General features: G+C 39.2%; 1 protein-coding gene across 5 annotated transcripts; it reads right to left on the bottom strand.

Annotated features, from left to right (window-relative positions):
- Positions 1-41,912: 41,912 nt before the first annotated feature.
- Positions 41,913-135,367, bottom strand: LOC113982264 (synuclein alpha interacting protein). Of its 5 annotated transcripts, none has more exons than XM_027710313.2 (12): positions 135,199-135,367; positions 97,420-97,522; positions 88,567-88,639; positions 76,798-77,660; positions 75,029-75,208; positions 70,438-70,551; positions 65,020-65,145; positions 59,596-59,765; positions 52,441-52,533; positions 48,951-50,013; positions 47,167-47,237; positions 41,913-42,481 (listed from the first exon to the last, which is right to left on the bottom strand). In XM_027710313.2, the coding sequence occupies exons 2-12, from the start codon at positions 97,474-97,476 to the stop codon at positions 42,397-42,399; spliced, it is 2,895 nt and encodes a 964-aa protein (XP_027566114.1). In that variant the 5' UTR covers positions 97,477-97,522; positions 135,199-135,367; the 3' UTR covers positions 41,913-42,396. The 5 variants fall into 5 exon arrangements, 4 of the variants coding, with proteins under 4 accessions (XP_027566114.1, XP_027566116.1, XP_039239034.1 ...); XM_027710315.2 differs by lacking the exon at positions 135,199-135,367 and adding an exon at positions 134,721-134,741; XM_039383100.1 differs by lacking the exon at positions 135,199-135,367 and adding an exon at positions 107,305-107,369.
- Positions 135,368-144,179: the final 8,812 nt, after the last annotated feature.

Below are 144,179 nucleotides of genomic sequence, written 5' to 3'. Positions count from 1 at the left end.
TTTGAGAATATGCACGTGGAAGTTCAAAGCATTTGATTACTTGCGTATGCAGACAGCTCAAGGGGCCTCCCTGAGTTGTCTGAAGAACAAAGAAAGCATGAGAATAAACTTGATGCACCTTTCTCTCAACTCCCTGGTTTAAAATATGCTTCTCCCTGCTGGGACCTCTTCTAAACTCTGTAACTTCTGCTGAAGAAGGGCAATTATTCAAGGAGGTCCAGCATGGCAAAAGTGGTGGTGAGAAAGGAAGATTTCAGCTTTTCTTCACTACTTTTATCACTTTTCTTTTTCAATGGAGATGGGCAATGGCAGAATCATCTCAAGGGAAGATTTTCTGTTGCTGACTGCTTGGGTTATGTTTGTAGAAGACAGAACAGTAAAAAGAAGAAGATGTCTTGGAAAGGTATGCTTCCCTGCTCCTGAGGCCCATAGAACTTCGGAAGCAAACACAGAAATTATCTTTCGTGTGCAGCAAAAGGCACTCAGGATCCGAAAAATGCTGGCCCTGAGTGAAAAATGTATTTCCTTGTGATCACAGAATGACAAAGTAGACAGAGAGTACAGCATAATTTTTTTAGAGGTTATATTTTTCAAACATATTTTATTGGACATAATATCTAAGACAAATGGCTTTGGACTTGCACCATGAACAGAATCAGCCTGCAAAGGTGGCAGTGATATAAAACTGACATTTTAAGATATGTTCTCATAAGTGACTCAATTCTGTTTACAAGATAAATCTTATTTTCATGCAAACAAATCTGCAGAGAACCCTATTTGTTCTAAGGCTAAAATGATGCAAGGGAAAAATATATGTCATATTGGTAACTCTGTGCTGTCTTAAAAGACCATAAGATATTCAACTAAATGCAGCTGGAAAGTGGCTTGAAAAATGTCACCCCAGATGCGATTCTTTGGTTTCTCTAGGAACTTGTAAAGTAGTTTGTTTGTTGTGGGGCAAAGAACATTGGGAAGGTATACTGACAGCATCGAATTCATCTGGAAATACTTGTGTTAGCATAAAGGATCCCTTGTCCTCCCCCCAGCAACATGTCTGCCTCCTCAACTTGTCCTTTTAAAAGATGGGTGCAATTGTATTTGGTGCATTGCGCCTTTTGGAATTACACAAGTCTAAAGAAAACTACTCCAGCATCTGTCTTCTTTCAAGCAGATTGTCAACAAGAGGAGGGGGCAAGGGAAGAAGGGGAAACTTTGAAAGGATGTTTTAAAGCCTGCAGATAAACTGTCGCTTTGAGCCTTGACAGCTCAAGAACTTGACACATACGGCTACTCCCTGGAGGCTGTGCCCTGCATGCTTGGCAAGCTGATCACGGCTGCTGAGCTGTGACGCCACAGCGCTCGCCTGACCTGACATAATGGGCAGCTATTTACTGCAAACAAGGTAGATGGAAAAACATAGACTTAAATGATGCTCTGGTGTAAGAAGGAATCCACTAGGGCCCCCAGTCAATCTTCAGGGCTTTTTTTTTTTCCTTCCCCTTCTTTTTCTGGGATTGTTTATTCTTTCCCCAAGGAACAGGTGACTGTGGCACAGTTCTAAGCTTCCCCTCCCTGGATCAATAGAAAGAGCTGAAGAATTTATTGCAAGACAATAAACAGAAAGACAAAATTAGCTTTGGATTGCCAAACCAACAATTTGCTTTGTTAGTTTTTCATCTATTACTGCGTAAAGTAAAAACACAAGCCCCTGCAGGGCCTTCAAGAATGCTGTCAAATTCATCCCAATGTGGAAGCATGATCATGCTTGATATGTGAAGAGCGGGTGTTGAAAGCTAGAGTGAACCCTTACAAATATTGTGTGTATTACATGAATCCCAATGCATCTTGTGTCAAGTATTTTTTGCAAACCGTACTTTCATTCAGCTATGAATGTGTTCAGGCAGATGTACCCTATATTTCTACTTGCCACTGTGGCAAGAAAGTTAGAGAGCTGAAGAAAACCCTAGCTCTTTCCTTTTAGCATGCCAGCTGCATAGTACAGACAGCATTCTCCACTGATGTAAAACACTAATAGCATTGATCCAATATGCTGGTTTAAATCAGATGAAAAAGTCATCCTTCTTGGCAAATGCAAGTATACACATGAACATGGTGATTAAACAAAGTTTAGACTTACATTACATTGGTATAGCTTCAGCAAAAACTGAAAGGTAAGACAAGACACTGAAAGCCTCAAATTCATTGTATATGTCCTGACCTTTGTCTGGTTTTGTGATGTTGCTAAATTTCATTTTTCTGCACAAATGACTTTGTTTTTTAGAATAAGTTTAGCAAGAAAGTGTCAAGATATCTATACAAAAGCTGTTCTTTCATTTACTTACTAAAGAAGGTTCTGGTTTTACAGTGGATTTTGGCAACTGCCAGCATTCATATAAGCCACATTAACATATTTGCATATACGTCCAAGCACCTGCCTCATGTAGGAGTGAAAAAGCAGAAATTAAATGTTTTGATGGATTTCAGTCTTTAAAATCTACAAAACACTGGATTTTATACTGCAGATGTGGTTATTTCAGAATATTTCATCCAAGACTTTATGAAAAGTAATGCATTTCCATTATATTCGCCATGTGCACATAGTGTTTTATACATGCTTCTCTTTAAAATAATGATATACTTCCTTGATGCACTCTCCAGACCTAGATACTTTGAAGCCTTATCAAAATGTTGAGCTAATAGACATAACACAAATGCTAATTATGAAGTAGGGAAGGGCACTGCTTACTGTTAAACTCTATTAAAAAAGCCTAATTACACAGGCGTTTCAGTAGTGGGTATATTTAAAAAGCCAGCTCCCATAACATTTACTGCAGGATTGTTGAGTCTAGGACCACATTCAGCTGCCGATGGGAAACTGAAGAAGTGATGCAATGGTGGTTTCATACAAACACCTGGGTAAGCAACAAGGTGTTAATGGTCCGATGGGCACAAGGTTCTGCTGCTCCAGTCTTCTCTGTCTTGACATAAAGCATTGGTTTGCATCCACAATTTCAGTGGACATTTGTCAGGATCACATGGTATCTGAAGACAAAATTTACCCATTGAAGTCCTAAAAGAAGAAGTACAAAATTTTCATTTCACATGTGCATATAAATTAGGTTCACCTCTGCCCATTGAGGAGCCGCTCTCTGCATACGTCACAGACAGTACAACACCAAATTTGTCTAAAAGAAAACTACAGCTTTCCCATTCCTGCAAATGTGACTAGAGAGTAAATGGACAAAATTGGCTTGGCACAACCACCAAACACAGATTTGCACTTACTCACTTAAATAGAGTTGTAGAGAGATTTATAATTATCTGGCATGCAGTATTACCCACCTGCACATTGGTTTGACATACTTATTATATGCATCCAAAAGATACTATCAAGGAATATGCAAATGATGATTTGGAGATAAAAAAAATGTTGTTGATCAGAAACTATAACATATATGATTAAGCATGAAGAGACTCACAGCAGCATGAGACCTCCTTCCTCAGTACTTCCATGAAGAATCATATATGGGTTTTTTTAATACTGGAATACATCCGCTGCAGCCTCTGTTTTTCTCACTATTATTGTGATACTGCTGAAGAACATACTGAAAAGCCCATGAATAAATAGCATATTTTTCCATGTCTTCTGTGAAGCAATCAGTATACATCAAGAAGAATAATAAATATAATAACAAGGCATAGATTTTTTCAATGTGTAGTGAATTGGATGATGATGGGTTGTGCTATGCATTAGTGAGCTTTCCTAATGGCATCACAGTTTCCACAAATGACAGCTAATGGAATACTTTAGGAAACATTTTGCTTTGAATTAATTCCATCTTCCTTACAATTTTTAGTTTAATTTCTACTTGTCAGTTTTCTTATGGACTTAACTAATTACTCTGCAGACAAGCAAAGAATAACTGAAAAAATTGTCATAATGAAGTTAAGAAGTTCACTATATCAAGAAGAAATACAACTAATTGCCTTTTTTGTTTTCTTGCATTTTGACTGAAAGTAGAATCCATTCCACTATGAAGACATAGCAAACTCTAGAGCCACAGTTCCCAAGCTCTACTGAATTCTATCTTCCTAGTACAGAGGAGTATTCCAATGTCATAAGGAAACACAGAAAATATGTTGGCTACAGGCTCACACATTGTTGCCAATGTTTTGCATGCTGCTATAATTACATTGGGAGAATAAATGAGAAAAGAACCTCTGCACATCTGCAGGGAAAAGCCTCTACACATTTGTTTCACACTGTTTATATGAAGTCTGTGGAGTTATTTCAATTTTGGGAATGTCTGAAAATAACTAACTCTCTGTTCCTATGAGGGCTGTATAGGCTAAAAATCTCTTCCTGAAATGGAATAAAACATTCACATACAAATTTTTTCAGTGATTCCAAGCCATGCTTCTACTTCATATAATGATGCACAACATATGACTGAAACATAAATCGATACATATATGATCAAACTTCTGAAGGATTAATTTTAAGATCATCTCCAGTGTGACACCTGTCCTTTCTGAAGTATCTGAAAGTGATGTAAAGGGGAAAAATTAGTGATAATAAAAATTTTTCTAAACCCTATTTCACCTGTGTGTGATCAAATCATCCTTTCTGTGTAGGTCCTCATCTTTGACAGACCTGTATTGATGGACCTGCATTGATAGACCTGCAGGGGACTTCACAGCACAGATCACCAGTTTCATGGTATCTTGCAAGAAATCCACAGTTCCCCAGTTTCAGCTGTGTGGTGTTTTCTCTGGTGCCAGAAAATGGCTGGTTCCATTTACACATTCTAGAAGATACCTGATAAGTTACAAGCATAATAATAACTAAAATGCAAGGACTATTTCCCTGGTGGGATAAGTAACTTGAAATAACAGTACCTTTCAAAGAACAAGGCTTTACACTTGTTTCAGAAGAACTGCGTCCCAGATGTGATTCAGCAGTTTGTTGTATATGTTGTCCCTGGGAAATCACCTCTTTGTGTCATACTGCACATGAGTGTGGAGGATATGTTTTACATTCCTAAGCATTACAGGGATGTGATTGAAAGTTTATTGAAATTAATGGAATTTGAATATTTTATATGAACTCGACATCAAAATTGAACGTATCCTCTTCTGTTTAATCAGAAGAATATTTTAATTTCATTCCTTCTTTCAAGATACTGAGTTTTTGCTCGCTCATAATTTTACAAGTTCCTTGTATGAGCAGGAATCTTCTCATCTTCTCAAATGTGATTATGATTATGCAGTTTACATACTGAAACAACTCCAGAGCTGATGTCCTTCAGGAAACTGACTTTGATGTCTGTGTTAAATCAGATCAAGCATCTGTCTTCAAAGGCAAGGCTATACTTGTGTTACCACAATTTTGTTGTCTCTGCACTCAGTCACATGCATATGGGGGCATCTCCTTCATACTGGAACTATAGTGTCCTCTGTGGAAAGCTGTGAGGCAGAATAATAAATGCATTTGTGATTTTGTCAGAACCCCCCAGCAAGGCACAGGATAGTTACTACATGGTACTTTGAATTCAGGGACCATCTATGCTTGTATTCAGTGCAGAGCTGGAAGCCAGAGTCTAGCTGTGGTGACTAACTGTGGAAACCTGACCTCCTCTACCACCTCAGGCAGGCACTTAGGTTTCCAACATGAGTTTCGAGATATTTAAGGAAGAGCCATAGTAATTTTAATTAAATATATCCCTTGAACTGATGTAAGGAAAAGGTAAATCTTGAAGGTTCCAATGCAAGGGAAAAACATGGAACAGAAAAATCAAGGCAGGAACATGGGTGTCCAGCATAAAAGCCTGTCCCAAAGCAACATCCTTTTCTCAGTCTGTAGTAATATCCAGCTGTGATTTTTGAGTTCTGTAAACTTGGTCTGCAGGTGCTTAAACCTTCATCTTACATTCTTACTGGCTACATTCCTAGCACTTACACAAAGGCAGAGTTTATGTTAATGTCCTGATACTTAAAAAAAAAAAAAGTGTAGTGATCAGTATCCATCATCTTTCCAACTGCCTTGTCACTACATCAATTAATACAATTGAGCAAAAAATGTCACAAGCCCAGTGGAAAAACCTTTACACAGCCTTTCAGGGGGAAGTTTACTCCCAGCTTTTTTTCCCTTGCATTAGCTCCTGTCATCCACAAAACAACAGAACCCAGTGGTGTCAATTATATTTGATTGACTGAGTAAAGCACACACACAAATAAGCAAAAACAATGGACACAAAAATCTATATATGACTCCCCTTGTCAGTGAGAATGCCTGTCTTCTCCATTTTCATGCTGCACGGTGTCCTGCTGCTACAGGCTTAAATGTTTCCTTCAGCCCCCAAACTATCACCAATTAAGTTAGCAGGGTCTTCAAAGGTGTCAAATGACTCCCTGGGCAATTGACTGTAACTGCTGTTCAATAAATGAGGTCTAATTTATCAGTTTAACTTCACTTTTAAAAACCTAATGTCTCCTGGTACCATGTGCCATTTGCCCAGGGTGTGAAGAGATGCCTGCCATGTCGCATTTTGAAAATTGTATGAGCTCGTGTTAGCAATCACGTGTTTTGTCTCTCATACCTTTTCTCCCAGTTTGAAAGATGTACTTAAATAAAATATACTTGACTGGACTTGTGCAGTATGGTACCCCAATAAACTATGCCTAGAAAAACAAATAAAAGTAATAGACACAGCTCATTTCTGGTTTTGGTATAGGAGGAGTTTGATTGCACCTTAAATAACAGCCTCTTCTTACTTTTACTGCAATTCTTTTACACTGACCCTGCATGGAAACAATGGAAGCTGCGTTAGAGATGCAGGAATTCTGTGGTCAGCATAGGAGATGCTCTTTCAGAGGATACATTTTTCAAGGCATATGGCGCAGGGTATGATTGTGGCCTACCACCAGCACTCTAAAAGCGTCAAGCGTTACAGAAAAGTAATGTTTTTCTGGTATTAAAGAGTAAAATATGTTTTCGCTACAAAGGATCACAGCACCAAGCCTGACAGAGTTCAAGAGACGTATGGACAATACTCTCAGGCACATGGTGTGACTCTTGGGGATGGTCCTGTACAGGGCCAGGAGTTGGACTCAATAATTGTCCAACTTGGCATCTCCTGTGATTCTGTGATTCTGTGATTCTGTGAAAGCTTGTGCTAGGAACAAAACTATTGCTTTCACATGTGTCAGCAATAATATACATCTGTAGTAATGGAAATTCTGATAACACAAGGCAGCTTTAATTACATATTTGAGTAATACTGAAGTGCAACTTTTATGTGTTTTGGGTTTTTCTTTATTTAAATGCCAAAGTTGCTCAGTAAGGCAAACATATTATCATGTGAGTTACTGCTTCAATGCGATTTTTTTAAACCTATCTGACCTAATACAGGATTTGAAATCTATGGAAAAGATGTCTTGTACCTGAAATAAAAACCCACATCTGCGCTGCATGCTAGTCACACCATGGGATGATTGTAATACGGTTTCTGTGCAACCTTCTTAACTTGCCAGCTTCTGTTTTGATTTGAAGGTATCTGCAACACACCTATTCCTAACCTGAAGCCATCCTCTCATATAACATAAGAACCTTAATTTAACATCGAGGCTCATTATACAATTGATATTAGTGTGACACATGGGAAACATTTTAGACTCTAAGCTTATAAACATGACAATAAGAATCAGTCTGGCAAAAGCAAGAAGGCACTTCATATCCACGTTCAGAAAGAAGATACTAGTGGAACTGGGCTATGAAAGACTTAATGACAATCACAAATTCACAAAAAAAGAGTCATCTGCTATAGCATTAGAATGAGTCAAAAGGGTAAAGGATTTCCCTTCACCTTAAAGACATTGAAGGGACACGAATAGAGCAGAATAACTTTGTAATCTACTCATTTTATCTGAACATCTTTCTCAACACCTGCAGACTTCATTTATCTTTAAAAGACACTAAAATTTTCTGTACTACATACATCCTCATGAGGTCTCAGCAAGTTTTTGTGCAACATTGCTGTACAGTATTTCTCTCCTCTTATATCATCATTGCTTTTTCTTCTTGTCCATGACTGAGGACTACATTGCAAACCGTGATTGTTACTGTTTCTCTCCCTCTCTCATTTCCAAGTACAAAGCCTCTCACTCTGAAGCAAAGTTTTTTACCAATACCAATGTTATTAACCTGGCTATTTTTATGATGAATTTTCCTTTTTTTTTTTTTTCTGTTACTGTAATCCTCACTGTTATTTGATCATTCCTGTAGGACACTCAGATCCCCTTCTGCTGACAGTTCCTCTCCACTCTACACCTTGGACAACTGCAAAGGCTACTAATATCCATAGTGACTTCTCAGAAACTTTCCCTGTAACCTTAGAGCAGATGTTTAATCTCCTGTTCAAAACCAAACTGCTACCACCTCATTTTTAGCTGATTACCACCAGCTTTACAGTTGTTATGTTAATCTCTACCTTAACTGATAATTTTTCATGTTAGAGGATATCAGATCCTTTAATAAAGTCCATCCAGCTTTGTTTCATCTTCTTCACAAAATCAATTACTGAATAATGGTATTGAACTTTGGAAGAGTAAGTCGCTTGGATCTTAGCTATAAACTGCTAATTATTAACCTGTAAAGCTTTCTTATAAACCCTGCCTGACTTGTGAATTTATAAACCAGAACCTACAGAATAGTCAGACACAAATTATTTGCTGCCTCTAATTAAAACTCCCATTGAGCTCAAAGAGTTAAATGTAAATTTGAGTTTTATTCCATCTTGGACATGATCCCTTTAGTCAATGTCCCTTTGTATTATGTCACTAATTGTATCTTAAATTTTCTTCTTATCAATAAGAAAGAACTTGTGCTGTTGCTCCAGTTAATGGTTCAAGAAAGGAAACACTGAAGTTGAGATGTTCTTAAAAGAATGCAAAAATAAACCCAACTAGAGGAAGACAAAGTCCAAACCTAGATTTGTCTCAAATTTACCTGTAGTCAATCTGAACCAGACAGCCTCAAAGTGTTCATTGAGCAGCTTTGACGGTGCTATTTACATTACAGGTAGGTAATAGGTCTTATACCCATGCTACCCCTGTAAAACTATAACAAAATGCAGCCATACAGTATCCACTCTGAAAACCAGTGTGGGAAGGGAAACCCCAGAAAGCCCTAAAAAGTAAAACCAGGTAGCCAATTATTTTTACAACATAAACAAATAGCTACAGTAGCAGGAGCATTTGGTCATAATATCAATTTGGGAAAAAAAATGTATTTAGAACTATCTGTGTGTAGTGAAGTAATTTTTCATCTCTTCTCTGAATACCAGGTAGGAGGCTGACCAATTTCCTACTTCTTCCTACAAACTTTTCTTCCCCAGCAAAACCTTGGCAGGCAGGTGTAGCATTTCCTTGACCTCAGAGAGAGAAGTGGTGCCAGCATGCAACATCAAACAGTGCATAGTCTTTATCTCAAAAAACTCATGGAAGCACAAAACAATGACAGGCAAATAGACAATTTCAGTTTCCTTCCCCCCCCCAGATCTGCCTTCTGTCTATTCAAGTTTTGTTTGCAGCCCATTTTGTTTGCTGATCCTGTGATTAAAATTATAATAGTGTCAGATGAAGTTACCTCTGCTCAGGGCTGGAGCAGGACTAGGAAACCTGCTCTGCATGATGGGAGAAGAGGTACAGTGCCAGCAGTGACCAGGTGGGCAGCAAACATCTTCGTGAGGGATTAAAACAACTCACGGGCTCCTGGTAGTAGTAAGATCCACTGCAGCAGTGACCTTCTGAGAGAAGCTTGGGAGTGCTTTCTGGTATTACCAGTGACAACCAGAGTGGGAGAAATTTACTTGAAAAACATAGGCCCTATCAAGTGCATCTTTCAAAAAACAATGACAACATTAAAGAATTGAATGGTATTAAGATATTTTTGTTCCTAGTTCAGAGTCAAACACTATTGCATTAACAAAGCTGTTCAAGGGTGTTTGCAGCTTGGATTATGTTTGCAAGAATTCCTGTGTTCCTAAAATGTGAAAAGTGTCATTTTTTTAAAACTAAAATCAGAATGAATAGTCATAAGTTTTATACACTTGCCACACTTACCTTAAAGCTGTTAATAAACACCCATGAAGACTTATTCAAATTACACGACCCTTCTGACCTGCTTTCATAACCTACCTTCTCCTCACTTATATTCTATGCCGCTTGTCCTGTAGCCTGACACTGAACTCCCATTTGACTCTTTTCAGACTCTTTTCAGCGCTTCTTTTTTTTCAGAATAGACCCATATTCTGTTACCAGCTGCTCTTCTGGCAGCCCTGGCTGTACATTCCTGCTGGAAGTATCAAGACAGCTATTGAAAATGCCTTTTTTTTTTTTTTTTCTAAATGAATACCTACATACCCGTCGTGCTGTGGACTATTGCCCTCTGGAGTTCAGACCTAGGATGAGCGTTTTCTCAACGTGTCTTTCAGACAGAAGACTTTGCACTATTTGCCCCTTTTCCCTTCATTGAATGAGTTTACAGCTGAGAAGGAATTTTTCTGGCTTTAGTTCAACCTGTTCTACATGCATAGAGAGATCTGAAATATTTGCTCCTTGCAATTACATATTTTTCTTTAGGGCCAAGCCAGCAATTGTGCTAATCTTGGTTCATTACGTCATTAATGCTTATCTTAACTTTAGAAAAATTTCAAAGTTTAGAAGTATTTGACGTTTTTGGGCATGAGTGGTTTCTTGTTCCCACACATTGGTATTAATTATGGAAATTACTGTTCCAGCCCTAATAGCCAATCTCAGCTATCACAACAAGTGTGTGTGTGTGTGAAGATAAGAAACTCACCCATCCTCTTGAAGTATGTTTTTAAGAAATGGTATATGAAAATCAAATTGAAAAAAAAAAGTAAGAACTCCTGTGGTGCTATTGTATTCTGTGGAAATTTGACTGTACGGAGCCAAACGTTTTTGTTTGTGCTCAGAATTGGTCACACAATTTAATTAGCAAAAACTCTGGTTTAGAAATACAGATTCAAGAAAGAATGGAGGTTTAGTCACTTGGCTTTTCCTACATCTTATGGAATCATGCTCCATAAATATGTCAAGTTCGTCTGTGTAGTCCCTCATAACAGCATTTGAACCCTTGATTACACAGTTATGGGAGATGCAGGGCAAGTGGTCTGAAAGACAGTTAAACACCTTAGGGTTTCATGAATACAGGTGTCAAGATAGGGCATAAAGACTATAAATAATCTGACAAAGGTGATGGATATGCCAGACACTTTCCTTCTTGAACTACTAATTAAATCAACCAGGAGGTACATACCCATAGGAAATCAGACTCCTGAAGTTCTGGTCATCCTGAAATTAGCTATTTTAAAATTAGGATTTGGTAGGAAAGTGCCACCCCTAGCCCAGGTTTAGAAATGCTTTCAGAATATTTAGAATATGCTTAACCAGACTTAGCTGCAGACTGCCCTCTAAGACCTGGAGACATGTTCCCTCTCCTCAATTTCATTTTATCTAGCCGTCAGAAAGAACCTTTCATTTGCTTTGGTTTTGGTAGGGTTGTCTGGTGGTGAAATTAGGCAATGCACAGCCTCTGCCATCAGGGGTCTGTGGGAGTGTGGGCATAAGGCAGGCAAAATCTCTGATGGGATTTCCTTTGGAGCAACAATTGAGGCAGCGACCCTGCTGCCATCACCACATACAAGCAGCTCCACTGAGTCAAATGAGACCACTCACAAACAGGCAAGTCAGCAGGACATAAATATCTAAATGGCATTGGAATATCCATTCCTTAAAATCACTGATAAGAAATACTTCACTCGAGAAGAGCAACGTAACATAATCCTTGCTTTACTATGGCTTCTGAATAAAATTGCAGTTGGACAGTGTTGTTAGCATAGTTCCTAATGAAGATATACAGGGCTCTATTTTTGGAGAGTTTATAACAGGTCTTGTGACAGCCCATGGAGATTTATACTGCAGGATGTATTCAGATATCTACTGGTTTCCCCTCACACAAAGGTATTCCATGGTCCTACAGACTTCATTCTGATGCATCTCAGGAGAGAAGGCTGCTTATTAACTCGTCTAGTGTGAAATATTAACTGATGGCCTTGCACTATGTTTTGTCATGCATTAAGCTTTATACAGTCACTTAAAAAATCAAATCCATGCCCATGTATTCTGAATTCTTAATAGATATTTTAGCAATAGTAACAGAAATATTTCTTGGCTTAACACCAAAAAAATCAGATTTTAAAGAAGCTGAAATACAAATCAATGGTTCTTTAGTCTAGCTTGTTTTTGTACTACATTAAAAAAGTTCTGAAAATGCTTGAATCCCCCAAAGTCTGTTAAAAAAAATGAAATCTTCTTCTCCCAGACCACAGTTTGGTGAAATAAATTAGTATAATGATTTATGTTTACGGTTTTAGTCAATTCTGATAGAGATTATAGAGACAAAATGACAAACTGCCTTAGAGGTAAACTTAAATCATGTCAGCCAATCTTTAGTTTTTCCTTACTCTAATTGCTCCTCTTGTTCATTTATCTTCCTAGGCAATCTTTAGAAGAAATACTAGTTTAATCAGTGCATGTGCAAACCACCAGAGATAAAAAGTTTAGCCTAATTTGTCTCACTAAATTGTAATGCCTCTAGTAAACAAATGTTGGCTTGAAAGGAAACCAAGAAAATCTAAATAAACACCCTCCACAAAATGTTTCTTTACTCTTTGTTACACATAGCATTGCTGATTTTTTAAAAAACTTTTCCTTTTGATGCAAGCAAAAAAACCCATATGCATATGTTTTTGCTGTTTCCTAGGTAGCTCTTAAGCATAAGTAATTTCATATTATTACAGAAAAGTAATGCAAATAATTAAATGCAGAATAAAATATTATAACAATATGATCAAAAGAGATTAATTTTAATTTCTCTTTTTATGGTTTTGAGGCCAATATAATTTTTCTACTCACAGCATACAGTATATGTTAACTTGGTATAGCTTTATTGCTGTTAATCTTATCTTCCTCTCACTCAAGTGAACAGTTTTGCCACTCACTTTGGGAGAAGTAGGTTCCGTCGATTAAGCTCTGCTTCCACAAATGCATATCCTTTTTCAGTGGAAGTGGTTGGCATGGAAAAGCATGTAAATGTGTGAATCTTTGCAGAGTAGAGACATAAGACAATAAACAATCACTGGATCAAAAGTGTCGCTGGTATAAATTAATTCAGACCACTCATTTCATTTCTGCAAAGTTAAGATCCCTTAATGCAGACTAAACTTGCTTAAAAAATCCACAGCTCTAATTGCCCAACAATATGCAGTGGCTCAATTTTAGAGGACTATTTCAATGGCTACATTTTGGTTGTTTTTCTGAAGCAAAAGTCCTATCAATGGGAGAAATCTCATTAAAGGGAATTTTGCCCTTATAAGGCTTCCAGGATCCAGACTTTCTGGGCATCTCAGATTAGAATCTGATCTCAATAGCTAGGTTTTTTCAAAATACATGTGTGTGTCATTACTCATAAAACTAATCCCAGCAACTGAGACCATATATGTGAGAAAATGAGCATGTATTTTCAAATGGTTGCTGGGGCCCTAATCATTCTTTTATTTTTTTCCTCCTAATCATGAGGATCCCATCAGATTTTATATCTAGAAATTTTTGTTATATATCACTGTATAAACCTGAATCCTGTTGCTCAGGTTCTACAGGGAGCAGAGACACTTTTAAGCAAAAAAAGTATAGCAGCATCTATAATAAGGTTACTGGCTGAGATACCTCGTTATTAGACAGCATCCTTGCCAAATATTTATGCGCTGGGTGGAAAATATGCTTTCTTCCTAATTAAGAAATTAGAAAGTAAAGATAAAAGTAGAGCATCTCCATTTCTGGACAACAGAGACATAACTCATGTCAGATGCTACAATTCTTATCACTTTCTCATTATGCACATTTATCATGGTCATTCATCTACTTATCAGGTCTGCATGATGCTACAAACATCAAAAAAGCACAAACAGCCAAAAGACCTCTAAAGGAGCATGACTTTGTGCCTGACCTTTGAAAATATATCAAAAACACTTAATGTTCTGTCTCACAGTCAGCAAATTATGTAAATTTTAAAGATTAAACACAAGCCTGCAGAATATATATGTGCGTGTGTGAATATATATATATATATATCAGACTGTATTATCAACTTATTTTTAATGCTCCATGTCTCTTTTTTCATTGCTCTGTTTGGTGAGCCAGCCTCTGAAATGTTTTAAATTGCCATAGTTCCTTACTAAAGCAAGTTGCAGCTGTGCCAGTTTACACAAACTGAAGATCAAACCCACGCTCATTTCTGAGAAATAGTTGGTCTGGTCTGGATTCTGTTGTTCCAGGGCTTGAAAAGGACCTAACTACACTCTGGGAACAGTACAACTACAACAGAGAGAAATTAGAAGCAGGTCCTCTCCACGTTGCCTCAATACTAGTAGAAGCACAACAGCCCTTTTTTTTGTGTGTCTCGCAGAGTCTTTACGCAGAGGCTCATAGCCTGGCTACATGGATGACCAGGTAAAAGAAATGTTTCTCTCTGTTAACTTTGTCAAGTGATCAGCACGTTCAATCAATCAGAACAATATTCTCTAAGAAAACCTAACTCCACTCCCAGAGCACATTGACAAGCTGATTTTTATAGCTCTTCTTTGTAAGGATGGCTGTCAGAAGAGCAATATATAGAGTATAATTAGGAAATACCAGTCTGAGACCTGTTGGTTGCTGTTACTGAAAGCTGGTGGAAAGTGGAGAAAATGGCTCAGCTCCAGCAAGCTGGTGTCCTTGCATCCATCTCATACATCCTTTGATCAGCTCCTGGGGGAGAGGTGAGTAAGGGCATCCTGTCTCCTTACCTCGTAAGGCACGGGAAAGTAACACAGCATGGAAGAAATTACTGAAGCAGGCAGCTGTCCATCCTCTCTGGATTACTCCTCACATCTCCTCAGGATCTCATCTTGGTAGTTGTCTGCCAAGGGAATATGCTAGGTATGGGTAGTTCAGGTGGGCACCGAGAAACCTTCTGACTTCTTCTGTGCACCTTTGTACAAGTTTATCTGAATGAGAAAGAAGAAACAAAATACAGTTCAAGCATTCCTCTTCCAATGAAATTTAACAAATATGAGCAAGACACTTGACATGCAGCTCATTTCTATTTTCAGGACAAAGTCAAACAGTGATTATGAGACCTCAGACATCATTTTAGCTTTCTAGGTGTGAATTACAGAGGATTGAACTGAGTGTTGAAAACAATCTGGCAAATGTAGCCTTTTTGTGAGATACTTAAGAACAGATCACAACTTTACAAAATAATAATTTCAATTGTATGATGAATAGTTATTTTAGTTGATTTAAAAAAAAAAAGTGTCTGCCTGCTTACAACTCTTGCTGTAAATGTCATATTACTTGACATGCTGTGTCACGCCCTTGATGAATGGTTTCAGCATCATACTCACAGTGAGTACCTGAAAAATCATAAGGAGTTGAAGGATGATTAGACAAAAGCGGGTAAGATCTCTTTTCTTAAGCACTGCTTTAACTTCCAGGTAGCGTAGAAATACATGTACTCTGGCAGCTTAATGGTAAAGGATGTTGTGCTACAAGTTGTGCCACCTAGCGAAATGGACAGCGGTGTTTGTGGTCCTAAAAATCATAATTCCAGATGGGAATAATGTCACTGGGAGCCCCAGCTCAGACCCCTTTGATGTGGTCTCTTGAAGATGTGACACCAAACATGCAGCTGTTCTCAGCAGTTCCCCAGTGAGGGTCATAAAATTATATGGGATGTCTGACCCACAACGGAGAGATGAGATTGAAACAATAAACATGAAGCAAGAAAGATGGTGAAGTGATGGTCTTGGAAATCACCAAAGAAGGGTAGAGAAATCCTTTCCCATTGATCTGAGATTCACAGAATGTGACTTGTCAACCTCTCCAGTTTAACAATGCTGCCCTGTAGGAACTGCCTTTATGAGAAAGGCTGTATTAACAATCTGTAGTTATTAAAATGCAGACTTTATTTTCCTGAGAGTGACACCAAAAGTCTAAATAACAGTGGTCATACTTTTGCTATAGGGATGTTTTACTGTTGCAATCAGGATGCAATTATAATGCCACGTAAAACAGGCCACCAAAGACCTACTCTAGCAAAAGGCTATCAGTGGCAAGAGAAAGCACATCACAAAAACTCTGTTTCTTTTACTGATCCCTTGAGATTGCACAGCCCATTGTTCCTGTTTTCAGTGAATTCTTGGTGGGGATCTGCAAGGATTTACAACTTTAGCACAGGATAATCAATTCAAATACTGAAGCACAGCTCTGAAACTATCCAATCAAAACCAAACTGACAGTGAAAAGAGATAAAGCATGTGTTTGGAAGCTGCACACCACATTATGAGAACTAGACAGAACAGTGACATAGCAGCACCAGGCAGAATCGGAATGTATGGGCAGAAGACAGACTACTAATGTGCACAGCAGAAACCGATTAAAACTGAAAGATGACAGGCTAAACACCACTGTTTTACAGAATAAAGGCTGAGCAGATGGTTAACAATGCTGATCCTTTTGCACTATTTCCCACATGAATATAATAAGCCTGAAGCCTAAGGAGAAAAAAGAAAGCACTCCTACTTTGCTGAGATTGTAATATAACAATAAGTTTTCCTCTTTGCCCATGTTTGCTAGGTTTTGGTTATATTGCCAGAGCATATTACACACAATCTATTGCATTTTACAAGAAACACTGAACAGGTTAACCTAAAGGCCCAATAAATTATACACAGAATATTCTGAGGAGGTTTAATGAAGAAAAATATACTTTAAAGTTTAATTCACAGCAGATTGTTGCTGGGGTTTTTTTTGTTTTTGTTTTTGTTTTTGTTTTTGTTTTTTTTTTTTTTGAGAGAGAGAGAGACTTACAGTCTCAAGTGCCTATAAGCAGATTGTTCAAGCCTCAGTATGGAAAATGCCATGCAGTATAATTGCATAATCTGACTTCACTGATGATATTAAGATGACCTACTGGTATTAAATATGAAATCTTTTGTGAATCTCAAACCTAATTTTGGAGAAGTCATTTACTGCTATTTTTGCACTGATATAAGACGTAGGCTGCATTTCTCAGTTTTCTACTCCTAAAATGTTTACCTTTCTGGAAGGTTAGCTCTCAGGATAAGCTAACTTGCAATTAAGGAGGAAGTCTCATAAGTAATAAATTTAAAAAGGAAGGGATTGAAAACTGTTGTCTAACAGACCTGCTTCACAGATAAGCAAAAAGGAACAATTTAAATAAACTAATAACTTCTTCAGCTTTGTACAACAATTAAACTAATTAGAAGATGCACATACTGAGGGAACATTCACAATACCTCTAGCAGATCATTGACAACATTTAATCAATCAGAGCAAGATCTGTTTGAGTATGAAATTTTAAACATATGAAATTAACACCTAGAGATCACTATAGGAATATATAAAACATAGAGTTCAAAAATAAATGCTATCTTGGTCAGTGACAGAAACCCTCAGTTGTATTGCGAGCTGCAAAATGGTATAAGCAATATAGACAAAGCATGATGGGGCAATAGATCACAGTAATAACATTTGCAATAAACAATAACAGAACAAAGCAGACATCTATAAAAATCCCATGAGGAATTTGCCTTATCCATAATTTTTTTTACATTTGAGAAACTGTGTCAGGAAAGGCCATTACAGCCAATGGCACCAATTAATTTCTGCAACTTTTAATGACATGTTTCTGGGTAAAAACCTCAGATAATACCCCAGGCTCATGATTGATAGAAGCCTGTGTTTGATTTGTACCAGACTGTTGATTTTTTAGCATTTTTAAAGAGTCCCAGTGCAGCCAATCAAGCAATCAACATGAAATACTCAGATCTTTGCTTGTAAAGTACAAGAAAACAGAAAGACAATGGGACTTTCTTCATGGTGTTGACAGAATATTGGTGATTTTATTTCAGTAGCTCTCCAAATGATGGATTATCCAAATTTTTATTCCAGAAGCAAATGATAACCAAAAAGAATTGTCTGATTGTCATGCCATTCTGGATATTATTTTACCTTTAGAAGGGCTGTTGAAATGCAGAGGAGACAAAAATAATTGATTTTGAGAGGTGAAACATCCAAATAAACTGATTTCATATTTGGTTTTCTGTCTTCAGCTAACCAATAGGTTCAAGGATATAAAAAAAATCCAGCCTGGGGTTCTCTCATAATAAATACATGGAGAATTTAGAAAATGCAAACACAATTCCCCATTATTTTCCAGAAGTCTTTACCAACATTTCTTTTATAGTTTGAGATCAATTGCAGAATTAAATTGCCTGAAAACAGAGGTAGGTACATCTTTGCTCTCTAGTGAGCTTCTCACACCCATTGCAATAGATCGTGATGTCTCCATCTCTGTAACAGCAAGACAAATGTAACCATTGTGATATTCAAATAGATAAATAAAAGCTCTCAGTGTAAACATGGAAAATTGTGTTTGTGGATTCGTTCTACAGGGCAGCTGAGCATGCAGGAAAAGTGTTCATACATGTAACTCTATGTGTGTGAGTGCTCGGGGGTGGTCCCTGGACACCACAGCTTTTAGCACCAACAAAAACAGCAGCAGAGAAAGTGACGGGCTGGTTTTCTCAGCTACCTGCTTAGCATACAAGTGCCGTAATCACCTCATGCTGGTCTCATGGATAGCCAGCCAGGCCTACAAGCAGCAAAAAGATATGGTAGACAGTCCTGTGAACTCTGCGTAATCGTGTAAACTGGCAAAGGGGCACGGGGAGAAGCAAGCCACGTAGCTAAAAAACTCTTAGGCTTGTGAGAGTGTCTGTGGAAATCAGACTGCCAATGTCCAAGACTTCTGGTGGAGGCTTGGATGTGTGTCCTGCACAACTGCTCAGGCACTTTCCTGATTCTCTGTGGTGACCTGTCTGTATCTGTTGGTGCCTGCCTCCACATTCCTTCCTAATTGCTGTAAATGGGATATGTGTCCTCATGGAGCATACACCACAGGATGATTTCTCTGAGGCTTAGCTCTCAGCATAGTCTAACAAGAACTTTCCTAGTTATGAACACAAATTAATTTCTGAGATCTGGGACTTTGACATTTGAAGACTGTTAACTGTATGTAAATATGCAGTGGGAGCAAGGATCTCATTCATTAAATGGCCTTGAAGGGTTCTAATAACTCATATTTAATTGATTTATTTACAATATTTTCTGAATACTAGAAAGTTTTGAAATACTATGAATGAGAAGACATGTAGCATGGGCAACAAATAACAGATCTCAGTGGCGCATTGTACTTCTCACGGTAAGTACTGGTACTGGTACATCACTACTGAGCTAACAGTTACTTTATTCCCCTCTTACTGCTGATTAAGAACTCAAACTGCAGTACAAATGGTAATAAACAGTCTAACCAAGCCCTCTCACCTGGACTGCCAGGAAAGATTGTACCAACTCATGGAAACGGGCTAATCTTACTCAATTTAGTACATTAGTGGGGAGTTCAGAACTGTAAATTCTATGAAACAAATAGACCTCATTCCTAACAAGATTTGTATGCACACTATTAGAATTACTCCTTTTTGAAAGACCCCTCTGTCACATTAAACTAATTTTATTTGCTACCCCCAAGCTCTTGAAAATGAAAACACCTCTCCCTAAAATATCTAACTTTCTTTTACTGTCCTGGTTCATATGAAAAAAAAAATAAATTCTGGTCTTTCAGTCCCTCTCTGCCTTAAAAGCTACAGTCCGTCCACAAACAAGCAAAGACTTCCTTATTTCCTTTGGACAAAATAATTTTCCATTACAATTTTTTAGTTAATGCTTCTTTCATTACAGGAAATCCTTGTTATATTATCCATTATAGGGGTCAGATGTGCTATCATTGCCTATAATACAGCTGTCCTATAACTATGAGTGCACTAGAGGTTAAAATTTGACTCTTATCTTATGTATTCTGCAAGAATCTTCAAGCTCTTCTTGTCCCAAGCATTGCCTCTCTCAATTCTTTTGAATTGACTAGTACTTTCCCTTTGAAGAATAATTATCTACCATAGAAAAATAGTGTTTGCTTTCATGTATGTAAGGTATAACAAATTCAAAGGCTACAAGTATTAACAAACAATCGTTTACTTTTATTGGCAGAGCTATGCAAAAGAATACCTCAGTAACAGCAGTGCAGATATTAATTATTATGTAAAGATCAGGAAGGAGATTTTGGAAAAAATGCCACCAGATTTTGGAAACAAGTACCATGTTTTTCTTTCCTGTTGTCTTTGTGACAACTACTGGAAATACTCAAACTAAAAAGTGAAATATGTCACAGATGACTCAAGTAAACATGCGGTTTGTTTTGTAAAAAGACGGGTGTTTCATCCCAGAGCCTAATTCAGTAGATTTATCTCCTACAATTACTGTGCTTTGATCACTCCAGAATAGGTGGTGTAGTGTGGGGTGTAGCTGTCCTTTTCCAATTCACTCTCCTTATCAGGATACATGTCTGTTGATTTGTGGGAAGCTGGCTGTTTTTCGTTCCTGACAAACTCCAGTGATTAAAATGTAGTGGCTTGCTCTTGTTCCCCTGATAAAGGTGACAGCTGCAGAGTTTCCAGTGTTAGTGGATATGGTCCATGCAGATTGCTTTTTAATGAAAGCAATATATTATCTTACCTAGAGACCCTGCAGCCTTACCTTGTTAATGTATTCTAGCTTGGCACCACATTCATCTATAAATTAGTTGTATTAAACATGCTTCTTACTATTTATCCAGTCTCTAAAGAGCTGTGGTTGTTTTGGTTGGGTGTTTTTTGTTTGTTGGTTTGGTTTTTTTACTTTGTTTGTTTGTTTGTTTTGTCTGCAACTTTGCTTCATACCTCCTCCAGCAACACTACGATACAGACAATGAACAGTGGTGTAGAGTTTTCAGAAAAATATCTAGCATTAAATAATATAGTCACAGACACCTCTGTACTTGATGACTTGATAATCCTTCACATTTAGCCATTAAAATAAGCAGTAAAGGATGTGAAATCAACTACACCTGATTATATAAGTCATAGCTGCAAAGATTTTTCCCTTTAATTTTAAAATCAAGATGACTGAAGTAATTTATAAAACAAAACAAAACACAGGTTTCATCTAAACAAATTTGTCCTTCAGTTTTGTAGTCATATCTCTTTCAAATTGTCTGAAACATAGCAGACTGAAAATTCCAGTTGCATTGTATCCTTTAAGAAAATTTTGCAGGTCTCTGGAACACTCAAATGCCAAATTCATTATCACCAAGAATAGTCTGTTCTTCAGATATAAGCACTGCATTCACTGTCAATAATTTATACTATTTCCAGCAACCTCCATCTTGAACTAAGTTTCATAAAAGGACTGGAATATCACTTAGGAACCAACTTCTTCTTCTATTAGAAGTATTTTTCTAACAAAATATAAATATTTAAAATTAATTTGTCTCATAAAATACACATAAAATGTAACAGTTGAATTACATTCCTGTTATTTATTCCTAAGTTATAATGAGAATTTAGTACACTGGTATAATATAATTCAAACGTGATCATTCCATTATCTTTACAAACCTCTTGTATCTATCATAATAAAAAAATAAGAAGTGGTTCAAAAATTCAGAAATATGTGAGCTGCTAACTACTGTGAGAATGTTTTACAAATCTTACAATTTAACTATGCCATGGTCAGTACAAAGACTTTTTCAGTGGTGGGTGCATTTTGTACTTGAAATATTGGAATTTAACTTCTTTAGAGTGCCTGTGTGTTTTTGCTCTGTTTGTATCTTTGCTAACAATGCATGTACAGTAAGAGAGATAAGTAAGGGATTAGTAAGGGCTTAAAGGAAAGCCTTTGGTTTATATACACTTTGAACACTGCCTTCACAGTTAACTTTTTGAATTTTTGCATTTTGTTGGAAAGATAACAAAATACTGTACCTGTTTATTTCCTCCATCTAAACCAGAACACTTATCTCCTGGTTTCCTTAAAATGCTCTTTGTCTTTCTAGATATTTTATAAAAATAAAGGTACTCTTGAATTTCTCTCAGCAGCAGCTTTGATGCTAAAGAATTATATTAATTCCTTTTCTGTCTTGCTTTTGTTTATGTTATAAATTTTAAAGTCAACCAGACCTGGTATGTTTTCTTGTTTCAAGTGAATAAATTGCCATCTTTTGGTTAAATACCTAGCATCCATTGAGCCTGTGAATGCAGAGATAAAGACAGAGAAAGAAAGCATGTAAACCTGTAATTCTGAGAAGGGCCATAAAGCCTTCTGGTCACTTAACCCGGAAATACCAGTTCGCAGCTGGGGTGGGAACTGCACTTTCTCATGCTCCCTTTTCTCTGGCAAGGTTGCTTTCTAAAAATAGTTTCACTTTTTCTCCGTGACAAATATGTGAGATGTATTAAAGGTACAAGTACACCTCATGCAATATTGCAATCCTTTACGTTCCCTCCAAATCTCTTTAAAATCAACAAAAAGTCTCCAGATTCCTAAATTACTTCAGACACATGTTTGCTCCTTGTCAATACAGATAATTTATTTTTTTTCTTTATAAACATCTAAAGTCCTGATTATACTAGGCTGACATCTGAATCATGTGTATACTAAATAACTGAGGTCATAGTCAGAGATTTAATGCTTTAACTGGTAAATTAATGTCATGGGTGAATTTGAGTCTCTAGAGAAGACAGTTTGATTTTTGCTATCATGAATTCATACAGATCCAAAACTGAACAGCACCAATTTAACACTGTTTATTACCTCTGTAGTGATCTAAAGAGCTGCTTGCACGTACTATACGTCATCATTCAACTGCTTGGAACTCAAGTTGATTATCTGAAAGGGTGCCTGTCTTAGCAGGATTTGTTCTAATAAAATGGAAAACACTTTAGATAAAATTTTTTTTTAAGCACTGGGGGTGCACTTGTAGATTGTTCTTTCTATTTGGCGTGATAGTATTGGCATTGCTGTTACTCCATTGCCATATTTTGAGGAGAGGCAATATTTTATTTCATTTCAGCAAATTCTTGCATTTTGCTTCTCATAAATAAAGAATTCAATAAACTATCCATGAAAGAGCTTGTAAAACTATGTATTATGAACTGAAAAGTTTGATAATCATGTAGAAAGCAATTGAATGAACCACTGACAATCTCATCTCACTAGGAGATATTTAGGACCACAGTTAATGTATTTTTCTACATTTTGTCTTTGGCATGCATACAAAGCCCCATGAACACACAGCCTTGCATGCTTAGGATATATTCCACCCCCTTTTTGTTCATCAGTTGTGACTCAAGGGCACACAGCCACCAAATCAGACAACAACCTCTGTACCTCCCCATCCTTCAGCAGTAGCCTGCGTAGCTGGGAAAGGCAACAGCCAGGCCCTGTACCATTTCTGTGCCTGGTCCCAGAAAAGGCAAGGAAGGGGGGGAGCAGATGTGATGCATCAAAGACAGAGAATATGACTCTACCATCAGGAAAGAAAAGGGAAAAGTACAAAGGCTCAAGAGTAAAAAAAGAGTTTTCATTTTGTCCCCATTAATCATTGAGACAACTGTACACGTCTACAAAACATACACAAGCAAACCCAGAGAGTGCTGATTGCAGCATTTGTTCTTTACATATAGCCAACCATTGCTTTGCAAATTGGTTCCTCTGATATATTTTGCCATAAATAATCTGTTTAGAGCAAGCATTAGATACACTATATGGGTTGTTCTCCACTATCTTTTTTGTATATTGCTGTTGCACAAAGAGATTTTGATTGACAAAATAACACACTGGTGTAAAACAAGCAGAAATGTCATGTCATAAATCACAACGGAAAGAAAAGAGATTATCAAACAACTAAATAATGCAACCCGCAGCAAAACATACCAGTAAATCATATAAAGCAGGGTAAATTAGATAACACCGTCCATATACAATTACACTGGTTGGCTCCCACGACAGCCTTTAAATGTGACATGTTATTTGACATATATGCAATTAGGGCTTAAAATCAATTTTTTTATATTCCATTTAAAATAAAAAATGTACTATTTCGAAATCAAATACTACCTTTTTAGTCAAGATGGACAAGAAGTAGTATCAGGTAGCAGCAGCATCTCAGCAGCATAATGCAAGCTAGAAAAGGATGGTTTTCCTGAATACTGTGAAAGATAATATTTCAGATAATTATTCATGCACAGTTATTTATGCTTATTTATCGTTCTAAATTCGCCCCCCTCCACACACAGGACTTATTGTAAAACCAGGATCCATTGAAAAGTAAAAACTCTAAAGCACAATTATATGGATGACACATTAACTATCAAAGAGGGATTACCTGTTTCTTGGTAGACAGAGTAACAGAGCCACAATATCTCTAGTGTTCAGTCCCATGGGAAAGTGACAAAAGGGACACCCTGGTACAACACTGAGCACAGAGCTGGGAGAAGGAACACGGCTGATAGGATTTTTTAGGGCTGTCAGATTCACATAACTACTCTGCCACTCTTCTTTCATCGGAATACTCAGAGCAGCAGTGCTTTGCTTCCTTACACAACTTAAAGAAGCATTAGAAGGATTGACTGGTTTCAGTGAAAGTTTGAGAGTGAAAGTCATCAGAAACATGTTCAATGTTCAGCATCATTCAGTGATAGTTGCCAGTCAGAGTCCCAGCCTCCTTTGTGCTTTTCTGGCTATCCGCTGGCACCTGGGTATCAAATGCCTCCAAGGCTCCAGGCTGACAGATAGGTGACATGAAGTGGCCCAAAGGTCAGAGAGACATACCTGTGCAAGCAAACGATCTATGTTTCTGTCTTTTCCTTACTTTCACTTATTTTCTCTCTCCAGCCAGAGGGAGAACCTTGCTATACCCAGGTTCACAGCCTGCTTACATATCTCTTCCAAAAGGACTCCATTCACTTCCCATTAGTTGCTCCCTCTTTCGGATCCCAGCATCTGTGGAGTTCATGTTGTAGGGCCACACATGTATATTCATGTTCTGCTGTGAGGTGCAGCCTACTCATGTCCCAGCTAAGCTAGTTCACCTTGATGCTACCTTGTAGTGCCCTCCCAGAAAGGGACTTGGTGCATAGCTCTGGAGAAGATAGGTAACTTTGATTTCAAATTCTTAGTTTGTATTTTTCTTCATTTTTACCTGCCTACCAGTCATCAAAAGCTAGTATCTTCCTGTGGCTTCTCACTGCTGATCCAAAGGAGGCTGTGCTGAGAAAAGGACAGTTTTGATGGTTTGAGAACTCCATTTGAATCGTTAGTGTAAAGTCATCATTCTCTCTGTCCTCCCTGTGTTTTGGCAAAGGAAAGAAACCTTTCTGATCCACCAAATTAATTCTGGTGATGAGCGCTAAATCAATTTTTCACTACCTTTCCTTTGATTCTATGTGTGATTAAAAAAATCGTGCCTTGTTGGTGAAAACTCATTCTGTATCTTTTTTAGCATTTTCATCCAATACACTTGATGAGCAAAGGGCAAATATTCTGGAGTGTCCTCATTCCAGACTCTTGGTTCATGATGATTGCAAAAGAGTGCCGTTCTAAATTACTTTCCTGGAAAAACAGACAGGATTGAGGGAATGACACCCTTCGAGGCTGGTTTTTCTGAATACAGAGAAAGCAATTAAATCTCACTGGATTTCTCTTCGAGACTTGCACATACTGAAAACATGCAAGATCAGACTGTTGCTTGATAAACGTAGTAAAAGCATCAGATGTGCTTGTACTAGTCACCAGGGCGTGACTAGTACATTTTCTCAAATTGCCTGCTGCGGGGAAAGAGGATTGAGGCGGGGAGCGGGAAAAGGACACAGCTGCCACAGTAAGGTGTCCCCTGGGTTGCTAACTTTAATTTTAGTTTTGCAGAGGGCGTGCACGGGATCTCCCACGCCACAGGAAAGGTCCAGCACAGCCTTTAACTCAGAGACAGCACTTGGAGAATCTTATTTCGTTCCTCCGTTTCGCTCCCTCCCCACTGGCGGACAGCAAAAGCAGTCGGAGACGGAGAAGGGTGAGGAGGCAGCGTATTCCGGCGGGCGGGCGGGCGGGCGGGTGGATTTCCTGACCCGTCCTGCCTGTTAGAGGGCGCAGGACGCTTCCCATGAGATGGAGACATCCCTGCCAGCCGCCCGTCCCTCTCTCACTCCGGCCCCTGAGTACGGGGAGAGGACGGCGACGGCGTCTCGCCGCCTCTCACCGCGGGACGAGGGCCCCCTCTGCTGCCTTCCTCGAGGAAATGACCTTCCAGGGAAAACAGCGCTCCTGCACGCGACCGGCGGCGTTCTTTTAGGATGAACGCTAAAGCCTCGCGTCTCACCTGCTAGAGGGATGACGGAGGATTTGGCGTCTCTTCTTTCCCGCGTGGCGAGTGAGAAGAAAGAGGTGATTAGATCACAGAGTATTTTCTCCACCTGTGCCCTCGGCTACCTGGTCGTGCCCCAGTCTGGTGCTCTTTCATATGAGATAAGTGGGCATTTTTCTCCCCCTTGCTGCTGCTACAAATGCCTGGATGGGAAAACATGGTAGGGCACTCTTCCTGGGTAGGCAATCCCTTATCTTAGCTATGAAAAAGTGAACAGATTTACCGTCCTTATTTATGATGTTATCTGTAAGCCAATATACCATGCAATCAATACACAATCAATTTTCGTAACTGGAGTCAGACAGAAGGGCAGAACTCAGCAGTCATCTTCCCAGGCCTGCAGTGACAAATGACTGTGTGGCAGTTCTGCTTATGAAACACTCCTGGTGGATCACGTAAAAGATCAGGTCACCTACTTCGTGCGCAAGAAGGGGCACTGATCTTGCCACCGTAAGGCAATTCTGGGGCAGTCTGCCTCAACTGCTGTGATTGCAGCTGTATTTACTCAGCGAGTAACATAGCTTCTTATTGAAGCTCGTTACTTTGTTACTGCCCTTTGACAAGATTAACTTCTTCCAGTCTCTGTCTGGGAGTCTCATTGCTCATGGCTACAGTCAAGAAACACAGAGAAAACTGTGTAAGATAGTTAGATAAGGTCTTACCAAGTATTGGAAATGTATCCATTTCTCACTTTTTCGTCTGTCAGCCTGATTGGCAGCTGCAGACAGCCTCTGCTATAGGAAAGGGTTGATCTCAGAGACTGATGGGAATCATAAGTTCATTATTCCAAACAATAAAAGAGCAAAAGCAGAGTGAATCCAAACTTGGACAAAGTAAAAACCATCACATTACAGAATACCTTCACTTTTCTGTCTCCTAGGGTCTACTTGAGGTGTTCTCTAGGTTTAACCAAGTGTTTAATTTAAGCTTGATGCATTCATAAAACTACAGCAAGTGTAACTGGAGTAACAGCCTAACCTGACTTAAGGTATGACAAACAAGCTCGTGAAGGCTTGTGGTCAGTGCACAAGCAGTAGCAGAGCTGAGGCCCTGTTGTGAGAGAAATTGTTACTACTCCTGTGTCTTTTTTAGGTAGCAGTGAAAGAGAAAAGGTGTTTTAGACTTGATCAGCTGCAGTAAATGCTTGGGTTGTCATGTGTAGTGTAAAAAACAGCCTTATGAATACCATGGTACTCCAAGCTGATTCCTCTGTAACAAGTGGACATGAACTTATTCTTCTGACTGGCAGAAGAAATCAAACCAGGACACTGCCTTTTCCTCTACATGGTTAAAAAGGCTGCCGTGCTGTCTGAGAGAGAAAAGGTCTTTTCCAAAATGTGGGTTTTTCTTCTGTCATAGAAAAAGAAACAGTCTGCTCCTCTGACATCCTCTGTAGCTGTCATTTTGTGACAGGTTTGGTTCTATGTTTTAACGTGTTCTGATAAAGGTCTGACACTTGGGTGTCATTAGTCTCTAAAAAAGACTGAAAAGAGAAAAGCAAGAGCATCTCCAGCAGAGGCCAGTGCATATTTCAAAATAAAACATCCTGCCAAATGGTGTTTCGGAGATGTGTATAGGCATCTTTCTAGAAGTGCAAGTTTCTCAGCACTCACTTGCACCAGGCACAGGTATTCACATGTGGTATCACCCCTCGGTGACTTGTTCATCATTTCACAGTCCTCTCTGCCAATTTCTTTCTTTTCCTGCAGTTCTGCTTCACACTTTCTTTTCTGACACCAAGTTTTGTATTTGTCAGTGCATAAATAGAACCAGGATTGTAAAAATATTCTGTTTGGCAGCCAGGCTTGGCAGTTCCAATCAATTAGGACCATAAGTCATGATGGGATGGAGAAGGCAGCCCAGGCCCAGGGTGTATAAATGTTCTCATGGCCCAAAAATTCTCCTGGCTAACCCAGCCCCAAGCAATTTAGTCTACTTAAATTACTGTGTTTTCCAGTGTGCCTGTGCTGTTCTAGTGTGGTTTGCTTCATACTTCTAAGGTGAGCGGTACTTCAGGAATTGTTTCTGTGATGCTGACAAAGCATCTTCTTATCTTGGGTCCTGAGGGTGAGCAGCAGGGGTAAGGGAGGTGGTTGACAGGCCTTTGGTGAACAGTCCCTGTGGATTGTACGGGCTGCCTGAAGCATATGACAGGAGAGGAGCTGCACAAGTGCCCAGCTTTCTGGACATCTTTCTGTGGTTGTGGTCAGTCTTCACAAATGTGATGAAGATGGCACTTCTAGCTCAGCTTCACCTGCAAACCTGTTCAGCTTCTAGAGTGAAGTATGGCCCATCCCAGACAAGCCATGGAGAAAAGATCAGTAAGATATACAGTAAAAGAAAGAAACGGTGGTGGCAGTCCACCCAACAGCTCACCCTTCCTCTCTGACTAATCACTGAACAATTCTTAGCACTGATTTTAGGGGTATGTAGTGCAAGGCGTGGTAAATTAGTATTAGCTATTCCTCAGAATTGTGCTGACATCCACAACACAAGTGAATTACAACCAAGATAACTTAGCTACATGTTTACTTACGTGCATGTACATATTCAGCTACAGGGATAAAAGGTGTTTCCAACAGCTACCTGTCTGTCCACAGCTGGGTACATACATTGCAACACTGTGTTCTGTTAGTTCATCTCAGCTGTTGGGTAGAGCACTGGGAGAAGCCAGGACCAAAAATAACTCCATTACCACTGCAGCTCTGGATTCGGTTGTTTCACTTGGCAGCATATGCACCTTGTGAAACATAGGTTCAACTTCTCCCATGTGGGCTGCCTGACCTAATACCAGCTCTAACTGGGTACAGCAGTGTAGTAGTGATTAAGGAAATGACAGAAGAACACAAATTCATCAACTGGCTCAACACAGAGTTTAGTTTTGAATTTAACATGGTCTATAGTCAACAAGATAAACAAAGCATTCCTTGTTGCAGCTCCATCTGTACTACAGTCAGGGGGTACCTGTGTACAGCACTGACTGTACACTGTACACACAGAGTTGTGTGTATTATATACCTGTGGTAATAGCTTCTTCTTTCTATCAGATCGAAAAATGTTAGTTTTGGAAAACCAGTCTGCTGGAAATGGTGCTCTGGTTTCAGAGCTGAATTGATGAATTTGTGGTTCAGACATTGTTCTTGTGGGCAGATTAGTCTCAAGTTACCAGAACAGCCAGACATGACTGCATCCTGATCTTCTCTGTTCCCTTTCTCAATCCAGTAGTTTCAGGCAGCCGTTCTCCAGTTGTCAATATATTTCCTAGAGTTTCCATGTCCAAACAAGCCCAAGATCAAAATTATAATCACAGGATCTAGGCAACAGATTCAGACAATCTCTCAGATTAACCTAAATGGAAGTTCAACCTCTTGGTTGCTAACTGCAGGCTACCTTATAACGATCTCTTGTTAAAATTCATAACAGACTTATTCATTGGACTGAGGTGTTTCCCCAGTTTTGCTTCTTGCCCAAAAAAAGCACACTTGAAATGAACTTTTTTTTTTTTTTCTGGCACCATAAGACCTGTTAGACCTACTCTTACTTCTTTTTTCCTGTCAAGAAAGTCTACTTTGTGTCCACTCTGCTGTCCTCTACTTTTAGTCCCTGTACTGTGAGTATTTGTGTTCTCTGTTAGGCCTGGTTCAGGTTTCACTAATCCCTGGATTGCTTACTTGCTCAACAAATATACAGGTCTCATTTACCTTTTACAGTAACCCAAACTGAAATTATTGATTTTCTGTTTCCTTCAGGACACGGTGTTAAACTGCTTCACTTCCAAACTAGAGAAACTGCACACAGCAGAAAATCCCCCTGAAAATGTAAAAAGGTCAGTGGTGCATTTGATGACATGAGTGCTTATGAAGCCATATAATTCATCATTTGTTACTACAGAACTTGTTCCTAAGGGGATTAGCGTTTGCCAATAAATATACCATATGCTGGATTCTGTATGGAGATTTTTTAAGCTACCTTACTAAGTCATTAAGGATCTCCCATGACAACTATGACTAAAATGGGCCAAACCCACCAGGGTTCCCTAGACCAATGAAGCATGTAGGTTAAAGGATGAAGTCATGTCTCATTCGTGTACCAATTCTTCAGTGAGACGTTTACAATTAAATAGTTTGGTTGTGACTTGTCTTTTGGGGAGAACTATTACTCCTCTGTGAGGATGTGGACTTAACCCTTTCTTCTCTCCAGAAGAAGAAAGGAAAAAGAACACAGATGAAAGTAAAGTAGAATTAGTGGCTAGTGAGGTTTAGATTCCAACAAGAACTGTGGATACTGAAGAAAGGTTATTAGTACTTTCCAATTACTATTACATTGTAACTTATTTTTTAAGTCAAAGGACCAAATAAAAGGAATAAAACTAGTTTTTAGAAGTTGGCCTTTCATAGGAAGGGCTTATGTGTTTCACCTTCATTTTCTCATGGTCCTTCCTTAGCAAAGTTGCATGAAACTGCAGAGAGAGAAAATGGGCTTTCCAGTGACTGCAGCAGGAAGCTCTATGAGACAGACACAAGCATGAGCTCACTCACGGTCTGTAGCTTCCTGTACCAACCAAATGAGAAAAATCTTTTTGCAGATGGTGAGAAAGGATCAAATTGCTTCTTTGGATCTCAACTATCTTCCTGACTCTTGTGCCAAAATAGTTAATAGTTCCGTTGCCTCCAGTCATCCTCTCCCGTGTTACGCTCTGCCAGTAAATGAAACAATCGCTCTTTAAAACACACAACCTGCCTTTGTGCATGTTCAGACTTAAGCACTCACAAAAAAACGTGTTTGCTTTTGATATAAAAACATTATATATACACTCTCAACACTGCATGTGCTGAACTAAAACCTAAATCCCATCACTGGAGCCAAATTCTTTGAAGAACTAAGACTGACTGGGGGCAGATCCGCAGCATGTGAGAAACTCTGAGGATCTCTGGAGATGAAAGACATTACTTAATTGTAAACACTGGGAAAAATTCCCAGTATAGCTGAAAATTAATGACAAAATTCCCAAGAAACTTCATTAGAAGGAATATTTGTGACATAGAACAAATGGCTAAATTTATCATGATGGATACAGTGTAAATGATTAAATAAAGGAGGAAAAGACATGAAATAAAAACAATAGTACTCTATATTTTCTCAAACGATCTTAAAATGGATGCTCAAAATCTACATAATGTTAGGATTTTACCTTCTTGAAAAATTTTTTGCCCTGTTTTAAGTTTCTGTTTGCACTAACAGGGAGATTTCCTGAAGCAAATCATGTTACACTAGCAGAGAAAGTTCCAGTTCAGGTAATATTCAAGTGAATGCATGTCCTACCTATAGAAATATATAAGGCTTATTTACTTTGCCCACTGTCTAGAATTCACATGAGAACCAACCAGCACAAATTTAGCAAATCTGAGAGGAAATAGAATAAGAGAAGAAAAGTATGCGTCTGCTTATCTGTTTAAACTTACTCTTAAATGTAAACAACTTTCAATAAAGCCAAACCCAAGCAATTAACCACCAGGTAATCCTGTTGACCTCACCAATCCAATAATCACTTTATTTCAGTGCTACAAAAGAAATGGTTCATACTGGCATATGGGACGCCTTTTCCACACTAAATTTAAAACAGCTGCAATAGCCAAAATGAACCAAGGCCAGAGCCATACACGAAGGTGCTATTTTGAACAGAACAAAATGAGCCACCTGATTAACAGAATTTTTATTTGCCTTGCCATGCTTTGGGAGTTGCTGTGTCTTTCTTTCCTTTCTGGTATACTTTAAATAATGATTCATGTCACAGTGTTTAAACACATGAAAGCTGTATGTACCTGGTAAATTCAAATGAGTGCTGTGCAAGTGATCCATTCCTCCTGCAAGCATGGGTGGTACACAGAAGCAATGATAGATTTTCTGTGTATGTTTTAGAATACAGAGTACTTGAGAGTCCACATTATCCTGACCATTACAGAATGGTTCTGCTCCAAGACATGTCAGAGAAATGACACTGAATGGGCTTTCAGGGAAAAACTGTCTGACAGCCTGACTACTTGTAAATCATTAAGTTGCCAGTTTTTCCTTTCCTATCAATAAAATAAGATAGAAAGCAGAATGAAGTCATTTAGCCAGATAGGCAAATACAAGTTCTTGAGAGCAGAGGATGTTGATTAGCTGTGGGACCTGTGAGAAGCCATCTCATCCAGGTAATTATGAGGCCTCTGAGACCTGCAGGTCTATTGCCTAGAGCAGTACCATGATTTCTGGCTCCTAGATTTTTTTTCCAGCAGTCATTGCTACAGCCACTGTAGACTTCTAAATCATTATTTTGGCTGATGAAACAGTAAAGGCTTGAGTTCATCATCCACGGGCTGATCTCACTGCTCTGCAGGTGTCAGGCCCCGACGTCCAGGCAGAGACAGTCTTTGCTGTCTTTTCAGCCATATTGTAACACAGGTTAATTAAAAGCACTGTGGTTATAGAAGAGAACGTACTTTTCCTCCCCGTATTCTCACTACCAAAGTTTACATCATTATTAAGAAGTTTTGAAACAATTAAATATCCTTGCAGACATAGCCTTTTAAGCAACAACAGGTTCTGTCAGGCTTGAGGATTGGGTCTCAAATACACTTTTAGTTCTCTCTCAAAAAGGCTGCACCCCAAAAAGCACACACACATGTGCTTCTGTGTTGATTTGGTCAAACCGTTTGTGTTTACATATTTCATTAACTTAAAAGAAATAAAAAAAAAAGATTTCTAGTGAGTCTGCCTTTATTTAGGAATAATACTCTGCTAGTATGAAGTTACTAATTTCTCTCCTGTCATGTGCATGTCCACCGTAACGAAAACAGAGCAAAGCAGTGAAGTCTCATTATTAAGCATATCTGACACCGTTTTGGAAAACTGCATAATCTTGTGCTACCTTTACCCTGAGCCTTGCTTGCCACTTTCAGCGCTACCCTGAAATGTTACACGCTCTGTCTCCCTCTGGTGATCAACAAGGCCACATGGCAGTGAGCATCTCCATGATGCCATGACTTGTCTGTCACTGCTTCTCTGTATCACTTGTGTTCTACACGCAGGGTACCCCTCCATTGCCACTCAAAATCCAAATGATTGTATGCAAACAATATTTGCATTCTCACCCCCATACCTTATGTTTTAACAGCTTGCACCCTGCCATACTGCGAACAGTTTGATGAAAAATGTTCCTGTAATACTTTAGTGACAGAAGCTAGAGACTACATTAAAGACCTGTGCTTTAAAACCTGGAGTACACTGCACTTAAAGTGGCACAAAAAACCATCTGGAATACAGACAGTAATACTCTCAGTATAGTTGCTAATTGGATGATCATACTACTGATTTATGATTTTGCAGTCAGTGAGATTCAAATAACATTTCAATGCACACGGTCTGAACTTATCTTCTAAAATATTTGTCTGTAAAATCCTTCCAAATTATGTTGCATTAAGTTCTAAATATGTCATTAGGGAGATTTTAGCTCCTGAAAAGGCTTTTATGTGAAATATTTCTTAAATAGCTCCCTACTGCCTTGCACATCGTACTTCCAGTGCTTTGCATAATGGTAGCTGCTGAGTTATATCTCATACCTGTTTGACATCTTAAATTCTATTGATATATATTTATACATTTACATATACATACAAAAGAATATCTATCTATCCACATCCAAACACATATCTCAAGGACAAGGGTAGAAGTGAAAAATCAGTCTCCGTTAGAAATGGATTTCTCCTGTTTCTGGAACTCTCTACTCTCTTTACTTTCAGAATAAATTAAATCTGTTCCATACTTGACTTAAAAGTCCTAAAGATGGTGACTTCCAACAGCTTCAAAAGGTGCAGTTGCAGAAGCATGAAGTGGCCTCTTGACTGCCAAGCACTTCTCTAAGAGACAGCAATGGAAATCTCCAGTGGCTTAGCTGCTTTGGTTTTATTTAACACCAAACTTTCTTCCCCTTACTCTCTGCTGGATATGATCTGGTCCTTTTTTTAAAGGCTCTTCAGAACAGATAATAGACATGTTAAACACACAGACTCTGGTCTAAAAATTTTATGCTGAAGTACAAATATCTCCTGTCTTTCTGTTGAGAAAGTCTGGAAAGGGATGAATAAGAGCTCCCTATAGATGCCTACTTGTCATGCGGCAAATTTCTTTACTCAAAGAAACCAGAAATTCCAAAAGAGCGAGTTCACTACTTTTCCAGTAGTGGACCTTCGTAAATAAAACCTCAAAATAAATTGGAACATCCAAATGCATTTAACACTCAGATGCAATAAGGTTATGTTATGTTTGTTGTAAAAGTGTAATAAAAAGCAAACTAGGAGAATGCCTGTTGTGTGGGGTTTTTTTAACTGCTACAGCATAAAAAGGATTTCTCCTTGTTTCTTTTACTGCACTTTCTGTTTCAGCATTTGTTTAGCTTGTTCCTATGAAGACAGCAAAAGCTTTCAGTGTGGAATGGGATTTCTTTATGAATAATCTTAGTTCATAATTTCTTCTAATGCTTTGAAGCATACTTTAAAGCATTTACCTTCAGGACCATCAGGTTTATGAAGACACAGCACAACTCTACTGAAAACAGTCAAAAATTATCTCCAGTCCTGACACTGGATGTCACTGAATGGCAATTTTCCACCACAGAATTAGAGTAGTTGTGGATATGGACTGTTTTTTAACTACTTCATACTATAGAGGGAAAACAGCTTCAGAAAAACAACTTAGGAGAGTAAGCCCAGGAACATATCAGGCAAACACATTTAAGACAGTGAGACATCCAAGTGACTTTTAGGTGAGAACAGTCAGCACTTTGCACACAGCAGTGTTTTTTTTTTTTTTTTTAAAGCAATGCATTTAAAATGATCTCTTGCAAATGCATTCCCAGGGGATCAAGAAATCATAGGCAATAGATTTTGAGGATATTTCTTTCTCCTGTTAGGATTTTATGAGGTCAAAGTATAATTTTGATCTGTAACATCATCTGTAAGGAGTGCTCAAAGGGTTTTCAAGTGTGTCAGAAAGTAGTTCACACAAATGCATGATTTTGGGATGTAAATCTTCATGCCAAAGAACTCAGCCTTTATCACTGGAATGGCAAAGGTAACTTCTTCCTGTGCTGTTAGGAGAAGCCACATTTATCTTATTGATATCTCTAAGATGCTTTTTTATGCCTGTCTCCAGCAAGGGAAAGACAGAATTCACATTTGAGCAACAAGAAAGGGAACTGAATGCTAAGTACAGCACAGGATCACTCCTAGGATTGCCACTGGGCAGTGGCAGCTTCTCTTCACCAAAATGGGCACCTTTAATTCCTTTTAATTAAAGCTGGACTGTTCAACTGTCCTTAGTGAGTAATCACAGAATCACAGAATCAGACAATGTTTGTTTAAGGCTGGAAGGAATCACTGAAGGTCACCTAGTCCAACATCCCTGCTCAAGTAGGGATCCTTAGAGCACGTTACTGAGGATTGTGTCCAGGTGTGTTTTGAATATATCCATGGAGGAGACTCCACAGCCTCTCTGGGCAGTCTGTTCAGTGCTCAGTCACTGTCACAGTACATATTCCACATAATTCCAATGGAACTTCCTGTGTTCCAGTTTCTACCTGTTGCCTCTTATCCTATTGCTTGGCACCACCGAGAAGAGCCTGGCTTCATTCTCCTGATACCCTTCCTTCAGATACTTATAGACATTGATAAGAATCCCTCTCAGTCATGTCACCAGCTCCCTCAACCTTTCCTCATAAGAGAAGAGCTTCAGTTCCCCTTTGTAGCTCTCCACTAGACTTGTCCCAGGAGCTCCATGTCTCTTGTACAAAGGAGCCAGGAACTGGACACAGCACTCCAGGTGAGGCCTCACCAGAGTAGAGCAGTAGCAGGATCAACTCCTTCAACCTACTAGCAACGCTTCTCCTGATGCAGCCCAGGATGCTACTGGCCTCCTCAGCTACAAGGGCACTCTGCTGGCTCTCTTCTCCTGTACTGCATGTATAGTGAAGCCTGAGGATCCTGTAGACAAACCTTTGCTTATAGCTCTGATACCTTGTGGCTACTGAAAAATAACATTGCACCGAGCAAAAAGATTTTATCTGGTTTCTTAAAAGACCAGAAGTATATTTTAGAAGCTGTCACAATTCGGGTAGACATTTTCAAGGGAGCCTGAAGTTAAGCCACCTGTTTGATCCCTTAGCAAACCTGTACATGGATATTATTTGATCAGTATTCTCAGCTAATAAATGCCATATCATGAACCTCTGGCAGAATTGTTGGTTGACTTGACAGTGCTATAAAAGCCACAGTGTCTTAAGACCTCACAGTTTTCCCTCTTAAGCTGATTCTGTCACAATTGAATCACAGATCCATTAAAAGAGAATTGCCTGAAAGGGATCTCAGGAGGTCATCCAAGTCCAACTGCCTGCTCCATGGCATTTCTGATGGTTGCTGCTGGCATGTAATTTCTGACAGCTGTTTCGCCAACCTGTTCTTAAAATCCTCCAATTATGGCTCTCTCACATCTTCCCCCAGCTATTGTTTCCAGTGCTACCATTACTTGTGGAAAATTCTGCTAACACATAACCTCCATCCCCTTTGCTACAGCTCTATATTCACTGCCTCTTATTCTATCCATAGTAGGCAATGTGCAGAGCAAAAAGGGGAGGCATTTATTCCTGTCCTCCTTTTTAGCTGTGTACTGGAAGACAGTTGTCTTACCTTTAACATCTGCATGCATACACAGACACATAGGTATATGGCCAAGACACAGCTTTCTAAACTGCAACCCCCCTGAATTGGTCCCTATACTGCAGTTTTCCTGGATTTTACACATATCTATACACCATCTACATGCAAGTTTATGTTCATGTCTACACAGGAAAGAGGGCAAACTTCCAGACCCACATGATTTTATTTTTTCTCTTAGAGCAGTATTTCTAACTGGCAAAAGAGATAAGAAGCTAGCTCTCTGTTCTAACAGTGTCAGGATTTCTTATCAGTTTTCCAAATATACCCTGAATAATTATTTTCCTTCCTCCTGTACACTGTTTGCCAGTAAGCACACTGGCAAAACACCTAGCAGCTTGAGTAGGAAAGGAAGTGACTCTGCAGATGTCAAAAAGTAACATGTTCTTCAGGAAACAGATGGCTTGAGCTATTATTTATAGCTGACCATATACGTTAAAAAAAGCAGTCCATGTTACAAAATCTGGAGTATTTGGAAAATCAGTGATGCATTATTAAATGTGTGCAAGAGGATGGGTGGATTATGCTGTGTATGTAGCCCCTTTATTTGGAAGAGGTTGTGTGGCACACTAATAAACTACCTGATTTGTCCTGGCTGAATTCTCTGATACTTGGGTCAAAGTTACATATCGAGTGGTCAGTATAATGAAGAAAAGATGGGTACAAATAGTGCGTAGTACGTCTGGTGTATGCAAGAAGGTGATAGGGCAGTGATAATGTGCAAAGACAGAGGATGAACTGCAGGTTATGCAGTGCTTGGACTTTTACATTTGGGCAACTTAAATTCGGCATAGTTCAGTGTCTGAAAGACATTTTGGTTACAGGGCATGTGCTGGACTTCTGCACAATTATGTACTTACTTGCAACCTCAATATGCATTTATAAACAGAGAAACAAGGTTATATGAGAAGCTAATTATGTAACAGGCTATACTTGGGTACAGGATGTACAGTTGGGAAGACATTTCTGAATGGGAAATGCAATATAATTTGAGAAATCATTCCTATTAGGTCATTGAAAACCATTTCATGACAGATAATTAAGCTTTGCAGTTTGATGCTACAAATACAGGGACTGTATTTTTCACAAATATTTCTGTTGATTTTTCACCAAGTGGGTTTTTAAAAGGCTAAGAAATATTTCAAGGGTGTGAGGAGGTGAATCTTAGTCTACGTGCAGACAAAAGTTGTCTTATCAAGAAATCTGTTCACTAATCCTTTACTTCATACCTAGGATGTGATGTGCTGACATTTTTACTTTACTTTTAACTGTGTTGCGTGACCCTATTCTGACATTGCTTGTGATGGTAGGTGATGAAACATGCAATAAATCAGCTCTCAGAGAACATGTTTCTGAGACAGTTACCATTTTGTTATAAATAAGTGGATGTTAGAGTGTTTTTTTACTGTTTTGATGTGAATCATATTTTGTTATGTCATTGATCTTATGTCAGCTTGATGTTACAAAAAGGTTTCTGAATGACAGCTACAATGAAATGAATATTAAATCTTTGTCTAACTTGTCTCTTTCATCTCCTTCACACATCAACTATGCTGACTGTAGTTATTTTATTAATTAGTAACTTAGTAAATCAATGTATTCACTCTCTAATATGGAGAGTGAAAGGCAAATAAATGAAATATTACTAAAATGCTGCTCTACTAATGCAGGGCAAAGCATAGCCCACCATTTTGATGATGAAATAAAGCACCATTCTTGCAGTTTTGATGCTTGCTGCTTATCTCAAGTACCAGAAACAAATGAATTGGTGAGTCATGAAAAAAACCAAGGCTCTTAGCAAATTATTTTCATTCTTCAAAAAGGAGAGTCAGAGATTATCTGAACTTGGGAATTCACTACTGCTCTCTGGCATCATGTTTATTACAGAACTGCAGGACAAACACAGAGAAGTCTTATTCTGACATTTTTGTGCAGTAACAGAACATGAATGGTTATTCATTTTACCTGTGGTGTCCACAGATACAACTTTATTAGGACACACATTGGTTCACTAGTAAATCACTGCCTTCTTTGATCAAAAATTTTTAAGTGGACAGAGGAGGACCTTTTCTGCAAGAGCTGTAATAATAAGAGATTTGTGTTCCTGTTAAAAACTTTGGTTAACTGATATTTCTGAAGACGTTTGCTGGAAATTCCCTGATCATCTCTCCTGCCTCTGGGAAATGCTTATGCTTTGCTGACAGAAGCCTGACTTAGACTCATGCCAGTAGGGATATGCCTGCAGGATTACAAACTAAACAGAAAGAGTTACGGCACCTGGATTCTATACCTACTAAGGACACAAATATGCAGAGCACACACATCTGCCAGCTGAAGATCACAGAATCAGCATTTCTCTAATAGGCATGACATCGGAATGTACCATGTGCAGGCTTTGGGGTAGGAAAGAAACTACAAATTAGGAATAATAAAATCAGCAGTTTATACAACATGAGCTCACCTTAAACCTTCCAGACACTACTTTTCATGTTTAGATCTAATTGGCCTCTCTTCTGCACTAGCTACCCCGAAATAGCTTTCTGTCACAATGTGTTCAGGAACCACGGATATCTCTAATCACAGACTCCAAACATTTTCTGGTAATCCCAATCCTATCTTCTGTAGTAATCTCTATTGCCCTAGGATACTTGCATAATTTGATTCTTTATGTGTTGTGCAAGAATATACTCTAGAAATTGCTACATTGCAGAAAGCAGGTAACTTTTAAATCCTCAGTCTCCAGAATAGGCCATTTCTTTCTTCCAGGACTTGACAATACTTACATCCTGATCTGCTTCAAATCCCTTCACTGAAATTTAGTTTTATCTCCTGCTTCAGATAGATACTATAGATTGCTGTGACAGACTTTGCACATCTCCAGTCTGTCAGGATCACTCAGCAGGATTGCTTCTTCTGCCATTCACATGACCACAGCCAGCTCTCTTCACACTCTCAAAAATGCAAACTGCCTGTTTGTTTTAGGCCCATCTACCAGACACAGAATCTCTCCTTTTTAGCTCTCTTTCAGCACTCTGGCAATTGCAGCACACGTGTCTCTTCTCATTTTGCATTCAGGTTTTTCATATGCACAAAGACGACAGGAGGCCCAGTCAGAGGTATTGCTTTTCCTGGCTCACAGATATTTTTAGAGGTTTGGTTGTTTCTTTAAACAACACAGCGCAGGTCAGCTGGAGTACTAGGTTTATCACTTTAGCTCAAAAATCAGTGTTGCCAAGTGATAGATAAGAACTGTGGAAAGAATTTCTGAACTTCATTTCTGTAAGTACATTAATTTTATTTCTATTTGTGTGGGTTGTTTTTGTTTTGGGTGGGTTTTTTGTTGAGTTTTTGTTTGGTTTTTTTTTCAGTTGGTTGGTTGCTTTTTTTGGTGTGTGTAGGCATTTTTTAATTTTCTTTTTTGTTTTTCTGATGTCTCAATGGGCCCCATTTTATCCAGTAGTACTCTGCACTTATCCAAAGCCTATAACCAGGGTGCCTGGGTCATTCAGTCATCTTGGTCCATGGCAGCTGTATGGCCAAATGTGACATCACTCTGAAGACTGACACAAAGAAAGACATTTATCTCACTTAGCTAAAGGCATTCAAATACTATAACTCTTCCAAGAGCTTTACTATCTCACTTCCCTGTAGTAAGTAGGAAGGGACTAGCTGGTACTCCTGGTAAACAAGATACCTCTAATAGGTAGAATGAATCCCATTCAGGAAGTTTCTCTCTCCTCACTGACCAGGAACAAAGCCCAGTGGTCAAGATAGACACAGCAAAAGAAGAGGCACGAGAAACTGCATAGAAAGCAATTCCATTGTATTTAATTAAAATCCTCACCTGTCCACATTTTTTAGTTACTAGTTCTGCAACTGCAGGAATTTAATTTTTATAATATCATAACTTTTTATGTCCCTGCCCACTGCAGGGATGCTGAAACTCAATGGTCTTTAAAGGTCCCTTCCAACCCAAACCACCACTTCATGATTCTATGACTGTCTTTGACAAATACAAAATTTCTTTGGCAAACTTCTTTTGACTTCCCCATGTTCTATTAGAACAGTTAGTAAAATAAATCCCCATGTATTTGGATCTTTCTCAGCAAACTGTAGCAGTCTTCAAATGGAAATAAATCAATATAATCAAAATAAAGCAAACATATATACACATATTTGATATAAATAAATGTGACAAGTAAAGACTGCCTAGTATAGTACTCTGCTTTGGATGCTGTGCCGTTATGACACATTTGAAGAATCTACTCATAGTTTACTAGAAACAAAATGAAATAATTCATTTTCTCTGAAAAGTTCAAAGAACAGTCAATAAAAGGATCATGACAGCTCTGGGAGAATGTGGACTAGAGTTTCATCAGATTATTCACTCATTTGAACAAAGCTGAGCACGCTGCTGGTGTTTTGCAAGTAACAGTACTTGGTAACTTAAAATTGCATTTATACTTTTTATTTCGACACATTTTAAAGCTGATAAGCTTTAAAGCAATAAAGCTGATAAGCACTAAAGCAATTCTTGACTTGATCGACTGAACTGAAATACAGGTACTGGACATTCTCTAATTATCTAATGAACACCAAAAAGAACAATAAAAAACTTAAAGCTCAAAAGAGGAAATGAAGTATGAGAGATATCTGCACTCATTGTGTCCTATTAGCACCATCTTTATTTCCTTTTTACAAAAAAATAGAAATAACAACAGACAAATATACTCAGGAAAAAAAAAATCAATGCTTTTGCCTTGGTCTCACTGAGGAGCTGCACAGGCAGAGTCCTGGCTAAAACTTTGACAGTATATGCCACTGACAAAGGGAAATAAAGGTATATGCAATATATCCATGCAAGACACAAAGTACAAAATGTGTTCTGTGGCCCAACAAACATTTTGGAGGTTGCCTGTGTCATAACAATTTTCAAATTACTGTTGCTCACCCATGCCTTTACATAGCACAGCTTACAAACAAGTTACATATACACATATATCATAAAAAAAGATTTGTTTATGATCTAACTGCTACAGATTAAGGCATCCTAACAGCTGCTGTTTTGCTGGTGAGGGGTACGTCTCATATTAGTGTTTTAAAAGGCTATATTTCAGGAATTTCAAATGAAGTAAGACATCATCACGTGGTTTAGAGGAAGAATTCCTGCAGCTCTGGCTCTTCAGTACTCTTTTGACTGACAGATTTCTGGCTGTTACAGTTGATGTCATCATGCCTGGAAAACAAAGAAAGTTATTAATGGTAACACTAACAATATAGAGGTATTTGCACTGTGCTTATTTATCCTGTTTTATTCCATTTGCATGTACTGAAGTCTGAATTAATCTTTCTCTCTGAGCTTATTTTTCTAGACATGTACTACACAAAATACTTTTTAATACTGTGTATTTCTACTGAGTTGTAGCTTTCATTCTGAAATCAAACCTGGAAACCATTGGGGTGATGAGGAGCTTTTTCAGTCATGGCATTAATTAGTGTGCTGTTGTAATGTAGTGGTAATAATGAACAGAACACCAAAAAATTTCTTGCCCTTTAGTGAAAAGTATCACAGTGACAAACAGATCCACTACAATAAACATTAGACATATCCTATTGGTTTCTGACTCTGCCTGTAATAAAATCATCTTGTCCCCATTACTAATCATCAGAGAGAAATGAACACTTTCAGAAGATGATTCACGGTATTTATTCTATGTGTCTGCTTTAGGTAGAAGATGGAGGCAAACACCATAGCAAAAATGGAAAGCAGTAATCATCTTTCTGACATGGGCCTGTATCTGTTTTAACATTGTAATTTATGTAAAAACTCAATTCTAGTCATTAGGATTTTATTAGATGCACAGTTGAGGATAATTTCTCCATAGCGTGTTTTCATTTCCCCACTAGGTAAACTTAAATTAAAAAAATAATTTAAAAATCTGTCTATCGTGTATGAGATTTGAATGATAGCTTGCCAATTAGGGTGAAAAAATTAATAACTACATATTTGTAACACTAATTTTCTTCATTTCCTTTGATATGTCCTTGTTCTGAATTCCCAGCATGTTCCCCCTCTCTTCAATTAACCTTCCAACTAATTGAAGTCCACAGCAACTTGCAAATCAGTTAAAAATCTCACTTTTAGTTATACTACTGAACAGCAAAGCAGCAAAACTCCTACAATACAATAATGACTACCTGGTTTGCCGCTGCGAAGGACAGATACTACAGTGAAGGCAAGAGTATATGTACAAAAAAGTTTGTCTTAAACTCACATATTTGTGAGCCTGATTCTTATAAACTGAAATAAATTTATTTCATTCTGCAATTATCACAAAGAACTAAATATCCCCAATAACCTTGTGGTTACTTCAGGATTTAACAGATGTTGACCTTCTCATAGATCACAGTTGTGGGTCTTAATAAGAGGTAAGAGGGCATCAGGGATCATTTTATTTTAAAATCTTCTTCATTCATCTAAATTACTATTGTCACATACCCAAAGTAAGAGCAAAAGGCACAAAACTGAGGCAGACTTTGTAGGAATGGGATTGAGGTAAAAGAGGATCATTTACCTTTTTGCCATATCTACTTTTTGGCACTTAACATGCATTGCTGTTATCAACAATATGTTTAGCGTTACTCACATAGCTTTATTAAAGGCTGCTTTCTAAGGCTAAGATAATTAACTACTGCATGAGCTTAGACTTGCAGTGCTGAAAGTCCCTGTTGGTGAATCCCCCATGTAGAGTCTCACTAGGCACTCTAAAGAACCCAGTTTGTAGCTCTACAGTTGCAATGTGACCTCAAAGAGCATCATTTTTAGCCAATGCAGACGTCTCTAGGTGACAATACTGTGACCTGGAGAAAATGTATTACCGATTCTACTAATTAGTAACCAAATTCCTAATCAATTTTCTCACATCTTCTGGTGCCTGTATAGCCCCAGAAATACTAAAAATCTCCTCATGCAGCAAGCAGTGATGCATGATCATAGCAGTTCACAACAGAACAAATGTAAATTTTCTGAGACAAGGTTTAAATTACTTTCATATTGATGTTATACTGCACTAGCTTGAATTGCTACTATTTTATGAGACATACAGATAAGCATTCTTTTTCTGGAGTATATATTTGAAGTTTTAATTTATCTAGCACTAGGTATGGCAGTAGGATTAGGTTAGATCCACTTAACCATTTTAGAAATATGCCCAGTTTACTATCTGACAGAAATCTGACAGTGGATTCTGCTGATTGCCCCAATGTATGAAGCTATTTTTGCTGTTGATAGTTGCAGCAAATACAGGAGTTTGTATTGATATGGTGAGTTAGTGCTTACTTTAATGTAATGCAGGTCTCAGATAATTTAAAGTGTGGGAAAGAGCTGTTCATTGGCACACATGTAAGATGGAAAAAACTTACAGCTATTTGCTTGGAGTTGTAATTTGCCAAAAACTAGCTAATCCTTCCAAAAGGGGAAAAATGATCCCAAACCATCCTGTACATCTGAAATTTCCTTCAAGGCTTTCAGAAAAATAGGGTGTATCAAACTTAAAAAGGCCACTAAAAATTCTAGCACAGTCCTCTGCTATTAAGCTGTGACCAATTCGAAAAAACAAACTACAGAGCCTTGATGTATTTGGGTATTTTGAATGAAAATTAAACAAACAAACAAACAAACAAGACCAAAAAAAATTAAATAAAGAGAAGCTGAAGAAAAAGAAAACAGGAAACTGGTGGACAGGAATTTCATCTCTCTGAAGGCAGATTTTGTATAACGACTTCATATTTCAGAAAATGATAATAAAATCCTTTATATAAGGCGCTAGAGTTAAAATGGGTTTGCAACTGTGTCAAGCAATGTAATTCCCCAATATAACAATCTTCAAAGGTTTAAAACACCAAAGATTATAGTCTTTTCCAGAAAGTTGGTTTTTTCAAAATAGTTCTGAAACAGTATTACATAGTCTCCCCATTTTTCCCATTCAAAAATCACAGGAGATATTAAAAGGCATCACAAGGCTGGCTTAGAAGCTCTGACAGCCTTTGGGTCTGTGTTCTGATTTCTGAAAAGCACAACAGAACTTCCATTCTTATGTGATTTTTGGAGATCTCATGCCACAGACTCTGGCACACGATTTGCCCATTTCCGTCCTAATTTGTGGGTACCATAACAGTCTCTTCAAACTGTGCCCCTCATGCACTCTGTTCCTTGTTTCCTGCTCTCTGGTTCTACATGTGTCCACTGCCATGGGGGCAACTTCAGGACATGGTGCCTGGACCATGAGTGCCTGGAGGTGTAATCAGGAGCTCAGGCCCAGCCATCACCCTCCCAGCAGGTGACTTCACATCTCTGCAGTGGCAGCCAGAGCTTCTCTATCTCTCACTGTTTCTGGGAAATACCATGTTGTCAGGGATTTCTCACACAAGAGCAGTTACACAAGGCAATGCCAAATTACAACAAATGGCTACATTTGGGAGACAGCTCCAACATAAGGATGAGCTTAATGGTTTTGTATTCCTCTATGGCCTGGACAGGCAGCTGGATGTTTTGACTGGAGGCTGACCACTGATGCTCCCTCAAACTACTGCTGTGAAGTTTTGTGCACAGGAGTTTCCCCTCTGTTTTCTGGAGAGAATGAAACCTCTTGGAAATCTTACAGTTCTGTTTCTGGTTTCACATATGCTGTGCCAATGACTTCAGAACAAAACTCCCATTTCCATTACAAGTTTTCAAGTATGGGAAGGTCCTGGCAATAGCAAATAAGTGAACAAAAAACCAAATGTATTAGATATAGAAAATACTAATCTGAAAGTAATTTAGGCTCCTGAACTGCAGAATGACTAACGTCAGACTAACTTTACATCTGAGTTTAACAGAAAAAGGAATTTGTGAGTGTTAAGAGTTGAGTAAAAATGGCAGGCAATTTTTAGAATGCATTTGCTTACAAAATAAACATTGGTCATCGACTCCAACTCCTGGCCCTGCACAGGACTATCCCCAAGAGCCACACCATGTGCCCGAGAGCACTGTCCAAATACTTTTTGAACTCTGTCAGCCTGTTCCAGTGCCCAACCACCCTCCAACCTAAACCTCCCCCGACACAACTTCAGGCCATTCCCTTGGGTCCTGTCACTGGTCACCACAGAGAAGAGATCAGTGCCTGCCCCTCCTCTTCCCCTCACAAGGAAGTTGTAGACTGCAGTGAGGTCTCCCTTCAATCTGCTCCAGGCTGAACAGACCAAGTGACCTCAGCAGCTCCTCATACGGCTTCCCCTCAGGGCCCTTCATCCTTTTCACTGCCCTCATTTAGACACTCTCTAATGGCTTAAATGTTGTTTTCCCAACATGTCTTTATGGACATTGGGGGACTGATCTTTATCTGCCCCAAATTAAGGAGTTTGAACACAGTCATGGTTAATCAGATTTTTACAAAACAGATTTAAGTTCAAAACCTAAGAGAGAGTAAGAAAAATGCGAAAATAAAAGACCACTACTTGAAGCACTACTACTTAAAGTAGAGCACTCTGCCTCATGTTCTCTGTACTCTATTTAGAGATGAACTGTGGTCTTTTTTACTCTCCTCATGAGAGGAAATTTAATTTCCATTCTCATCTGGTTCTTGACTTTCATTCAACGGAGGCAGAATACTCAGCCAAAGTCTGCTATACACCCTGGTGGATTTATGAGTATGAATACTTTCTGTACTTGCTTGGAACTGAATCCTGTAGCCAGTTCAATGGTGACATCAGCAGAAATTCATCATAAATTTCTGCTTTTCTAGGAATTTAGATGTTCATCTACTTCCCTTTTTGTGAATCAATAGATTCCAGTGTTTCAGTTACAAATAACGTTAGCAAACACAATTTGAGAAAACAAAGCAACAGAGATGCTAAACATTAGCATGCATAAGCACATACCAAGCATAGTTACACAGAAGTTCTTCATTCAACGTGCTAGAGGAAAGACTGGTGTAGCTGAAGAAAGGATCCTAAGGAAGTACAACATCATATCAGTTAAAAGCATGCACTGTGCTCACCACATGCATAACATGGAAATCCACCAAAACATGCAGTCAGACAGCCACAGTAATGTTTCAACAGATTTTTTTTTATGCCTGAATCTGTTACCTCTTTGAGATGTGTGCTGTGGTCCTTTGGGTTGGTATGAAAATTTATTCTTTCCACAGTTTTGATGTTGACAAGAGTGACATGCAAACATGGCCTTTTCACAGACAATAAGCGTTTTACAGTGCAAGCATCAATCCTGTTAGAATTACCTCACACAATTCTTCAGATTTCTTAGGGAACTACAAAAACTGCTCATGACCCTACAATCTATCAGAACGTCTTTGAAGACAGACTGTCTTTTCGTTTGTCACTATGACATCTGAATCACTCACTTGAAAAAAGAAGCCATTGGGTTATATAAATACTTCCATATTAAACTGGCTGTTCAAGTAGATGGTTCAGGTCTTCAAAGACTCAGACCAGTAGTTCATATTGTGATTCTCAGTAAACTTTAAGAAATGCAGTCCCACTTCAATTTAGCCTGCTTCCTCTCCTTTGAATTTTTAATTTAATTTAATTTAATTTAATTTAATTTCATTTCATTTCATTTTACAGTATGCTATACACTACTGTTCTAGCAGCACCCACTAACATGGACTGCTCACTGTTTCCAAATTCTCTCTTTCCACTTTCTTTTCCATACCCATTTTGCCTCCTCTTTGCCTAAGATTTTCCTGTGTTTTTCTCCCATTACCTTGTCATACTTTTAACAGTATATAATTCACCAATTCTTCTCCTCCTGCTATTGGCCCACTTTAAGTTTTTTTTTTCATCTTGAATTTATTTTTCCACCTCATGTCTTTCCATCCACCCCTTCCTTCCCAGTGTGACTTCCACAGAGAATAAAATCATCTACCATTCCCTCTCAATTGTATTTTATCTCCAGATGCTCATACTTCTCTCCACTCTACAAACACACTGCGCCCACAGTATTTCCTCCCTCTGTCTCTTTCATTCAATACCTCTTTCTCTTGAAAGATACATTTGTTCAAAGTATTTTCTCCTTCCTTTAAACAAGAGGGACACTCCTCTTTCTGTTGGGATCCCAGAAAGGACATTGTGTTGACTGCAAAGAGGGGATGATCTGGATCCAGTACATTTTGCTACAGACCAACCATATGCTCTGGTACAAGAAGACTCTGTTATGAGGAGAAGGTGGGCAAATAACACTGTAACTCACACAGAAGCCAGAAGGACCATTTCTGCAATTTTTCCTGGTTGTATTTCTCATCAAGTCTTGGCTATAGGACAGGCCAGGGTGAGTCCTTCAGTTATTTACTCCTCAGATATCCCATGGTTTCAAGAGTGACATTCTCATTGTAAGTTTTGTCACTCGGCGCAATATCAAACATCATTTCCATGTGAATCACATTTCAGTAGAAAGCTTTAAACATAGAATATGTGAACCACATGCTCTAAGAGTACAGACTGTACAGTCTTGTACAGACAAGCAACACCTGCCACTCCTCAGAAAAGCCTTCCAAAAGTAAAAGGGATTTATACAGGTCAAATACAATAAAGTATTTGTGTGCATCCTTTTGCGATAGAAAGGCAAGAGGAAGAAGCTGTCAAATTTATTCATTACTTAAAGAGACTAGAAAAAAAAAGGCCCTTCCTTCTTTCAGTGCACTCACTGGCTTGTTTCTTCCTTTTGAGAGAACTGCTGGATTTCCCTTGCTGTCTGTTGTCTTCCTTCCTGATGAGGTAAAAGGCAGCGTCGATGAGGTTTTGACCTGGTTTGCTGTTTGACAGTTGTTATTGTTATTTTGGTTGCCACTTAGTGTCTCCATTATGGACCGAAAGGTTCCAAAAGGCCTTTTCAGCTGATCCCCTATATGCTCCCCAGAGCTGGGTGGAGCCCGCATGAGTCCTTTGCTCTGGTCTTTATCCTTTTCCTCGTTTAGTTCTGACTCTGCTAGCTCCACCTGCACCACAGGCTCCTCGAAAGTTACACGAAGTTTCAAATTTTGAGACGTTCTGCGCTTTGAAGATGGAGACTTGAGAGCACTCTTAGGGCTTGTGGCAACCTTTTGAGCAGTGGCACTATCCGAGCTGGACGGAGAGTTGTCTCCACAAAACTGGTTCTGAGGTACCGTACCAGACTGATACGGGGCTTCATTATCGGGATCACTGCTCTCTGAAGTAGGGGAAGGACTGTGACCATCCACAGACTTAGAGACCCTGATACCAAAGGGGAAGCGGCGTCCTGCCGCAGAAGTGTGTTTCTTAAGCATCAGGTTCAAACTCTCTGTGCTCTCAACGCTCTCCACTATAGGCTGAGGTCTTGGTTTGTCAGTTCTTTTCACAGGATTGTTCTTGTGGTCCTCAAAATTAGGTGAATCTGTATCAGACTCGCTGAGAGACCGCTGCATCAGTTGCCTCAGTCGGGCTAACTTCAACTCCCTTTTCTCTGGCAAAATCTTCTTCACGTTCTTGGAGGATGCATGAGCATCCTGAAATTCCAAAGTCAGCTTTTCCTGCATACAGACATTTTCAGATATTTCCTTCCCCAACAACTGACGCAAGATTTTATCTGAGTCCTCATCTTTTATCTTGGCTCGAGTGCGACTAGAAGTTCCCAAGCTGCCAAGAATCTGAATCCCATCTTGGGTGTTCAATTTACTTTTTGGTGGAGACAATTCATCTGCTTCAGATGGTTTCCACTGGGGTTTGCCAGAAGCAGGAGAGGATGGCAAGCTTAAAGAAAAAAAAGAAGAAACACCACAGTGAAATTAATGCATATTTAAAATGTGAAATTGCCATTTCCCGTGTATTTGTCTGTCTCAGCTTCTTGTTACGTATCCTCTTCATTGCTACTCACATGGAATTTATTACTATGATGCTACAGCAAAGATTACATAAAGAAGGATGTAACCCTGTTTCCACTCCTATTCAGGATCTGAGGACCTTCACTTTCTCTTACAAAGAAAACTCCTTATAATCAAAACTTAGAATTTAAATTTAAACACCAAATATGACTTTATGAGGAAAACTCTAGAGAAACTACTGTTTCCTATTTATGGGAATTGTTTCATATTTTGTCATGTTTTAAAAGGCAAAGAAACCTCCACAAGGTTAAATGCCTCCTATCCAAGTCACATCATAATACAAAAGTAGCTTATTCTAAGTACTGTGAAAGGACTAGCTCTCCACATTGCAATGATTTCACATATCTACACTTCATCTGGTACTAATAGCCATATAAGACCTCATAAAAAGTCAGGGCCATTTGCACTCCAAACTTTTTCAGATATGAAATACTGAAAAGCAAGAGAAAGGTGACAAGAATGTATTTCAACACTATTAGAATAATAAATTAAATTTAGAACTCCAAATGTTTTATAGCAAGGAAACAGCAATTTGACATAAGCCCAGTCTGAAAAGAATGTAAATTACAGAGACCTTTTCTTTCCCTGTGACATATGCTAGAGCTCATAATACTTATATACATTCTTATTTTAAACCGATTTTCCACTATGCAAGGACAAGATGACAAAATTAAAGTTAGTGTGAGGCAGGCAAGCAGCTTCTGCTCTGCTGAGTCCATACTCTCACAGTGTAAAAAATTCACATGCCTGTACTACCCACTTCATTTTCAATTCCCTTTGTGCTTTTTTTCCTATGCTAACCAAAACAGACACTAAAGAATATGCATTTATCTATAGTAGACATTCCCAGCAAAAGGGATAGGTTCTTTTAGATCTGCTACTGACTCCTTGGATGATGATGATATCCACAAGCGAGTTCTAACCGGAAGGAAAAATAGTAGCCAACCATGAAATAAAACAGAGTACAATTTTCAGACTTAACTAAAATAATATTGAAACCTACCCTTTTACAGAAATAGTGAATGTTGAGAGATCTGCCCTCACCTTATCTTACCTGACATTGAAAGTAAAACAGTCCTGGTGTTCAGCAGTACTCAGATGTGAGACCACTTGGAAAGACCAGCCAGCAAAAATCACAGAAACCAAATGAGCTGGAAGACAACATTTGGTCCCATTGTACCTACTAAGCTGGCAGACAGGGAAGACAAAAATTCCTAAAAAAAAGAAAAAAACCCCCTCTTTCCAGTGTGGTTTTCTACTTCAGCAGGAGTTCGGAGTTTACAGTCCTTTCCTAGCTGAAGTTCCTTTACACAAATGCATCTGCAATCCCAATGTCTTTGTTATCTACTATTGTAACTATCTGCACTTGCCTGAAACAATGACACATGAAATCCAGGGACGTGGAGCATTTGTACAGAAAAATGCTTGAGATTCTGTGAGAATCAAAAAAAAGCAGTCACTCATCCTCTGAGTTCATACTTGATAACCCAAAGCCATGATCATCAATGCCTGCAGAAGCTTTTATGCTGGCTACTTAAACACAGATGTAGCTTCCTAACAACTCCGAAACAAGGAGAACCACTGTGTATGTCTTCCAGAGAGGAAAATGTATTAGGTAATGATAAACTGAGTTCTCTTTGCATGTGAGTTACTTCTTTTCAAAGTAATCTTCAGATTGCTGTGAGTGAGAAGCTGGGCTTGCTTGACTTCCATGCATCACACTGTCAGAGATCCAGTCCTCAGTCTTCACCTTCCTCTTCTTTAATGTTTGAAACGTCATTTGAGTTTCTTTCTCCAACTTCTGACATGATACATAAGCAATACATAAAATTTCTAGAGTTTTCACTTTTTATTCAAGCTACTGCAGGTAAAAGATTTAATGAGCGTAAAGAGCCTTATTAATCTGAAAGCAGGATTTGTTGGTAACTGGCTTTATAACTTACTGCTAGCAGTAATGTACAGTGGATCAACACGAGGTCAAACTTTACGACTTTCCTACAAATTTCTAGGATCCTCTGCTGTTCATCTAATTCAAAATATAGTATATTTCACTGTAAAACTGGTTTTCACTCTGTTGGGAAACAGGGACTATTTAGTTCATACTCAAAAATTCCAATATTTATCAACATTACACACTGCCAAATTCCAGAAGCTCACCTTTGAGCCCACAAGGTAAAACCCCCACATTTTCTTTACAGAACACATTTACTACTTAGCCACATCACAGCTTCTCCTGATAACTGATATACCAGGAAAATGTGCAAATCCAGACTGCAGCACAATTCCCCCACCTCACCTTGGGGATGTGGGCAGTGACTTGCCCTCCAACCGCTGGGCTTCTAAAAGCTGCTGGAGTTGGTTCTGTAATGTCACACGTTCCACCGTCTGCCTGCAAGAAAATTTAAGACTGTTTACCTCAATTGTAAAACTGTCTGCATTAGTAATCTGCGGGGTAACAGATACTATCCTTTCAACTTTGTATTAAAGGAAGAAGTCCTCTTCATCTGTACTTTATGTAGTAAGTAAATAGAGAACTCATAAATAAGAAAATACAGAGTTTGTACTTTTTTCTGAATCTCTGTTGGCATTTTATAATCACTGCACAAGAACAGCTGAGAGAATCACACTTGTCGATTATTTATTATACTTCATATAAGAAAAAGTGTGTGATCATAAGCAGCAGAGAATTGGAACTGAGTGACTCACAGATACAAAGATCTGGCAGAGCAAACTTAGGGCCCTTTAGTTCTTACTTGTTTGTAGAAAGGAATAGAAAACGGACACATTTAACAGTCACTTCCGATGTTTGGTGGTTGACTTTTATTCAGCTAAGCAACAGCTGAGACAACTGTTCTCTCCTCTTCTATCTGCAAATGAACTCAGAGAGGAGCCTTTGCCCACTGGAAAGGACTGGTCCAATCTTCAGCTGCAGGATGGAGTTAGGTATGACCTCTGTGCCACATCTGCTTGCTGCCCAACCTTACTGAAGGTCCTACTTGTGCTCTGCATCCATCTCATAGCACCCATTAGTGCTATACCTAATGCCATTTGTCACTTTCAGTGTGGTGTTGTGATTGTTTTGTAAATAGCTTTAGAAACCAACACTCAAAAAATGGTAATAGTACCTAAAAATTGTTAGTAATATGAGAGTGATATCCATTCTAGAAACAACATTTAACATTTATTGTGTGCAATCACTATATCTCTTGTCCTGCAATATACTTATTTCCATAGGAAGGACTCAGTTGAACAGTATAACCTACAAACCCTCAAGTAGCTTTACAAGAATGATAGAATAGAACAATTTGGCACAAAAAGGTCTTCTCCCTTTCCCTGCTCCCATACAATTCAGACTTTCCATTCTAACATCAAAACACTCCTTCAGTTTGTTGACCACCACAGACAACATTCAATCTTGTTTAGCGACCTGTAATTTCCAGTGCTTCTAAACACTGCACAGACAGAATTATTGGGAACTGCTGGAAAACAAGAGACTTAGAGCTTTTTATTACTGTACATATGCTATCAAACAGAATTGGTATATTGTGTTTTATTCCCTGGTCCTGATGAAATGACCATGGGAAAATGACTTTTTATCTGCTTCTCCCAGGCTTTGCTTCTGTTGCTGTATAAGTAATATGTTTTTAGGACTTTTATTCTTGTTGGATCTGCAGAACTAAGACAGTTCTCAAACAGTGAGCTGGACACTTTCCGAGCTTGCATGCCATGAGCAGAAGATTTCGTGGAGTTCCAAATGAAGCCTTTATAACTGGCAATGTCAAAGCCAGAAAGAATCCAGATGACTTTTTAAACTAAAGGTTGTACTTGCAGGGCTGGCAGAAAACAAATGTTTTAATATATCAAAGTGGATTTGAAAAGTGCTACAGAAATAAAGGTGTGACCTTGACATACTGCCTTGCCATCGCATTTTACAATACAGCCATGCTTTATGTAGATCCTTTCTTCCTTTAATTTTCCATCTTCCTTCTTCTAGCCTACACATTCCTTAGACTATTTTAAGATTACTCCTACCATCTGTCAACATTGGCTTATATTGCAGATCCCGAGATACTCTCTTTTAAGAACCAGTGAAATTTTCATTCGAAATTAGGTTGTGATGCAATTTCTCTGGTTTTTTTTGTCTTTTATCCTTCTTTTAATTTCTTTTTTAAAATACCTAAATAATGCAGCTAACAGTTTTTAATGTGTTTAATGTTTTTAGCTTTAGTGGAAATTTCTAATATGTCTTCTTCTGAGATAATATTCTCATTTCACTTAAACATTTCAATTTTAAAAGAATTGAAGTCTCCTCCATTTTCACAGTTCTAGTTAGTGTATAACTCACATAAACTAACACATCTTGCCAGCACTATCCCTAAAGATATATAACATACACATATATACCTAAGATAATACTGGAAACAAGGCATCACAGCTTCTTGGAATAGCAACACTGCAAAGTATTAAAACCAGACTGATTTAGGAGATAAGATCACGGTAGCTTCTGGGCTAAGAGAGTCTACTTACTTTATTATACTTAATGGACAAATTCTGGGTCTTACCTTAGACAATGTTCCCATGGGGTAATATGTAAGGACTCTTCTGTGTCTATTTAGACAGCTGTGGACCCCAGCTACCTCCTAATGAAATCAGGGAGCTCAGTAACTCAGCAGGGAATAGGCTGAGGCACTGGGCGCTACTGAAGTATCTTTCATAATATGTTTTCTTATTTCTCCATTTTTTTCAAATAAAACAAGAATAGTCACTATACAAAGCAGAAAATAGAATGGCTTAACTAAGAAAAAGATGAACATTGTAAAGTTTACTCTGAGTTTCTTACTATGCGTCTATATAATACACAATACCACAAAAAACTCCCCATACCAACCAAAAACCCAGCAACTTGCACACATTTTACCATAGCACTACACACACACACAAAAAAAAAAAGCTATTTTTACAGCTATTCCTGTGAGTTCCAGGAAAATCATGGATTTCTTTTACAGAACATAGAAAAGTGATAGCAACAGAAGATACTAAATTATTTTCTCAACTTCATTTTTTGACTCCTGGTTTGTTTTGATCTTTGCCTTGCCAGAGATTTTGTCTTGAAAGTGTATCAAAAGAATCTGTAAGTGTCTCTGTTAAACTGACATACGCATCCAGGTCCATAAATGCGGGACAGTGAAACCATTTCAGAATGCAGGTCCATCAGCAAGTAGCATTGTAAAATAAGTCTATGGAAGCATTCATTTTACGTCATTAATTTTGACATGGTCTCTTCAGACCAGGAAAGCCCAAACAATAAAAGTCATACTGTAGGCAGGAATTTTCCACACTTGCAACTAAAGATTTTTTAGGTAGATAAAATCAGTGAAGGAGTAAGTAAGATTGTAAGACCTATGGAGAGCTCAGGAAATAAAACAAATGCAGACTATTTAGTACAGTCTCTTTGAGAAACTCTTGTGACTGTCCTAAGTATTTTGTTCAGTTCAGAAAGTTGTACTGGATTGACCAAACTTCTGCAATTATGAAGAGATGTAAAGCAAAGCTTGCAGTTTGAAGACAGTAACAGCAAGATTTTGTGGCCACATTCTTTTCTACCTATGGAAAGATTTGCTTGGTTCTTTCCCTCTGTTGGGGAAAACCCTCAGTTAATCCTCTTGTGAAGATCTGATGGAACATCAGTACTAACTGCTTATTTCCTTCTTTCTTTTTTTTTTTTAATTAAAAAATAAAATTTTAAAAAAAGGCTTTTCTCTCTGAATAGATACTTAGACCCAGCTCAGAACATTTTGTTATACTCCTCTGTATTTGTCAGCTGATCTGCTTTGGTTCAAAGAGCTGAAAGATGTGAAGACTCCGGAAAAATGTGATTTTATTGTTTTTGTTTTGTGCCTTTCTTTCAGGAATGGCTTCAAATAGTGTGATGGATTGGAATAACTTCTCTCCAGAACTGCTCTGTGTTGCCTTCATGATTGGAAAAGCTCATAAAAAGAGAATGAAAGATGGTACATCCTTCTTTGGGTTAAGACCTTTGAAGATAGGTGCTTGTTTAAGTTTCTTTGCTGCTTTTCTTCTTGCACAATATCAACCATTCCAGTCTTCCTGTGGTCGGAGACATTGTGTTATCTGAGAGAGACTCTTATGCCTTATTAATGACCCACTCAGAATCATGAAATCACAGAATCACAGAATATGCCCTGTTGAAAGGGACCCACAAGGATCATTGAGTCCAATTCCTAGACCTGCACAGGACCATCCCCAAGAGTCCCACACACCATGTGCCCAAGAGTATCATCTAAATGCTTTTTGAACTATGTCAGACTTGGTGCTGTGACCACTTCCCTGGGGAGCCTGTTCCAGTGCCCAACTATCCTCTGAGTGGGGAACCTCTTTTAATATCCAACCTAAACCTATCCTGGCACAACTTTATGCAGTTCCCTCAGGTCCTGTCACTGGTCACCACAGAGAAGAGATCAGTGCCTGTCCCTCCTGTCCCCTCACAGGGAAGTGGTAAACTGCAATGGGGTCTCCCCTCAGTCTCCTCCAGGCTGAACAGACCAAGCGACCTCAGCAGCTCCTCCTACAGTTTCCCCTCAAGGTTCTTCAGCATCTTGCATGATCAGCTCATGTTTACAGCAGCTCAGGAAAGGCTAGAAAGCACATAAGGGCTTTCAGTGTTGATACTGATTGCTCAGGTAATCCATCATGATACAACCATACCTCTTTTGTCTCTAGAACAGTGTTAATTGACACTTGCAAAAGTAGTGGAGAAAATACAAGAAAGCTAGTTCAGCTGCCCAAGTTGGAGCTATTCCTACGTAACAGCCATTTGAACTGACTTAGACTGTAAACTGGACTTCTATCTGTTGCCATCTGATGTTTTCAGGATCTTCAGAGGTGCTGCAGCCAATGGATTCTCATGCTATGCTAAAGGTCCCTTTGAGAAGCTGCTGCAGACAGGTACTTCATACCATCCTTGGATTTTTAAGAAGGATGAGCATTGCAAACAGGGCAAGAGTCTTTTTCCATCATCCTCTCTGCCTCCTGAGCATGAGCCTCTGAACATGGTCCATTGCTTCTATCAAAACCACTCACAGCCTGGGGCCTGCAGCCCAAATAGCCATGCAGAAGCTGCTCTTTCAAGCAGAAAACAGAATATTTCACTGCCTCAGTAAACTGCAACAGGGTTGCACAAGAGACTCACATCTCTCTGTAGAAGAGGAAGAAAAGGCTGCTGCTGCACTTACTGGAACTAATCTGAATCCTGAAAAATAGACTGATGAAGGGAAGCAGATTTAATTCCAGCTGAAACAAGCAAAGAAATCCATCAGGGACCAGATAAGAATCATTTAAATTACTTCCTATGGATACAATCTATGAGATGACAGTGGGGAGACTTGGAAAAGTGTTAATACTTTTGTCATGAAAGTCACAACTAGACTATTTCTGTGGGGGTGAGCAGCCTGCTGACTGACAGAAGAAGTCTTTCTCTTCTATAAGAGAAATAACACTTATATCAAGTACTGGGTGAGGACTGAAGAGAACTGAAACATGGAGACTCTGTGGTTGCCATTTCTACCTCCTGGTGTGTGTTTCCTTTTTTTTTTCTACTGAGCAATGGGGAAAATAAATTTAATTATATATTGTGTCAGATGCTAATGCAGCCTACTTAGGAAATGCCCTAGATTCTATTTTTTTTTTCCTTTATGTCAGCTGATTTTATTTTTCAGCAAATGAACCAACTTACAGGTACTTTAAAATACCCAGGGAACAGTGTCAGACTGTGAAATTATGAAAATTGAAAATTATAATAATTCTCAGTTTACTGTTTGTATTTTTGACAGTATCAATGTTAAAGAAGAATGAAGGTATCACAAAGAGAAAACACCAATGTAAAGACAGGGAGATCATTTACCAGCTACTGTCATGGGCAAAAGAGACTTGACTTGGGAAATTTAATTTAATTCATTGTCAATTAGCATAAATATTTCATTATTGCTTTAGGTTTGCAGAAATAAAAAAGGACAGATGTTTAAAACATCTATCCTCCCCTTTTGCAAGCTCAAATTTATCTGCACTGCTAGATCCAACTCTCCCCAGTTCTCAGGCTTTACTCCAGACCCCTCTCTTCCCCTCTTGTCACTGCTGCAGGTTACACCCAGTCTCTTCAGTGAGCCAATATGCAGCACAGGTGTTCATGTGTAGCATTTTTTCAGTGCTGCTCCCTTTTTCTCCACTTTCTCCCGTGCTCTAGTGTGGGTCCTTGACAGGCTGTAGTCCATTCAGGAAATCACCAGTGTGGACTTACCCATGGGCTGTAGTCCTTTCGAGGGATGTCCCTGTTCTACCATGGTACTCTATGGGCCACAGTCCCTTTGGGGATGTGCCTTCTCCAACATAGTGTGCCTCCAGCTCCTCTGACCTTGCTGTCCCCTCTGTTTGTCATTCTTCTGTTCTCTTCTCTCTGGCATTTTCTGCCCTTTCTTAAATATATTTTCACAGAGGTGCTTCAAGATTGATCTATAGTCGTAGCTGTGTCCTGAAGTGGACCTGTTGCAGAAAGTTGTGTCCAGCAAAAAGTAGCCTCTCATCTGTTCTCACTGAGGCCACTCTACAGCTTCCCTACTAGCAGAGTATTATAATTTATACCCAGTAAAATTAGCTACATGCTGTTTGCATAAAATGATATGGTCTTCTCTAAACATGGGATTATCAGAAGTCAGTTTCATGGACTGTGATAGCTGACAAGGTCTTGATCACATATTTAAATTGGAACAATGTTATGTCAGTGTTGATGGTTTCTAAGAGTCATATGAGCCTATTGACATGGTAAGTCACAGTAACTGCACCTACAACTAAAGAAAGCAATTGCAAAAATTTGTGTTTCGAAATAACAGGTTCTTTAAAGAATGTTTAATAAAAATCATACTAAAATATTAAAACCAGTTTATATGAAGGACAAACAGAACAGAAGATATTTCCTCAGTAGCCATTTTGGGCTTTGGTGACCTTCCAAGTCCAAAAAAAACCCTCCAAGTACTATTTCTACTATTCCTCCCAACATCAACACCCAGCACTTTAAGTGGGAAGACTCACTCACTGTATACAAAAGCATGCTATGTGAACAGAAACCATGACCAGTAATGATGTGATCCCAAGGTATGCAAAGGGAAAGGAACTGGATTGCTTCATATATACCTTTTTCATTTCCCGCTCCTTTCATCTATGTTCATAGCAAACTGCCACAAAGAAAACAGCTGAAAAATTGAGCTGCTAAAGGTGAAAGGGCAAATACTTGAGAGTAGGAAAGAGCAGAGAAATAAAGTAGAAATATGACTTGGAAATGTCATATATATGAAGTAGAAAACAGACACTGCAAATAAATTGAATATGAAGTAGGGTATTGTTCTAAGATCAATCACTCTGCTAACAATGAAACACTTACTCCTTCAGCTGCTTAGTTAGCTTGACAACCTGAGAGGCCAATGACATACACGTCTCCACAACTACTAAGTAGCGGGAACACATGGTATGCCCCTGTCGCTCAGCACTTTGTGAGGGTTTCTCTCCCACGTGGTTTTGCATGGTGACATTTGCTCCATATTCAACCAATGTCTGTAAAAACATAAAAGGGAACAGTGACATCTTTAAGTATAAGTCTCTGCTGTGACTTCTAATCATCACAAGAATGGCTGGATGCAAAACACTCCTGAATAAAATGCCTGAAAATGTTAGTCTGAGCCAGTAATTTTTAAAATTCAGTCACTGACAAGCCTGTATGCAGCTTGAACTCAAACCACATACCGCTAAAATCTACCCCTTAGTGCAACAATAACATAGAAGAGTGAGCTGTGGTTCAGAAGAGCTATAAAAATATTATATTATTTCTTCCTCTCCCCTTGCACTTCTACGCAATTAATTTTTCTGCTCATTTGTTTACGCAGCATAGTACCACTTGTAGCATTCATAAAGTGAGTGAGATCATCAGATGAAAACAGAGGACTTTCATTAGGTCACCTATTAATTCTCTCCTGCACCACAGTAATAATGCATTACAGAAAATGGTGATAACTTTACACATAGCAGACCTAGAAAAGAAGACACAGGCAAGTGCAATTCAAAGGACATCAGTTCTAGATAACATCAGGGTCCAGAGCAGTGTGCCAGTCAGTTTATAGTGGGTGGTGATGAGTGTAATGGTTTACCAGGTCTAGTAGCTGCTCTTGGGATCTGCACACCTTAGAATCTTTTGGGAATGTCACTGCTACAGTATTTGCTGACTCCTTTTGTGGTTTACCTCTCAGTTTCTTACCACAGCAGAATCCCTACATTTAAAACACTCAGTAGAGCAGTCTCAGTGTCCTGGTTCCTTAGCTAAGTGATGTTTGGATATGAAAGACAAGGCAGATACTTTAGGTCAGACAGGCACAAATTTCTTATTGCAGAAAAAGATCTGCACAATGATTTTATCAATCTGGTGGGAGTTTTGGTTTCTTAATGATGAAAGAAGTCTCACTGCTTTGCACTTGCTTGGCTACTCCCTATTTTCTCTTGAAGACATACTGAAATATGGGTCAGCTTTTAGTCCGTAAGAAAAATTATGCCTTATATTCTGATGTATATCCCCATGTTACTCACAGTACTATCAGAGAAGATTAGGTTGTTGCTGGAGAACCATCCGGGTTGTGAGCATGACATTTGAGTTACTTTGGGACTTGAATACAGAGCATTCTAAAAGCATAAGAAGTTGTGTCAGGCTGACTCAAGACACACAATAACTGAAGCAAGAATTGAGGCCAAGTCTTCACTCTTTATAATCTGTTTGTGATAATCAGTGTTACATAGTATTTGGATTACTGAAGAACACAGAATAGGACCTAAATGTTCTCAGCAACGCTCTGACACACACTGATCATTGAACTCAGGAAAATTTCTGAGCAACATCATAATACACCCAAAAACTACAGCTTATTAACATTATACATACACAGGCAGAAGAGCTGAGCTCTTGCTTGAGTTATCTAAGCAGAGCTGGTAAGCCACTGATGATTAGAGTGACCTTCTGACCACAGACAGCAGGCACAGCGATCTGAGAAAGAAGAATGCTGGTCTGCCTGGTCTGCTAAAACCACACAGAAAGGAAAGCTATGAACACTCTTGCACTATATCTCATGTGTTTAATTTATCAAGAAAGAAAATAAGGGAGGGAGAGTTATGACCTTGCAAAAAGTAATCTTATAGTTAGGAACATGACAGCAGTGTCATTTGCTCATAAACACGGTGAATGAGAGCTCCAGGGAATCACTGAAAGACTGTGACTCTCCATTTTTATGCTGCTGCTTATAATTTCCTTGTCTCCTCATTGACTTTTTTCTTCTTACCAGATTATTCACTGTACATTGTTTTAAATTAGAGTATAAGCTTATTGCGCAGAGGGCTTATTTTGTTTCACAGCACAACAAAATATCAGCTACACTTAAGACTGTGAGGTGTTAGTGAAGCGACATTAACTAACATTGCGTATTTTTATCATCATTAAATATTTTCATGACTTATTTCTCATGGCTTCAACACAAAGCACTTGCTGATTTGTATATTTATCTAAAATATAATAGTCCTCAGAATTCTAAGGCATTTATTAAGGTTCATTCCTCACAGGAAAAAAAGGGCTAGTCCGTTTTTGGTTTATTTTTATTCATGAGAACAGCCTGTAGATGTCACCACTCTGTTCAAAATCATCTACAATCACTTCTTTTTCAAATGCATTGTACATCTCAGTGAGGCACTGTTGAGATAGTAACCCTAAACACACACTGTATAGCAACCCTAAGTACACCCTCTATCACAATGGTACTCCCTGATAATAAATCATTAACATTTCTTCTATCCATTTTTTTCCCATCTGATCATAGTCATTGTCTACAGTACAATAATAAAATCACTAGATGCAGAATGGATGTGATGATTTGTTTACGTTATTCTCATACAAGTTTCTACAATGTCTATTCCTCTCATCTTAAAAAAAAAAAAAAGACACACCCCCTTAATGAGAAAATGCAGAGATGGTCATGTCCTCCAAATCTATTTCATTGTCTTCTTTTCAAGTCTATTCATTCAGCTCAGCTATGACCTGTTTTTCTTTTTTATTATGTGAAACTCTCAAACTGGCTTTTATGGAGTTATGTCTTCTCTGTGTCCAGATCTATAAATAGATTGCTATATTAATAATAATAATAATAATCATCATCAACATAATCAGCAGCTCTGAAGCTTCTTACAGACTAGCGGTATTTCTTTTAGGGTTGGACTAATACAAATCTTCTGTACTTGCAGTGGCCTAAAAGGTTATGTGGATCAGTTCGTATGTGGTAACACGACTAGTACGTTTACTGATATATATCTGAGTCTTTTGACTCTGAGAATTACTGCTCCTTTTTAGACATGTCTTCCTCCCTAATGTGGGAGAGAACTTTAATTTTTATTTTTTGCCTTTCTGCCAAGTGGTTATTTACTCTTTTATCTGTTCTTCTCCAGTGAGTAATTTGTTTATCAAATACCTTTCTGCAATTTCCTGGAATAATTTTATTATTATTTCTTCTCCAAATAGTTTTCACTCAAAGTGGCCACAACACAAATACGGAAATGTACTCCTGTGGCTCTAGTAAATTTGATGGACAGGGAGTATGTCTGCAATTCAACACAGAGTTAAGTTGCTTCAGTTTCAACCATTTACCAGCTGTCCTGATCAGCAAGGGAGGTCCCTATGACTGGAAGTTGCCAAACGTGGCACCCATCTATAAGAAGGGTGGGAAACAGGATCCAGGGAACCATAGGCCTGTCAGCGCAACCTCAGTGCCAAGGAAGTTCATGGAGTAGATTGTCTTGACTGTCACCATGCAACAAGTACGGGACAACCAGGGGATCTTGCCCAGTCAATGAGTTTATGAAAGCAGGTCCTACTTGACAGACCTGATCTTCTGCGACAAAGGGATGAGTAAAAGGTTGTGCATGACATCTACCCAGACTTTAGTAAAACATTTGACACTGTTTTCCAGAGCATTCTCCTGGAGAAATGGCTTCCCATGGTATGAGTGGGTGTACTGTTCATGGGGTGATAAACTGGTTGGATGGCAGAGCCCTGAGCACGGTGGTGAATGGAGTTACCACCAGTTACCAGCTGGTGGCTGGTCACTAGTGGGGCTCCTCAGGGCTCAGTATTGGGGGCAGTCCTGTTTCATATAACTGACAACATGGACAAGGAGATCGAGTGCACCTTCAGTAAGCTCACAGATGACACCAGGTTGGGTGGGAGTGTTGATCTTCTTGAGGGCAGGAAGGCTCTGCAGAGGAATCTGGACAGGTTGGATTGAAGGGATGAGGCCAGTTGTATGAGATTCAACAAGGCCAAATGTCAGGTCCTGCACTTGGGCCCCAACAACCCCATGCAGTGTGACAGGATTGGAGCGGAGTGTCTGGAAAGCTGCCTAGGGTGCTGGTTGACAGCCATCTGAACATGAGCCAGCAGTGTGCCCAGGTGGCCAAGAAGGCCAATGGTATTCTGGCTTGTATGAGCAATACTGTGGCCAGCAGGACTGGGGAACTGACGGTCCCTTTGTACTGGGCACTGGTGAGGCTGCACCTTAAATCCTGTGTTTAGTTTTGGGCTCTTCACTACAAGAAAGACATTGAGGTGCTGGAGTGAGTCCAGAGAAGGGGAACAGAGCTGTGGAAGTCTCATGAGGAGCATCTGAGGGAGCTGAGATTGTTTAGCCTGGAGAAAAGGAGACTGAGGAGAGACCTATCACTCTTCACAACTACCTGAAAGGCGGCTGTTGTGAGACGGGGGTTGGCCTCTTCTCCCAGGTAACAAGTAACAGGACAAGAGGAAATTGCCGCAAGGTGCACCAGGGGAGGTTTAGATTAGATACTAGGGGGAAAAAAATCACAAAAAGGGTTGTTAAGCATTGGAACAGACTGCTCAGGGAAGTGGCGGAGCCACCATCCCTAGAAGTGTTCCAAAACTGTGTGGATATGGCACTCGAACACATGGTTTAATGGTGAACATGGTGGTGGTGCCAGTTTGAAGGTTGGACTTGAGGATCTCAAAGTATTTCCCAACCTTAATGATTTTCTGGTTCTATGATTCTATGACCTAGCCATCCAGTTTAACCCTATGACTTTTTTTGGTATGTCTGCATTGAACATCGGTACTGGACAGAGGTATCCAAACTGGTTTATTCAGATCTGACTCCCAGAAGTATCGTAGATGTGTAAGCCTTTTTCAGCCAGATAAATTACCATTTTAAGCACCTCTATAAAACAGAACTATATTGCTTTCAGTGGCCAAGATGATTCCCTGAGAATTAGTTAGAAATTAGCATCACTCTACATTGTTTAGCATAGATTCATTCAAAGATGACAAATCTGAAAAGGATGGCTTACTCAAGGTGTAAATCCTTCAACAAACTTATCTGTTACACTTCTCCTAAGCTGGAGAACTACAACTACTCAATGAGAAAAGAAACAGAAGGAAAATATCAGAACAGTAAGAAGAGTACACATACCTGCACTCTCTGCCCTTTTGTAACACAAAAACATACACACTAGATGCTTATGCATAAATAATATAATCATGCTTTCATCTTGCAATACAACATTTATTTTAGACTTGCAACAGCATAATTGAGAATAGAATAAAAAACTTGGAGCTTTTCAGTATTCCAGGTTGACTCCTACTGGTCTAAAATTTGTCCTTCTAGTATATTTTAATATACCAATAATTATTCCCACTTAGATCTCTCATAATAAGTTTTGGTTGCTGTCATTCAAGCTTGATGTTTAGAGGTGTCTGATATAACTACCACTCTACCTGTATGCATCCTAGATAGCCATGTTGAGCAGCTATGTGAACAGCAGTATTTCCATCCTGGTCAACTTCATCCAGTGAAATCCCTTGTTCTTGCATAAACTGAAGAAGCCATAGAAGGATTTTCTCCTAGGGGAAGGGGGAAAGAAATGTCACAAAAGATAAGAAATAACAGAAAGCTAAATTATATACTAGAGGAATACTGGTATTGCCATCTGTTACTATTACTACCCATTAATTCCTTGTTTTCAGTGTCTCTTAACTTTGTAGGACTTAGCGCATCATGGGTCTCTAGTTTGGGGTTTTTTTGTTGGTGGGTTTTTTCCCCAAAGGAAATAAGCTGAAATACTTTATTTTATAAAAATATATAATAGCAAAAATATGAGTGCTGTAACAAATTCTGAGAAATTGTACGCAAAGAGCATGCCTGCCTCTGTGTTGATCACGAAATATGGGGCAGAACAACCCACAATTCAATTTGAAAATCAGCTTGTGAAATTTGGTCAAAGTTCACAAGCCTCTTTGGAAAATTAAAACAGCAGTATGCTTAGATCACAGAGCTGAGCAGTTGGATTCTTCAAATCTCTAGCCGCTTCCCAGCTCTGGGTGGTTGTGCTAGAGGAGAAGCAACACAACTAAACACGGGAAATCTTGCTAGCCTAAGATCTCAGTGTATTGACTAATGGGTCATTTGTATGTCCTGTATGTTGGGAAGGATGGGGAGACTTGGACTCCAAAAATTTTCAAGTGAAAGTCTGGAAGTCAAAACTGAGGTACGAACTTAATTTTGTACAAACGTCACTTTTTCTGTGTGTGTATACAGTTGTAATACACATTTATCTGGATATCCTTTTCTAACAATGGATAGCTTATAAAAGTGCATGAAGCTTATCTCATATCTTATTTTCCCCAGCAGGTTTATTTGGAAAAAATTTCTTCTCTCTAGGAACTTTCCATGCCTCTCCAGATTAAATTTCATTTTGCCTTACCGAATATGAATCACATTGAAAATCTAGAATAAATCTATAGATTACATAGAAAAGTGAGATCCATTAAAGGATAGCTGACTACAGCTTATTCCCAGTTTTTGCACCTGAATAGCTGAAAGAACAAACTACCTCCTAGCTTAAAATTCTTTTCTGTAAACATGTATTTTTTAGTATCTTCCATTTATATCAATCGTGTAATACTGACACAAGTTGTAGATCAAAAGGGCTGTGTGGATTCTATTGTTGAGGTAAATGCAGACTTAACCTGCAGCACCTCAGTAGCTTCAGTGACGCATAAGTACGTAACCACCCACAGTTAGATAAAAGCAAAGGTCTCTAAAAGCAAAGTGTATCTAAATAAAACAGTATTGGAAGCATGTAGAGGACTCTGAGTAGGAAAGAGGTAAAAAAAGAAAAAGAATAAAAATGAGGAAAGAAAATTCTAGAAAGGTTGGGTATAAAACAATTTTTTTTGTATAAAACTACCACAGATATTTTAATCTCAATGAAAAGGGGAGGAATTGCCAGACTCTTCCAGGGCTATTCCAAATGATTCTGCCCATTCAAACACCTGGATTTCTGCTTACTATTTCAGAGAGCTAGTCTGTCTGGCAAGTATCTTCCTCATATCTTCATTTTAACAGCAATTTTGTTTTTATTACAGGGTGAAGGCATAGGTGTTTTTACTTCTCCTTGACTGAATGCCCAATACAGATGACAGACAGCATGGAGAGATGACTTCAGATCACGTATCCCTTTAAAAATATTCTTGAGCAGTTTCACAATATGTCGGTGATGTTGGCCAGAAATGAAGAAGGATTATACTACTCCTGTGAATTGCCTTTATGTTTTAATAATTAAAAGAAAAATATTTTAGCAAAACTCCTCTGCAGAACTGGAAGACAACTACAGCTTTGAAATCATATATTTCTTTGGAATGTAATAGGGACCAGAACGTCAAGCATGTTCTGTAATTTTACAATCACAATCAGCATGGAGCAAATGATGCTTTCTATAAATTTATCTTGTCAATGTGGAAATCAAGTGCCTGGATGGCTATAGTCAATCATCTGTACTTACAACTATCTGTGCATCAAGAGATCACAGGCACAAAGTCATAGTCCTACTCAAACTCTTTGTGTTTCTCTCAAATGAGTACATTTCTTAGCAAATTTATCCTTGACCAAAAAAACCCCAGGAAAACAAATATTTTTTTCACATACAACTAGGGAAAATGAAAACATCATACATCAAAATATACCACATATCGCTATACTAACACTCAGGTTGCAAGAAAACTGTTCCCCGGAGAAGGTTCACAGTCATCAATGCAATTTATTCAGACAAAATGAAGGATAATAAGAAAATTGTTGAGATGAAGACAATGAAAAATAATAACTTTTTTGTTATTTTACAACAGCAATTGATAAATACTAATGAATTATTCAATATACCTGGTATTTTTAATTCCTACTATGATCTTATGTTGTAGCAGTCACTAACATCCCTCTAGCATATTCTAGACCTACAATAATTCAAACATGCCTATAAAAAGATTCTGGGAAAATTTGGGACAGGTTGCAGACTTTGGTTTCATCAGTTGGCTTTTGGAGAAGAAAGTACAACTAACAAAGACCACTTAAATCATTACATGGTCAACAAAGGTAAGGATTAGCGTGGTGAAGAGAACCGACTCTACAGCTACCCTAGCCCCATCATTTGATGTTAATTAAATAAGCTGTCCTTCCAGTATCCGTTCACAGCAGAAGAGTGGGAGTCAGTGAAAACAACATATTACCCTTGGAAAAATGACATTAGGCAGGCAGGCAAACATCCTGAGGTGCAAAATAAGGTATTTTTTTAGGCATCTGTGTATCTGAATGTCATATACTGCTTTCCACTGTGCTCTCCAGCACTGCATTAGCATCAGCTTGTGCATGGGATCCCTTCTAGGTCCTCAGTCATGCTTTAGGCTGTTTCCCTAATGTCCCCCTAGATTCTCTGGAGCTCAGAAGCCACAGAACTCTGGCATTTCCCACCCTCCACCTCTTACCTTTGCAGTCCATACTACCACAACACCCCTGTTGGAAAGAAACTGGAGCCCTGTGAAACTCTTAATCGGAACTAGGACAATAGGTACCTAGGACTGCACCACCATCTTCCTGTGACATGGTGATTGTGCCAGGCATGTCGTATGCTGTGTACCCATGACTTATGCCCAGCATGAAGAGGCCTGTCAACAATCATGGTTTCTTCTTGCATAATCTCATGCTTAAAGAAACCCTTGCTAAGAGGTGTGCTGACTAGGCTACACGTCGACTTTAAGCTTTTGTGCTCTTCCGTCAGATTGACTTATGTAGTCCCTCTCTCATTGGAAAAATATAAGACTGCTGACATGTCTTTGGAGTCAGGCCATGACACCAAAACCATATGGTTTGATGACCTTTAACACAGGAGCTTTGCTATGAACTCCGCTTTGCTGCCCATTCTAAATCATAATTGTTGAAGAAAATATGGTGTGCCTAAAATGCCTGGGGAAACAATGGATGGACTGACTCTTTTACAAAATGATTCAATAGCAGGTCTTCCTTGTAAAAATATTATTCTTGTAACTCTGCCAAGACCAGTGTTTACACGGATTATCTCCTGTGTAAGTAATGGTAAAATAAATTAAAGCTTCAAGGATAGTGCCAACTAAGCATTTAAATTTCTCAAAGTTTTTTTCTTCTTAACACAGTTGGGTAATATAGTCTGGTATTCCTTCAGCCCCAACATTCCCTCATGTTTGCAGATTGTTTATGGAATATGAAAAAAAGATAACTGACATTACATGTGAACTTTTTTTGGCATTCAGCTAACTAAAAATTTGGCAGCAATTTATGTATCACCTTTTCAAATTTCATTGGTGGTTGACTGTAGCTGGTGTTTCTCAACCAGCAGAGCTTCCGTTCTGCTTTGAAAAGAATCTAGATAAAGTGTGTCAGATCTGTTTCTGGCAGTAGACAGCATAGCTCACTGAAAAAAACCCAAAGCTTCAATGGATTTAGTTTATATAAATATCTCTAGAGATGAAGATAAAATTAGGCTAATCAAGTGAAGATATGAATTTAAGTTCACATGCAACTTTCTCTCTCAAACTTTTTCTTCCCAGTAGCAAGCACGCTTTTCTTGAATCAGTTCTGATCTGGCTCACAGCTTTCCTATATTCAGTGCTGTGTTTACAGGCCAAACTTGGAAAGCAGGACACCATCAATCTGTATATCTGGCAGGGTCCTAACTTGCACCAGTAACATCTGCATAGTAGGTGAGTGGAGAAAAGGCAAAGGAAGTCTTTGCACAGCATGAAAACAAGGGACTCTGTGTGTTTATGGAAACAGCAGGAGAAAGGGTAGACTTCCAGTTCCATAGCCTTACAAACCTGCTTCTTTCTTTCCCCTACAGTAAATTCGTGCTTGGAGAGTAGCAGTTAACAGCAGAAATAGCCACAATAATTGTATGGCATTGAATGAGACAATCACACTTGCACAGGAAAGAATGATTTTCTTAGCAGTTATATTTTGCTTGTTCTCTCTCAGTAAGATTAAAACGCATTAGCACAAAACCAGTGGGATTTGGTGTCCCTGCCCATGGCAGGAGTGTTGGAACCAGATGATTTTTAAGGTCCCCACTATTCCATGATTCTATGATTTATCTTTAATGTCTGTTGAAGAAAGTCTGGGACAAAGTTGTCCATCTGTCAAAGACATTAAAGAAGAATAATCAATCATTATTCCTTGCACAGTAGATCCTGGAGAAGGTCCTTTGAAGAGGGGTTATTGCATTGTCTACTTAGGAAAAAACAGACTTTGTGGGAAGAGAATGTAGTATAATTAAGTGGCATATATGTTCCTCCAGACGTTACTAAAGCACTAGAATGCTGTACTTCAGTGGTTTCTTTTTATTATATTTATAGATAAGTTAGGTGTGAAACAGGATTGATTTACAACATATTTATGTATGTAGTGCTCAATAAAAGTGGCTAGAGCCAGACAGATGATGTTCAAGTTTCACCACACTTCACTTCCAATATGCTGAATTCTTAAATTACCACAATTTGCAAATTTTTTTTGAGAACAGACTCTCCTGAAAAGATAATATGAACTATCCCAATATATTTGTTGCTTAGCTAATCTTCCTAGATGTTCTTGGTTGGCCTAATATGCCAGTTAATCTTCTCCTAGCCATCAGTCAAAGCTAAAACAAACAAACAAAAAACTTAAGAGAGAAAACATTGAAAAAAATTACACAGATTAAGTAAGGAAAGATTTTGCTATGTTTGATCTAATTCAGAACACCTGCAATTAAAAGTCACAGAATGATACACATGCTTTAAATTAAAATTATTATATGAGCATCTAAATAATCTCTTTGAAAAAGTAAATGAAAGTCATACCTGGCCATAGCAACCTGCATAATGAATAAGGCTTGGGTGGTCTTTTGAGCAACTGAGTTCTGCAATAGCTTCTGTTTCACTCACCATCCATCGAACACACTCCAGTTGACCATTCTAAACAAGTAAAAAAAAATTTCAGTTCCAGCTGTTTCCACCCTAAACACATCTACTAAACAGGGAAAAGCTTATCAAAATTATTAAAAAGTTATGAATTTCCCGTTCACTTAAAAACATGTTCTTTTGTCTGCTTTTACGTTACGCGTTTTGATCTGGCTGTCCCAGACCAAGTACAGTTTGGCAATTGATTACAGTGAAAGGGGCAATGTGAAAGTGTCAGTCTAATAGGATTGCGGTACCACAATAGGTACCACAATCTGGTACCTACTCTCAGATTGTTCAGAGAGAAACCATAGTTCTGTTTCCATCACTTGTACAGCAAGGTTCAATGACAAAATGAGATTATTTGCTGGAGTAGAATGAAGAATCTACCTAGAAACCCAAGTTTTCATTGAACACCAATTAAATGCATGCCTCTTAAATTATTCTTACATATGTAGTAGCTGAATGCCTAAACCTCATGGATTAGGACCTCTGCCCAACAGGCACTCTACAAACACAAATTAAGGAGATGGTTCTTCACCTGAACACCTTTTACAGCCTCGTCTCAAGATTCTCAAGCTGCTATGCACACTCCTAGTAGTTTGCAAGTTACTATGAAGTAGGATGTAGATACTGTGGACACATTAACATTTTCTTCACAGCATGCTCGCAGCCCAGTGTAAAGGCAAGAATTTGTCAGCTCCTCTTCCTGCAGCCCCTTTTCAGCAACAGTATGTTGGTAAATGCAGTTTGGCATGACCTATGTTGTGGCCTGCTCTTACTGACGTTTTTCAACTCATACGTTCATAAAGGTTTATATTCTAAAGGATAGCTGAGACAAGAATTTCAGTTGCTCAGTCAAAACCTCACAAAGGTCAACATACATAACAGAAAAAAGTGGTTTGTGTGCATAAGATAGATAAAGCGATAAACAGAAAGAAATAAATATTCATTTCAAGTTTCAATTTCATTTTATAAAAGCACAGAAAAGAATGTAGCGCATGTTCACCAATACAAAATTATGGGAAAAATAAATATTGAAATAAAATTAATTTGATATCTCTTATTCCTTCCATGTGTAATGTATGCACACAAATACAAAAATACACACTATTTTACTTTACTTACTTTGTCTCAATTTCAGCAATGAAGTAAAACTATGAACTACTTGTATTCTTTTTATCACACTAGAAAAATCCTCCTCCTCACATCTGGGTTCAGATATAAGTATGAATAACTAATAATTTTTTAATTTTGTTTTCCTTTGTATCACAACTGAATAAAATATTTTTGTATTTTTAAAATTAAAGAATTAATAAAATTAAGTACCTGCTAAAGTAAGATAATTTTGCTAATGTGGAAAGGATTTCTCCAGAGTTAGTTAAAATAAACTATCAGTATCAAACTTGACATCCACAAGTCCATGGGCCCTGATGGGATGTACCCACAAGTGCTGAGAGAGCTGGCAGACACCATAGTGATAATCCAAAAACTGGGGAGATCAGGAGAGGTGCCCGAGGACTGTAAGAAACCAAATGTCATCCAGTCATCAAAAACAGCAAGAAGGAAGACCTAGGGTACTACAGTCCAGTTGGCCTCACCTCAATCCCTGGAAAGGTGATGGAATGACTCATATTGGAGGCCATCTCTAGGCATATGAAAGACAAAAATTTGATCAGAAGTAGTCCATACGGATTCACTAAAGGGAAATAATTCTTGACCAACCTGATTGCCTTCTACAATGGGACAACTGGATGGACAGATGAAGGGAGGGCAGTGGATGTTGTCTACCTCAACTTCAGCAAGGCTTTTGACACTGTCTCTCACAACATCCTCACAGGCAAACTCAGAAAGCACAGGCTGGATGAGTGGATGGTGAGGTGGATTAAGAACTGACTCACAGTGGGTCTCAGAGGGTTCTGATGTAACTACCAGTGTTACTATGGAGCCCAGTATTGTTTAACGTATCCCTCAATGACCTGAAGGGGCAGATGCCTCCTCAGCAAGTTTGCTGATGACACAAAGCTAGAAGGAGTGGTCGATACCCCAGAAGGTTGTGCAGCCCTTCAGGAGGACCTGGATAGGTTAGAGATGTGGGCAGTGCAGAACCTTCTGAAATTCAGTGAAGGCACATGCAGGTCCTGCACCTGGGGAAGAATAACCCCACCATATAGGCTGGGAGCCGATCTCTGGGAAAGTAACTCTGTGGAGAAGTACCTGGGGGTCCTGGTGGACAACAAGCCGTCCATGAGCCAGCAGTCTGTCCTCATGGCCAAGAAGGCCAATACTATCCTGGGATGCAATAGGAAGGGCAATGCCAACAGATGGAGGGAGGTGATCCTGCCCCTCTACTCAGTCCTAGTGAGGCCACGTCTGGAGTACTGTGTCCAGTTCTGGGCTCCTCAGTACAAGAGAGAATGGAGCTCCTGGAGTGGGTCCAGCAGAGAGCTATGATGATTATTAGGTGGTGATTAGGGGACTGGAGCCCCTCTCATAGGAGGAGAGGGTGAGGGAGCAGAAGAAGTGAGGTTTAGCCAGAAGAAAAAAGAACTGAGAGGGGGCTTCATAAATGTCTCTAAGTATCTGCAGGGAGGGTGCTGACAGGATGGAGCCAGGTTCTTCTCAGTGGTGCCAAGCAATAGGATGAGAGGCAACAGGCAAAAACTGGAACACAGAAAGTTCCACCTGAACAATGTGGAATATCTTTGCTGTGAGGGTGACTGAGCACTGGAAAATGCTGCCCAGAGAGAGGTTATGGAGTCTCCTCTGTGGATATATTCAAAACACAGGAGCAGGGAAGTTGGATTAGGTGACCTCCAGTGGTCCCTTGTAACCTTAAACATTCTCTGATTCAGTGATTCTGTACTATAACAGTGTGATTGGCCACAACATTCCACTCCATTTTCTGTCTCTACCTCATAGTTAGAGGTCAGAAAGAGGTCTTGAAGCAAAATAATTAGTTTTCATTAATTCATTCCTAATTGGGATATGTTACCATCAGTAAATTGTTGAAATTCTCTTCCATGGAAGTTTATGTTATCCATTCTGATAGTCATCACTCCTGTGGAAAACCGGCGTACACCCCACATAGTATAACATTATGGGAGTTACAATGGCAAGAAGAATAAATCCCATTTTATCAGTGTTGAAAAACACTCTGGAAGAAAGGATCAAGAGCTATAAAGTTTAGTTATGCCAGATTACTTAAAGGCTCTTACAAAACTTTGTGATGACTCAGGACAAGTCCAGTCATGCAGGACATCATTAGAAATACTTGGGCCTGAGCAGTAGAAATACTTGGTTCCTCACTTAAGTGAAGAACTCCATCACATTTACACAATTTTCTGTGAATGTCAAAGTATGCTCAAGTATTCTTGAAAGTAAAGGAACCAATTATTCAATAAGCCAACCTTTCTGGAGAAACAGACAAAAGGTTTTATTGGCTTATAAATATACCTACTATATGCCTAGCTTGAAAAAAAAACAAGAAAGAAAAAAATTTTCAACTAAAAATTTGGACTTTAGATTGGCGGACTGCAACTACTCAGTTTGACATGGGCCAAGATATAACAGCATCTCATTAGCACAACTACACATCAGTTTAATTTTCTATTCATATGGTTTGATCCATAAAAATAAAAAAACCCAACCCTGAAACCTGCACCAGATCATCGAAATGCCACCTCAAAAATGCAAAACTGCAGGTAGGAATCCACCAGTCCTTCCTCAGTTTCCAAATTTTTCCCAAGAAGCAAATAATAATAAAACCCCCAAAGAAACAGATACTCTTGTATTATATTTCACCCCTGTCCTTCTTTATTCTCAAGGTTAAACGGAATGACATTCAACCATTCAGTCTCACTTACTAAAGAACCAGAAGTACTATGGTTAAATCATCAGTCGTCCTGTACATGACTGTGTTTTATTTTAGTATAGTAACAGCATGAATTTTCATATTTTTCTATATAATACGTTTTCCTGTAAACTTTGACATTACTTTTTGCAGATTTTAACAGATCATTCTCTAACATGTACATTTTAACTTTGATGCAATTGTTCTAGACAGCCAAGAATTGTCATCTCCAGATGTTTTTATGCTTTGTAAACATGTTTTCACACTTGTTTTATAGGATTGTACCAGTATTTTTAAAAAATCAAGAAACTGCTATGCTCCCTAAAGAAACAACTGAATCTGAGTTAAATGAAAGCTGCTTAAAATGTGACAAATATTCTTTAAAGTCAGTTGACTTACTTAAATATTAATGTATATGCGTTGACAACAACATACAAATTTTCAATGTTAGACATTGGATATTGTATCCTGTATAGTAATCCATTTTAATTTGCTTATGCAGTACCAGTCAATGGCTTTTTTTGTTCTCACTTAAAATGCTTGAAAAATAACATCCTGCTGGATGCCTTTCCTACTGCCATCACAGGAGGAAACTAAATGACCTTTATGTCTCATTACAGTAGAGAAAGAGACTGTTACCTTTATTGCTAATCCAGCTGGAGTTAGCTGTTCAATGTTTCGCTCGTTCAGACAGTCTTCACCCATCAAAGAAGTGAGATGCTGCAGGCATTCTGCATGTCCCTTTGATGCTGCTACATGCAACAGATTGTTGTCACATTCATCATGGATCTTATCCAGATTATCTGCTGCTAAATGAGGCTGTTAAAAAAAGTAGTATGTTAGTTACAACTAAGGATAAAATGATACATTTAGCCTCACAGCCCTAGACAGAAGTAAAATACAAAGAGGTTTCCCTATAGGCAAGTTCTTTTTTAAGTCAAAACCCAGAGGTTTTCCTTTCACTATACAGAACTTGGCTACTATTAGCAACAGGAGAGAGGTGGGACTCTCACTGGCTTGACTGACTGTGTAGTTTCTCTCTTTCTCATGCAATTGTCATACAACGGTGTAAGATCTTAAATGGCTTTAAGTCTTTGCACTAGTTTGGTCAATGAGGTAGTTGAAAAAATACCCACATTTTCATAATTTCTGGGGTTTTTTTATAGCACTATATTGATGAGTAATTAAACAGAAAACATCCATGATTTCTGAAAAAAGTAGTAGCTTGTGTTAAGGACAATGTAAAATGTAGTTAAAACGTGTGGCAGAAGATTTTCAGCTTCTTTCCATGAAAAAAAGAGTTGGAATATTTACTCGAAGTTCTACATAACCATGACGTAAGACATTATTTCAACTAATTTTAATTTAGAGACAAAACATTTGGATTGAGAAACTCCAAAAGCAAAACAAAGGATGGAAGACATAGTTAAGGAGTAGCAATAACTAAGTTCCTAGAGTTGTGCAGACTTGTCAGAGTATTGTTCAATGAGTCTACTTCATTCAGAGGTTTTGACCTGTTCGGAAAGAATATATATTTTCTTTCCATCTACCTATTTACTATAACCTCTTTTTTTTTCCCCCACCCTATTTCAGGGTGAATTTAACTTGCTTTTATTTCTTAATGAGCAATCTAATAGTCTCTTCTGCCTCCATCTAGTTTTGAATATCTTCCTTTGTTCTTGCTTCTTTGTTAAAAGCATGCCTTTCTGCTTGAGCTAGACTGGTAAACAGAGAAGCTAAACAAAAATCTAACAAAAACAGTTCTCACACATACACTGTTCCTCCACCAGCTGTTCTGTGTGGAAATCACATGCTCTGCACCATTGTGCTAGCTTGTAACTAGTTACTTTGGAAACCACCATTGACAGTGCCTGATCACAGCACTAGAATTTACTAAAAAAAATTCATATGGGTCAGAGGCCAACAAAGCTTTAGAGAAAGCTCCTGCGTGAGAATGCTGCTGCAACAAGACAGCGTAAACACTCCTGAATAATAATCAGAATACAATAGAAGCCCCTCCGTTCCTATCATCAACCTCTAAATAACAACCAAGGTAAATCAGCAATAATTGAGCAAAGTGACCCACAAATGTTGTGAAAGCAAAACTCAAGTTGATATTTTAGTGATCTCACTAGTTAAAATGTCGGCCTTCTATATGATTTCAGTGTACTGCATAAAATAGCAATCTTGAGCATGTTTACATAAAATTAGTATTTTGGTTTTGCTACATATTTTATTTAAATATTAAGACTTTCCATTTGGAAGACCATATGTTCTATTTTGAAGGAGTGTACAAGATAAAAAGGGCAGTGGTTCAAAATATTCACTTCATCAGCTTAGCTGGATTAATAAACCACACCCACAGATCCCTTTTATTCTACATTTTTTATGAAAAAGATGATACTTACCAGTAAAGATATTTGGCCTTCCTTTACAATGTTTAAGATGCTCTTAATTTTTTTCACTTCTTCGCTCCTCTCTTCTGGGGCCCCCGCATTGTTCCAGCTCATACTCAGTTCCTCCAGCTGCTTGCTTTCTGCCATTGCCATCTGCAGGTGGAAAGTCCTCCGGTGGCAGTTTGGCATGGTCTTCTCAGTTTTGTGAGCATGAGGATCAACACATGTCCTGCTGAGGAAGCCCTTGCCTTGGCCTTCAGAGTCATGGACCGAGCTACACTTAACTAAAGGCTGGGAAAGCTCTAATTCCTCTGCTGAATGTTTGTGCTGATCAAGGGCAGTGGGTTGTGTTTTTCTCAGCTGAGAGCCTTTCACAGGAGACAGCACACAGAACTGCGTCCCGCCAGCAGGCGAGCTCTCTGTGTTCCCTGCAGAGCAAGTCTTGCCACTAAGACCATTCACTGTTGAACACACACCCAAAAGTTTTTTCTCAGGAGCTATTTTTGTAAAAGGAACATGTTGCTGGCTTGATTTAATATAAGGCACATCCAAAATTTCATCCATGTCCAGGTCATAGTGCTCCAGCTCTCCAAGCAGAACAGCAGGTTCAATGGTTTTGCTTTTAAGGCACTCTCCTTCTCCAAGACTCTGGTCATCATTTGGAGGTGCAGACTGAGAATCACTGCCTTTCTGGTATTCTCCCTTCTGGTTCTTCTGGTCATCACTTTCATTGTTCTCAGAGCTTTCTGGCTGGTGCTTTAATGGGGAAACTCTCTTCACAGGTCTGAATTTATTGCACACATCTGCAATTCCTGTTGGTTTCTGTGCATTTCCGAGAAGAGTTGACACTCCACAATTCCAGCTGCTGCTGGAAACTTTAGAAACAGAGGAATTTGATTTAGAAGTGACTGCTATCATATGGTATGATATAAAGATACATGCATGCCGTGCACATATAAAGCTGTGCACGCTTTAAAGATATACCTGCCCAAACACTGGAAACAAGAATTATATGATAACATGCCACATTCATATCTAAGCAGATTTAATGGTATCTCTATCAAAATAGCTGAAGAATTTAACACTCCAGAAAAGAAACTTTCTTCAATACGTTGTAATAATTACATACATTGTAATAATTACAAATAAAGTAGTTCTTATCAAGTAATGGAGGACCACAATCACAAATTGTCCACGAGCCAGCAATGTGAGCTTGTGGCCAAAAGGGACAATGGTATCCCGGGGTGCAGTAGGAAAAGCATTGCCAGCAGGTCGACAGAGGTGATCCTGCCCCTCTACTCATCCCTAGCGAGGCCACACCTGGAGTGCCGTGTCCAGTTCTGGGCTACTCTGTACAAGAGAGACATAGAGCTCCTGAAGCAGGTCCAGTGGAGGCTGACAAAGATTATTAAAGTACTGGAGCATCTCTCCCAGAAGGAAAGGCTGAGAGAGTTGGAACTGTTCAGCCTCAAGAAGAGATGACTGAGAGGGAACTTTATAAATGTATATAAGTATCTGAAGGGAGGGTGTCAGGAAGATGGAGCCAGGCTCTTCTCAGTGGTGTCAAGCAATAGGGCAAGAGACGACGGGCAGAAACTGATGCACAGGAAGTTCCACCTGAACATGAGGAAGAACTGCTTTACTGTGAGGGTGACTGAGCACTGGAACAGATTGCCCAGAGTGGTTGTGGAGTCTCTCTCACTGGAGTTATTCAAGAATCATCTGGACACAATTTTGTGTGCAGTGCTCTAGGATGGCCCTGCTTGAGCCAGGAGGTTGGACCAGGTGACTCACTGTGGTCCCTTCCAAATTTAATATATTCTGTGAATAATAGCCTAGCGGCATTTACAGCAGTCCTGCCCAACTATGCTAGTTCTCATTGTACCCTGCATGAAGATGCATCATAAGAGTAGGATGATTTTTTGGGAGGGTAACAACAGAGTTAGTAAAAAATTTTTATTGGATTTGTTTTAAGAACAGTAACAACAATTCAATTTCTAAGGCCTGTTTTCTCTGGAAGATGTATTTTTCACATAAGAACTGGAAATTCATATGAACAGCAACTCCAAGCTGGGACTGTTCAGCTTGGGGAAGAAAAGGGTCAGGAGGAATGTCATCATTAAGAAGCATGAGCAAGGCCTTTCTCCATGGTGCCTACTGGCAGGACAAGAGGCAATGTAAAACACATGAAAAGTAAAACACATGAAATTCTATCTGAACACAAGAAGACACTTTTTATTGTGAGGCTAGTCAAATGCTGGCACAGTTTCCCAGAGACTTTGTGAAGTCTACATCCTTGGAGATACTGAAAATTCAACTGGACACAATCCTGGGTTTCCTGGGTTTAACTTGCTCTAGCTGGCCCTGCTTAAGCATTGGACTAGATGATCTCAAGTGGACACTGCCAACCTAAACAATTTTGGGATTCTCTGATCTAAAAGTTAAGCCTACTTATTTATGATGTTTCCTTTTCCACTTCTCCTCTCTATGCTGGGCTTCTCTGTCAAACTTTCCATCCCTTATATGTACAACCTGTATACACACACATACCCCCCCATAGCTCTGGACCTTCCAGACAATTATTTCAGTGCACTGCAGGATATAGAGTTTGACCAGTGAATCTGACTTATGAGAAGGAAGGGAGCTCAAGTCAACTGAACTCTTAATCCTACTGAACTTGCACTGAATCCTACTGAATTTACACCCTTTCACACAGTCCCAGCTGGTGATATTTATGATCTTCATAATCAGTGGAACTCTGGCAAAGAGTTTTCTTTCTTTTTTTATTTTCAGTTGAGGGACAGCAGTAAAACCTCTAAAGCCTTTAGGCAGTTATTATGACCCTTTCAATGTACACTAAGAGTTAATGCATTCTGAAAGTCAGGAATACTGTTTAAACAAAGCAGATTTATAACATGTGCTAACTGCATATCAGTGGGATCTAATCTGTGGTCAAAACACACAATTTGCCATGAACACCTTCCTAAGGAAACAGATATATACACTTTCAGTGCAACATTAATATCTGAAGTGAAAGATTAGTATGTCTTAGTAGTTACGGATGTCTGAAAATTACATTAATACTTTTGGAAGTTCTTAAGAAAACATTTCCGAAGAAGAAATAAAAATAATAATAATCAAAAGGCATGTAACTTAGTGGGCCAATACAAAGAATGCACTGTACTGACTTATTTATGTATTGTATAAGATTCTAGGTTCAAAGGCCTACACTTTTATGTTGGTTTTATTTACATGAGAAATTTTTTCCAAGTGATACAGGGAAATGGATACCATATGTTTCCCAGCTGTTTTGTTCTGACAGGAACTATTAAGCACTCAGTATGGAAATGAATTCTGTCTGAGTTTTATGAAAACACTGCTTTCAACACAGGGGTCTAGACAGAGGAAAAGGCATCAACATTTTGTTTGTCGTCACTTTATGTAAGCTTACATTTATTTTGTTGCTTCACTTTCTCCACTTTTTAACTTTAATAACTTGCATTTACATAAACCACTGATGACAAAATTGTAAAATCAGACACTGCAAAGAAGCAACGACCTTTGTTACAGATTTGTCTCGGCTCACTGTGAAGTCATGTATTTCTCTTTCATCAGCGTTAGAGCAGAGTAAGGTTCTTCCAGTTTTCATTGTTTTTCTTTCCAACATCTCTTTACAAACACTGTTTTTCCAGAAAACAAACGGGAACACCAAGAACAGTTAACAATACTTTTACTGTCTTAAAAACATACTCTTCACTTAACTAAGATGATGGATTTACACTGCTTTTAATAAAGGATTAGTATACAGCATTTAAACATAGAGCAGTAGGGAACAAAGAAAGCCAGACTGGTTGACACAGTATTTCTCTGTGCTATTTACTACTTGGGCGCTGTAAAGGCTGCACCAGTCCTCAGGCAGTTACAGCACAGCTTCCCTCTACACCCCATGAGGTCAGAGTGGACCAGGGCATGGCTTGAATCTCTTTCATTCTGCTTTCAGATGACTGTTCCCCGAAGAAGCAAAAGCAAGCGTTGCCTATGGCCTCAGAAGCACCAGCACAGCAGGAATTTTGCGAACAGTCTTAAACAGCTGCTCCAGAGGAAAAGCCTCTTGCTCATCTTTCCACACTTATGAACTCAGGTAGGGGCCATTAAAAGTCTGGGTCAAATAAATACTGTTTGATTCTTTTTTAAACAACAGTAAAAGATTGTCTGAGCTTAAGGCAGGAGAATGTGGAGCAGCTAGCTTGATTCCAGAATCTGACAAATATTTCTGGTATACTCCTAAAAGGTGACAACAACAATTTTTTTTCCCAACTATGCTGTCAAAATTATTTCCTTAACTTTTATTCATTAATATAAGAGATTTGGATAATCCCATTGTTGTGTTGCTGAAGCAGAAAGAGAGAGGAACACAAAAATTGCAGATTTCATTCGCATCAGTGAAAAAGTGTCGTGCTACCTGATAGACCTGAGGTGTCAAAGCACTGCCTTGGCACAAAAGAAAGCTCTATCTGATGAAAACCTGCAAAGGTCAAATTTGCAGTATTTCTTCATCATATATTGTGCTCTGTGTTCTTCTTGAGTAGAGAAAATGCAAAACGTGAATCAAGAGGCCTGTAGGTTTATTTATAGTTTTATTTATTTACTTACTTACTTATAGATGTCCTAGAACCACTGGGGACAAGTAATCAGAAAAGGGGGCATGTCTAGAACATGGGGAGGTGAGAGGCGGAGTTTTATCTGGTATGCAAGCATCTGCAGCATTACAGGGTAACTCTGTGGGTTTTCTCCAACTATCACGACTACCTCATGCACAGATGAAACTTTACCCTGTTATGTTACAGGCAGTTTCTGTGATACTTACAATCTAGTGCCAAACATCAGAATACCTTTAAATTGTCCTGAGTGTAATGAAAATAACACTGGTAAGTTTTTCATTAAGAAAATATGGGAATAGCATTGACAACTGCCCACATTTTTTAAAATGCAGTATTTTAACATTTTGCTTATGTAATATTGGGAGGGGGCCTGCAACAAGTCTATACAAAGTTTTGTGTTTGGAGTTTTACTGTCATCTGAAAGAAGTGCCTGAGTTTCTTCCTTGTGATATGACTTCAGCAGAGACTCTTGAATCAATTAAGACTTGTATTAATTCCAGGTCCATTTAAAGCACTGTGATTCTGACTTTGAATACAGATGCTGAGGTGTTGACTACACTATGGAAACTTTCAGAAAACTCCTCGTTGTTAACACAAATGTTTCTCACACACTGGCAGCAGTACTTGGGCTCCAAGTGATAGAGGAAGAGATGTCCCAAGTCAATGGATAATCAAAACCAGTTCTGAATATCTATTTACTGTTTTATTAATATAACTGAATTCATATTTAGCAATTTTAACTGAAGGTGGCACTGTTTTATAGTTTTAATATATCAATAACTTGTACAAGAAGTTCTTTAGAGTTCTTTACTGTAAGCTGTACATCATGAGAACCTGAAATAAAGAACAATTCTGCACAGGTAAGAACAAAGAGGGTTTGTTTCCATTAAGTGGAATTTGAAGTCACTCTAAAGAAGAAAGAAAGAGTATACAGGGTAAATAATAATTAATGCTTTTAAATAACAATGCATCTTTTCCAGGTAATTCAAACACAGTTACGAGCCTCAGGGAATGAATAATTTTTCTTATCTTGGCTTGAGGAAGAACAGTACCAAAGCTGTCATTATAAAGTAGAGAATATAGGAGATGCAAAGAAAATTTTGATATTAATAAATTGGATTTACCCTTGTTCAGATTGATCTATGGATGTAAAAGGAAGGTAGCGAGCAAAGTTCTAATGAAAAATCAGAAGAGGTCATTTTGGCACAAAATGTGTAAAACAGGAAGAGGGAGGATGTGAAAATGAGTTAGAAAAAGACTTTATATGCAGCTAGTACAAGTGTTGCTTTATTGTAAGAGAAAATTCTTCAGTATTCTACCAAGGAATGATCCAAACAATATTGTATTGTTTCAGGTATATTTACCTGGGAGATATCTGGAGCACAACAGGCTGTCAAATTGATGCCATGTAACACTGCTTCCAAATTAAATTTCACTTTACTTTCTCATACAATTCAAAAACTATCAGGAGCTTGAGACAGAAATTGTCTGCACTTTTATGTTCATTGATTTATTTCTTTTTCTCAAATAGAGAACTAATCTTTTGAATAATTTTGTGAATGGCAGTTACTCTGGGAATGAAGTATTGCAGAACAATACCTGCTGAACATGAAAGGTGAATTTGTTTTTATCATTCTGTGAATAAAGATCTAGAGTAGTATATTGCCTTCATTTGAAACATTCATTTAATGGCAACCAAAAGTCATCATAGATGACAGAATTTACTTCAACAATGACATGGCTCAGTGAAGCTTGTTGAACACAGATGTCTTGAGCCATTTGCTCAAGTGGCCTTAGAAAATTTGTCCAGAAAGAACGTAACCAATTCCATGCTTAATAAGAAAAGCATAAAGGACTGACTTCTGTTTCAGTTCATCATTCTATATTAAACAATGCTGGAAATCAATGGGCACACTGGTTAACACTTCATTTCAGAAAAAATGAGCTAACTAGATCCATTTTTAAACTACATTTTTCAATTTTCTATCTTTGAAGATGAACAATCACAGAATCACAGAATATTCTGAATTAGAAGGGACCCCAAGGACCACTGAGTCCAACTTTTAAGGGAATGGCCTGTACAGGTCACAGTCTTGGTGTTATTAGCACTTTGCTCTAACCAAGGGAGAACTAATGTCCATCCTAGTGGTTATTATGCTAGCTACAAAGATCGTTCTCTTGAAGCATGATGGCGGAGAAAACAATTACCCTTAATCGTGCTTTACTGCAGATAAATTGTGATTTGCCCTGCATTTTTTTGCCAATTTCATATATCTTTCACCGTGTAATCTGGGGGTACTGGCACAAATATTTTGGCTCCAAGGATCCCTTGGAATTTTTCTGAGTCAGAATTCCCTAAATCCAAGAAGGACACTGAGGTGTCACAAATGACTTGGATGCAGGACTTGAAGGGATACTAAGTTTGCAGCTGATAGAAAATTGGGAGGAGTTGTTGACTCCCTTGAAGACAGACAGGCCCTGGAGAGAGACCTTGACAAATTAGAGGACTGGGCAATCACTAACTATAAGAAGTTCAACTAGGGGAAGTGTCAGATTCTTCACCTGGAACAGGGCAACACTGGTTGTGTGTATAGACAAGGGAATAAGAGCCTGGAGAGCAGCGCCATGGAAAGGGACCTGAGGGTCCTGGTCGATGGCAAGTTGAATCTGAGTCAGCAGTGCCCTGGCAGCCAGGAGGGTCAACTGTGTCCGGGGGGGCATCAGGCAAAGCATCACCAGCCGGTTGAGGGAGGGGATTGTCCCGCTCTGCTCTGCACTGGGGCTGCCTCACCTTGAATATTGTGGCAGTTTTGGGCACTGTAATATAGGAAAGACATTAAGCCATTAGAGAGCATCCAAAGGAGGGCAATGAGGATGGCGAAGGGCTTTGAAGGGAAGCCATACGAGGAGTGGCTGAGGTCACTTGGTCTGTTCAGCCTGGAGAAGAGGAGACTGAGGGGAGACCTCAATGCAGTCTGCAACCTCCTCATGAGGGGAAGAGGAGGGAGAGACATTGATCTTTTTTCTCCGGTGACCAGTGACAGAACACAAGGGAATGGCAGGAAGCTCTGTTTGGAGAGGTTTAGGCTGGATATTAGGAAAAGGTTCTTCACCCAGAGGACTGCTGGGCAGTGAAACACGCTCCCCAGGGAAGTGGTCACAGCACCAATTCTGCCAGAATCCAAGAAGCATTTGGACAATATTTTCAGACGTGGTGTGATACTTGGGATTGTCCTGGGAAGGGCCAGAAGTTGGACTTTAAAGACCCTTGTGGGTATCTTCCAACTCAAAATATTCTGTGATTTTGAGTGAGGACTGAGACTGCTCTGATTGCATGGCTTCCATGCACATCTGGCAAAAGCGTGAAGAAGGAACCACAGGACTTTCCCACCAGAACATGTCACTGGCCAGTGATGTCCAATAAGGGGAAGTGACGGTGGGAGTTCAAGGAGGAAAAACTACACGATGAGAAAACCTTTCTCAGACTTTCTAATACCTCCTTTTACAAAAGAACAAGTAATTCTGAGAAAACGTTACAGACAGGTAGAAATAGTTAGAATAAAATCAGAAATCTATGTGAAATGCTTGATAAAGCACACTGAGTCATAAACACTGATATTTGTCGAGGATTAAAAGTATTTAGAGTAATTCAAAAAACAATGTAATCAAACACTTTCATATGTTACTAACTTATTATTCAATGTTTACAAGAAATAGGGAAACAAAAAGGGATTTAGGGGCTATTCACCACATTTATCAACAAACAATGAATAATAAGACTTCCATATCATTAGCCATAAAAGTAAAAAATGTAATTTCACAATGAGAAACTGTCTAGTTCAAATCTGTTCTAACCATCCCGCTGGTGAAAATGGCTGCCACAGAAAAAGTTGAATCTTATTTTCTCTATAATTTTGTCTTAACTATCTTAGTGAACTAAATATTTTTTTGAGACAAAGCTGACATTGTTTTTCAGACTATGATAGTCCTGCCATATCTAATCTGTGGTCAACTTATGCTTAACTTTTAACTCTTCTAAAAAAATAACTCTTGGACAGTTCTGCTTCCAAAGTCCTTTGTTTTAAAGAAGAAATGTAACCCCTAGCTAAGCAGAGTCAGTATGAGGTAGACAGTTGGATCAGCTCTGTGTAAAACCTTGTGTTTTTCTAGGTGTAACTACTTGAATTGACAATGGAGTACAGATACAAAATAGCATGAATGCCATACATACTAAAGATTTATGATACAGTGTACCTTCATCAAAAATAGCAGGTACCAGTAATAATTTGGCAACATTATTTTAATGGTTTACCATATGAGGAAGGCAAGAAACTGCATCAAAAGCAACTATGAAAAGTCAGCAAATGAGGCCTTACACAATGTTGACTGATGCAGCTCTTGATATTGACATTTCAAGATGCTTCAGATACTGAAGTCTGTATAGAAATGTAAAGTGATATCCTCCTGTCCAGAACCACATGATTACTCAGTAACCAAGCAAAGTAAAAACAAAAGGATTTTAGTACTATTTCCTATTCACCAAAGCTCATAACTGATAAGTGGAGAGAAAAAACAGAATTTAGTAGTTTCCACTTTGCCAATACTATTATCAGTGCTAAAGACCCCTTTTTTACCCCCAAGCTGTGAACTAACTTCCACTGGCAGACTACTGTAGTAGTAGCCAGAGCTATACTGTCTTCCAGCAATGACTCTTTTTGCTTCTGTCAACCCTTTTTCAAGGAAATAGATGAATGCAGATGTAATTAAAATCATAATTAAAAAATGTCCAACTGCAGAAGCAACCATAGAACAACAGAGCTACACAATAAGTGTCAGCATCCCCTAATCTAAAGGAAGGGCTCATAGCCCATACTTCATCCTTGCTATTGATCCACATTTTACTTTGTGACTACTGTCTGAATTTTAGAAAGAATATACTTTTCTTTCTGTGGCTAAGCAGTCCCCATGAACAGACCACTCACTGCAATTTGTCTTAGGGGCTATTCTTGCTCTCCTTCTCTGGTTCACCTTTCTCTTGGAGCAGCTGAGTGAATGAGTAGCTTTAATTCTCTTGTATGACAAGATTAGATAAAGCTCCTCTGCCACATGATCAGCTGCGTATACTGATAGGCAGAGGAGGAGTGGGAATGTCAGTAGTGAGAAAGTAGAGAGGAGGGAGACATGGAAGAGATGAGGGAGATACTGGGTGGGGAATGAAAGGGGGTAACAATGAGGGGCATTAAATAATGGGGAGGAGAACGGTGAGAGGAGTTGGGTAAAGAAAGGTCTAGGAGAATGGTGGGAAGAATACTGGAAAATACTTGGGGGGATGACTGAAGGGAAAAACAGAGGAAAGACTTGTGGGGAAGAATGGTGGGAAAAACTGGGGAGGGAAGAATGTGGGGGAAGTAAAATTAAGATCTGGGGAAATGGGGGGAAAATAGCAGGGTGGACACTGGAAAGAAGGGGAGTGAAGAATGGTGGGGAGGAACGATAGGGAGAACAGATGGGAAAACAGTGGGGAGAATGGTGGGGAGAATGGGGAAAGAAGAATGGGAAGAGGAATGAGGGGAGAATGTGGGAGCAATGTAGGGAGGAATGAGGGGATGAATGCTAAGGAGAATCGCAGGGAAGAATGAGGAGCAGAAGAGGGAAGAGTGGGTGAGAAAGAAGATAGGAGGAGAAAAAGTAGGAGGAATGAGAGAAGAATGGGGGGAGAATAGTGTGGAGAAATTGTGTAAGAATAGGAGAATGGGAAGACAGTGGGGAGAATGGAGGTAAGAACGGGCAAGAAGAAGGGAAGGAGAGGTGAAGAAGATGGAAGAAGAAGGGACAAAAGGGGAAGACAGGAGGATGCAAGGCATGAAGAAGGGGGAAAGAACTAGTAAGAAGGCAGGAAGAAGAGAGAAAAAAAGAGATAGGGGTGAGGCAGGGGAAGGAGAGAAAGGTGCAATGGCAGAGGATGTGAAGAATGAGTGGAATATGGAGGGGAGGATGGAGGAGGATGCGGGGAGATTGGGGTAGAGTGAGATAGGGCAAATTGAGGGCGGTGAGTAAGAGGTCATCTCCCTTTACATTTCTTCCCTGCTTTTACTTGCAACAAATAATGTGTGTGCAATCACTGCTGTGCCCTGTATGGGCAATAACATGGCAAGCAAGTGTGGTAAGGAGACCTTTGCTTTTCTTTATTGTCATGAACAGTGGCATGTGATGACTCTGGCAGAAGAAGTAGCTATCAGAAAGTTTTGACTTAGTTACATATATTAGAAATTTAAAACAGTTTGTAAGGAAATATATAAACAAAAGTTGTCCAAGTATAGCACAGTTCTGAAAGCCTTCTATCATCCCATGAATTCCAGGTCTCCCATTTCTTTTATAAAAGTACTTGATGAAACAACATTCACAAAGTTCAATTAAAATGCCAGAAAGCACAATAAACTTTTCATAGCTCAACAAAAATGCTCCTCTCACCAATTCATTTATCCTCCATCAGGAAGAGAAAAATAAAAGCGGATTAATCTGATTTACAGAGTGAAAAACAACACTGAATACACTTTTTGTCAGGGAGGCAGGGAGAAGGTCTCCAGCTGGTTCTCATCTATATGCCATGATTCTTCATTTAGTTTACACTATTAAACTAAAAAACTCAGCTTTAATCTTAACTGTTACAGTATGCCTTAGAGCAGATTCTATCATGTAGCATCCTTGATACAGTTTCAGACTCTGGCAAAACATCATCCCTCAAACTGGTCGTGACCATATGGGTAATAAATATATCCAACATTTTTTCATTGGCGCCTACATTATTACGTCTTGTCACCAATGGTTTCTCGGGTTTTCAAGTAAATTGTTGCATATACTGCGGTTTGGAGCTGCTGAGATGAAGCCCTACATTTATCTGTATACAGCCAATCCTTTTTTGGAACTTTTTTCCCTTCTAATGAACTAACATCTGTTGAAAAAAAAAAACAAAGAAAGTCATGTTTCCAGAAAGCCGTACAGAAATGAGAGAAAATAAAACAACAGGACACTGCCAAGAAGCTATTATTGCCAAGTTGTACATGAGTAAAAAAAAAAAAAAGCCTAGAAAATGATGGGTGGACAGAAGCGGGCATCATACCTGATCTGTCTTCATTTTGTGAATCACACCTTCTACATAATTCTGGGATGGTCTTGAGAGAAGTTACAGAATACTGTAAAAAAGGAAAAAAAAATGTATGGAAGTAATAATTTAAAAAGATAAAAAGTAGGACTTTCAAGAGGTCCAAATTTCATGGACACTAACTAAATCTACCAGCCAAGGGTACTTCTGGCAGTCTGATGGTCTTCTCACGAGAAAAGTAGATAGCACCTGCTTGCTTTTGTGTCCCACCTTGAGGCATATGAAAAAGACATTCAAAGCAACAGCAAAGCATCTCCCTACCTCAGATTTCTCCTTCCTGCATATCACCATTACTTAAGTCAAAAACAGAATGCAACAAAATGCAAGATACATCAAAGGACAGAATACATCTGGGTTTCACAGTAAACATCAAGGGTCTCACTTTGCCCACCTGTGCATCTGTTATGGTGACTGCACTGCAACATATGTCATGCTTAAAAGTTAGAATTCAAGCTTTCACAAACCAGTATGTAAAAGTGAATGTTTGAACTGTACAGATCTGATTTCAGAGATGGATACGTGTAACATACATATATGAGACGACAGGCTCATTTCTCTAACCTAGGCTTTATTAAAGTAAACTTGCATTATTATTTTGATGTGACAAATACATCTGATATTAATCAATAAGTTATTTTCTGAATTCAGCATTAGAAAAGGAAATATAACAGGGATGACATACTTATTTTACTAAATACAATTTTTTTCCTTATAAACTTGTGGAATACCCTTGGAAAGACATATGATCCAGTATTATAAATCCATACATTCTGATATACAGTTACTTAATAGCAAGTCTTCCTTAATCAAATGCCTAAATGTTACAGGAATCTTCACTTAAACAAATGAAAATCATTATGTCTGTGAGAGAAAGATCAATGACTTTGCTTATACAAAAAACCCCAAACTATAAAAACCAGTATTTTGGAAACTGAAACAGAAAAAAGCATTTAGGATTAGCACAACTGAAATTTTTTAAAGAATACATAAACACCATATGTTTTCAAAGAAACAGATATTTTAGCTGGTGTGCTGTTGACCAATGAAGCAAAACAACTCCACATAAAACCACATGAACTTTCTACACAAAAAAGAAACAGTCATACATTGTCTTGGTTTTTGCTGACAGTTTGTCATTCAATGTTTGACATGTTTCTAATGCACAGCTGGCAATCTACTTCCATATAGTCTAAAGTCAAGCTCATGAGACCAAATGCAAGAGTAATTTGCTTTTCTGGTGCAAGTTTAAGATTGTTACTCAAACGACTGTAGTTACTTTATTAAGTCTTGAAAACCTCCCATGCTTTACTTTTTCTCTTGCTGACCTGATTCATGGACGTACTGAGAAACCTCAACCACAAGAAGTTCTTACAAGTATTTCCAGGATCAAGACTGAACTTATCAATTAAAGTGTGTAGCAGTACTCCACAGAACTACCCTGTGATTCCAACCCCCATCAAACAAGGAGTTTTCTATAAGGCTGTGAGTGCTCCAGGATGTGACAGCCTAAAGCAACAAAGAACAGAAGAGAGACAGGGAAAAAGATGCTACTAAATACAAATTAAAACAAGTTAAACACTGACATGGACAAACACTATGTGTTGTGCTTCACTTTAGTTGTTGTTTCATAAAGCCTGAGCTGTTAAGCTATACATCTTGCTATTTCAGCACAAAGACTCAAAAAGCGATGCTGAACTGGTCCTGTAAGATTATTAAGAGAATCCAAGGAACATGTCTCCAAGGAACATGGTAGCTTCGCAAGACCAGCTGGTGCAGTTTAAACTATTACACAGTTTGTAATTGAATTAGAAAGAGGCCTTTGGTATTCCATTGCTATGTGTTTTTTCAGGCAACCTCAAAAACAGAAAGCCACCTTTTTTTGTCTTTTTCCTGTTGTTTCCTAGAAGAACAGATATTTTTCTGTTTCTACATTGCACTGGAATGTATTCAGTTACCTCATCCTACCACCAAAAATCTATTCAATGTTATAAATTTGATTATACATTTTAATCATATTGGTTTGATTTCATTAACAGATTTCCTCCCACTCACCTCTGTCCTCAAAAAAATTTCTGCACATTTACATTTCTGCCTTCTGTATTTTGCGGGTAAAATGTGAAGAACCAGCTTTTGATCCAGGAAGCAACTAAAGTTACACTCTAAAGTGGACTTTTCCCAATCATAAAAACAATCCATTCCCAGCTCTTCCCACTAGAACTACTTTTTCCTCATACTCTAGCTACAGTTTTAATCATCAGTAATGTTTTTTAGCTTTTCTTCAACTGTAAATTTCCAGGTTGCACAGAGGGACAGCAAAAGATGTTGAGATTGCAACCCTTAAAACAGAATTTTAGACTTAATGTTTATTCAACATCATTTGAAATTAATTATTTCCAACTCTTCAATAATTTCAATTTTTTTGCATACAAAATTAAACACCACTTCTCACATTTCACCATTAGAGTGAGACAGATTTGAGGGCCATGCCCAAATGCATAACTGACAATATAAGAGCTAAGCACATCATGTCACTTTGTTAATCACTGCTTAGTCTGATCTTTGGTATTTAACTAAAGTCTGTTGTTGTGAGGGTGAAACTCAGTAACAAAACTAAGGGCTTATTCCCAATATAATGTACATAATGGAATTTTTGATTACTGTTTGAAGTCTGAGTTCTTTTCCTGCATTTAGTCAAACCCTTAAGAACTCTATAAGATGGAAGAACAGTATCAAGAGCAAACAAGAGATAAGAAGTAGCAATTTCATATTCCCAACTTTCTCCAACAGACACTGCTAATTCAGGGGAAAATGGAACCTCCCTTATAATGCAAAACATTTATTCATTCTGCACTAGAGAATCTAAATTAATGCAAATGTTAACCTTTTAAATTTCATATGGTTCTCAGATTTTAATGCAATGAATTTTAAACCCAACACATGAAAAAAAAATCTTTAATATGGCTATTCTGTGTTTTGCCTCTTGTCTACCACTTGCAGACTCACTTGCATCCAAGAAGTGTTAGAAAAAAGAAATAACTGATCTTGTGTAAAGCAGAGAAATGTATATATAAAAAATAGTAAAAAAAAATGCAAATTAAGAAGCAAAAGTTACTTTGCAAATTCTGTTGTGGAGAATACTTTCAATATTTCCTAAACTGGAGTTAAAGTGCAAAGTTGGATGCAATGTGACTTTCAGACCACGTTATCATAACCATTACACCCTCAAAACATGAAGGACCATGTCCAACTCCAACTGTTTGCAGTATCAAAACTCAAATAATTTACCTCCACTCAATCAAGACACCAGTGACTCTGTCCTGTTCTTAAATGCACAGCTCGTTTCCATTTAGATACTGAAAACAGGAACTTTCCTTCATTACACCTGTTTTTTTCAGGTGTTATTATTACTGTAAAGTTTTAACAGTCTACTTTCAGTTTATTTGCTACAGTGGAAAACTGTCTCATTAATATTAAAATTCTATTAAAATGAAGAACTTTATAATATATTTTCTTAATCATTTATAACTGTGCAACACCACCCTTTTCCCTAGTCATTTATTTGGGAGTAGCAAGCTACACTGAGAAAAAGTAAATCAACAATACTTGGCCTGATGTTGCAGGAAGATTTTTCTCAACAGTAGTGTCAATTTAAGCAGCTTCAGAACAACAAAAAAGGGGAGGAAAGAGATTAGGCTGGCACAGTGCTGGGTGATCCAGCTCTTCCTATGGCAAAGGAAGGGTGACAGCAGGCTCAGGAGGTGCCTTGTGTTGAATAAATGGGAGGTGAGTAGATTGGGCACACTACTGACTATACATATTCTACGTCTTCACTGCCAGGTGAGGATTCACATGAAGTTTTTCAAGTTGTTTCAAAATCCCTGACAATTCAACAGCTGTTTAATTATATTTGAATTTGATTACTGCACTTGCATTTCACAAACCTTTAAATTAGGCCCAGTTCCACACTGGCACCACTGAGCCATGGGTTTTATTAATTCAGAGCTATTTGAGTGATCAGATCAATAATCTAGACAGTCAATCCTTAAGTGTTTACAAATATCTTAGCATCAGGAGCTCTGGTTATGATGAGGTTATCCCATATTATTTCTGTAAACAAAGAAATAAAATAGTTTCAATTTGCACAATTTCCCAGTGCAATAGAAATCCCGCATTTCAATCAAAGGATTAGGAAACCTCCAGGTAGACATACCAGCAGCATAAAACTTACAAGCAGGAATAAATCAGGAGAAATGGAAAAAAAGCAGAAGCTTAAAACATACATTTCATAATGTATCTATGATTTAATGCAACTTAGAGATCCTTTTTTTTCTTACTTTCTGGGAATAGTTATTAATGACGAAATAAATGAAAATATTCAGCTAGGTTGCTTAATGTCACTGCAGACAGAATATTATTTTTGTTTATTGTAAACAAGAGCCCCAGAAACCTATTCTGCTGTCTAAACTACAGTCAAATATACTATACTATTTGGATCTGGAATGGAACCATCTTAGTTTGTAAAATAAGCATCATATATGGACTCCAGAGCTCTCACAGACTTGGTAGATGTAGCTGTTAAGCCACTCTCAATCCTATTTTAAAAGTCATAGCAGTCAGTCTCCAGTGACTGGATAAAAGTGAATAGCATATTAATTTTTAACAAGGATAAAAAGAAGGGCCCTGGGAACTACAAACAGGTCAGTCATACCTCAGCACCCAGTAAGACAATGAAACAGATCCTCCTGGAAGTTGTGCTGAAATGTGTGGATGACAGAGGCAATCAGAGACAGCCAGCATAGTTTCAAAAAGGGCAAACTCTGTCTGACTAATATAGCGGCCTTCTACAATGGAGTGACAAGAGCTACAGATGTCATCTACCCGAACCTGAACTGTAAGGCCTTTGGCACACTACCTCCAAACACAACATCCTTGCTGCTACTTTGGACAAAAAATGGGCCACATCCAACAAGTTACAATCAACGGCTCAATATCCAAGTGAAAATCAATAATGAGTGGTGTCCCCCAAGGATGCACACTGCAACCAATACCAGTTAATATCTTTATCAATGACATAGATGAAGGGATGGAGTGCACGCTTAGGAATTCTTCACAGGACACCAAGCTGAGTGGTGTGTTTGATTTGCTGGAGGGAAGGAAACCATACAGAGGGACCTTGGAAAGGCTTGAGGTGTGGGTCCATGTGAACCTCATGAGGTTCAACAAGGTCAAGATCCTGCACATGTGTCAAGGCAACCCCCAGTGTCCATACAGACTTGGGTATTGACAGCAGTCCTGCAGAGAAGGACCTGGATATATTGACGGATGAAAAATTTGACTTAAACTGGCAGTGTTCACTTGCAGACCAGAAAGCCAATCATATCCTGGGCTGCACAAAAAGTATGGCCAGCACAGTGAGGGAGGTAATCTTTCCCCTTGACTTCATTCTTGTCAGAGTCCATCTGGAGTACTGCCTCAGGTTCAGGGGCCCCTGGGACAAAAAAGACATGGACCTCTTTGGGGGGTCAAGAAGGTGACCATGAAAAGAGCCAGAGGCCTGGGACACCTCTGCTGTGAAGCAAAGCTGAGAGAGTTGGGGTTCTTCATCCTGGAGAACGGAAGGCTGCAGGGAGACCTTCTTATGGCCTTTCAATATATAAAGGAGCCTTATAAGAAAAATAGAGAAAGACTGTTTGCCAGGGCCTGTAGTGAGAGGACAAGGGGTAAATGAAAGAACATCAATTTAGATTGGATATATCAAAAGACACTTTTTACAATTAGGGTAGTGAGACACTGCAACAGGTTGCCCAGAGAAGTTGTAGATGCCCATTATTCATGATTGTGTTTGGTTTCTGGGGCAAACTAACAGGACGACCTGCCCCCATGTAGGTCAGAAGCAACTGGCTCCATTATGGACTGGCTGCTGGCAAAGGCTGATTCCATCACAGATGTTGGTAGCTGCTCTGGGATAACAAATTTATGAAAGGGTGAAAAACACTGCAAAACAGCAGTTGGGAGAGAGGAGTAAGAAAATCTGAGAGAAACAGCTCTGCAGACACCAAGGTCAGTGAAGAAGAAGTGCTCCGGGTGCTGGAGCGGAGATTCTCCTACAGTCCAGAGAGAAGATTATGGTGGAGCAGATACTTAGTCTGCAGCACGTAGAGGACCTCACACTGAAGCAGGTGGACGTGCCCTGAAGAAACCTGCATTCTGTGGGGAGACAGTGCTGGAAGAGGCTCCTGGCAGGAACTAAGGCCCGTGGAGAGGAGACCATAGAGGAGCAGGTTTTCTGGCAGGAAGTGTGACTCTCTGTGAGACCCACACTGGAGTAATCTGTTCCTGAAGGCCTGTACCTCATAGAAAGGATGCGCATTGGTGCAGTTCGTAAAGAACTGTGGCCTCTGGGAAGGACTTACACTGGAGAAGTTCATAGAGGACTGTCTTCAGTGGATAGGACTCCATGCTGCTGCAGGCAAAGGGCATGAGAAGGAAGGAATGGCAGAGACACTATGTGACGAATCAAATGCAAACCTCATCTCCCCTTATCTCCCTGCACTCGTTGAGGTGGCAACGTAGAGCACTCAGGAGTGAAGTTGAGACTGCGAAGAAGGGAGGGGTGGGGAAAAGGTGTTTTTAGATTTACCGTTGTTTCTCATTATCCTATGCTATTTGATTAGCAATAAATTAAATTAATGTCCCCAAGATGAGCCTTTTTTGCCCACAACGATAATTGGTGAGTGATGTCCCTCTCCTTGAAGCACAGGTTTTTTGTCATATTTTTGTCCCCATCTTGTTAATGAAGGGGGGGTGATAGAGTGGCTTGGTGGGCCCCTGGTGACCAGTCAAGGTCAACCTATCACAATGAGGCTTTGAGCAACCTGACTTAGAGGAAGATGCCCCTTCCTATTACAGGGGGAGTGGAAATGAATGACCTTTGAAGGTCCCTTCTAACCAAAACCATTTTATGATTCTGTGATCTTGGAAAAAAAGTAGTTTCCTTTTTTTTCATGTACAAAAGCAACATAAAAAACCCAAAACAAAGTAAACCAAAACAAACCAAACCAATCAACCAACCAACCGAACTCCAAATCAACTGATATATCTATTTGCCTTTTAAAACAAATTCCTGTCTTCCTATCTATTTTTTTTTTGTCTATTTAATTTTGATCATTTTTGATGAAATGGACTACAAAGGTCTGGACTATACACAATAGCTTTCTAACTCAGGTACATTTGTAAGAGCATCATTTTAACAGACTTTTTGCTGCCATTATTTTTAGTCACTCCTCTGCACTGGATTAGAACCAGAGGGCTAACAGGAACAATATAATTGGCTAACACTGATGCTGTTCAGCTGCTCTCACCAGAACAGGCTAATGATAAAATGTGAGGGTTAGGCATCTCTAAGTAGTATATGGTAAGACATGAGTAGAGCACTGCAATAACTATGAATGCTCTTCTTAATCTGGATTCTGAAAACAAATCCTTTGTCCTCTTAATTGCTAAAGCAGGGAGTAAAACTGCTACCTCAATAATTTGTGCTGGTTTTTTATTTAATGTTCAGCATCCAATGAAAGAACAGGCTATTAAAGCAGGCAGCCTGAGCTGTTCAGCAGAAAAGTGAGTAACCTAACCCACCAGTATGCAGCAACAGCCACAATGGGAGAGGCATGGAGAGGTTACATCTATTATGCTTTACAGTTTTGCTAAACTGAGTATAGAAACAGATACCAGGACATAATCTAGCATATAACAGCAATAAAAAGAATGTTGCCCATAATAAGGTATTCACTCAAGACTGGTTCATTGTCTTGTAATATTTTGGGCATTTGCCATATTCTGCTTTAATAAAAATTTAATAGTACAATAGGTACAAAAAAAAAAAATCCTCTTCAAAAGGAATCTATCTGTGAATAAAGCATCTGGAATGTTTTAAAATGAATCAAGAGTCCCAAATGCTAAAGGGAAAACCAGGCCCTTTGTAAAAAAAAAAAATAAATTAAACAATAAAACTATGAAACATGGAAGGAGACAGTGGCACACTTTCCTCTGAAAATTATATTAATATATTTTCTTATAGGAGACTTGATTTATGTACTCAAGTCCATTGTTTATCAGATATTAAACATAGAACAATTCTATTGCACAAAAAGCAGAAACACTGGCAGTAGAAGTAGTGTTATGAGTAATAGACAACTATATTGTATCAGTGCTTCCTGCAAGAACACTAACAATGTACATGAACAATACTTTTGCTTGCCACTATGCCTACAGTTGTTTTAGTTGTGACTCTAAGGATGAGTGCTGCCTACAAATCCCTGGAAGTCTTTCTATCTCTTCCCGTACTCTACCAACTCCCAGGTAACTACAACACGCCAACTGATAAAATCCTGATGTATTTGGAGACAGCTACGGGTGGAAAGGGTAGAAGTGAGAGAAGCAGAAGTTTTCTGACAACTGAAATACATTTAATTAAAAAAGGTAAACTTACAATTTTCATGTCTAAGGCTAGCACTACAGCACACAAATCATTCAGGACAAAAATGGAGACAAGCAACCCAGAAATAAAACTAATTTATTAATATGATTTGCAAGTAGTTTTTACTACCTGAAGGAGAAGAATCAAGTTTTCCTTCCGAGCTTATCAGAGATTTCCTTTACAAAACATCTTATTTCATTCTAGATTCGGCCTATTTAAACATTCCTATATATGCAGTAAGAAGTGTGGCTTCTAACAAGTCTTGTTTGTCATACCAGGACTAAGGCATCTAAGATTGTCTCAACATGAACAAATAAAATAGAATTTGTACTTACCGATATATCATCACTAAAATCTATTTCATCCAAATCAAGGTATTCAGGAGCTTCCATTATTCTTCTATGGACATTTTGGGTGAGTCAGCACATAAGTAAAGACCTAATTAAGACAAAAGAAATTGATTGTCTTTAAATAAAGAGTCAAAACCACATAGAAATGGTTCATACAGTTGGTATACATAGCAGTATGCTATACTTGCTATCAGCAGATTACTGAAAACATTTAACTTGAATACTAAACTCTATCATAACTTAATCCTAAAAGCTAAACATGATTTGCCACATCTATTCCACATATCATGAAGCAGATATTTCAATCTTTAGGATGAATAGCTAAGCAGTACTTAAAATGGAAGTCAAAAATGCTTGATTCAGCATCATTCAGTCTCTCCAGAAGCTCAATACAGGTGTAAAGATCTAAGCTGTTGAACACCCTCGTAACCTTGCAATCGTACCTGTGCTAAAGATGTATCTTCTCTTAAGGAAGCAACTTCTGTTACTACAATTTTCCTCTCCCCAAGATGGCAGAAAAGAAGAGAGAATCGTGTTGCGCACAGAAAACAAAATCCTATCACACTTTTTCTCTGCTTACAAGCAGAGTAACACCTAGCCCAGCCAGTGCTTTACAGATGAATAGTGTACCACCACTCAGCCTGCGAGTGCATAAACAGTATGCGAGTTACAAAAAAGTAACGAAGGCAAAACCAGAATTATACCAGTGTGCACATATTATCAGGGGCCTTAACCAGTTTCTCACAGCAAGAGAAAAAAAAGAGAAAATTCTCTTGCAAAGCGAGAAATTTGGCTGCAAAAGTCATTATGTAGATTTGAATAAATTGTAGCTCAAACAATCAGAAGATCAAAAACAATAACCCCTCATTCTTAATTCTAACTAGAATGAAGGTGTGTGTTATCACTACACACAAGTGCAACAGAAGTAAAAGTAGAAAAGGAAGGTATTTTAAAGGAAGCTGAACAAGGAAAATGTAATGCATTTTTAAATACTATGAGCGTTAAGTATTGTTAGGAAAGAAAATAAAACCCTTCTAGTACTTGTAGACAACAAAAGGAAATGCCTGAAGGAAAAATATAACACAAGCCCAGTTTATTCATATGACAACTGCCAAGAAATATGTCAATGAATAATGAAGTCAGCTGTGTAGGTCTAAAGAAAATCACTGCGTGAAACATTCATATGCATTTAAGAATTTCCTAGGATCAAGGGTCTGAAAAAAATGCTTTTTTTGCAGGTGTCACTGGCAAACAAACCTCAGTCATTAATCTCCCTAATAACAGACTATCCAAGCACAAAGCTGGCCTTAAGACACCTGTTCTTGAGAAGTTATTAGAAAGCGAACCAAGAGGCATCTACAGCTTTAAGCTGAAATAGATGGAAAAGCAAATTTTTGTTTCTCACCAAGTTACTGAAGATAAAGCACTATCAGCATCATTTTCTCATTAAATGAATTTACTGGTTCTGGCCGGGATGGAGTTAATCTTCTTCACAGTAGCTAGTATGGGGCTGGGTTTTGGATTTGTGCTGAAAACATTATTGATAATTCAGGGGTGCTTTCATTACTGCTGAGCAGGGCTTATGCAGAAACAAGGCCTTTTCTGCTCCTCACCCCACCCCACCCGTGAGCAGGCTGGACGTGCACAAAGAGTTGGGACAGCTGAGACAGGTGACTCCAACTGACCCAATGGGATATTCCAGACCACATGGCATCATTCTCACCACACAAAGCTGGAGGAAAGAAGGAGGAAGGGGGAGATGTTTGGAGTGATGGTGTTTGTCTTCCCAAGTCAGCATTAAGCATGATGGGGCCCAGCTCTCCTGGAGATGGCCATACACCTGCCTGTTGATGGGAATTGTGAATTAATTCCTTGTTTTGCTTTGCCTGCATGCACAGCTTTTGCTTTCCCTACTAAATTGTCTTGATCCAATCCATGAGTTTTCTCACTTTTACTCTTCCAAGGGTGAGTGAGCAAGTGGCTGTGTGGTGCTTAGTTGCTGGATGGAGTCAAACCACAACTATGAAAAAGAATTAAAAGAAAAAAAACAGATTTAGGAAGGGGAAAAAGTTACTGTGCAATAGCAGCCTGGAGAGAGGAGTGAGAACATAGGAAGAGCAACAGCTCTGCAGAAACCAAGGTCAGTGAAGGAGTGGGAGGAGATGCTACAACTGCTGGAGCAGTGATTCCCTTGCAGCCTGTGGTGAAGACCATGGTGAGGCAGGATGTTCCCCTGCAGACCATGGAGGTCCATGGTGGAGCAGAGATCCATCTGCAGCCCATGGAGGACCCTAAGTCAGAGCAGTTGGATGCCCATAGGAGGCTACGGCCGTGTGGAAAGTTCATGCTGGAGCAGGCTCCTGGTAGCACCTGTGAACTTGTGGAGAATGGAGCCTATGTAGGAGCAGTTTGCAGGCAGGGCTCGTGACCCCTCTCCACAGAGGTAGAGACTAGCTGTCAGTTTATCACTGTGACTACTGATACCAGCTCAAACCAAATTATTAAGTCAGTTTCAGCAAGACAAATGCTGACTGTATATGTCAAATGTATTTGACAACACTGACTATATATGCCAACAACCAGAGGGTGGCTGGGCACTGGAACAGACTCCCCAGGGAGCCCGACGGAGTTCAAGAAGTATTTGGACAATGCCCTCAGGCACATGGTGTGATTTCACAGATTTCAGAGAATACTCTGAGTCAGAAGGGGCCCACAAGGATCATCAAGTCCAACTCTTAAGTGAATGGCACATACAGGGATCAAACTCACAACCTTAGCGTTATTAGCACCATGCTCTAACCAACTGTCCTGTGCAGGGGCAGGACTTGGACTTGATGATCCTTGTAGGACCTTTCCAAATTAGAATATTCTATGATTCTATGACTCTATATGTACTGTCCTACACAAATTAAAAGATTCTATCATTATGTAAAGTGACAAATGTATGAAGTAAGAATGAACATTAAAATATAAAAGTTTAAAGGTTAAAAACATCTATGGACCACATAACATACAAATAGTCTGAAAACAAACTAACCCTTCAATAAGTTTCAGTTTTTCACTGGAATTAAATGGATTACAAAAATGCCCATCCACTATATATAAAAATCAATGGAAGAGATAAATAAAGCTACTCTAAACATGCCATGCAAGCAATAATCGAGAAGCGACACAGTACTTTTGTTTTTCAATTAAAACTGATTTATTCAGTTAATAAAAACTCCAGTAAAAAAAACTTCATAGCTTTAGTAAAAGGATTACTGTTCCCAATTACCACATATCTCAAGATTTTACAACAAAAAATTCTTAACCCTTCAAGAAGCTATTGAGGTAAAAAAAATTGCTGTATCCATGTACAGCTGACAAAAGAACTGCATTTTACCTAGTGATGTACACAACCCATGAAGTCAATCCACAGTCTTGTATAATTACTTCTCCAAAATGTTAAGTTCTGTCTTTTTAAAAAGATAAAGACTATGAAACACACAAAGGTCGAAGAGAAAGTTTGTAACCAAAACAAACACATTTTCTCTACAGAAAACTTTCTGAAGATAGTGTTCAGTTACACGAAATGAAAGGGCAAGAGATTAATGTATTCTGTTCGCTACAAGATTTAAATTTTTTTTGTGATAAGGTACAACAGGACAGCAACTAAGTCACATACTACAACTAATAATATTTCCCATGACTATACTTGGAGTTTTAGTCAAAAGATGTACTTTTTTGATACAATTTAACGCAGTAGAACTACAATATGTATAATGCAAACCACATGGTAAGGATAGTCACAGAGCTGTGACTATTTTGAAAGCTTTGCAATGGCTGAATCCAGCACATTACCAGAAGCATAAACAATCTGAATAGCATTCACAAAATCATAAGCACAACTGGTCAAATTCAAGGTAAAAATAATTGCCACCAAAATTGCAGCTGCCCGTAATGGAGGACATGAGATGAATAATGTCTTTCCAGTACCAACATCAAAGCAACACAGATGACTGTCTCTAGACTGTCAGCGGAAATGTTTGACATTTAACCTAAAAATTTTCCTAACTGTGTTTTGGAAGCTAGTAATTTAATATTCCACAAAATTTTAACCCAAAAAAGGGCATTTCCTTTTCTGGCAATTTGACTTGCAGACAGACACATGCATACACATGTATGTTTTTTACATGTAAAAGAAATCTGGTCTGCTTTCAGAATTCACATCTAAAAGAAGAAAATCACACAAACATCACTCATATGTACTCAAGAAAAATTGGCTTTTTATAGTTTTGTGAAGCAGTTCACTGGGAGAAATCATCAAGCTAACAATTACCACACAGAAACATAGTAATAATAGTATCAGTACAGTAACACATTGCATATGTTGCATTGCAACAGATAATAAACAGAATCCAAAACCAAATTCATCCTTCTCCTTTTCCAGCACAAGCAACACAGATTTCCTCTGCTGCTGTCCTTCTCAGCTAGAACCAGACATCTGAGTTCAAATCCTGTTGCTAACAAACATCCAACAAAATGAGGTGAATGAGGAAAAAAGGGACCAAAAAAACATTTCCAGTATAATACTAATATTATACATTTCCAGTATAATACTAATATTACTAATAGTAGCAGTGAAGTATTAGATGCAGGGAACCAAATCATCAAGCTCTGCAAACACTAACACTTCACTCTGGATTGATTACCTGCATATGAAACACTTAAAATCGTTCACAGATTTAATTTTTAAGGTGGATCAAGCCTTGGATTTTTCTATCCACTGTGTCTCAAACAAACAGTCACACCATCAGCAATCCCTAGGGGCCGATGTGCCTTTTGAGGATGAAGAATGTGGGAACAGCAGGAATGTTTTAAAAGTCAGTTCAACTGCCATGAGCTAACCCATACTAGCGCACATCAGGCAAGAACAAGGCCATTACAGGTGAGCATTTGCTGTCTGGCAATTAACTGAGTGAATGAAGACGCTGATGTGACGGGCAGGATATAAGTAAATATCATGTTCAGTTTCTTGTTCTGATTGCTGAATGCAAAACTGTGAAACAAAAAAGCATAATTGATCTTCAGTGACTCCTTTGCAAAAAGGCTGTAGTGAATTCAGTAGCTTCAAAAGGAAATTGATCCAGGACCTCAGATAAAAGCAGTCTCAGTGCAGCATGTGAAAGACTAAATCAAAGAAGGAGCACAGGGAAAATGTCCTTCATTGAGCCAAAACAAAACAAGTAATTGAGAAAGCATAACTTTAATTATTTACGGATACATAAATAACAAGAACAAGTAACAATAAAAGATCTGCTGTCAATTAAATGTTTATTTTAGTTGTAACTCAAAGAAATTCTGCTAAACGTCGCATGGGATTTTATTTGCCACATCTCAGAACTACTATAACAATATATTTGGGGATTTACTTAAAGTTTCAATCAAATATAAAGTGAATCAGATGTAAAATACTTCTAAGTATTTGCAGAAAAAGGCTGTTTTCTTACAAACAGTTAATATTAAAGATTTAGGCTTTAAATGCCAGTATGCCAAGACAGTTGCTTTTTAACGAGGGGATAAAGTTACAATTTTCAATTATAGGTCTAAGACAACAAAATAAACATACAGCTCTTTCCTAAGCATCAGGAGTTATAGTAGCTCAGGATGAACAAGACTGTGGGCAGAAAGGAAAGACTTTACATCTTTAATTTAAGCACACAGTATGTGTTTCAACTAATGCTTGAAATCTGGTAAGCATTTGAATTTTATTCCCTAACATTAGGAAATACCAAGATCATAAGCCCAAATTTCTTCACTTTCAAACAAATAGAAGAGTGTAATGTTACACTATGTTAAATCTATCCAGCATGCAATGAAAAGCCCAGCACCCAACTAAAATCTACAGCTCAGGAAGGCACATCATCTTGTCAGCACTAGGAAATATCTAAAACTGAATTCAGTTCCTCCATCCTCAAATTCTGCTGTAACAGTGAAGTTCTACCAAAAGTTAATTTAGTCTTTCAACCTTATTTAATACACAGTCTGAGGAAAGCACTACAGTATGTTCAGGAGGTCTGCCATAACTTGGGGATGTGAGAATGGGACTGTTGAACGAAAGCAAGTAGGTTCCTAACAGAGTTAGTCTGGGCTAGCACTACCATCTCTGTAGCTATCATATCTCTTACTGCTTCTTATGCTTCCTGGTGCCTAGCTGTGTGTTGTCTCATACTAAAGACTACGTCTTCTTTTAGACAGATATTGTGTGGTCACTCTACATTTGTCTGGCTTTTCATATAGCTGGTGTCCTTGTTTATTAACAGAGCTTTGTGGTGCAAGAGTGATGCAATTAAACAACAAACATGATACAAATACGCTGCAGTGGGCTCTGGAAGAGGTCACATTTGAAGCTTTGTAGCAGATCCCCAGGACAACTGAAAATCTTTATTTGCTAAATACAAATGGTGCCTTTGCAGGTGATAAATGCAGAAGTCAAGGAGAAAGCATCAAAAACATAGAAAGCATGCAGTTCCATTAGAATAGAACAGAACAGTTCAGTTGAAAGACACCTACAGTGGTCACCTAGTTATGAGTAATACATTAAATTTAACACTGTACATACATGCACTCTTAGAAGACCCCAGCTTCTCATTAATATTTGTATTATTTTTATTATTTCTAAAGGGGATATAATCCATAAATTTTCAAGTACATGACTTTGAGACTACAAAGAGCAACAATGAAGCTCAAATAGAGGTTTATTTGCTTTTCAAGCCTAGTACTTTAACTTCACATGTTCAAATAAAATGGCAACATAACACGGTTAGACTATGTTGACATTTTTAAGTCATATATGGGTTTGTGATAAGATAATGCACTCTGAAGTGCATTGTGCAACCACCTTTTGTTAATTCTAGGGCTCTCAAAGTGTTTTTTTCTGGTTACATGATATAATTTTTTTCTTTACTTATCCTTAAAATTACCTATCCAGTCAAATTTCAAATACAAAAATAAAAAAGGAAGGCTCAATAGGAGCAGTAGGAGATATTAAAGAGTTAAGATGAATTTTAAATAATAATTTATTGTAAAAAAAAAGTTACAGTGAGGCTGAAAAATTAAGTGACTTATTTCAGTGAAGGAATGAATTCTGTGACCAAGATTACCTAATCCCTTATCGCACTTATTCAGCAATATTCCCCAGTTTAAAAGTTCACAACAGCAATTTATAACAGTATGATACCTCTAAAGCAAGTAAAAATAAAAGCACTGCTTTTATTCACCACTCAATGCACAAGCTACACTGACAGGACAAGAAGACAGAATTCAGCAAAGCACAAGATAAGAACAAATGTATTTGTTCCCGGCCAAGCACAATTGACCTTCTACTACTCCTATACATGGACTTCAAGAACACATATTCATCCATATCACTTGCATATAGAGGAGGTGATTGTCCCACTCTACTCTGCACTGGTGGAGCCTCACCTCAAGTCCTCTGTACAGTTTTGGGTGCCACAGTATAAGAAAGATCTAAAGGTATTAGAGAGTGCCCAAAGGAGGGCAATGAAGATGATGAAGGACCTTGAGGGGAAGCTGTATGAGAGTAGCTGAGGTCACTTGGTCTGTTCAGCCTGCAGAACAGGAGACTGGGAGGAGATCTCATTGCAGTCTACAATTTTCTTGTGAGGGGAAGAGGAGGGGCAGGCACTGATTTCTTCTCTGTAGTGACCAGTGACAGGACCAAAGGGAACTGCATAGAGCTGTGCCAGGATAGGTTTAGGTTGGATACTAGAAAAAGATTCTTTTGGTGGTTGGGAATTGGAACAGGCTCCCCAGGGAAGTGGTCATGGCACCAAGCCTGGCAGAGCTAAAGAAGTGCTTGGGCAACACTCTCAGACACGTGGTGTGATTCTTGGGGCTGTCCTGTGCAAGGCCACAGGACTTGGACTTCAGTGATTCTTGTGTTTCCCTTCCAACTCAGGATATTCTATGATTCTATGATTCCTATGGAGTCTTAGGGGAGATGCACAGATAATGTGTGCTCACAGCCCAGAAAGCCAGTCATATCCTGGGCTGCATCAAAAGCAGTGTGGCCAGCAGGGTGAGGGAAACGATTCTGCCCCTCTGCTCCCCTCTGATGAGACCCCACCTGTACTACTGTGTCCAGCTCTGGAGTCCTCAGCACAGGAAGGACATGGACCTGTTGGAGTGAGTCTGCGGGAGGGTCACAAAAACAATCAGAGGGATGGAACACCTCTCTTGTAAGGAAAGGTTGAGTGAGTCAGAGATGTTCAGACAGCAGAAGAAAAGGGTCCAAGGAGACCTTATTGCAGCTTTTCAATACATCAGAGGGGGCTTACAAGAAAGATGGGACAGACTTTCTAGTAGGTCCTGTAGTGGTAGAACAAGGGTTAATAGTTATAAACTTAAAGAGGATAGTTTAGGCTAGATACAAGAATAAATTTTTTACAGTGTGTGTGGTAAAACACTGGAACAAGTTGATGAAGAGGTGGTAGATGCCCTATCCCTCGAAACATTCAAGATCAGGTTGGACCGCGCTCCGAGCAATCTGATCTAGTTGTTGTCCCTGCTCATTGCATGGGAGTTCAACTAGCCGATCTTTAAAGGTGCCTTCAAACACAAACCGCTCTATGATTCTATGATTTCCAACAAGTCATATGGAAGTAGGTAATAGTATATGGTTCACCTACTCTATCTTCTACTTCCACGAATTTAATGGAAAATTCATCACAACAAAGACCGATACTATGTAAGTAAAATGTATGTCAGCAGGCACAGCATGAAGATAGAGTGTGCTTATTAAGACAGTTCCTTGTAGTTGTTAGGTTTGTTGGGTTTTTTTAGCACACATATCTTACGGCAAGTATTACCCTGAGGATGACATCTGTAACTAACATACAAGCAACTTTGCCATTAATATCTGCGTGACTAAGATGTTAGCCACCTTAAGGCAAGGAGTGTCTATCTGGCAATTAGGAAACATCTCCTTCTTGCTTTTCTAAATACTAGTCCATTTAGTTGTCACATGAATAACCATTACATTTAATATTAAAAGACAGTGATTCTACTCCTTCATTTCCAAAAGAACACAGCAACATAACAAAACGAAACTAATATTCAGGTTACTGAGTAGTCTGACTAACTGAAGAGTCGTTTTTACTGTTTTTACTGTAACACAACCTGAAAGACATCTCCTCACTGCAAACCACCTCAGATTTCTTATAATAAAACCATCATTTCCACCCTCTAGTTTTATATTTCCTTCAACATTCAACATTCACACATTAAAAAAAAACTGGACTCCAAGCATTCAGCCAGAAATACAGACTTGAGCATTTTGGAATAAGGCCTAGAAAAATAAAGTTGTTTGTTTCAATTAGCCTTGAAGGAGAAACCTTTGGAGTTGGAAATTAATAGCTGTTATTTCAAAACTGAAACAGCACACATGATTCAAGCACTGTACAAAAGCTGATGCACTGCCTGCTTAACTTTAATGACAGGATCAAAACAAATAAGAGGTCAACTGATGTGCTGAAAAAATTTCTCTGGCTTTGATTAATCTATAATTTTATTCCCTTTGAACTACTACAAGGTTATTTGTTCTTAATATGAAATATCCACAGTCATGCAAAATTAATATGCTTACTTCAGAGCAATCTAACTTATATGGCAACTGTTCCAGTTCTTTCATTACAGCTAAATCTTTCTGTATGCTTTAGGACTCCTCAACATGCAGATCAAAACCAGATCAAACAACCTCCCTTTGTAAATGACATATGTACATATATGTATAAAAGGAGGGGAAAACCAGGCAGAAACCTCACTAGAACACAGAGCAAGAATACACACGGCTCCATTGTCATAACTTACTTCTATAATGCCACTGTCTGTAGTGATCTGTTGTCAACAGAGGCCAGACTAGGACAGCAGCCTTACTGGACACTCAGTCTGCATTTGGAGTAAACATAGAGCTGCTGCCTTGGATGCAATCCACAGACAAGCTGTAAGAAAAGCAGGTGGTGGCATTTACTAACATCTTAGCTTTTGCACGGAAGTGGAATCTTATCTGGCTTTGCCACTTACCCAGTTGTCAACTCATGCTAGTAGGAAAAGCAGTGCTTTAACCACGCACAGAGGTACAGCTTCTCCTGAGTGCACTGCAGCACTCCTCTCCTCTTCACTTGAACATGCTGCTGTATGTGCACACAGGCTCCACAGAGTAACTATAACCATTAATGTCTATAAGTTCATTCCTTATTTAGTAATTTTATGTATTAAAAAAAGAGATTCTACCTGTGAGGGGAGATTAAATGAAACAATGCACTCTTCATTCTTAGATATTTTTTGTTAAAAGCCATTAAACTAGTCAAGCATAGAAAATATTCTGTAGTTCTACTTATTTCCACTGCTGCTTTCATGCCACTTACCTAAACTGTGGTGTACTACTTCCTGCCAGCCACTGACCCTATTTGGGCATGAGGCCTGCTCCTTCCACTTGTTTAAAAAGGGTCTTTAAATGGTAATGAACTTCTGCTTCTTCCTTTAAACTGCTCTATGAATGTGTGTCTAGTACCATGATTAAGCTTGGTTACCATTTGTCCCAAAATCAATTTTTTCAGTCTTCCCACTAAATACATTTGTGACATCATGACTCTAAAATAACAAAGTGTTTCTCCTCAATGTAGAGAATAATAGTTCTCACATCTCTGTTAGAAGAAAAATAGCAATGTCCATTTGAAATTACCTTTTGTGAATTTAAAAACCAGCCACCTAGAGGCATAAGAAACAGTCACAAAATAAAGCAAGTTACTTAAAGTGTGAAGTTCTTATCATTCATGTATGAAATGGTCATTTCTCACAAAAAAGATCAGCATCGTCCCCATGAAATATAATTTATTTTCTCAAATTAAATGTTCCAATGGTTTCAAAAAGGATACCTCAGGTAAACAGTGCACTTACAAGCAGAAATTTTAACAGCAAAGACTGAATTAAAAAAATTATTTTCATCAATAAAAATAAATTTTCAGAAAAGTAAAATCCACTTCCTCAATGGAAGAAGTGAGAAAGTGAGCAAAGATATTTTTAACAGCTTTCTATATACTTAGAAATAACTCATCAATTGATCAACATTATCCCCCAAAACATCAGAGAGTTGCTGAGGTTAAAGCCCAGAATGTCATAGGCTGGAAGGGTCCACCTCAGATCATTTAGTTCAAACCCTCTGCTCACGCAGGGTCAGATAGCGCAGGTTAAATTCAGGACTGCTTCCAGCTGGTTTCTGCATATGTCCAAAATGTCTCTGGGCAACTGTGCCAGCATTTGACCAGCCTCACAGCAAAAAAAGTGTTTTCTTGTGTTCAGACAGAATTTCATGTGTTTCACTTTGTGCACATTGCCTCTTGTTCTGTCAGTGGACATCACAGAGAAGAGCTTCAGTCCCTCTTCATTCTATCTCATCAGGTATTTATACACATTGATAAGATTCTCCTGAACCTTCTATTCTCCTGGCTCAACAGTCCCAGTTCTTTCAGCCTCTGTTTATATTAAAGAGACTCCTCTGCCTTAATCATCTTTGTGTATCTGTGCTGGACTTGCTCCAGTAGGTCCATATCTGCCTTGTACTGAGGAGCCCAGAACTGGACTCAGTGCTCCAAGTGTGGAGTCATCAGGGCCACCCCTCTTGATTTGCTGGCAACACTCCAGAAGGCTGTTGGTGTGGGAAAAGAAAGGGCTTAGGGATGACCTTATTGCAGCCTTCCAGTTCCCGAAGGGAGCCTACAAGAAAGACGGAGAGGGACTATTTACAGTTTAGAGACCGGACAAGAAGCAATGAGTTCCAACTGCAAAAGAGTAGGTTTAGATTAGATATTAGGAAGAAATTCTTTACTGTGAGGTTGGTGAAGCACTGGAACGCATTACACTAAGAAATGGTAGATGACCCAACCCTTCAATGTTCAAAGTCAGCTTGGATGGGACTCTGAGGAATCTGGTCTAGTGAAAGGTATCCCTGCCTATACCTAGATCATAGAATCACCAAGGTTGGAAGAGACCTTTAAGATCATCAAGTCCAACCATCAACCCAGCACTGCCACTGTAACCCCTGAAACACTAAACCACATCACCCAGCACCAGATCCAGACACCTCTTAAACACCTCCAAGGATGGTGACTCCACCACCTCCCTCAGCAACCTATTCCAAAGCCTGACCACTCTAGCAGCACAAAAATTTTTCTAATATCTGACCTGAATCTCCTCTGTCTCAGCTTAGGGCCATTTCCCTTAGTCCTCTCACTGCAGGCACAGTAGAAGACACCGGCCCCCACCTCACCACAACCTCCTTTCAGGTTCTAGTAGAGAGCGCTGAGGTACTCCCTGAGCCTCCTCTTCTCCAGGCTAAACAAATCCAACTCTCTCAGCTGTTCCTCACAAGACAAGTTTTCTACACCTCTCATGAGCCTTGTTGTCCTTTGCTGGACACACTCCAACTCCTCAATGTTCTTTCTAAAGTGAGGGGCCAGAACTGAATGCAGACTTCAGGTGTGGCCTCACCAGTGCCGAGTACAGGGTGGAGGATCACTGCCCTGGTCCTGCTGGCTACACTACTCTTGATACAGGCCAGGAGGCCAATGGCCTTCTTGGCCACCTGGGCACACTGCTGACTCATATCCAGCTGGCTGTCAACCAGCACCCCCAAGGTCCTTTCTGATGAGCAGCTCTCAAGCCGCTCCTCCCCAAGCCTGTAGTGCTGCATGGGGTTGCTGCGACCCAAGTGCAGGACCCAGCACTTCACCTCCTTGAACCTCATGCAGTTGTGCTTAGCCCATTGATCCGGTTCTCTCCGTAGAACCTTCCTGCCCTCAAGCAGATCAACACTCCCACCCAATTAGTGTCATCTGCAAATTTACTGAGGGGGCACTCAATCCCCACATCCAGATCATCAATAAAGATGCTAAGCAGGACCATCCCCAAAACTGAGCCCTGGGGAAAGCTGCTAGTGACCGGCCACCAACTGGATTTAGCTCCATTCTCCACAACTCTCTGGGCCCAGTCACTCAGTCAATTTTTTACCCATCAAAGAGTCCACCCATCCAAGCCATGAGCAGCCAGTTTTTCTAGGATGCTGTCGGAGATGGTGTCAAATGCTTTACTGAAGTCTAGACAGGCTCTATCCACAGCCTTCCCCTCACCTACTAAGTGTTACTTTGTCATAGAAGGAGATCAGGTTGGTTAAGCATGACCTTGCTTTTGTAAATCTGTGTTGGTTGGGCTTGATCCATGTTGGCTGGGTTTGATCCCCTGGTTGTCCTGCATGTACCATGTAATGGCACTCAGGATGATCTCTTCCATAACCTTGCCCAGAACCAAGGTCAGACTGACAGGCCTGTAGTTCCTCGGATCATCCTTCCAACTCTTCTTGTACATGGGCATTACATTTATTAATTCCCAGTAAACCAGGACTGCTGGTAGATAATTGAGAGTGGTTTGGCAAGTGTTTTTGTCAGTTCCCTCATTACTCTGGGGTGGATTCCATCAGGACCCATGATCCTTAAGGTCCCTTCCAACCCAAGCTATTATATGATCCTATGATCAATAAGTGTTTGCAGACTCTTCTTTCCAGGGCTGTAACACATGGGATTCTTTCAAGCAGATCTCTGAAAAGATTTATTGACTATTATTTATGGTGGCTATCACATTAACAATGAATTCTTCCTTTAAGCATTTATTATCTATTATTTTGCTAGTTTGTAAATGTGCGTGATAAGAGAAAATTTCAAACATATAATGTAAGATACCCAATTTTGAAAACTAAACCCAAGGTAGAGATGAAGACTAATTTTGCATTTTATATGAATTTTTTCAAAAGTTGGCATAGTTTCAATTATTTTTCATTTTAGTGTCCTTTTTATATATTGAAGAATTTAACAGAGATAAGCACAAAAAAGAGAAAATCCTGTTTAAAGGCTTCTTAGGGTATGTAGAAACAGAAATACCTATCAAAATAATTGTTTGCATAATCATGACATAAACAAGCTGCAATTAGGCTGTACTTATCATTTCATTATGCTGCTCATTATGACCAAGATATCCTGTTTGTTCTGCCTGTTCAAACAGAAAAAAAACAACCCTCTTCATGAAAGCAATTCTTTAACAGTGTTTCAAAAGGAAGCTGGAGCTGGTAAACACATGTTCTTATGGGAAATTGCCATAATCCTGACTATATCCCAGTAGGCTTTGAAAATATTTCTCACAAACTCTCTTATATAAAATCTAGAACATATGTATGACAGACGATGCTTCACATCCTTTTAAGGAACTTGCTAGATTAATGAAGAGGACTTTACTCATGCTTTTCCTTTCAAACGTCTACCTTTTGCTACGGGTATTCTGCAGTATTTGTTTTCCCTCCTATTTTCATGATTTCTGCAGTTTCATGAATCTGCAAAAGAGACTATGGAAGTTTACATCTAGACCCCCTACTGACAGCATCTTACTGCAGGTTTCTAAAGAAGTACACCCAACACAGTCTATTGATAAATGCATTTCATTATGTTTGTACCACTATGCTCCTACCATTCTGCCAGGGCAATTATCAGAGAAATCAATACAGTTGTTATTTTTTATGTGGTTGCTAAGAGGATTTGAAACTGATCTCACTTTTTTTTTTTTATTACTATCGACTGATATGCCAGAAAGAACACAAACAGATCAACACAGCTCCCTTACTCATTGTCATTCAGCTGAATATCTATAAGCCATTAGAAACATATAAAAGTCACAAATTTCTGGATGGGGAACACTAACATTGATGAAAATTTTAAAAAACTTCACCACTTGGAAAACATAGATTACTCTTAAGATTCTAAAATGGACAGCATGGTTTCCTCAGCTATGTTTTCTTCACTTCTTAACTGAGTTTTTGCCTTCTTGCATCAAACAAGGCAATTCAGTTAAAGTTTCCATATTAGATATAGAAACATTCTGAATGCAGAGAAAAATGCAAGAAATATCTTGAACTTCTTATTCCAAATATAGTTCTTTGATATTCCAAATCAGAAACCTAGCAATTAGTCTTTCTGAAGAGCTCTGTGATCCAACATCACCTACTGTAATTATCTATTTTTACCAAAACCAGAATCAGTAGCAATCAGAACTCTGCCAGGACTACTGTGCATGTTGTCTCATGCATCATCTTCTTTCTCAGTTGTTATTTTTTCCAGAATTGTTTTCCAGACAGATGAACAGCAATGCCTCATTGTCTTCTACTCATTGGAACAATCCTGACCTTTACAATTTGTGCAACTTGAAATTATGTATTTAAAAGACAGCATAGATTAGAAACGACAACACTTCTGCCCTGTGTAATTTACTAAATTTTTAAAAAGTGGATTTAGAACTCCTCTATTCTGATTTACCAGCATTTTGCTCACACATATGCTGCATTTGTAGAAATAGCTGCAGAAAATACAGGAGAGAAAAAGAAAAAAATCAGACCTTTAGTGAATATACAGAAATTTATAACTGATGCCCTCCATGTTGAAATATCACAGATGGTAAGATTAATTTTTAAATGAGTGTTCCTTCTTTACCACATGCAAAAATATTGCAGTAGTATTTTTAACTTTTTGGATGTCAGTTGGCCACAATGACTTGCTACTGCAGTTGGAAACCAGACCACAAATGTTCTACCACTAAAGTTTAAATCTATCTCTTGGTTTTGACTCCATGCTATAAATTACTAAAACAAACAGAAAAACTTTTCATTTGAATTTCTGTTACTTTCTATCCAGGCCTCTACTCTCCAGACGACTATTCAGACTTCCCTGCTCTGTTACATGTGACTCTCTTAAAGCCCAATATTTTCAGTGTTCTGCCTAGAGGATTCAAGCTACTTCTGTGGGTGTCATTGTTAATTAAGGACACATGGAAAGGAAATGAAGGAGCCAAAAAGCAGCCTTGTTGTCTGGAAAAACACCAGAATACATGGACATGGGTGACAACAGTAGTAAAAATCAGAGCTGGATAACAGGAAATGTTTGCAGCTGACAGAAACAGTTTAGTTAGTGCCTCTTTTTCAAGCATATGAAGAAGCTGAATGAAGAAAAAATCAGCCTCAAATGAAGGAAAAACTGGGGCAATGACCTCAAAACTTCAAATGTAACTAAAAAAACCACAGAAATGATAACAAGGATGAGCCTATCCCAACAGTTAAAACATATTTTATTTTCTTTTTATATATATTCTACTCAAACTTCACTAAACCTGTAGTCATTCATAACTTTATTCAGATTATGTAGTTAGCAAGACAGAGAGAACCCTGGTGATAAATCAGTAGGTAACAACAGAGATACACTTACTTATTGACTAATTTCGAATTAAGCTTTTTACTCTGTCGTAGCTTCATTTTTGCTACACCAACTACATTTCTGTTTGTGATGACAGAAAAGCATGCCAAAACCAGATAATTCCAATCTCTGGTAACTATTAACTAACACCCAATTCTGATTTCTAGATGCTAGCCTTCACAAGTGAAATGATACAATCATATCGCTTAGGATGACCACTGAGAAGGACTGTAATTTAAGATACATGAACTGCACGTCTGAGCCTCTTATCGTACAAAGAGAAGAACCTAACTCTCTCCACTGAGCTATCATCATCATTTCCAGACTCCCTAACTCCTCTACCTCTGTTGAGATAGTCTGAACTCCACACACAAACTCTTCTCTACTGATGACTCTTGGGCCCATCAGGAACAGTTACATTTAGTACATGTTGACAGGGATTTGAAAGAATGTATGGCCAAACGTATGACCACAGCCCCTTATTTTTTCACTAAAAATTATACCAACCAACATTTCTACTTCTAGTTCTGGAAGGGTATAAAAGAATAAAATTAGAAACTCAGAATAGATCTATTTACTGAAGGGGAAAAATCAACAACAACTGAAACTGAGAACATTTGGCAGACAGCAGCTTAGCATCACAAGCAAGTATGTAGTTGTCCACAACTGACAAGTAAGCAGAAACAGTGATTGGCTAGATTTGGTTTAAAATCTACACAAGCAATTTAGTATCAATGCTATAATGTTTAGTTTTTAAGTAAACAATATTGTCATAGGAAAGCTTGTGCTTATGGATAGTAGCACTATAATTTGTAGTTTTATTAACATAATTTTCTGTATCTATAAAGCAAATCATCAGTCTTGGTATGTGACCAAGGTACAAGGGTAGTCACTTCACTGGGAATAAATGCAGTTGGCTAGGCAGTGTTGTAAGACTGTTATTCCATTTTTCCAACAAAGGAGTATTTCTTTTACTGCCTCTTTTTCACATACACTGAAACACGCAACAACACTCCAGTTAGGGTCTGTCCCAGTTTTAGGAAAAAAAGACAGCTTTAATCCTACTCAGAACAAATCAGCACCAGTTGCAACTGTTTAAGAGATTATTCCTTTTAAACCAGATCCAACCTTTTCCATTCACTTGTTACAAGGTAAAGGGGCAATACATCTGCTGAGCAAGGAGGAACAAGGATTTCCTGGTTTGTATATCCCACTACACAGCAAAAAGCGTTGTCAATCCCAGAAGCTGAATTTTGGAATATTGTCAAAATTGTGAACCTTATGTGGCTCAGGATGTTCATGTGGTATTTCAATTATAGATGATTCCCTGATATTTATCACAGCCATATAGCCTGAAAAAAAACTCTGGACTGCTATGTCAGTTCACCACTCAGCTGCTGCTGCATACAACCTTAAGTTGCTTGTTATCCAGCAAATCTGTCTTTCAAAAAGTATGTTCTTGCTACTCAAAAATCAGTTGTAACTCTCAAAAATGCTCTTAGGAGATGACATATGTCTTACAATTACAAGGAGAACCCTGTCTGGGCAAAGAAAAGAGTGTATTGTCTGCAGCTGTCAGAGTTCTCTGTGAGCTGGTGATTGAAGCTCATGTAAAATATGAACATCCCTTATGTCATCACCATCAGTTCTTTTTTGTGAATAGTTGGGATATCATACTAAAACCTTACATAAACTATAGCACAGATACTGTCCTGAATAGGCATTTATTCAGATACACAAATTTTGCAACTTAAACCCGATACTGAGTTTAGAGAAGGCAGAATAACTAGGGCAAGTGAATCCTGAATTTGTCTGAAATCCTGGATCCAACAGTCTCCAGCCCTCATAGCCAAGTTTTCAAAGATCTGACCAGTAATGAAGAATTTCACCCACTTCGGCTTTTCAAATACTCACAGATGCAGCACCGGCACAAGTGCTGATGAGCTACTGAATTTTGTAGCAGTACTGTTCTTTGAGGATTTGCAGAAATACATGCAGAGCCATACAGTGCTGGAGAGTCACACAAAGAAACTAAGCAGCTTATGGAAGAACTTCTGACAAGAGATTAAGCATATCTGTAGAACTGTAAGTGGTAAAGACACTAATCTCTCCTTCAACTCACAGATTCAAAGAGCCCATCACCAAAATACTTACGAAGCCACATTCTTCCCTGCAAGATGACTCAGCTTCCCATTTGCCTGCAAGTTAGCTAATGCTTTTACAAATTCTATAAAAATCTAGCAGGACCTTTTAAGTATGGAATGCTTAATCCTTTAATGCCAAGGAAAGTGGATCTTTCCTTAAGGAAAGTCAGGTCTAAGGAAGATCTTTCAGAATCAGCTGGAAGTCTCAATAGGACAGAAAATACTGTTGCACGCTTGTATGTATACAGAAACCAGGACTGAACATAATAAGCAATTCTATAGAACATCCCACTCCACCCAATCTACAACAAAACCTTAAATTCAGATTTACACTGAACAACCACACAGGATTTATTGCTAATGTAACTGAGATTCACCTACCCTTCTGAAATCCAGGGTTGCTACTTCAGCTAGTCTCCCAAAGTGAACTCAGGTGAAGCTACTTTAACCCTGAGAAGTTGTGACATACGTGTACCTTTCAATTCAGATATCTGAAAAGCTCCCTTTAAGTCTAGAAAAGAGCAAGTATTGATTATCGTCCCACTTTCACCCATGAATGTAATAGTACTCCACAGGGTTTAACAAAAGGATGCAAAAAATTATTACTATCTCTTTTTTAATGTACACTAAATTTAGTTTCCAAAGCAAGAAAGCGAATGACTTCTTTCACTCTGCAGAATTATGTAAATACCAGCATTAGTGACTTTTTCACTTTCTTAATTTTATGGAAGCAATTTCCTTCAAAGCAGGTTATTTATTACATTGTCATCCTGAGGGCTGAAGTCTAGAAAAATTGTAGTCTGCAAATATTTTAAAAAGATTTTCCAAGTGCTACAATTTTTCAAGCATCCTGATTGGTTTAAACCACTCCATTTAGGGGAAAAGAATATTCGTTTCTGTTGGTCCTAGTGAAACTCATATTTTTCGTGTTGCAGTTGGAAATCTAAAATACACTTATGGAACACTGCTACACTATATCTGTAGTTAAAACATGGTTTTTGCTTTCTCCCCCATCACAGCCATCAGTCTTAGCATGTTTTAAAAAATTAATAAAGAAAGAAAAAAAAAGTCTTTTTTTTTTTTTTTTTTTTAATTTGGACTCCAAACTGTTTCAAGAACCAAAATTACAGCACTGGATTGATACTGTAATAGTTTCTTATGGAGATTCTAGTAAGACTAAATTTATAATTAATCATGCTGCATTATCCCTATAATCAACACAATCTCTGAAATTGCAACATTTCAGCAACAGGTAAAAAGTGGTTCTGTTAAGAAGGTCTATGGAAGGGCTTTTTCCCTTGCTTACTGAATGGTGAAAAAACATAAAGGATACAATATCAATGACGGTACTAAACAAAATAAAACCAACTGAACCAAAGGGGAAAAAAATACATATCCTACTAAGATATGAATAACATTTAATTAGACCAGAAGCACAACCTGGAACAATCTGTAACAAAACAAAACATGCACAACAGTGGGAAACCTGCCATTGATATACTCTGTAACACTGAATGTACAAAGGCTCAACTTTAAATTGTGCAGCTAGTAACCAGCTCACTGTACTTCCTCTGAGCTTTAAAAATATTTTCTTAAGCAGAACTAGCCAAAGATGTCTTCAAATACATTTGTTTTGAGTACTGGTAATTCAATGCTAACACCAAACCCAGGTTAAAATAATACATTCACATACAGATCAAGAGATTGCATATGACATAATTTTCCATGGAAAGTTATGGTTGAGCAGAAACATCAGGAATTAACAATTCTGTTTTTCAATCATTTTAGAAGTGTGAAATCTGACCAGAAAAGCTTTCCTAACTATGCTTAAAAGATATTCATCTTTTTTCTCTAGTTCCTGCAAAATTTTAGGAAAAAAGCTGCTGATACTCCCAAGTGTGACTCCCTGGAGAAAATGTACATACAATGTTTGCAATTACTAGGAAAAGTCCACTGGAAATTGAATTTATTACTTTACTAGTGAAAATACAGCAGCTGAACTAACAAAATCAGGTTGAGTGTTGATTTTTTTAATAACTACCTTTTATATCAGCAAATTCTATGGCAGAAATAGATTTTATTTCATGTTACCTATCTGTTCTACTTTTAATACCAATGGCAATGCAGGAAGTCCATAAATGTGAATCCTCAGGAGGCTTACACACATCACTGAGAACAGTAAAATGAATGGTTACACATCTGCAGTCTGAACTTTGAGATGAATACAAGTAGATTGCAAATGTGCATTTTTCAAATGATTGCACCCATTATTTTCCACTGACTCATGATTGTTGGCAGAAATGAATAATACATTTTAATACAGTATAGAGATTCAACAATCATAAATACAGAGAGTATGTATGAATATATCCATCTTCTCTGCATATATAATACTAAAGCTATAGGTTTTCATCTGTTTTTAATACTAAAACATCAAATAATGTACAATGCAGAACACTGCATCAATCATATACAAGTACAAGTGCCATTCAACATGTCTATAAATCCTCCATTAAACCTAGAGTTGAGACTGAACCAAAGACTTACATGGATCAAGTCATGGTCACTTGGAACACTGAGAGACATAAAATGCTGTATTATTTCATGTCAAGATTATTTGCAGCTCACTTCATTATTTCTAAGAATATCAGCGACTGAAATACAGTGCATTCTACAACAAAACCAGTGCTTATTCCCTCTAATTCAGGAGGCAATTACTAAATGATGATTGCAAGATCAGCTGACCAGACTTCTGAGGTGTTTTTCACAACCAGGACATTGCTAATGAAAGGAAATAAAATAGAGCCTTGTGTAGCTATTCGGTAACATTGTCAGAGGAAAGAATTAACTATTTGAATACCAAGAATGCCTTGCTTTGGATTTCTACATCCCCCTTGTAACATACCATAAGCCATTTGTCAAGACAACAACCGCTACTCATCCTGTACAGAAAATGCACAGAAAAAAGAAAATTCAACCGCTATATCCTAAATGGAGCCTAAAAGTGTTAAGCCCATGCGTCATCTGAACAGCACTCCAAAGAACATAAAACTTTACCAACATAAAGAAACACTACAGGACAAAGAGTGTGTAAGTGTACGCGCTGCTCTTGTACTTACTTAAGCAAGATTTGGAGATGTGCTTTTCTAGGAGAATTAAGCAGAATGTGTAGGAAACCAATGATTGCACACAATTCATAATCAACTTGAGAAGAAAGTGATACGTAAAAATATTCATGATAGTTTGATTTAACAACAGTTTACTGCAGGTATAATTTGAAAAGTACTGTGCCATAAAAGCATTCACAACTTCTCGTCTTTTGGCAAGGGTAATGAATATTGAACATCTGCAGGGCTGTTGTGAGTTCATGAACTACAGAAATAAAAAATTGCCTTCTTTTGGTAGCCTAGTCCTTATGTAAAAATCCAAAAATAATACGCTCTAGTAACAGCATCCACAAGGAATCAGATACTTGGCCTCAAAGTAAGACAGAGCAGCATAGGGCTTATGGCAACTACCGCTGCTAATGTAGGCTCCAATGCTTATGTTAGGATGAAATCAAGCATAGCAAGCTCAGCCTTTCCAAACCATGCATTGGTTTGGGAGGAGAGGAGGAATTCTATGTCAATGTCTTTAATAAAGCAGATGTGACTCATTGCACTCTCATTTAAAATCATTAACTGAGGTTTCTCTTTTTCCTGCTGAATCAACGGCAGCAGCACTGGGGGTAGTACCACTGGGGCAGTGATCCTTCCTAACTTTCTGCTGTCAGTACAGTCACTTAAATAAAATCATATTATTTGATACAGCAGTTTTGTGACACAAAACCTGGCTTTGGTTTCTCCTTAACACCTTGCAACACTCTTATTCACCCTACTTCCCCAGTGGCACTGATCATAGAACAATATGGAATTAATTTAATCAGTATATCATCCCAATAAATCTTTCAAAACTACTTTTTTATTAATTGAAGAACACATTTCATTTATATGTGTTGTTTCAATAAACCAAGTAATCAAAAATATCTTTACTTAACAAATTTTTAATGCTGAAAGCATCTGTTAGGTCATGTTGGGGTTTGAGGGGCCTTTTTAATTATTATTTTTAGAATGAGAAAAAGGCATTTTTCAAACACTTTCCTGTATCTTTCCTTTTCTCATTTAAATTACCTAACCCAAATTCAATAATTGCCAAGTAGAATTTCAACACCTTGTAGTCCCATTGTGGCCAGTTCAATTATTTCTAGAAATATTCTGGAAAAGAACTAATGCCAAACAGTGCTCTCAAGTTTGCAACATCCAAATGCTGTATTTGAAGTCAGAAATTTAGAACTTGCCTCATTTACATTTCTCTGCCAAAATATATATCCTGCATTCAGTCCCACGATGATTTCTTGCTTCATGTGAGCTTTAACTATAGATTCAAGGGAAAACTTCTATATAAGTAACATTTCCTGCAAGGGTCACAATATATCAAGTGTATCCATCATCTGTGTGAAGTCTATGCACCATCTTGCTCTCTGGTCCAAGGCCTGTTTCTCTGCAACAAGGATCAAACCACCTTCCTATTCTGTCTTCCAACTGCACCCTCTTTTATTCTCTCTCTTTTAATATATATGGGCGATCAATTCCACTGTCCCATCCTTTGTGCACTGAAATTCACTAGTATATCCAAAGGCTAAACTCTAACAAAATGTGATACCTCAAATTTCAAACTTCCCGTTTATTCAAAGTACATTCTACTCACAGTCTGGATCTCAGGCACCAGTGTGTGACCAGCAATACACTTCAGTTTGATATGTGAGTCAGCCTTATATACAGTACATCACAGATGAATGTATCTGTGCATATGGTGGCCATGGGCCAAAAAAAAAGAAACGTTGAACTCAAAAACTCACAAGAACTCGCTCTCCTTGTCACTCTGACCAACCCACTTTTGAGATTACTTGATGAATCACATCAATTTGATAAATACTGTATGAATATATTACAGGTATTTATTTTTCAAGTAAAGAAATATTGTTAAAAAAACTTTTAGCAAACTTTTAACTTTTACTGCAAACATGAACTTCTCTCAAAATCAGCAATGACCACTAACATCTATGAAAATATCTTCAGTTTGATAAAATTAAATGAACACAGGAGAGAAGTTTCACTATTTTTCATACTTTATTCCCAGACACAGCCTGTGAAATCGTTCGCAAAAATTCTTAAAAGTTAGCAGTGTAAACTACTGTAAATTTAAGCACTGTCAAAAAAGAACCTTTTCTTTCAGTTAAAGTTTGGTGGAAACTGGAAAATTCAGTGAAAAACAGCTAAATTATTCTTCAGAGATCAGAATGCTGTCCTTCAGAAACTGTCATTGTTTTTTTCATTTGAGTAATGAGAAATAGACTGCAACTGTACTGCTGCAGCTATACAATGTTATTATACATAGAGTATTGCTATCCAATATTAGTTGCTTAAAATATTTAAATATTAAAATATTATGAAGATAAGACCAACACCAGTGCTCAGTTGTACAGCTATTAGTGCTCCAACAGCAGTGTGGGATGAGGTGGCAGAAGTTCCAACTTTAGAAGTAGTAATATTATTTTAAGCTGTAATTTTGTAGTGTCTTCTTTCAGAGATTCCTAAAACACTTTACCAAGGGAAAAAAAAAATAACATTTTTGAAACTATATTAAGGAAATGAACCTCACTACATCAAAAACTACAATGTCACAAAATTTATGCATTGGCACATTCATTTACATGTACTGATTTTGATACAGAGATTAACTGAAGGACTATACTTTTACATTTTGCAAAAGGATACCTACTTTATGCAAAGCACAGCCAAACTACTCAGAAAAATCAGGTGGATATTTTCATTTCTTGTATTTCTCATCCAGCATTTAACTAGAATACATCTTACTAATTTTAGACTCTGTAAGCTCCACAGTGAGTGGAAGATCAGCTTTTTCAAGGATACTCATCAGTACTGTCCAAGTGTTTCACAAGCATTCCTTAATTCATTCACAGTCTCCACTACAGGATGAGAAAGCATTATTATCCCTACCTAGAAATTTGAAACACAGACAAAGGTGCTTACAGGAAGCCACAGAATAACAGCAAAGAGGCCAGGATGAGAAACATGGGAGCACATGGGATTTCCTGTGTATTTGTCCACATCTCCAGACTGTACTGATCACTGTCAGAAGTGGGAGACAGCTCTCACTGCAGTTCATTTCATGTATGTGTCCAACACCACAAGGCTCAGTGCAGACAACCTAAATATGAAAGCACATGGCTTTCACGGCTATCAGCCATATAACGATTTGGTTTTCATGCTTAGCAACACACAAGGCTACCACCACAGAGGCAGAGACACAGGCTATTCACTGTTGCCTTGTCTCTTCTTTTCATAGTGTTTCACAGAATCACAAAACAGTTGAGATTGGAAAGGAGCTCTGGAGGTCATCCGGTCCAAACCCCTGCTCAAGCACCATCAGCTAGAGCCAGTTGCCCAGGACTGCATCTAGATGGCTTTCGAGTATCCCCAAGGATGGAGACTCTACAACCGCTCTGTGCAACCTGTGCCAGTGCTTGGTCACTCTGACAGTGAAAAAATGTTTCCTGATATTCAGAAGGGACCTCCTGTGTATCAGTTTGTGTCTGTCGCCCCTTTTTCTCTCTCTGGACGCGACTGGGAAGAGCTTGGCTCAGTTCTCCTTGTACCCTACCAGTGGGTATTTTTTATATATTGACAAGATTTCTGCCTCGGGTTTCCTTCTCCAAGCTGAACAGTCCCAGACCGCTCACCTTTTCCTCACATGAAATGCTTCAATCGCTTATTCATTTTTACGGCCCTTTATTGGACTCTCTCCAGTCTCATGTCACTCATACTGGGAAGTCCAGCACTGGACACAGCACTGCACCTGTTGCCTCTCTTTTCACTCTGCTGAATAGAGGGGATGGCTTAGCTTCCTTGACCTGCTGGACATACCCTGTCCAGTGCTGACCAGAATACCATTCACCGCCTTTGCCAAAAGGGCACACTGCCACTCATGTTCAACCTGTTCAACAAATATTGTTAAAAAAACTTCTAGCAATTTTACTGCAAACATTAACTTTCCTGAAAATTAGCACCAGGGTCTTTTCTGCCAAGCTGCTTATCAGCTGGGTGGCCTCCAACATATATTGGTGCATGGGGTTGTTCCTCCCCTGATGCAGGGCTTTGCTCTTCAGTGCAGTAACATGAGGTTACTGTCTGTCTGCTTCTCCAGCCCTTACAGATCCCTCTGACTGGCAGAACACCACTCTGGCCTATGTGCCACTGCTGATGTGCTGAGGGTGCACTGTGCCCCACCATCCAGATCATTAACGATGATGTTAAACAAGATTTGACCCCTGGGATACACTGCTAGTCACTGGTCTCCAACTAGATTTTGTTTCATTGCTAACAACATACAGCCCATTTTCAAGCCACCTCACTGCCTGCTTTTCCAGTCTGTATACAGACAGCTTCTCTGTGAGGATCTTCTAGAAGACAGTGTCAAAGGCCTCACTAAAGTCTGGGTAGACACCATTCACTGCTCTTCCCTCATCTACCACGCTAGAGATTTCATCATAAAAGTTTATTGAGTTGATCAAGTATAACTTCCTCACCATGCTGACTATGGCTGATGATTTTCTTGTTTTTCATGTGCCTGGAAATGGTTTCCAGGATTAGCTTCTCCAGCCTCTTCTCAGGGATTGAGATGAGGCTGTCTGGCCTGTAGTTCACTGGGTCCTCCTTCCTGTGTTTCTTGAAGATAGGAATATATTTGCTTTCCTCCAGCCTTCACGTACTTCTCCCAGTTACCATAATTTATCAAGGGCTATTGAAAGTGGCCTCACAATGACAGCTCCCTCAGAACTCACGGATGCATCCCATCAGGGTCTGTGGATTTACTTATGACCAGTTTCCTGAAGTATTCCTTGCCGTGATCCTCTTCTACCAAGGGTATATCTTCCTTGCTCCAACCTTTCCACCCTGAAGGCCAGGCTTGCTAGTAAAGACTGAGGTAAAAAATGCATTCAGTACTTCCACCATATCCGTGTTCTGTGTAACCAGGTCCTCCGTATTGTAGTTGCCAAGCCACCCTCCATGATATTTGAAAGTCAGGGCAGTCAGTTGAAGTCCCAGGTGACTGGAAAAGGGGAAACGTACCCATCTTTAAAATCGGTAGAAAGGAGGACCCTGGGAGCTACTGACCTGTCAGCCTCACCTCTGTGCCTGGGAAGATCATGGAACAGATCCCCCTAGAAGCTTTACTATGGCATGTGGAAGACATGGGGAGGTGATTCTAGATGGCCAGCACAGCTTCACCAAGGGCAAGTCCTGCCTGACCAACCAAGTGGCTTTTACGATGGGGTGATTCCATCGGTGGACAACAAAAGAACAGAGGATGTAATTTATCTGGACCTCATAGTCCCCCACAACATCCTTTTCTCTAAACTGGAGAGATAGGGATGGACTGTCTGATGAATTGGTCAGATAATCAAATCCAGAGAGTGGTGGTCAACAGCTTAGTGTCCAGATGGATGCCGGTGACAAGTGGTGCCCTCAGTGGTCTGTATTGGGACCAATGTTATTTAATATCTTCATTAATGACATACATAAAGGGATCTAGTACACCCTCAGCAAGGCTGCAGAGGACACTAAACTGACCAGTCCTTTTGACGCACTTGAAAGTCAGGATGCCATCCAGAGGGACCTGGACAAGCTCAAGTGGGTCCATGGGACCTTCATGAGGTTCAAAGAGGCCAAGTGCAAGATGCTGCACCTGAGCTGGGGCAACCCCTGGTACCAACACAGGCTGAGGGATGGAGGGATTGCGAGTAGCAGCAAGAAGGACTTGGGATTGCTGGTGGATGAGACACTGGATGTGACCCTGCAGTGTGCACCCGACAGCCCAGAAAGCCAGTTGCATCCTGGGCTGCATCAAAAGAAGAGTGGGCAGAAGGTCGAGGGACGTGATTCTGCCCCTTTATTCCAGCCTTGTGAGACCCCACCTGAGCTGCTGCATCCAGCTCTGGGGTCCTCAGAACAGAAAAGAAGACATGGACTTGTAGGATTAAATCCATAAGAAGGCTACAAAGATGATTGGAGGGATGGAGCATATCTTGTAAAAGAATTGGGATTGTTCAGTTTGCAGAGGAGAAGGCTCCAAGGAGATCTCACCTGTAGGTGAGAAGGCTCCAAGGAGATCTTCCACCTGAAGGCCTACAAGAAAGCTGGAGAGGGATTTTAAAGAAGGGCTTATAGAGATAAAACAAAGAACAAGAGTTTTAAACTAAAGGACAGCAGGTTTAGATTGGATGCTAGGAAGAATTCTTCCCTGTGAGGGTGGTGAGGCACTGAAACAGGTTGCCTAGTGCATTAGTGGATGTCCCATCCCTGGAAGTGTTCAAGGCCAGGTTGGATGGGGCTTTAAGCAACCTGGTCTAGTGGAAAGTGTCCCTGCCCATGGCAGAGCGGCTGGAACTAGATGGTATTTAAGGTTCCTTCCAACACCCACCACTTTGTGATGATTGTTTCTTTACCCTGTTGTCTATGTGTATTCCAGCTCCATTAGTAAATGAGCCAAGGATGTCTACTAAACATTCTTGACCACCATGCAACTTGCCAAAAAGGGGAAGAGCAAGGACATCATGAAGCAGTTCTCACATTTTTTACCTTATAAGCACCTGACTTTGTAACCATTGCAAATCTGCTAACTATTCATGTAATTTCCAATTATGGTTTGGTTTTGGGTTTTTTTCCAAGGAGGTTTAACCAGAAGAAACAGTTCTTTGCTTCCAGCACACAAGGTGTGTAGAGAACAGTCCCGTGGGACTACATAATGCCCCCAGCATTATGCAGGATTATGGAGGGGTCTGAGAAAGACTAAGTACACCATGGGAAATACACTGAGTCTCATAGTTTGAAGATGCTGGAGCTGTTCAACACGAACAATGAATCTTTCTCAAAACAAAAAACTGTTAGATCTCCATAGTACAAAAAGATGTTTCTATTGACAATTTGTGGTTCCCTATTATATTTTCTTCCAATTTTATAGGTGAAAAGACTTGAGCCATTTATTCAAGACCACGTGGTGCTAGAACCAGGCTTAGCTTGCATTCTTGCATAGCATCCAGTGAACTAACACTATTCTTTTTCCTCAGAAAGGTGTCAAGGACAGGCCTAAGAAGTACTTCTTTTAAAGAAGTGTCTACTAAAAGATAAGAGAAGATTTTATTTATTTCAGTTTAAGCATTTATCTAGAAACAACATATTTTCTTGGCAGACAAGTAAGTTGCAGCATTCCACCAGGCTAAAAAGCTCATGCTACTCCTCTAAAGCATGCCTCGTCACATAACACATGCTTTATTAGAATCTATTTTGTATTCCACTGTTTGACAGTATTCACTCTTATGTGAAATATTTTTGTGCCATGAAAAAAATTTGCATGAATTAATCCTTTTATATCCTAACTTCACTTTTCAAACCATGTTTTCTCCCTTGTCTTTGTTAAATAGCATGAAAATTGTCCAGTAAAAGAACTGGATACTCAATGGGTATTTTCAGAATATATCCTTAGATATAGATCAATTTTGCAGTTCTCTGCAGGGTTTTTTTGGTTGGTTGGTTGGTTCTTAAGAAGGAAAGGAGAGTCTATTTCTGAATTAAAAAATACTAAAAGTATACTTGTCGTCAAACTTTACTCATACAACAAGCTACCTTAATTGGAAGTACACTTCATTGACAAGCATGTGGCATAATTTAACAACTAATCTGTCTGTCAAACCAAAAATAATGCTTACTACATAAATTAAAAAAAGCAAAAACTGCAAATGCCCCAGCAATGAAACAAACAAACCAATAAAAGAACCCCACAAACCAAAACAACAAGAAACTCTTGGTATTGCTGGGATTTTCTTTGAAATGTTCAAAACTCATACACATTACTTCTCTTAAAAGCACACTCAAAGCCTTTTTAACAGAGTTGGATTGTGTTTTATATATTATAGTGATCTTACTGTTATTGCTGATATTTTTCATATAATTTCACTTCTTTTTTTCCCTGTGGTCTAGATTCAGTGCTTTGATAAAGGACATTTTAAAATGCTCACTTTCTAACACCACTTCAACCTGGTCTCTCATCTGGATTTTAACTCTTGCAAAAATGTGTGGCCTGGATCCGAAGGTTCTTTAAGGTTGAGCTTAACAATCAAATTTAGAATAGGGACTCTAAAATTAATTTTTGGAGTGCAAAATTGTCAGAAATCTCTCCTACACTCCACTGCCCATTCTATAATTCCTTACAGAGAGGAACTATATAGTGAAATAGTCAATTAAACTCAGTGGAAAAGAAATGAAGACTGTGTCAGTACAAAGAAAAAGAAACACAAGTCCAGATGCAGAGCATCCACCAACAAGGTTGCGGCAAAGCAGTGGGCATGCAGTTGTCAATTATGTCACCGTGTGTAGGAGTATCCACGATAGTGCAAATCGAGAGAGCACAGTTAAAAATAGCAGTGGAGACAGATGAAAGTAGACTTCAGCATGGTTTAACAATCTGTCCAGAAGGCTTGCAAAGCCCTCTCTTAAGTCTAGGCTGGCATGTCTTCATATCACATATAGATCAAAGCTATTACAGAGCTGTCTGCATGTCCTGCAATCACACTACTCGATTGCAGTGTAGACACATCCAAAAATAGAGCTACTGTAGATATGTTCATCTAAAAACTGCATTTGCAAAACGAAAAGTCTGGAAGTCTACTGTAAAGCGTATGAGACCTGATGAGGAACATATGCTAGAGAGTGTCCATTTTGTTAAATTCTATTAGCTGTGCTAATTCTGTCCTCTGCAGAACCTCCTTCCCTTGTACTCCTGGAGTACACTGTAACACATGTTGGTTGGCCTTTCCTGTGGGGATTTGCAAAGTCAGGCCAGGTTAACCTGAACCTTCACGTTCAGCAACTCACTGAGCTTTACCTCTGAGGAAGAGACACTGTTACACTCTACAGGCAGATGGAGACAATCGTGTTACCTGTAAACAGCACTCATTCCTATTCATGCATTAGCTGGATTCTGAAGCCCTAACTGAAGCAGGTATATTAGTTACACAATCACAGAATATGCCTAGTTGGAAGGGACCCACAAGGATCATCAAGTCCAACTTCCGGCCCTGCACAGGACCATTCCCAAGAGTCACACCATGTGCCTGAGAGTATTGTCCAAATGCTTCTTGAAACTGTCAAACTTGATGCTGTGACCACTTCCCTGGCGAGCCTGTTCCAGCATCCAACTACCCTCTGGGTGAAGAACCTTTTCCTAATATCCATCCTAAACCTCCCTTAACACAACTTCAGGCCACTCCATCATGTTCTGTCACTGGTCACCACAGACAAGAGATCCCTGCCTGCATGCTTCTTCCTCTCACAAGGAAGTTGTACACTGCAATGAGGTCTCCCCTCAGTTATCTACTGGTTCAAGGCCAGTGATTTCAGAAGAACATCAAGATACCAACAACACCTTTACCAGGGGTAGAACTTACTGTGAGGCAAAAAGCCAGGAGCTGATAAAGTCCTATGGATTCAGGACCTCCTCTCCCCAAACACTGGTTTGCTGCACAGCTGTACCACTACATCCTCTACTAGCGACAGACTACTACAGACACTGCATTCTCTCAAGAATGGCTTACTACCATTTGTCCAGCAAGTGACCAAAGGGATCTACATATGTTCTTGAACTGACTGTGTAATAAATGATTCACTCTGGGGAGATTTTGTGTGCATTTTGCTAAATGACAACCAGAAGACAAGTTAGGAAGGAATGCAGTTATTCAGCACGCTTAGCTGCCTTACCAGGAGAGTATAAAGACACATAAGCTAGTGTTGACTCAGACATTTAAAGCTCTGGTAGGAATTGGATCGCAGCAGCAGGGGTTAATTACTCATGGGTTAATTTACCGTGGGAAGAAGCAAGTTAGCAAAATACAGAAAGTTCTAGGTGCAGGGATAAAAATCCTTTGTTGTTGCCTGTCTCTCTGGAAACTGTAAGCACATGCAAAGTTGTGCTTCAGTTAGCTGTCTGGACTTGGGCACCTCAGCACTTAATCATAGCGAAATTTCCAGTCACCAAGCACTGCTGTCCTGGCAACTTCCACCAAATTGGGAGAAGCTGCTGACTCCTTTGAAAGGACACCCTGACAAATTAGAGGGCTGGGCAATCACCAACCAGATGAAATTTAACAAGGGCAAGTGTCTGATTCTGCACCTGAGACAGGGCAACCCCAGATGTAGGGACAGACTGGGGAACAAGTGGCTGGAGAAGGAATGAGAGGCACTGTGGAACAGGACCTGAGGGTTCTGCTTGATGGCAACTTCACTATGAGTCAGCAATGTGTCCTGGCAGTCAAAAAAGGATCAATTATATCCTGGGGTGCAACAAGCACAGGGAAGCATTCCTCTACCTTAAAAATGTCAATTTAATACCTACATGAGCACTACTCTCAGTTCTTACCATCGAAAGAACAATACCCAGTGTCCTGAGGTACATCAGCTGCAGCATCGCCAGCCAGCCAAGGGTGGTGATTTTCCCACTCTGCTCTGTGCTGGTGAAGCCTCACCTTGAGTACTGTGCAGTTTTGGGCACCACAATATAAGAAGGATCTAAAGCTATTAAAGGGTGTCCAAAGAAGGGCTAAAAAGCTGATGAAGGGCCTAGAGGGGAAGCCATAGGAGGAGCATCTGAGGTCACTTGGTCTGTTCGGCCTGCAGAAGAGGAGACAGGGGAGATCTCATTGCAGCCTACAGCTTCCTCACAAGGGGAAGAGGAGGGACAGGCACTGATCTCTTCTCTGTGGTGACCAGTGACAGGACCCAAGAGAACTGCATAGAGCTGTGTCAGGGAAGCTTTCTTTAGACTGGATATCAGAAAAAGGTTCTTCAACCAGAGGGTGAAGGTTCTTCACCCAGGAAGTGGTCACAGCACCAAGCCTGTCAGAATTTCAACGTTAATGAAAAGCAAGTAATTAATGACGTAAGTATAACTCCATTTCCTGGTAATTCCATTCTGTAACTCAAGGTAAGTTTTTGCCCATGTCCTAGCAACAAGCATAAATATTGTGCTTTATCCAGTATTCAACATATGAGTTTGCAAAATGATAATATCTCAGAAATTAACATAATTCAAACACATACCTTAAGACTCTTTGCATGTACAAAGAGGAAAAACAAGTACACTTAGACTTAGAACAACAGAAGTGTGGGTCAGGGAATGTGACACAGTTCATTTACCCTCAGCACTCTTCTGCTTCTGTGTACACTATTTCCCAAATATATTCTGCTTCATTTTGTTTGGTGCTTGTTTGCTTTTAAAAACATCTTGGAGATAGCTTTTACAAATATTCAATAAGTGTCTTCAATATTTAGAATCTTGAGCCAATTCAAAAGCAACTTGGGCTCTTCATATATTTACTGCTGGGACTCAACTGGAACTGACAGAATAGCATATAAAAGGCAGGATATTTAGAGCTGTATTTTAGTAAACAAGAACACGAGGTAGGTACATGCACATATAAGCATGGCAACAGTTATATGTTGTTAGTCTGGACAGTTAAAAGCATTTCCTAATTCTTAAAAAAAAAAAAAAAAAAAAAAAAAAAAAAAAAAAACAGTCAGTGTGGCCAGATCCTGCAAAAGAGCTAAATGGATGGATAACCATCAGAGCAGTGTAGCTTCAAATCACAATCACGTGCATGCCCCTGTTACGCACATCAGAGAATCACAGAATAGCTGGGGTTGAAAGGGACCTTTGGAGATCATCAAATCCAATCCCCCCAATAAAGCAAGTTCACCCAGAGCAGATTGCACAGGATCATGTCCAGGCTGGTTTTGAATATTCCCAGGAAGGAGACTTCACAACCTCTTTGGGCAGCCTGTTCCAAGAAAGCTATGTAGCACAGCTTGATTTTTACTCAAAGATGTAAACAAGTTGGCTAAAATGGGGGGGGTTGAAGGGAAGTGCTAAGTTCCTGATTAGAATTACATTTTAAATGGAATGTTCCAGACTGATACAGTAACAATAAAGCAGAAGGGGAAAGGGAGGGCGGATTTATATATAAGGAGAGGTCATATAATAATACACTGTATTGAGTTTAAAAGATAAGTAAAACAATGCTTTTTTCTCTGGTATAAACAAAAATAATGCCAGCAGTTTGACTGCAAACAAGAACTGAGGAAGAAACAGAACTGAAAAGGAAATGCTTACAGCAAACCTTACAAACCTAATGCTATGCTTTAATGAGGAAAAACACATTTTCAAGCATCGCTCAATAATTCTTTAAAAAGTGCAAATCAACCCCATTCATGTTCAAAGTAAGCTTTTGCAAACACCCCTTAACATACAACAAAATATACATAATGGAGGATTGCCCTGACTGCCAAACTATAGTGGCTCAATTGTACTTCTCTTTGATAACTCTAAGATCTTCAGATCCCCGAATCACTTAGAGCTTTATCTTAGAGGATGAAATCACAGTTCCACCTTAGACAGGGAAGTGGCGGATGACATTTCTACCAAAATAGTTAATTATTTTCCCCACTCACTTTAAAGCTCTCTTAGGATCTTAAATCAATAAAGTATCTGATGCATATGTTCTATTTTCTTGTTTCCAATGGTTCCATGGTGCATATAAACCTATTGTAGAACCATATTTGCATTTAAAGAGAAATTCTCTTGTGTTTTCTCTGCACCTGCTCCATGTAAGCCTATCTTCTCTGCCTCCTTTGAGAAAAAGAGATCTGCCAGAAAAAGAGGGAGCGCAGACACAATGCTACTCCAAGTCCTCTTGCCAATAATTTAAGCACTATTTCCTTTAGTTTAGTTTAGTTATGGCCCTATTCTGACAACAGTCGAGAAGAACTATTTGCCCCTCCAAAATCCAACACTTCTCAACTTTTTCTAACATATTTTTAATCTTGACAAGGAACATATATATTTCAACTCTACAAAATTGCTGTATTTTCTAAGCAATGCATAGTAAAGCATTGGCAAGTGGATTCCTTACAAAGACTTTCACCTGAAAAATACAAACTTTTGTTTATTTTACTTGGCATTAACTATAATTATCATGGCTGCATAAGGAAGGATAAGCATATTCTTCTCCTGACATTTTACTTTCAACTGTAGCCTGAAAGAGATGTAGGTTTATCCTAATAAAACTGAAACAAAAAGGGTAATTGCTCCCTTCTCTTCCCCTCTTTGCTCATGATTCATGGGCTGCTTCTGGAGCTTCATGCAGGTAATCAGAGACAGGCAAGGCTGGAAATAAAGCTGTGCTGCACATCTCATCTAGTCCACTGAAACATTTAAAAGCCAGATGAGGGAAATAACTTGCTGCATTCCACAAAGGCTGCTGGAACTACCGGTCTTTGTGCTCATGAGATGCGGCATCACCACTCCATGCACACATGACACCGAACGATGTCACAACTACTGCCAATGTAAATTTTGTGCTGCTGGTCATGACAGCTGAATAACCCCCATCAGCCTGCCTCTGGCTGTGTGCTCCTCCTTTCTTGCTGGCATCTTGTCACACATGGAGGCAACATTACACGCGCGTCTCCACTTCAGAGCACAAAACTATAGTGGCCACAGCAGGGCCGTCCCACTTACCCCTTCCTGTTTCTAATCAGACAAGTGTCCAAGAAGAACAGAGTTGCTGTGGGTGTAGATACAACAGGGGTCTGGGACATCCTGGAAGGAGACTGTGTGAGGAAGAGAGCTGCACCAGTGTGGGTGGTATCCCTTCTCATACGTGTGTGGGATGAAGACTTCTTGCACCTATGGAGTCTGCATGGGAACAAGTATTGGCTCCCAGGAAGATCGCACAATTGGGAAGCAGAGGGGCACTTCCTAGTTTTTCAAGTTCTGCTGATGTCTGGACAAAAAGTGGTTACAAAATACATAATATTTGGGATCACAGTTTCTCATTCATGAAAAAAAAAATTACCTATCACTTATTCACAGTACTTCATGAAGGGACAGAATCTCCCAAAATATCGCATAGTCACCTTTGTCCAAGAAGTCTACTTTTTTTTACATGCAGCACTTTGTAAACTCAGAAGCTGGCCCCAAAGAACTCATGTCATACTTAACTTGCCATGTTGCTGTCACTAGAGAAAAAAACATTAAGAAGAGGAGCAGCTTCTATCTAATCTGATTTACTATCTTCTATACAACTTTTACTACCTTCTACAGAACTTCTATAGAACCTGAAACACTGTCCATCTCCTTATGCCAAAATGCCACTTAAAGCATTTTGAGTAGCCCACACTGGACTACTGGAGGGTTTTTTTAATAGGCTCCTCGGATTTGGAGTAACTCTTCACTGGGTTAGTCCTCCGATGTAATTCTATTTTACCCATTTTTTCAACAAGCTACAAGCCACATATGCTTTCTGCAGCATGCTAAATCAATGACACAGACCAGAAACCACGGAGACCTGAAAAATCACTGAATTGCCAGTTTAAGACAGTGTCAGTGCCTGCGATAAGCGGAACAATCAGTTTGCGTAAGCTGGTCTTGACACACGAAAACATGCAGAAATTAGACATACCACACCTCACAAAGGGAGCCTTTTCACACCGGGCATGGGTAGTATGTCTCTGCGCTAACTAATGGAACACCAAAAGGAAAAGTTACAATTTTCCAATTGTAACTATAGTGATGAGGCAAATGTCTTCTTGACAACTGCGCAGGTCAAATTCTAACTGTTTTATATACATGAAAAGTGCTTCTTACTGTTTAACATCTCACTGTGTCTTGAGCAACTCCCCAAGGCTGCTCTCGAAAACAGGTTTCCAGCTTACCTGCAAAATCTTCCAACTATGGCTCCAGTATCACACCAGGCAGACTTGCAGGCTTAGCAGTACAAAGAGAGAAGTGGCTTACCAAGTTCAACAGGCACGAGCTCACCCATGAGCTAGTTGCAGAGGATTTTAGGCTGAAGAAGCTCATGTTTATGGGTGGTAGTTAGGCAAAAGGTCAAGCTTTTTATGGCTCATTGGAAGCACATGCAGTACATATAACTCCTAAATTCAGTAAGGGCAGGACACCATGAAAGTCTGCTACAGCATGCTGCACAAGGCTAAAATACACGCACATCATTCTACATAACTTCTTGCCGCGGGACCAGTGATATTTGCACAAGACATAAAGTGATTTTGATTTTCCAATGCTATGATTGTATAACTTTCTTCAGCCATCTAAATAACACAAAAGGGTCCAATAGTCAAGTGATTTGCTTAAGCATAATTTTTTAAAACTTCTTTTCAGTTACCTTTTGCTGTTGGATTGCTGAGGTGTAAAACGAGGCTATGCTTCCAAGATTTTCCATGGAAGCACAGGCACTAGCAGTTCTTTGGTGGGTTTTCGATTGGGGGGACTTTTTGAAAAGCAGTTGTGACTGATTAGTATCTCTGTAAGAGTTGTGGCTTTAAGCCAATCATTGAAAGTGCCGTCAGGTGATGACACTGACAATGAAGACAGACTGTTTGGGAGTTGGTTTTTATCCAGTACCATCAGACCTGATCCTCGAGCTCTTCTTCATATAGACTGCATTTGCTCACACAAAAATGCTCACTGATACGAGCATGAAAAAGGTTTGATCTCTGGTGCTGCAAAAACACGATTTTGGGCTCACCCAAGTATAAGCCTTGGCACAGTTTTTCTACCCGACGACTTGGCATTTATTTCCCCCCAGTTACAAACATGCAATTCCTACTTGATTTTCTTCCAGATTTCGGCTTGCCCAGCGGGACAGGAGGGTGCTGACAGCCGGGTCCCCGCCCGGGCGCCCGGCTCCGAGCAGAGCAGCAGTGGATCTGGGTCGGCTCCGAGTGTCAGCGCCTTACACCGCGCTACAAGGGCTTCGCGGCGGCACATCGCGGGGCTGACATCACGTATGCGCTCAGCCCCAGCAAAACCCCCCGCGTTCAGCCCTGATTTCATGCGGAAAGCACTTCCCCGGGGCGGGCTGGCAGGGGCCGGGGCTCGGCCCCCGCTCGCCGCTCCCGCCCCCCGGCCGCGTCCCCCGCCGCCCGGGCAGCGCCGCTCCCGCGTCCCCGGGGGACGGCAATACCCGCACCCCCCGCGGGACACCCCGGGCTCGGCTCCGCGCCCCCCTCCCGCCGCCCCGAGGGACAGTGCTGTCGGCGGCAACAAAGCCCCTCGTCCGAACGGCTCCGCTGCCCTCGCCTCACCTCAGCCCTGCGCTCCGCTCGGCCGCGGCCGCTCCACGGCAGCCGCGGGGTGATGGAGACAGGGAAGGACCCAGGTGACGCCTCTCGGCTGCCGCCCCCCCGCCACTCTACGCCGGTGCAGGCAGCGCTCCGCCAGCGGCCCGGCTCCCCCGCCCCGCCCTCCGCCTCTGTCCTGCCACCGGCCAGCGGCCGGGAGAAGGAGGAGGAGGGAAGGAGGAGAAGAAGAAGAAGAAGGAGGGAAGGGGGGGCGGCCCCGCCCGGCCCCGCTGCGTCACAATGCGGGGGGCGCTGCCACGTGACCGGGGGGCGGGGGCTGTGCGGGACCCCCGCGCTCCCGGGGCGGCCCCGGCGGAGGTGCTGGGAAGTGGGAGCAGGGTTCCCGTCCCGCCGGGAGCCGCCCCCGCCCGCCCCGCGGGTCCTGCGCGCGTGTGAAGCGATGCCCGTGGTATCCGAAGTCGCTGCGCCGTCGTGACAAATCGTCCGCGCGTGGCACAGTGCTGCGCTAAAAAAACACGAAAATGCAGAGCTCGAACCTGAACATGTCGAGTTCATTCCGCTCGCATCTGTTTGAAATAAAATTTAATGGGTTGGGGGGGGGGGGGGGGGAGTTTTGTTGTTTGTTTGTTTTATTTTGATCTGCTGTAAAACCTGGAAAGTCTTTCTGCTTCCCTCTGGCTCGTGAGGATGGAGGCGGTGGCACGCTCGAACACCTTTCCATCGACCTAATCCCACCTTCCTTGGCGAGGAACCTGCGTTTTCTCCCACAGTGCTGAGAGCACGCGGAGCTGCCGAGGGTGCTCCTGCACCCAGCCGCTGCAGGTGCCCACTGAGCCGGGCAGAAACGCGCCGGCTGTCCCTCAGGCGCTGCAGGGACTGCACGAAGAAAGGAGGCCTCCAAACAGAGAAACACCCTGCCACATGGGCACCTGATGGCAGCAGGAGAAGAGCATAAAAGTGAACCTTTGGCTGGTTTTACTCTTTATGATTTAGTCTGTTTTGTTGAGGGTTTTTTCCCCCCTTACTTTTCATAGGCATATTTTCCATCCTGTCTCTCAAGTGTATCCCTTTACATGCCTTTCCACTTCCCCTCACTTTTATGCACTTTTACCTTTCAAACAGTACATCTTATATTTCATTTTCTCTGATGAGAAAGCACTGAAAAAAGCCCGAGAGATGCATATAGGAAAAATAAGTGAATTTATGCTAGTTTGGCATTTTGGAAAATTATTGCCTGCAGAACACATAGAGCATACTCAGCAGTACCACAAGTACCACATTAGACAGCACATAGCACTGCTCTGGATAAGTATCTCTGGAAATGGGGAAAACAGTTTAGGCTCCAACTCAGTGGGTCTCTCTTCTTCCTACAGAGATTTCTAGTTAAAGTGCTAATCAAAGTGTGGCTAATGGGCATAAAACTTATTCTGCTTAATCCTGACACAGAGTCATCAGACACTACCAACCTTGAGATGCTTATCATCTGAACCCTGTGACTTGGAGATGAAAGGAAACGCAGTCCTCCATAATATGTTACTTGAGCTATCTCACTGCTGCAGAGTCATGCATTTTCAAATAATTTGCAGCTTATTTAACACTCTTGCCCAGAAATGGAAAGCTGTTATATTCCTTTCTTATTAAATTACACTTTTAAGACATGTAAAAAAGAAGCTTGAATATGAATTACAGTAATGGATTCTAATGTATATGTGCAACACCAACTATATGAAGCAATACTATCTTAACCACCTTAAAAATGTCTGTGGGTATTGAAGGGGGGGGGGGGAAGGTATACTTCGGACAGGTCTTCTGCTTTTATGTCATTTGGTTTTATGAAAGAGCATATTTAGACACTGCATGTTTCACACTTCTACATATATGGAGATTAAGTAACCATTTGGGGTATTTGTAATGCATTTGATTAGGTGGTTTTATACAGGAATGTTGGTCAGCTGTGTGTGATTAAATGGTTTGAAAGGAATGCAGGTCAGCTCCAGAACACAATGTCATATAGGAGTATGGCCTACTTGACAAATAGCGTTGATGAAGAAACAAAACCAAAAAAATCTTATTTTAATTTAGAGTCTATAAATACCATTCATATGCAAATATAGTTTGTAAGATAAAAGCTTGCCAAGTGTCTTTGTATGTGTTATATATGATAGTATCTCAATTAGAACTGATAACCCTGTTTACGTATCTACTTCTGAATTTATTGCTGGAAGTATTGTTTAAATAAGAAGTGCTGATTATGTTACATGACTGTAAAAAACCCCTAAATTATGATATACAACTTCAGTTCTTGCAAGAATTCCAGTATGAATTTTTACTGCCAGCTATATGGCCCGTCATTATTTTTTGTCTAAAACAAAATCACAGAATTAGCTCTCTTCTTGCTCAGTGTGCAGATATGAATGTTTGCTGAAGTATGAAAAATATCTCATTGATAATCCTATTCCCAATGGAATAGTTATTCAAAAATGTGTTGCCCACTGCTTTTCCTAGCACATCTCTCCAGGATCATTTAGTGGGTTGTCAAACCTCAGTATTCCTACTTGATGAAGCTGAGGCTGGTATTCGTGTCAGAACTGCACAGCGTATGGTTGGATGCACATGAGACAAGACTGATCTGTGGCCTAGCAGCCCTTGGAAAACTGAATTCCATGGCCCACATCAAGGACTCATGGCAGTCAGCGACAATCGCGGCATTCATCAGTGATCACATCTATTGATTTTAATGAACGCGAGAGAAAACCCTCCATTACTTTTGAAATTCCTCTAAGAGATGAACTTGAGACAGATTTAAAAGTGTGGTGCTTGCTAGTACTGCTCATGAAGACATGACCACATTTTACTTACTGCCCATGGAGACATGTCCAGCAGGAGATTTTCTATTCCTATGGAGGACCAACTCTGGTGCCCTTACGCTTGTTCCCGGAAATGTGCAGCAGTCTTGTGATGGAAAAGGTACAGGAACAGAAAGGAAGCAGCAGAAGCCTAGAAGACATGAGTCCAGCAATATACAGTGTGTTGCCATTTTTTTCAGAGCACCAAGGTTGGGAATCAGTGTTGTTCAGGTAACTCAAACAGTTGGTAACACTGTAGGGATTTGAAGTAATTAATGTATAAAAGAAGCCTGTGAACTTCCTGATGGTGACCTAGGACTGCTGACATATATCTCCACCGAGGGACATCACCAACAGTATCATATTAAGTAAAACCTAGCAATTGCAGTGTAAGTGTATCTCCTGAAATAACAGAGAACAAACTTTAGCTCGGTCAAATGATGAACCGTGATGACTCATAGTCATTCAAGGCAGTCATCAGGGCACTTAGATGTTCTCTTTTAAAAAGAGTAAATTAAAAAGATTGAAGATATTTAGCTTTGAGGATCAGTAAGAACAACTACCATTTTTTGAGCATGACATAATTTATGTACTCATTTCAAAAGAGGGAGTCCAAACCAAGACAAACCTGTTCCTATCTTCACCTTCAGATTCTGAGATAAACAGGACACAGATCAAGTCAGTCTGGCATCTAACTTTCAAAAACCATTGTTCCTAATTTTTCCCACCTTCAGTTTGCCCTTCAATATATCAAATATTTTGCTCAAGTTGGAAAAACATTTTAACTCTTAAAAGCATGTATAAATATAACAAATACTCTCATGGGCATAATTCTATTAGGCTGAGAGAATGATGACAGCATTGCAGAGATTGTTAGAAGTAATGACTTACTGGTTTGCCTTGGTTACAACAAACGGTGCCACAGACATTCTGATGAGTAAGTCTATCTTAAATTCATGGAACTGCTACATCTGAAAGAGTCTTTAGAGTACATACCTGGGACTGCAGTAAAACAATTGTTTTTCTGCTCTGTTTTTGCATTCTTTTCAGTGTTTGTAGTGTTAGTGTTCATTCATTCAGTGTTTGTAGTGTTAGCCCACAGTAGGCCAATCTGCCATCAATATAACTCAGAAAGCAAGAGGTTGCCTTGAAAAGAATGCAGATCAGGTCCTCATCCACAAAAAGAGAGGCAGTTACAAAAATCTGAATAATTAGTTCACAATCATCTTTCAGTCATATAGCTTTGTTTCTGGGATTGGGCAGAATGGTATTTTCTGCAATCTTAAGAGGCCATTTACTTGGCAACATCATGGGGGGAGAGGAAACTCAAGCCTGGGTTTTATTAAATGTTTATTTATTTGACCTATTCTGCTGGATAAATCACACAGAGAATTTCACAATGTGACATCCAAGGTCCTGCTCACACGTTCAGCACAGCTGTGCAGAAGGACAGAACATAGTATGTACCGTTGGAAAACTAGTACATGGCATTACTGCATCAAAAGGTCAGGGACAATTACCATAATCGGCTATTCTGACTTCTGGCATAAAGACCCACAATTCCTGGTTGAACTAGGGAATGTTTTTCAGAAAGTGATCTAATCCTGATCACTACCCTCCAAACAACACTGATGTAGTAGATAATTACCTTCACTATTAAATTACCCGTGCTTGGTCCATCTTCTCATTCAGCTATTTGAAGTTTGAAATTCTGACCCTAGCTTTAGTTTTGCCTTTGCTTGCTGTAAATAAGATGCTGTCCACGCTTATAGATTTTCTTACCATCCATGTATTTCCAGTATATTTTCAAGCCTCCTTTCAAAAGTTTTTTGGAGAGATTATAAAAGATTTCTTTGAATTCCCTGGGATTTTGACAACAATACATGCCCACAACTTCAAATTTGTGAATATTTGACATCACAGATCTTCATTCTGAAAATTAATGTTGGCAAATTGGAAAGCTTCTAAGTGTGACCCTCAAAACAAATTACAGAGGGTAATAGATGGTTTGGGCTTTTTTTCATATCTGTTATTCCTCTGCTTTATGTACAAATACCACCTTTGAACAGGTGGTGTATGACATAAGCAAGTTGCCACAAGATAAGACAGACTCTGAAGCAGTGGCTTACATCCTCTGCTCCATAACTGTCCTAGTATAGCTCCTTCTGCCTCTCATGCTGAGTCAGATCACGTGCTAAGGGAGTGCTCCTGTTTAAGGGGCATGTGAACTTGCACTCTTCATAGGGTGACACCATGCACAGGAGCAGATCCCACTATGCAGCTGAACCCAACTGGTTTTTGCATTATCTTACAGAACTATAGCATGCTTTTGGGATTACTTGGCTACTGTTTTATACTGGGAATACACATGTAGTTGGCTGTCCAAAGTTACACTCCACTTTTCTCCCATCTTGTATTATGTGACCTGCATTCTCTGATGTGATCTCATTAAACAAGAAGAACAAGGAAAAAAGGTATTGTTGGGTTTTTTTGTGTGATTAGAATATATATGTGTTGTATGCTGCCAATTCAGAGATAAGATAAAAAGACAAAAGGCTTGGAGTTTAAGTTCAATGTCAATTTACACATATCCTTTTCAATTCATTAGGAGTATGAATGAGTCATTAGAGGAAATCCTGACTGGGGAACACATTAAATTGGATTAAGACCAAATATTATGTTTCACTTGAGCCTCAAGCAAAATCTGTACCACCATAAACTTACTGGAAGAGCTAGAAGTGAATTCTGGTCACAGCAACCCTGTGCATTAATAAAAGACTTTACAGCTATAACCAGAACACCACTACTGATTTGACTGTTTTGAAGGTGCTCCAATTAATAACATTATTTTGAGAAAGTTAAAATCCCTGCTTACTGTCAATCCCTTGGCAGAAGACTCCATTTCCTGAATTAGGTCCAAGCAAGACATTTCAAACAATCTCTAAGTAATTGCTAAAATAATGATATAGTAAAACCCCCAACAAACAGTCTAGAGCCTGTAAATGAGCTGACTTTGTAATAAAGGCCTAAAGTAAAGTAAACTCCCATAAAAAAGTTAGAGCAGAAAAGCTTCAGCTTTGGGAGTTGACAAGTGTATTGGGGCCTGTTACTTCTCTGCTGAAATGAAGAGTTCTGCAATAATTCTCAGTGGAGGTAACTTGGGGAACACAGAGACAAGACAAGGTGTTTCTAAGCAGTTAAAGTGGTGGCTGTTTCCGGTTTTCTTGTCTTCCTGGATCTTAGACAACACATGCAGACCTGCAGCTGCACACAGACACAGACATCTATCTCCATATCTATCTATATGAAAAGAACTTGACAGAATGATGGCTAAAACTAGCTCTGAAATCATTCCTTGAAAGTAAACTCCAGCTCTTTATCCATCTTAATTCTCTGTGAATCACTTAAAAGACAGCATTCATTTGCAGGGTTAGCTCAGTGAATGGGAGTAAACTGAGCTTTCTTCTTATAAAAGTAAGGGTGCTAACGGTGACCACACTACAGCACGACAGACCCCTCGTATCATGATACCCTCTTGAACAACCTCTCAAAAGAATCCTGTCATGATCAATGGCACTATTTTGGGTAAAAAAATAACAGAGTTTCAATAAATAGAGTCAGATGATAGCAAAGAATATGGCATTTGCATAGAACTTGAGAACACGCAGGTTCTGGGGGAGTGTCAACAGGAGGCTACAGCCACATTCAGTAAAGCTGCTGCTATGTCCTGGAAAACAAGCCAGTTCAGGTGTAGCATCAGAGAAAAGGGAGTCTCATTTCTGTGATCAGATGTGGAGGGTTTTCACCTCCTCAGTGACTGGCAAGATGCTTCTGAACATTAAGGTTCACATTAAGAAAAAAAATTCCCATTCATGTGACTCCTTATTTAGCAAATCCATGTTTACCATACCTTACTAAAACCACCTGCCTGCCTGAACATCCATGTGTAAAATCAGAAATAGTGCTGTGAACAAAGAAAAGCATAGGAGAATTGTGCTTTCCTTTACCATAATTAACATTTAAAGATTTTTACCTGTTATTACACATTCCTAGTGGGAAAAGAGAATTGTTTTGTGAATCTTCAAATTGACTTAGCCTGACTGCTTTCAGGTTAAGAAATCAGGTTTCAGACTGATTTCTATTGAATCATACAATCATAAAATGGCCTGGGTTGGAAGGGACCTTGAAGATCATTTAGTTCCTCCACTGGTATGGACACCTTCCACCATACCAGATTCAGGGCCCTGTCCAGACTGGCCTTGAACACTTCCTGGGATGGGGCACCCACAGCTTCTCCGGGAACCTATTCTAGTGCCTCACCACCCTCACAGTAAAGAATTTCTTCATAATATCTAATCTGAACCTATTCTCTTTCAGTCTGAAGCCATTCACCCTTGTCTTGTCACTACATGCACTTGTAAAAAGTCCCCCTCCATCTCTCTTGTAGGCTCCCTTAAGGTAAGGGAAGGATATAATTAGATCACCCTGAAGTGGTCTCTTTTCAGGCTGAACAAACACAATTCTCTCAGCCTTTCCTCATAGGAGAGGTGCTGCATCCCTTGTCCCTCCTCTGGTCTTGCTCCAGCAGGTCCATGTCCTTCCTGTGTTGGAGACCCCGGAGCTGGATGCAGCAGTCCACGTGAGGTCTCACCAGAGTGGAGCAGAGGGGCAGAATCACTGGAAAGCCTGCTTTTCTTACCCTTGTACAGATGCACTTACAAACAAGCTTATTTCAGACAGCCTTTGCTGTGGCTCTGCTATGTTGTATTTCACTGTTGTTTTCTTTCACTGTTGTGATTATCTATCTCTTTCTCATCTCTGATGTCTAGCACACAGCTATTTGAAGTACTGTGAACTAAAAAACAATTTATGTTCTTTTTTTGTACTACTCTGTTGTTGCTACTAAGTAATACATACTCCTATTTGTCTGCAATAAATAATGTATAAAGGCATTGCAATTATAAGGGCGTATTAGACTGTGTAAATATCCTTGACAAGAAGATACTGACTGTGGGTAAAATAGACTGAAACTAAATTAAGAAACAACATGTTGTTCTCCATGAGGAAGAAGGCATATTTTCAAAGCAAAAGCTGAACTGAAATCTAAACTAACTCCCTCTGAACTCAGAATACTCTCTGAACTTGGAATACCAGTTCTCTAGACTTGGTCAATGACACAGAATCAAATTTTCCCTCTCCCAACACTCACATGTGCAATTATGAACCATCAATAACACAATTTCATAATTATCATTTGAAGTAATCATCTTGTTGCTCTGATACCAAATAGGGTTTCTGCCAAAAAACCCTGTAAGTTATTTAAATAGCTTGTATTAAGCATTCAAAAGACTTTGAAAACTTGAAACAGCAGTCATGTCCCATGGGATTCACAGCTCATATTGTCAGTCCACCCTCTGTCCCGTGATCATAGCTATGATTTACAAAAGTAATACCAGAAAAAAAAACAAACCTAAAAAACAATATGAGTCAAATAACAGATGTTCTAAATTGTATAACTTTTCCAATCAAAGATGAATGATGTTGATTTACAACCATGGAGATTCTAACTCTGATCTTTTATTTTATTCCTTCCAATATGTCAATGAGGAGGATAATAGTAGCCAATGATAACATATCTTACGCAGTATTCCTATTTTCTTTGTATTTGTCCTCTTATTATTGTGTACTACACCAGAATTATTCTTCTCTTTTCTCCAGATGCTTCTGTTTCTCCTCCTCTTTCTTTTGTGTCTTTTCCTTTGATACATTATTCTTATTTGAAATGGCAAAGAAACAGGTTCCAATTTTTTTTTTCTCCAGAAGAAAACAGATTTATTTGAATCTCTCTTGGCAGCATGTTCCCCACTCATGGGCCACCATGGAAGTACCAGACTCTGCACTTAGTGACAACTCCAGTGTTCTAGATATTTGTTGTTATTGTCGTGTGCCTGCATAATAAGAAAAACTGCAGTACACTTAGCCCACTGAGATCTTCAAAAATGAAGATGGGAAATTATATCTTCTCTTTCTAGTCTCTTAACCATATGAGAAGTTTACCAAGGGGCTTGAAACTTTCCACCTTCCAGAACAGAATTTCTTAATTTCCAAGGAAGCCTCATATTAGCATCTAGCTATTCA

This window comes from Pipra filicauda, unplaced genomic scaffold (genome assembly GCF_003945595.2).
Source record: "Pipra filicauda isolate LSUMZ 115617 unplaced genomic scaffold, ASM394559v2 scaffold29_size4552773_pilon, whole genome shotgun sequence".
NCBI lineage: Eukaryota > Metazoa > Chordata > Aves > Passeriformes > Pipridae > Pipra > Pipra filicauda.
Note: the sequence above shows the minus strand (reverse complement) of the source record. Positions and strands in the feature narration are given on the sequence as shown.

Coding starts and splice junctions, on each gene's coding strand:
- LOC113982264 (XM_027710313.2), bottom strand. CDS start 97,476: ATGGAAGCTCCTGAATACCTTGATTTGGATGAAATAGATTTTAGTGAT. Junction 88,640..97,419: donor ATTTTAGTGATGATATATCG/GTAAGTACAAAT, acceptor CCTTTTTTACAG/TATTCTGTAACTTCTCTCAA. Junction 65,146..70,437: donor ATGCAGGTTGCTATGGCCAG/GTATGACTTTCA, acceptor CCCTTCCCCTAG/GAGAAAATCCTTCTATGGCT.